This window comes from Populus nigra, chromosome 12 (assembly GCF_951802175.1).
Source record: "Populus nigra chromosome 12, ddPopNigr1.1, whole genome shotgun sequence".
NCBI lineage: Eukaryota > Viridiplantae > Streptophyta > Magnoliopsida > Malpighiales > Salicaceae > Populus > Populus nigra.
Window position 1 is genome coordinate 1,779,096 of NC_084863.1, and position 101,477 is coordinate 1,880,572.

The 101,477-nt window shown below is 33.2% G+C and overlaps 12 protein-coding genes and 1 pseudogene across 14 annotated transcripts; 2 read left to right on the top strand and 11 right to left on the bottom strand.

Moving 5' to 3' along the window:
* The first annotated feature begins 2,288 nt into the window (after positions 1-2,288).
* On the top strand, positions 2,289-7,328 carry LOC133669991 (glutathione synthetase, chloroplastic). Its single transcript, XM_062090367.1, has 12 exons — positions 2,289-2,755; positions 3,078-3,247; positions 3,641-3,716; positions 3,847-3,977; positions 4,618-4,740; positions 4,821-4,901; positions 5,195-5,275; positions 5,376-5,445; positions 5,622-5,743; positions 6,233-6,372; positions 6,459-6,651; positions 6,819-7,328. Exons 1-12 carry the CDS (start codon positions 2,351-2,353, stop codon positions 6,940-6,942), a joined length of 1,716 nt encoding a protein of 571 aa, XP_061946351.1. The 5' UTR covers positions 2,289-2,350; the 3' UTR covers positions 6,943-7,328.
* A 606-nt stretch (positions 7,329-7,934) lies between these two features.
* LOC133669992 (uncharacterized) lies at positions 7,935-11,398 on the bottom strand. 2 transcript variants are annotated; one of them, XM_062090368.1, is made up of 4 exons: positions 10,765-11,398; positions 10,401-10,608; positions 8,991-9,014; positions 7,935-8,579 (listed from the first exon to the last, which is right to left on the bottom strand). In XM_062090368.1, exons 2-4 carry the CDS (start codon positions 10,588-10,590, stop codon positions 8,209-8,211), a joined length of 585 nt encoding a protein of 194 aa, XP_061946352.1. In that variant the 5' UTR covers positions 10,591-10,608; positions 10,765-11,398; the 3' UTR covers positions 7,935-8,208. The 2 variants fall into 2 exon arrangements, with proteins under 2 accessions (XP_061946352.1, XP_061946353.1); XM_062090369.1 differs by lacking the exon at positions 10,765-11,398 and having other exon boundaries at positions 10,401-10,757.
* A 6,641-nt stretch (positions 11,399-18,039) lies between these two features.
* On the bottom strand, positions 18,040-20,135 carry LOC133669480 (cytochrome P450 93B2-like). The gene is made up of 2 exons (XM_062089642.1): positions 19,146-20,135; positions 18,040-19,060 (listed from the first exon to the last, which is right to left on the bottom strand). Exons 1-2 carry the CDS (start codon positions 20,118-20,120, stop codon positions 18,392-18,394), a joined length of 1,644 nt encoding a protein of 547 aa, XP_061945626.1. The 5' UTR covers positions 20,121-20,135; the 3' UTR covers positions 18,040-18,391.
* Positions 20,136-30,638: 10,503 nt separating this feature from the next.
* On the bottom strand, positions 30,639-32,734 carry LOC133669482 (cytochrome P450 93B2-like). The gene is made up of 2 exons (XM_062089645.1): positions 31,745-32,734; positions 30,639-31,659 (listed from the first exon to the last, which is right to left on the bottom strand). Exons 1-2 carry the CDS (start codon positions 32,717-32,719, stop codon positions 30,991-30,993), a joined length of 1,644 nt encoding a protein of 547 aa, XP_061945629.1. The 5' UTR covers positions 32,720-32,734; the 3' UTR covers positions 30,639-30,990.
* A 5,711-nt stretch (positions 32,735-38,445) lies between these two features.
* Positions 38,446-40,038, bottom strand: LOC133669290 (protein FANTASTIC FOUR 1-like). The gene has a single exon (XM_062089370.1). The coding sequence runs from the start codon at positions 39,665-39,667 to the stop codon at positions 38,738-38,740; it is 930 nt and encodes a 309-aa protein (XP_061945354.1). The 5' UTR covers positions 39,668-40,038; the 3' UTR covers positions 38,446-38,737.
* A 9,585-nt stretch (positions 40,039-49,623) lies between these two features.
* LOC133669863 (protein DMP10) lies at positions 49,624-50,298 on the bottom strand. The gene has a single exon (XM_062090190.1). The coding sequence runs from the start codon at positions 50,296-50,298 to the stop codon at positions 49,624-49,626; it is 675 nt and encodes a 224-aa protein (XP_061946174.1).
* A 2,118-nt stretch (positions 50,299-52,416) lies between these two features.
* Positions 52,417-62,304, bottom strand: LOC133669688 (uncharacterized). Its single transcript, XM_062089918.1, has 10 exons — positions 62,034-62,304; positions 58,854-61,861; positions 58,192-58,695; positions 57,211-57,936; positions 56,225-57,058; positions 55,384-56,151; positions 54,253-55,089; positions 53,660-53,941; positions 53,491-53,583; positions 52,417-53,416 (listed from the first exon to the last, which is right to left on the bottom strand). The coding sequence occupies exons 2-10, from the start codon at positions 61,695-61,697 to the stop codon at positions 52,661-52,663; spliced, it is 7,644 nt and encodes a 2,547-aa protein (XP_061945902.1). The 5' UTR covers positions 61,698-61,861; positions 62,034-62,304; the 3' UTR covers positions 52,417-52,660.
* Positions 62,305-64,171: 1,867 nt separating this feature from the next.
* LOC133669779 (sugar transporter ERD6-like 5) lies at positions 64,172-69,076 on the bottom strand. The gene is made up of 18 exons (XM_062090056.1): positions 68,729-69,076; positions 67,898-67,960; positions 67,276-67,365; positions 67,107-67,166; positions 66,892-66,957; positions 66,741-66,806; positions 66,573-66,648; positions 66,419-66,483; positions 66,131-66,223; positions 65,932-66,012; positions 65,737-65,821; positions 65,607-65,650; positions 65,453-65,515; positions 65,313-65,372; positions 65,171-65,224; positions 65,035-65,094; positions 64,797-64,911; positions 64,172-64,716 (listed from the first exon to the last, which is right to left on the bottom strand). The coding sequence occupies exons 1-18, from the start codon at positions 68,888-68,890 to the stop codon at positions 64,586-64,588; spliced, it is 1,434 nt and encodes a 477-aa protein (XP_061946040.1). The 5' UTR covers positions 68,891-69,076; the 3' UTR covers positions 64,172-64,585.
* A 4,143-nt stretch (positions 69,077-73,219) lies between these two features.
* LOC133669780 (large ribosomal subunit protein eL13z-like) lies at positions 73,220-75,256 on the top strand. 2 transcript variants are annotated; one of them, XM_062090058.1, is made up of 5 exons: positions 73,220-73,347; positions 73,810-73,925; positions 74,080-74,213; positions 74,642-74,800; positions 74,885-75,256. In XM_062090058.1, exons 2-5 carry the CDS (start codon positions 73,817-73,819, stop codon positions 75,104-75,106), a joined length of 624 nt encoding a protein of 207 aa, XP_061946042.1. In that variant the 5' UTR covers positions 73,220-73,347; positions 73,810-73,816; the 3' UTR covers positions 75,107-75,256. The 2 variants fall into 2 exon arrangements, with proteins under 2 accessions (XP_061946042.1, XP_061946043.1); XM_062090059.1 differs by having other exon boundaries at positions 73,264-73,387.
* A 134-nt stretch (positions 75,257-75,390) lies between these two features.
* LOC133669782 (sugar transporter ERD6-like 2) lies at positions 75,391-80,751 on the bottom strand. The gene is made up of 18 exons (XM_062090061.1): positions 80,170-80,751; positions 79,072-79,134; positions 78,476-78,565; positions 78,313-78,372; positions 78,146-78,211; positions 77,998-78,063; positions 77,836-77,911; positions 77,676-77,740; positions 77,284-77,376; positions 77,081-77,164; positions 76,903-76,987; positions 76,735-76,778; positions 76,580-76,642; positions 76,433-76,492; positions 76,295-76,348; positions 75,970-76,029; positions 75,742-75,856; positions 75,391-75,653 (listed from the first exon to the last, which is right to left on the bottom strand). The coding sequence occupies exons 1-18, from the start codon at positions 80,338-80,340 to the stop codon at positions 75,535-75,537; spliced, it is 1,434 nt and encodes a 477-aa protein (XP_061946045.1). The 5' UTR covers positions 80,341-80,751; the 3' UTR covers positions 75,391-75,534.
* Positions 80,752-81,461: 710 nt separating this feature from the next.
* LOC133669778 (sugar transporter ERD6-like 18) lies at positions 81,462-88,741 on the bottom strand. Its single transcript, XM_062090055.1, has 18 exons — positions 88,101-88,741; positions 86,142-86,204; positions 85,941-86,030; positions 85,761-85,820; positions 85,396-85,461; positions 85,246-85,311; positions 84,911-84,986; positions 84,727-84,791; positions 84,542-84,634; positions 83,875-83,952; positions 83,160-83,244; positions 83,007-83,050; positions 82,836-82,898; positions 82,693-82,752; positions 82,532-82,585; positions 82,250-82,309; positions 81,815-81,929; positions 81,462-81,693 (listed from the first exon to the last, which is right to left on the bottom strand). Exons 1-18 carry the CDS (start codon positions 88,269-88,271, stop codon positions 81,569-81,571), a joined length of 1,434 nt encoding a protein of 477 aa, XP_061946039.1. The 5' UTR covers positions 88,272-88,741; the 3' UTR covers positions 81,462-81,568.
* A 2,008-nt stretch (positions 88,742-90,749) lies between these two features.
* Positions 90,750-92,726, bottom strand: LOC133669781 (small ribosomal subunit protein eS10z-like). Its single transcript, XM_062090060.1, has 5 exons — positions 92,599-92,726; positions 92,460-92,508; positions 91,324-91,606; positions 91,095-91,221; positions 90,750-90,989 (listed from the first exon to the last, which is right to left on the bottom strand). The coding sequence occupies exons 1-5, from the start codon at positions 92,599-92,601 to the stop codon at positions 90,909-90,911; spliced, it is 543 nt and encodes a 180-aa protein (XP_061946044.1). The 5' UTR covers positions 92,602-92,726; the 3' UTR covers positions 90,750-90,908.
* Positions 92,727-94,728: 2,002 nt separating this feature from the next.
* On the bottom strand, positions 94,729-96,868 carry LOC133670268 (probable LRR receptor-like serine/threonine-protein kinase RKF3; annotated as a pseudogene).
* Positions 96,869-101,477: the final 4,609 nt, after the last annotated feature.

Sequence of the window (101,477 nt, forward strand, 5' to 3'; positions counted from 1 at the left end):
TACTCATCATCATCTCAAGCATGGCACCATTACTTTGCCTTTTGTTCATTCTTCCTTGCAGATTGAAGATTTATTTACCAAGACGCATTCCATATCTCGTTTTTGTTTTCTAGTTGGCAAACTCTCGATGCTTGTAGATGCCGCATCGTGAGTTTGAGGGGAGATGTTAAGTAATATTTATCTAGTTTTATTTATTAAGGGTAGAATAGTATTTTCAGTTTAACCTATATATAATTCCTTTGTATTTAGGTTAACTTAAGCACTCATAATAAATATCTTATTGAGAATTCTAGCCTCCTTTTATGTTTGATCAGAATTACTTTAACACCATTTACATCCTTCAACTTTGAAATGGATAAAAAAAAGCACCGATTCCATTCTCTTGATATTTGCAACAGGATCTACAACTTTGTCGCGAATATTGTCTCAGAACATGCCTTCAAGACTGTGAAATTAGGCCATCCTATGGCTCAAAACTTTAGCCAAACCACGGAATGGAGTTATGGCTAGGGCTATCCATGCATGAAAGTGGTCAAGGGGTGGCACCAGTTTGTGAAGATGTAAAACAAGCCAATTTTAGTTTGAAGAACTCGGACACTTTTGCCTCATCTTGCTACTATAGCAGTGATCATGAGCAAGATGGCAAGGAGCTCCACGCCACAAGAGGAAGCACCATTGCCTTATTCACTTGTGCCTCGAGCAAAACCAGCCAAGATCAGGAAAAATGTTATGCACATATGAGAGGGTAGAAGAGATAGACACGAGACGAAAATGAAAAGGAGCACATCAACCGAAAAACTGCCTTCAATTGCCCCGGAAGAAGATGTTGTTCAACCAGTAAAATCAATATTTCCTTAACATTAATCATCATCTAGGTTGTGGTCCAGTGATAATAACTTGGGACTAAGAAGTTTGTTCTTTTTATAATTTTAGGTTCGAGCCATGTGGTTACTCATATGATAGCTACTGGAGACTTACATGATCGTTAACTTCAGGGCCTGTGGGATTAATCGAGATACGTAAAAATTAGACCGAACACTCACATTAAACTAAAAAAAAAATATTTCCTCAACATTGACACGACGAAGCAACCAAAACAAACTACAAAATAAAAATTCAAATAAAATCGATATGAATTATCAAATTAAAACAAAAAAACAAGGTTGAGTGATCAAAAGAAAAAAAAACATAAACTCTTTTCTTTATTGTGCAAATTAATCTATGATATTAGCAAAAAAAATAATAATTTTAATTTAATCTCCAGAGCTCTAATTCTATTATATCATTAAAATTTAATTTTATTATATTAAATCAAGCACCAGAGTGATGGAATATCCCTCAACACTACAAATCTTCCATATACTTGTATAAAATAAGTCTATAATAAATGCTATTTAATCAATTTAATATTAAAAAATCAAAATAAAAAACAATTAGGAAGAAAAACTTTTATAGTGAGAAACCACAATAAAAGCTTTTAGAGGGTACCGTAAAACATTAATTCCCTTTAATTTTTTAATTAGATCGATCAAAATTTAATCTTGATTTGAAAAGTCTGGCAAAAAATATCCTAAAAATAAAATCAAAGAAAAAAAAACTATAAAAACAAATGGAGGGGGGCATCAGCGATGATGTTTTTCCTTTGAGGGGGTCCATAGGGTTGAATCAAGAACCAAAACCTTGCCAGATACAACCAATAAGTACATTTCTGGGAATAAAATAAAAGTAATATACATAGCATTAACTCTTACAAGTACAACCTTCCAATCAAACTAATAAATTATTGACTTTCTACTCTCGATAATTTTTTTTAATATTACCCCTTCACTCTTGTCTTGTTGCATTTTTGGATGGTTATGCCCCTATTTGAGAATGCACAGAGATTTACTAAAATTTAATTTTTGTTTAGATATATTTTTAATTAGATTGTTTTATCTTAAAATAAATTTTAAGAAGTAAAAAATATTAATTTAATAATTTTTGAGTAAAAAAACATTTTAAAAGCAGACATCATACTCTTAAACACTCCCTGTATCATGTAACATGTATCATGGGGAATTAGTTGTTTATTTCATAATTATACTCTCAATATTTTCTTAATTATAATTGTCACTGAAAACTTGGATAAAATCTTATTGGAAGGGTGATATTAAGAAAAAGTTTATAGTAGAGGGATGAGATAAAAAAGAGAGTAGAGGGATCACATTAAGAGAATGTCAAGAGTAGAGGTACGAAATAGGAGACTAATTCCATGACATCAACATCAAGAATTCATTAAAGTAATCAAAATGTAATAAAACAAGTGTCCTAATCCAAATCTTCTTTCTCTTCGCCAAAAGAGAGAGCCAACATGGGAATCTCTTATTCATCCCCTCTTTCACCGTCTCTTTCCACCACTACTCTTAAAATCACTCATTCCTCTCTTTTCCTCTGCACATCAAAAGCAAACCCAGGAACAATATCAGATTCTACTTTTAGTCACACCAATAATATCAGCTTGAATAATCTCCAAAAACCCACAAAAAAGTTTGGATCTTTTTATTATTGTTCACATAACGCCACCTGTTTAGGCTCAAAGATTGTACCTTTGAAGTGTTTTGACAAAGCAAGGGAAATGGAGACTCAAGAGGGAGTTGCTCAAAAACCCACGATTGATATTCATGGTATTGATGAAGAGTTGGTTCAAAAGATGGTCTATGATGCTCTTGTTTGGAGTTCTCTTCATGGCCTTGTTGTTGGTGATAGAAGCGTTCAGGTCTGTGGATATATGTCCTTCTGTCAATGAAATCTAACATAATTCAGAGTCATGGTTATGAATGATTGAGCTCTTTGGATTATTGTTTTGATTCACCATAAAGTGAGAGTGTCCTAAATATATATTGGTAGCGATTGCTTGATTAGTTGATAATCATTTGGATAATCGTCTGGTATGTTCTCTGCATTAGTGTTCATGATAATACTGAAAGCCAAAAGTTTACTTCTGGTTCACCCAAGTTTTGTTTAGTGTTGGCATCAAGGTAATAGCATAGTGGCATGTGTAAGGTAAGATAGGAATAATGGGGTTATTGGATTTGTAGAGATCAGGAAAAGTACCTGGAGTGGGCATGGTACATGCGCCATTTTCCCTGCTGCCTGTGACATTCCCAGAAAGTCATTGGAAGCTAGCATGTGAAGTAGCACCTATCTTCAATGAGCTCATTGATCGTGTGAGTTTGGATGGGAAATTTCTACAGGATGCTTTATCCAGGTACTTTGAGTTACGCATACCTAAATAATAGGCTTTCTTTTGTTTCCAAAGCAAGTAGCAATAATTCCACTAGGCTATCATTTCTAAGCTCATGGCCTGATACATGTCTCTTCAGTGCGTCAATCAAAATATCAAATACGGTTATTGGCCCCTTTTGCCAACTTATAGCTGGAACCTTTGGAGTTTTGGTCTGCAACATGTTCGTCTTACCACATTTTGTTTTGCTGAACTTTCTAAATCTTTTTCAGAATATTTTGTTACTATTTGTTGTGGTTCCCGTGCATTGTTCAGCTTCATCTCTTTTGATTCAGGGTGTCATTTTTGTCTTTGTTTGAAATTTACTCAATATATTGGTAATCCATGTGAACTGATATTTTTTTTCTGAAACCGCAGAACGAAGAAAGTGGATGCCTTTACATCGAGACTTATAGATATTCATTCCAAGATGCTAGAAATTAACAAGAGTGAAGTAAGTTTATTTCAGTTAGGCATTTATATGTATCATGTTTGTTAGCTTTGGTTTGTTTAAATTGGATTTAGGGAAACAATTGGTTTTCATATGGTTAGTAGATGCTGATTTCTTTTGAACACTTATGCAGGAGATACGCTTGGGTTTACATCGATCAGATTATATGCTTGATGAACAAACTAAATTACTCCTCCAAATAGAGCTAAATACAATTTCATCTTCATTTCCTGGCCTCAGTTGTCTTGTCAGTGACCTTCACAGGTTAAGGAACTTATATTATCTCTGAATTTTTGTACTTTATTCTTAGCTATATTAGCTTTTACTTCAGTTTTGGCTTGGAGTTGAGTTTAAGGACATTATAGATACTTTTTTGTTTTAATTTTTTTTCTTATCATAGTGATACTGGATTTAATGTCTAGCTATGAATTTGGTCATGGTTTGGCAGATAACATCTAAAAGTAAGCAGTGAAGTAGATTAGGCTTGTTATGGTTAAATTTCCATGTTTCATTGAGTTTGGTGTTGCAGAGTTTACAGAGGAAGCAGCTCGGCAGAGTTTTCAGTTGTGAAATCAAATATAGCTCATGTAAACCAGAGGCAGGGTATAGGGTTTAGAATAGCCTAATAGTCACAGGTTTTGTAGCATCCATTTGACGTAGCTTTGAATTTTGTTCCATATATTTTGCCTGGGACATTTCAGTCAGTTTCCCCACACTGTCAACCCACTCACCTTCATTAAGTGACATTGAACATCATTATTGTTTTCCAGCCTATCACATCTGTATGCTGAAGTCTTCTAACATTAAGGTGTGCTATGACGCACAGAACTTTGGATTGCAACCATTCATAAGTTCACAAAAGGCAAGCAACCAAGAAACGTAACCTTTCTGTTTATTATTGCAGGAGCTTGCTTAAGTACTATGGAGAACATATTGGATTAGATTCCAGTAGAATACCTGGAAACACTTCTGTTGATAAGTTTGCAGAGGCGTTGGCTAAAGCTTGGACTGAGTATAATAACTCTAGGTTGGATCTGAATTAAAGGCTCTTTGTTTCTTTCTGCTTCTAGACTGTCTTGGTTAGTAATTTGTCAATATGTTGCACAGGGCTTTGGTTCTGGTGGTTGTTCAACCTGAAGAACACAACATGTATGATCAACATTGGCTTTGTGCAGCATTGAAGGAAAGATATCCTTTTCACTTGCAATATTGTCTCTCATGTGTGGAGTTCCCGTATTGTTTCTGAAATATGTTTTCTTATCACAAAGAAAATCGAGATATAGTTATGGATAGAATAAATACAGACAAGTTTTTTTTTAATGAATATCAAAAGTTTGAAAAGTGATGAAATGTTCATCAATTCCAAAATTTATTTATTGGTGAAGCACAACATTTCAGAAATCACTTTCCAGATAATTAAATTTTAGCCAAAAAGCTTTCCATGGAGTTCAAAAGTGATTTGTTCCTTAGCTTTATAACACGCATAATGTCACAACTATTCGGAAAACATTGGCAGAAATAGACAAGGATGGGGAAATTCTACCAGATGGAACTCTTCTTCTGTATGTAACTTCCTTCATGCCATGGAAATCTAGTATCACCTTTCTAGAAGTTTTCTATGTTAGTATTTCCGACTTTAATATGCTAAACATGCATTTGCAGAGGTGGAAAAGAAATTTCAGTTGTTTATTTTAGAGCTGGTTATGCACCTACTGATTATCCTTCAGAAGCTGTAAGAATTTATTCATTTTTTTTTATTCTGCTGCTGCTGCTGCTTGCTATCTTGATTCAAGTATGCTCCAAAAGATACTGATTTTTACCTTTAAATGTTACTTCTATGAATAAAGAATGTTGTTACCTGGAATATGATTGATATTATACGGGTGTTTGATGCTCATTGTTTACTAGGAATGGAGAGCTAGGTTTCTTATGGAGCAGTCATCAGCTGTCAAGTGCCCATCCATATCTTATCATTTAGCTGGAACCAAAAAGATTCAACAAGAACTTGCAAAACCCAATATGCTTGAAAGGTAGTAAATTTTTGCAAGATGAACTCTTCCACCTTTTTCCAAATCATTTTTGGTTTATGTATTTTCCTTTTTGGCAAATGTCCTCTAAGGATGTTTACCAGATGCTGAAAAAAAGAATTTGTAATTGTCTAACGCATGTTATTTGTTAAGTGAAGTTGGAATCTAACCTTGTGGCTCATAAGGTGAATGATTTTCTTCCTTTTTGACCACAACAACTGCCAAATCTGTATATATTAGTGGCATATGCCTTTGCATGGAGGCCAGTTGATCTAGCCATCTAGGTTTGCCTCAAGAAACATTATAACATGTTTTCAAGTGCCAATTGGTTAGAATTTGAAAGGTATACTCTACCCTTGCAAATGTTTCTGGCTAGATGGATTCTGGTTGGAGAGTATGAGTAGCTCATTGGTCCCTTAAATTTTAGAAGAGAAGCAGCATTCACTGCTCTCAATTGGTGATCCCTTAAACATTGATTTTGTATTTTCGTAGATTTCTAGAGAACAAAGAGGACATTGCCAAATTGCGGAAATGCTTTGCTGGATTATGGAGTCTGGATGATTCAGATATCATAAAAAAAGCCATTGAGAGGCCTGATCTCTTTGTGATGAAGCCCCAAAGAGAAGGCGGAGGTTTCTTATTTCTGAATTCACTTTGATATTCTTCTTGTTGCTGTTGGGTTTGGTGTTTTACAGACAATGAGATCATTTCCTTTCAGGAAACAATATCTACGGTGATGATGTGAGGACAAACCTTCTAAGATTGCAGAAAGAAGGAAGCGAAGAGGATGCTGCTTACATCCTAATGCAAAGAATTTTTCCTATGGTTTCGCCCACATTTTTGGTGCGTGAGGGCATTTGCCACAAAGATCATGCCATATCAGAACTTGGAGTATATGGTGCTTACTTGAGGTATGTAACCCGTGCATCAAAATATGTCACTATATGGTTTTTTTTCTATTAAAATATTTGTATATTTAAAAAAAGAAAAGAAAAGGAGGAAGAGAATTTGAATTGACCAATACACCACCAAACATCATTTCTTTCACATTTATGCTTGAAGTTTTTGGTATGTGCAGGAACAAGGAGAAAGTTATCATAAATGAGCAGTGTGGATACTTGATGCGGACAAAGGTATCTTCATCAAATGAAGGAGGAGTTGCAGCTGGATTCGCAGTCTTGGACAGTATATACTTGAATTAACAGAGTAGCTTAATAATTTCTCCAAGTGGGTTTATTTTCTTAACCCAAAGACTTAATGGTTAACTTCGCATGTGTGCTAACAGCTTTCAGCACCAGATTTGACAATTGTTCAGATAAATGGGTCCTCGAGTCAAGTTTTTCTCGAGAAAAAAAAAAATTGTCCCACCATTTCCATATTTTTTCAGAAAGAAACATTGAGAGGCAGGAGTTCCCTTTCTTACCCTGTTCCCACTTTCTGATGGGTGGTTTTCCTTCCCGGCATTTTTGTAATAAATCATTTGTAACTGTATCAGCAAACAAAGCAATTTGGAACCATACACGGCTACTCAAAATTTTATAATACAGCAACTGTGATAAGTAAAATTCAAGTGAGATTTGTAATTTAATACAGCTGGTTGGAGCAATTGTATTGAACTCTAGCTGCTATGTTGTGGTGCCTGAATCGTCATATTCTAATGATTTTGCCTCACTGCTCCTCCCGCAAAGAAAAGTGAAGTAGGGCAGGTTCAGGTAGTGCAAGCAATGATTCACAATATGTGGCGATAAAATGGGCTGCAGGAAGATAAACCTGTAGAAATTTCTCTGAAAGATGTAAAAATTGGAAGAAGGTATTTTCATGGGATGCATACAATTAGGGTCAATGAAGGGATTATGTCAAAGCTTCAAAACGAAAACCAATCTATCTCCTTGCTGGACGTCCCTTATTCTCTTACAACAGCTCAAAGAAAAATCATTTTGTTTTGCAGTACATAAAATTACAAAGAAATGCTTGTATCAGAGTGGTGAAATGAAGAATCATTTATGTATAAGCACTTGAGGGTCTAGTTGCTGTGGTCAATCATGTGACTTGTTCCGTTCCTGTCCCGGGTTCGACCCTCTATGTGCACGCCTGTCACCCCCGCGGTGTCTAACCTGCCCCTGAGCTTGCAGGATGTCTAGTGGGCCGTGGGAAATAGTCGTGGTGCGCGCAAGCTGGCCCGGACACCCACATGAATAAAAAAAAAGAATCATTTATGTATAATCATTCCAGTGTTCTAATTTCCTTTGCATATAAGGCATCCTAATGATGACTCCATATTGAAAAGAGTAGCTAAAAAGTGCAAAAAGAATATTTATATACACAAGAGACCCCTGTAAAAAAGGGTTAAACAAGCTACTCCACATTCTAAAACCTAATGATTTTCTTTTTTTTTTTTCTTTTTTGATTTGATGGCAGGGGGTATATTTGAGTCAACTTATGTGTCAAAATTCTTTTCTTGGCTGATCTTAATGGCGCACCTCTCCGATCGGATTTGTCTTTTTTAGGCTATGAATAGTGTTATTGTCTGCATAAGTTATATTTTCTCCCCACCCCAGTTCTAGAGCTCGTTGCTCCCACAATGCTGTAAGTTTACGCTCCTCCACCAGTCCAGCCTCGGCTCTCTCCCTTCCTGCTTCGCAAGTTTCTGTGTGCGCACTGCATTTTTGTGCTTCGGTTTGATATTGTAAAGAAATTCTCCTAGCAGTTGTTACCAAATTCCTTGTCTGCTCCAATGTTTCATTAGCTACTCTTTTTTGTAAATCAATCTCCTCTGATATTAAATCAGCTACACCCTTCTTCATTTCTTCACTTATTTCTGGATCGTGCTTGCCACATTCTGCAAATACAATATTAAGACTTCTGATAACTTGGTAAAACTAGCTTGACAAAGAATACGGGTAAATCATCTTTAGTAGAGTATAAATCTTCCATTAATTGTATATGCAATTAAGATATGGAGAAAGGCGTTCATCTGGTGAAGTGAGCAAATGTTCCAGTATGAAAATCTCATTTACTGAACTTTCCCTTCAATTAGAATTTTGTTAGTTCAAAACTCGACATAGAAAAGAGGAAGCAAATTTTTTGTCCGATTTCAAAGTTTCAACATGAGGATGTTGAATAACATGATTTGAGTAACAAAAATCACGTGTATAAAGGGTTAAATGTGGGGGCCATTTCATTCAATCTCCAAGGAAAGGAAAGGAAACCACAGTTTAAACAGTAAAGAAAGCAAGAAAGTACGACTGACCTGGATATGAGTTGTTGATAAATTCTGCAGAACAAGAGATGTTAAAACGAAGTTATTGGAAACATCAATGTTTTTAACCAGAAGGAAAGCAGCTAAAGGATTTCGAAGTAACTTCAGAATACACAGAAACAGACAATCAAGATCAAAATGATCCCTAACGAAAATCCGCCAGTGTACCTGATTTCTAGCACGTAGAACGTTTAAAAAAAGTGGCACTGATCTCAGATTCTCTATGTAGAAGTCTAGTGCTTCCCTAAAGTGTATTTGAACATTTTCATTTCATAAAGGAATGAATTTAGATGCATAATAAAAGGGCACTCTAGCATCCAATCAGAAAAAAAGGGGTATCCTAGCATCACCTTCAACATATAATCAGCAATCAAATGGTGCTATTGTTTAATGATGTTTATGTGACTTGAAAAATACTATTGCAGTTGGTGTTCTGCTTTGATATTCATCGAGTTGAACCAAAAAAAAGCCCTTTTAACCCAAAGCAGAAGATAGCCAATATTCCAACACTCTAATTAACATCAAATGGTTTGATAACACAGTTGAACACTTTTGAACTTAGAAAAGTTTTGCAACCAAGGTGAATTCCTTCAACTTTTCAGTTGTTAAAGCAGAGATTCATACAAATGTCCATGCTATCTGCCATGGAGACAGTTCTTCACTTAACTAACAGCATTTCATTGGTGTATGATGCAAATTGATGTCGTGTTTCATGGGGTTGACAGGAAATCTACCATGAACGTACTTGAAGTTGTTCTTTGGGCATGAGCTTGACAAAAGCTAATACTTTGGTGCAATCACTACCCTAAAACTAAAAAATAGATGATGAAAAATGTGCATGAAAGGATAGCCTCATAAATTTCTCACAGAAGGATAGTATAACATCAAATGAGACCTTGTATTCCTGGTACTACCCTGAACTCACAAAACCTCAAGACATTTACTAAATCTAAAATTGGGGTTTTCAATATAACCCTTTCAACCTTCAACCTCACAAGCCATACTCACTTAATCAACCAAAGATTTATGCTTTTTCCTTATTTCCTAGCATAAATTGGCAGGACATATCCCTTGAAGGACTAATCAAATGTACCAGCCTACATTGGAGACTTTTTCTTTTTTTATCAGAATAAATCTCATTGAGAAATTATCCATCATAACATAAAGTGATGTTAATCACATACACAGATTACTGATTAATCAATTGCCATTTATGAACGCATCGCAAGAGACCATAAAACTGAAACTAAACTCTCAAAACAAAAATAGTGCATTTTTTTTTATACAGAAGTAAAAAAATCTACTAAAAGAAGGCACATTTTTATGGCATCAAAACAGATCCAAAAATGCAAACTAACTAACACCCATGTTTAGAAAGGTCGGTAAGAAGCTTTTACTCACCTAATGTCAATGATAAGTCCACTTCAAAGCAATTGCAATCACAAAAGCATGAAGCTTGCGCATCATTTGAACTCCCCTTCGAAAACAATCCAGGTCCAACAATGTAGACAACACAGAACATAGCCACCAGCGCCAAAACCACCCGTAAAGCACCATTACTAAACCCATAATGCTCTGATGTATAAGCCATCTCTGCAGTTCCCTCTTTCTACAATCAAAAAACAAAGAAACAGAACCCAAAATACCAAACTTTATTTTTTGCTTTCAAAGAAATGAACTAAACAACCAAAACCCAGATATCAAAAACCAAACTTATATTTGCAGAACATGAAAAACACAGAATTTCAAGATGTGGGTCACGCACAATTTGGAGATCAGGTAGTCCAACTACAAAACTCGACAACGATTCTGCTCTTTATCCTTACTAAAAAATGCAACTTCAGCGAATGAATGTGCGTAGAAGAAATGTCTGTTTTTGAGTTTTTTGAGGAGATAAAAGAGACCCCAGATCCCTATAAAGTGAAAAGGAAATTTACAAGACTTGGAAATGAGTGAACTTGTTGTCAGAGAAAAAGAGAGATACTGTGGGAAAGGGAGAAAATGTTGAAGTGGAGCATTAGTACTTAAGTCTTGTATTACTAACACTCCATTGCTTTTCTTTAATCATTCTGATTGCTACATTTGTTGGTGTTAAATAAGATTTGAGAGGCTAATGAAGTTGCAGTAATCTGGTTGTGTTTACAGGCTGTAACTTGGTGCGATCCTTACTTATCAAACAGTTCGTCAAATACATGAAAAACTTCACTGGAGATAAACACTTGTTCTTTGATGAGCACAATCAAAACAACGATAGACACTGTTGTCCATTTTTGCATGCTAGATTGATAAGTTATTTTAACGTTCAAAAAAGAATTTCTTGCTGGAGAGGCTTGATTACAAAGGATAACATTAAAAAAAATAAATTAAGCAAGGGAGGGCTATATTTGGTTTAAAGGTATTTGACAATACAAGAGGGTCTTCATGAACATTAAAGGCCATCGTCCTTGAGGCCGAAGTTGAGTATTTATCGCTCGTAGGCATTAATCTCTAGCAAAAGTACCCTTCATGGGAGGAAATCGCCAGCACAACTTGGGACCACAGTTCTGCATTCTCGGATGTCACGCTACGAGGACGTTTGTCATAGCCTCATGAATTTTCTCATGAATGGACGGTTATCTACTGTTTTTTTAAAATATTTTTTAATTTAAAATGTGTTAAAATAAGATTATTTTTTTCATATTTTAGTTTATTTTTTATACCTCTAATTAAAATCATTTAAAAATAATTAAAAATATTAATTTAATATTTTTTTAACAAGAAAAGAAATTTAAAAAACATATTTAAAAAAAAGTAACACATGATTTTCATGTTTTTACAACAATATTGTACCATTGTAACAAAAGATATTAAGGTCTGTTTGAAAATACACTAACTTATATTTTAAAGTAATTTTTAAAAGTGTATTTGCTATAAAAAATTTATTTTTAACATTAACACTTCAAAACAATCTAAAAATATATAAAAAATAATTTTTAGAAAAAAATCAAAATTTTGAGAAACATTATCTCAATGTGTTATTTAATGATTTTGATTTGTTGATATCAAAAATAAAATAAAAATTATTTTAATATATTTTTAAATAAAAAATATTTTAAAAAGTATTTTGCACCACAATACCAAACACACACTAAGCATTTGGAAACACATTTGAGACCATGTTTTCCAAACTATTAATTTTTTTTTAAAAAAAAATTTTATATTTTTAAATCATTTTGATATACTATATTAAAAATAATTTTTTTTAAATAATATTATTTTAATATAATTTTAAATAAAAAAACACTTTAAAAATCAATTATAATAATCAATCCAAGATGGGGTATCAATATTGTATATTGCCTATTGCAAGTCATAGAAGAAGCTCCTCAGATTTTCTTGCAAGTAAGCTCAATTCAACAAGCTCGAGCTTGCCTGAAGAAATTAATTTTGTTGGATTGTCAATTATTATAACAACCGAAACATTAGATCATTGACATGCAAATAAGTCTTAATAATATTACAATCAATTTCATACCTTGGTGTTCCTCTTTGAGAGATGACCCTAGCTCGGAGTCAAACCCAATACATATCGTTTCCGATATGTTTTCCATCAGAAACCTACAATCAGTGCAGATTGAATCAAAGAATTTTCACTTAAATATCGAGGAAGCCTATTCACACATGTGCCTGAGGAACCATTTTCTTTGTCTGAGTCGTCTGCTACATGATCAAACAATTGGATAAATTTTGCAATTAACACCCAAAATATACTTAAATATCAAAATAGCACAGGATGAAAGAGTTTTGTTAAAATAGCACAATTTGAAGATACCACGTTTTTGAACATTTACATTCTCAAGAAGACTGCTTTGATAAACAACTCGATATTTGATAAAATATTTATATTGTAGTAAAAACGGTCATAACATTTTGACTGGTGTAAAATTTTGGGTCATTTCGTGTTTTAATCTTGAAAAGGTTTATAAAATCATACTTTTTGTTTACTTAAAATTTTATTTACATTATAATTTAATTTAGAGAGTTAAAATATTTATAATTTTATCAAAAATTAAACAGGGTTTTCTCTATATAAGAATTATATCCAAAATTTTATCCCACTTAAAAAAACTATCAAAAACCACATTAACCGGTATCAACAAATTCTAACTAAACTCAACATATTCTGATATTCCATAATTATAAGTAACCACATGAATAAAAAAAAAACATATATACATTCAAAAGGTTGAAATAGGGCTTACGATTAATTTGGGAGGCTTACGCAATGCAATAGTCATCTCTTATATTTATATGATTAGAGCAGCATATAATAGTTATTGTATAGTGCACTGCGCAGTATAATTCTATACAAGGAAAATACAATATTTTCTAAATTACAAAACATTTCATAATATAAAATGAATATAAAATAATTCAACAATATAATATTCAAGTAATCTTAAAATACATAAACATAATTCATCTATCTATCTATATCTATAATGTTTACTGGATGATCCGGGCTCATTACTAGCACAACCGGATCTATTTAGTTAATGTTGTACTTCATAAGCACAATATTTAGTGATATCGCGTTTTAAAAATGCAACAATGTCAAACTATGTTATTTCATCAAATCTTTTTCAAACGGTATCAATTCCTCCAATTTTTTAACTTTACTGTGCTAATTTGACAAAAAAAAAAAAACCCTAAAAAAATCATGTACCAAAAGTAGCCAAAAGTAGCCACAAGGACTCAATCGACATGGGTCATGATGCAGGATTCATAAACTTTGGGTCTTGATGCATGACCTATCATCATTGAATCCTGATACTAGACGCAAGAGAATTAAATCTTAACAGAATTGAGAGCGGAGACAGGATTCAATCGAAATGGAAACTGAGGCATGACCCAGGAGAATTGGGTGCTGTGGCATGACTCATTTCCTTTGTTCCTGACGCAGGAGGTTGGCAGGCCAGCAGGGGTGGTGTAAAATAAAAGTAATCTTTATGTGCCCAACTCAGACGTTATGCCAATAAACAACGAACATCGAACATGTATATGTGATGTGGGTGGTCGGCCATAGGCACGGCTGCCGAGGTTCGGCGAGTGGTGCGCGGTGGGTGGTCGGCCATTGTGTTCGGTCGGTGGGCTCCAGGCGAGAGAGAGAGGGGCCGGCCAAAAAAATTCAAAAAAAAGCAACATTTTTTCCTTCTTCCCCGCTGCCTGTTCGGGGGGGAAGAAGAAAGATGAACAGTGTCGTTCAAAACGACACCGTTCTGCTCTTTCCCTTTTTTTTTTTTTTTTTTTTGAATGGATGAAACGGCGTCGTTTTGGATAAAACGCGCCGTTTCATTTAAATGTGGCGCCAGAACGCGCCAAAGTCCAAATCAGCCCTCAATCATCTTTTGTCCCTTCAATTGCATCCCTGCCGAATTCGAACCCCGTCCCTATATTTGGCCGCGTTTTTCACTTTGGTCCTTGGCCTCTGAATTATGCAATTGAGCCCTCAATTGACCAAATAACTTCAAATTTCTTCAATTAAGTCCCTAATTGGCCCTTAAACTTCAATATTTATGCAATTAAGCCCCTGATTTGACTTAATAAATTCCTAAAAAATATATTTTGGCCCCAGAACTTAAATTTCTTCCAATTAAAGCCCAAATTGACTTAAAAATCAATTTTTCTTGCAATCAAATCCCCTATAAAATCATTTAAAAATCCAATTAAATCCAAAAACATCCAAATTTGGGCTTTTCTCCTCCAATTCAAATTTTCCTTCTCAACAGGGCTCTCATCCTTCAAGAATATACTGTCAAAAATCCAATCTTTGTATTTTTAACCTCCTTGACTGATTTTTCTGACCATTTGCTGAGCGCTTCTGCCTCCTGTTATTTTTCTAACCTCCTTTGGCTATTTATTTTATTTCATTTATTTGGGGACCCAAAAATAGGTTACAACACCAATCACCCCCATTGGCATTAATTTATCCGCAACTTTTGATAAGCAATCCTTTCAGGAGAGGGTCCCCATTATTCTAGCATTTCTTCCTCTGTGTGATGGATGGCCAAGCTGTATTCTCCACCGGGCCCTCCTGCATTATTCCAAACTCACAGTTCTCAGGATTAATATTTAAGAACTCAAATTGCTCGACTGCCCACTTGAACCACTTCATAAGGATTAATTACTCGACAAGTTGTCACATGTGAGATACCATTCTAAGGTTCAAGTCATGGGCATGATCTTTGTGAAGCCTATTCAAGTCCATGTCCCTCCACAGATATTCAAGAAACCTGCGAGAAAAAGAAGAAGAAGGACTTAGTATTCTTTCTGTTATTAAGGGTTTTATTTTTTTCATGCCAGTAACTTGTAAAGCAAGAGTTCAATTTTTGTAATAGATTCACCACTTGATGATCACTATATCAAAAAGCAGCCAAAAAAAAAAAGCATGAACCAAAGAAGTTTGAGTCTCACTTCTACCATGTCACGCAAAAATAAGAACTTGCACACTAATAACTATCTAATAAGTGGTCTAGTGGTAAGAGTTTGGTATTAAAAGATTTGTCTTCCTGTGATCTCAGGTTCGAGCCATGTAATTGTTAATATGATAGTCACTGAAGGCTCACATGATCGTTAATTTCAGGACCCGTGAGATTAGTCGAGATGCGCATAAACTGACCCAGACATCCACATTAATAATAATAACAAGAAAAAAAACTCGCACACCAAGCCTCACCGAAATAACCAATAAGGAAAGCTAGAAGTTCTTTTCTTAATCAGGAAAACAGACATTTGAGGTTCAAGGAACTACAAGACTAATTTTGAAGGATTTCTCTCATGAATTAACCACAGGCAGATAGCAGATCCTAGTAAAGAAAACCACATGGGGTGGCACCAAATAAAAAAGATTCATGAATTCCCCCGTCGGAGATCTAATTTCGCTAATTGTAGCCAAAAGTAGCCACAAGGACTCAATCGACATGGGTCATGATGCAGGATTCATAAACTTTGGGTCTTGATGCATGACCTATCATCATTGAATCCTGATACTAGACGCAAGAGAATTAAATCTTAACAGAATTGAGAGCGGAGACAGGATTCAATCGAAATGGAAACTGAGGCATGACCCAGGAGAATTGGGTGCTGTGGCATGACTCATTTCCTTTGTTCCTGACGCAGGAGGTTGGCAGGCCAGCAGGGGTGGTGTAAAATAAAAGTAATCTTTATGTGCCCAACTCAGACGTTATGCCAATAAACAACGAACATGTATATGTGATGAATTAATGATTACTTGACTTCATCAATTAAGCCTTTTAATACAAAATTAACTTTACATTTAAAAATGTTTTATTAGTGAAACGAACCAACCTGTGTTGGCTAGGGCCACATATGTATTAGTCAATTACTGGTTTATAGTTTCGTAGTATGTTGTTGGATAACTTTTTCTTACAAAATAAAAATATTAAAATTATATTAAATTATTTGATATTATTATTAAACTTGAGTCAACATATTAACCATAAAATTTTCAAACCCTAATTATTATTTAGCCTGATTTTAATATTAAATTGTATAGAAGTTGTCTCTCAACTTATCCTAATCGATTTGAGGAATCCAAAATCAATTAAAATAATTAATAAAAAATATGGTTTGAATTTAAAAAAAAATCAAGATATATCTTTTTTAATATTGGGATGCTAACATATTTGGTTGGTATGAGTTTTATGACAAACCAAAAATAATTTATGGAGGTAAATTCATAATCAAGCAAAGAAAATAATCAAGAATAATTTATTTTTTTTTAAAAAAAACTCACCTCCCTCACTCATTCCATATAATTGACTTGCTCGGTTTGTATTTATGATGAACTCAAAGCATAAAGTTTAACTTCAACTCTTTTAAAATTTGATAGATTTAGATTTCGTTCAGGCTTTTCTCAAACCCAGTTTAATTTTTTATCGCTATTTAAGATCAATAATATACACACAAGCAGGCCAAAACACCTATATTAATTAAAAAAGAGTAGCTAGTCGTCACAGTAGTATTTTCTAGAGAGGCAATCCTGCTGAATTTCGGAGCCACGCTTCTGTCCCGGTGGCTGTATGTGGATGATTGCAACCAGATTAGAAAGGCTGGTAGGGTGGATGTCAGGATCAAGGCACGCCAAATCAGGTAAAGAATTTATGTTAACAAATAGATCGATCTGGCATATCCCACAGTTAGAGATAATGTGATTTTTTTTAATAAAAAAACAAAAACAAAAAAATGCAAAACCTCGACTAATTGTTGCACCAGCAACAACAACATGTATATTTGATGAACTGTTAATTACTTGACTTCATCAAGTAAGCCTTTTAATTAATACAAAATTAACTTAAATTTAAAAATGTTTAATTAGTGAACGAACCTACCTGTGTTGGATAGGGCCACATATCTATTAGTTAATAATTGCTAGTTTATAGCTCGTATATATATTATGTTGTTGGATAATTGTTTTTTTTTAATATTTAAATTATATTGAATTATTTGATATTGTTATTAAACTCAAGTCAATAGATTAATTTTGAAATTTTCAAACTCTATTTTTTATTTAGCTTGATTTTAAAATTAAATTGTATGAGAGTTGAGTCAATTTATTTTAGTCGATTTGAGAAATTCAAAATCAACCAAAATAACTAATAAAAAAATATGGTTCGAATTTTTTTGTAAAAAATATTAAAATAATATTTTTTTTTAATATTGGAATGTTAATATATTTGATCGGTTTAAGTTTTATGACAAACCAAAATAATTTAAGAATATATTTTTATTAGGATGCTAATAATATTTTTATTTTTCACTTGAGCTTCCTTCTTTGTACGTAGTCTAATGCTTTTGGGAGTTTTCACTTTAAAGATAAGAACAATATTTAGATATCTCAACTTCTTGATTATTTATATATATAAACGTGCATTTCAATTTCAATTTTTATTCATTGATTTACTTACAATAGCACTATATACGTACAATCAAATACTTCAAAAAATATTTAGATGTATAAGCTAAAATATAAACATTGAAATTATAAGAGAAAAAGACGATAATTGTTACGAGCAATAATCATGGAAGGATTACATGCAATTATTCATACATAAGTACCGATGGAGTAGTTGAAACACAAGGAAGCAAGGCTTCATGAAGAAAGAAGATAGTGATACAAATAGACGACGTGCCATAGTAAAAGGAGATAAGAGTAGAATTTTGGGCTTGTTTGTGGGATTAATTAAGGTATGCACAAGCTGTCCTGGTGGTTCGTGGATTATTGCAACCAGATTAGAAATTAAGGCTGGTAGGGTGGATGTCACTGGAGGCGCTTCAAATCAAGTAAAGAATTTATGTTAACAAATAGATCGATCTGGCATATCCCACAACACTTATGGTTGGAAGCTATCGAGTGCTGGACGTGGTACCGGTGCGCACACAAGGTCATGGAGCCTTGGAGCTGTTAAGCCAGGCCTTTCGGTCATATCAACAAGAGCATTGCCCTTGATTTTCACTCCATGTGGATCAGCCACTTTCCACTCGAAACATTGGATCATGGCTGCCAAACTTACAGGTAGTTCCAGCAAAGCCAAAGCAATGCCAGGGCAGCTTCTTCTTCCAGTACCAAAAGGCAACAGCTCATAATGTTGCCCTTTAATGTCCATCGAGGCAGTGGATTGAACCATGTCCCCTTCAGATTTTAGAAACCGTTCAGGTTCAAATTCTAATGGGTTTTTCCAGTACCTGGAGTCTCTTCCAATAGACCAAATGTTCACAAATAACAATGTGTTTTTGGGGATTGTGTATCCATTGATCTTACTTTCTTGAATTGATTTTCTTGCAATCATTGGAATTGGTGGGTGAAGCCTAAAAGTTTCCTTGATGATGGCCTGGATATATGGAAGATTTGGAGAGTCTGATTCTTCTACTAGCCTCTTGTTTCCGACGACTGTATCAATCTCCTGCCGTGCCTTCTCGAGTACCTTTGGATTGTTTATGAGCTCTGCTAGTGCCCATTCAGTTGCAGCTGCCGTTGTGTCCGTTGCAGCTGTTATGAAATCCTTTTGAAAAATGCAACATAAATCAGAAGCAAAACAAATAATAATAATAATAATTCAAGTTACTGTTTTATAGGGTTTTCCTTACCAAAACCAAGGCTTTAATATGCTCTCTAGTTAGCTCTACCTCAGAACTTTTGTCTTCCAATGCATCAAGCATCATGTCCAAAAGATCTTTAACCTTGTATTCTCCTCCACTTTTCTTTCTTTCTATCTCGCGGTTTGTGATAATATTCTCCAACAATGCATCATACCTTCTATGGACATCCTCAAATTTCTTTCTATACCCCTGAAAGTCCAAGTTCCTGCAAAACCAAATGAAATCGGAGACATTAAACTCTCCAAAGATTTGTGTCACCTCACGCACCAAAGTTCTAACACCTTCAGCCTCGTTGTCAGTCCCTGAACACCTCAGACTCAATATAATTTGTGAGATTATGTTGCTTGATAAATTTAGCAACTCTTCAGTGACATTAACACTCTCACAAACTTTAGACTTGTCGTGTAGAACCCCAATGAATTGGCGCAGTTCCTTTCTTCGGACAGGGAGAAATTGGTTAAGTGCCCGGTTACCCAAGAACTCGAACGTGCTCAACTTTTTGATGAATCTCCAATAAGGTCCATAGGGTGCAAAGGCAAAAGAAGAGCTATAGGTAAGGTGATCAATGGCTAAAGAATGCTTGCGGGAAGAGAAGGTGAGGTCGTTTGTCTTGAGGAGTTCTCTAGCGAGTTCTGGTGTGGAAGCCACAACACAAGGGACAGAACCAAGGCGGAGATAGATTATGGGACCATAACAAGAACATAAATCACGAAAAGAACGGTGAATTAGGGGTTGAAGAAGATGGAGATGACCAATGATTGGTAAAGGCCTTGGACCAGGAGGAAGGGAGCCATGCCCTTTATTGGTTAAGATGAAGACTGTAAGCAGAAGAATGGCAAAACCAGCTATTATAAGCTCAAAAATCATGTTGCATAACCAGAACGGAAGTACACACAAGTACAAGGAAACACAGATTTTTTTGTTTCTGTGGTACCAAGGAATCCTGTGTTTCCTTATTGCCATATACTATGCGACGTATGTATATATACACACACTGGTGAGCGAGCGTTTGGAAGTTTAGGTTTTTTTTTTCCCCGTTTTTAAAAAGTATATTTTATTTATAAAAATACTAAAATAATATTTTTTTAGTGTTTTTTATAATTTTATTATATGAATATTAAAAATTTAAAAATATTAAAAATAAATAAATTTAACATATTTTTAAGTAAAAATAATTTTAAAAAAATACAATGAATAATTACAATGCACACAACACAAGTTGAAGCACACGATGCCAACAAATTTCTTCCCCCCCCCCCTTGTTTTCTTCGATGGCCTATAGAAAATCTCCACCTTCTACATGTCATCTTAATACGAGTAATTAATGGACATACACTTCTTTTTAAATAATAATCGATTATTATTATTATTATTATTGAAAGAAGCTAGCTAGATTCAAAATTAATTGGAGGCTATCTAGCAAAAAAAAATACTACAAAGTACAATAAATAAAAGGAGGAGGAAGGGATTACAAGGATAAAAAAATATATATATAAAAAGTCTTCTAGTCTATGAACATAGTTCTATTCGAAGAACCTCCAAGAAATGCCCTCCAGACCTCTAAATAAATTTAAACTATTGTATAGAAAGTCGTTTTCAATTGTATTCAACCAGAAAACTAGACGATGAATACTGAACTCAAACAACGTATTATAATCTGAAATATTTTGCTTAAAAAACCCACTTGTTCTTGATCACCTACTAAATCTCCCGTAATATGCCATAGGCTAAATAGAATATTGATTGCGTTGATAAGAAATTTCCCTTTTACAAGTGATGAGGACCATGTAAGGAAAAATTCATTAATGGTTCTCGAAATGCATCATTAATTCAACCATTTTATAAAACGATTCCACAATTTCCAAGCAATTGAACAATGCATAAAATCAAAGATGATCCATAAATGGTTCTACAAATGCATCATTAATTCAACCATTTTATAAAACGATTCCACAATTTCCAAGCAATTGAACAATGCATAAAATTAAAGATGATCCATATTTTTTATAGCTTCATCACAAAAAGAGCACATAAATTCATCTGAATGCAAAAAAATGCCTTGGAACATTTGATTTTAGAATTCAAAGAGGTTACTGCAAGATCTGATAGAATAAACACCAGTTCTAATTTCTTGCTTCCATTGTTTAGATTAATCTGGAACATTTGATTTTAGATGAATACCTTTAAATTGATCTAGAAAACGATGCAGAATGCAGTTGTTCTTAAATCTCTCTTCCAACAGAAGTTCCAATACCGAGCTTCATTAAAGTAATGGACGTACACTATATATCCTGTAGATTGTGATTTGCTCGAGTGTTTAGAAAACACACACACACACCCTAGAAATCAAAATTGAATAGTAACACAATATTGATATGTAATTTTTATATTTTGATTGAAGAGGGAAAAAAGAAGAAATTAAAGAGCACTCTTACGCTGTTCAAACTTATTTTTTCATGGTTTTATGGTTAAAAAAAAAGAGAGTAAAATTCATTATAAAATGAAAAAAAATTAAATTTGTGAGTAAATTTGAAAGCTAACACGTGATTCATTTTGATATTAAAGAACCATGTGATGCATTGTTGGAGAAAATTAATACTGAAAGAAAACACAATTAATAATGTTATCATCATATATAATTATAAAAAATTTAATCCAACTTGATATATTCAACTCAATCATGTCTAAAAGTAATTGAATGGATCATGTTTATAATCTATAAAATATAAAAAATTCGATTAAATATAATTATAGGTCGAAAACCGATCAATGATGGGCATAACTTGCTAATTACATCTCCTTAATTGCTCCCACTATCTCATCGGAATTCTTTTTTTTTTCCCTTGAAAAAATTACTCATAACTTAAGGGACTGAGATATACTGCCCATCCCAAAAAGAGCACGGTGGCACGACCATCCACCGCCAGCTACCATTCGTCGGAAGTCGTAACAAGGAGTCAATTCGACTGTTCTGTCAAGTGTCACCAATAACCATCACCTCCACACGTGATGCATGAAGAGACAAGCTGGCCCTGAAAAGGTTAGGGACCGAACTTTTCCAAATGAAAATATAAGGACTAAAGTGTAATATATGTTACCAAACTATGGCTTGTGTCAAGTTTATGGTCCCTAGAGGCTAGAACTACCAAACTCCTTCTTGGTGACGTGGAGCCATTACCGCCTTTTGATGGTAAGTAGCACGCGCCTGTCACTCTCTTAATCACACCCCACCAGACCCCATCTCATCGTCGATGTAACAATAAATTTATCATTTTATCCCTGAGAAAACCTCTTGTCTAGAGGCTGAGGGTATGGTTATCTTTTTAAATTGCTCCTAGGTTTTAAATTTCTATACCTCTTGTGTTGCATTGAGAGTATTTTTGTTACTGTACTTTATTTGTTATTGAATTAAATGAGGACTATTTTTGTTTTTTAATAAATTAAAGGATTTAAAAACACACTAGCACGTGTCGGGCATGCATTAGCTGCTTCTCTACTTTATTTGGATGGCGTGTGTGGCTGATTTTGACAGCTAAAAATATTATTCTGCAATGTCATTAGATTTCTCTTGGTGTCTCCTCTATGTAGAAGTGGCATATATAATAAATTTTCAGTTTAATTACGGTGGTTGTTTCTCTTTTTTCATCTTTTTTTCTTCTCCCTCCCTCGATTCTTGCTCTAGCTTTTTAGTTTCTCTTTGTTTTTTATTTTATTCATAATTTTTTGATTGATATATGTTCTATTTCAAATAACTTAAAATTTTTGAAATTTATTTCAATTTTATTTTTATTTTATTTTTTTTACTTTTTTTTATTTTTCATTTAGTCATTGATCTTTTGGTTGATATTTTTTTTATTTGAAATAACTTATGAAAATTAAAAAAAATTTAATTTCATTCTCATTTGATTTTTTAAATATATACGGTCTTTTATGTTTTGTTTATGTTACTTTTAATAGTGATCAAATATGAAAATAAAAATTAAAGGACAAAAGTAAAGTTCTTCACCCCGTTTGAACATTGCAACAAGAAAAAAGATTGTTTTTATTTATGCAATTTTTATTTTTATTCTTTTAATTTTTCTATAATCATATTTTATAAAAATTTGAGGATTGTTTTGGACCCCAAATTTTATCATTTAAAATTACGTTTCTTTATTTTTGTGTTTTTACTTTTAATTTTACTAACTTTTAGAGATTTTATTTATATTTCTGTGCAAGTTTTGTCTACTTGTTTTAGGGAGAATTTTTAAATTATTAAATGCTTGAAATTGACCCTTTTTGGTACAATATATTTAATCTCAACTTGTATAATGTTCTGGCCGTCCAGAGTTTAATTTCAATATGCATCTTCTGTTGTGAGACTTAAATTTTAGAAATTTCGGCTCTCGAATTTTAAATTGTTCGAGGGAGAGCATTGCTATTATTCTTTTTTTTGCAGGGCTCGGGCCCCTGCCAACCTCCCTAGCTGCATCCCGAACGTGTCTCGCAGGATTAATATTTTATATGCCTAACTGTACTAGGGCCATATAAAGCCCAAACGAACACAAGCGAGACCAACCGGAAACAACTTCTTGCAACCACGCTCCTCCCTCCTGCACGAATGTTGCATCCACTCGCCGCCACAAATGGCTGCGCGTGTAGTATCTTGGAGAACAGTTCTCTGCTGAAGTGGTATATTTTTCTCAGGCTTATGTCATTGGTGGAGACCCTTTCCATTGCTTTTTATTATTATTATTATTATTTCTCTTATGGTTTTGACTTGTGATCATATGATCTCAACTAGCTTTATATGATCGTGTTCATCACAACATTAATTTGGCCTCCACTCCATTGATGATCTGTATTTTACATTCTCAAGAAGACTGCTTTGATAAACAACTCGATATTTGATAAAATATTTATATTGTAGTAAAAACGGTCATAACATTTGGACAGCTGTAAAGTTTTGGGTCATTTCATGTTTTAATCTTGAAAAGGTTTATAAAATCATATTTTTTGTTTACTTAAAATTTTATTTACATTATAATTTAATTCAGAGAGTTAAAATATTTATAATTTTATCAAAATTTAAACATGGTTTTCTCCATATAAGAATTATATCCAAAATTTTATCCCACTTAAAAAAACTGTCAAAAACCACATTACCGGAATCAACAAATTCTAACTAAACTTAACATATTCTCATATTCCATAATTATAAGTAACCACATGAATTAAAAAAAAACATGTATACATTCAAAAGGTTGAAATAGGGTTTGCGATTAATTTAGGAGGCTTACGCAATGCAATAGTCATCTCTTATATTTATATGATTAGAGCAGCATATAATAGTTATTGTATAGTGCACTGCGCAGTACAATTCTATACAAGAAAAATACAATATTTTCTAAATTACAAAACATTTCATAATACAAAATGAATATAAAATAATTCAATAATACAATATTCAAGTAATCTTAAAATACATAAACATAACTCATCTATCTATTTATATCTATAATGTTTATTGGATGATTCGGGCTCATTACTAGCACAACCGGATCTATTTAGTTAATGTTGTACTTTATAAGCACGATATTTAATGGATATTGTGTTTTAAAAATGCAACAATGTCAAACTATGATATTTCAGAATCTTTTTCAAACAGTATCAATTTCTTAAATTTTTTAACTTTACTGAGCTAATTTGACAAAAAAAAAAAAATAAAACCCCTAAAAAAATCATCAAGGTACCAGGGACATCTTCGTTCCAATTGTCGCGGGGTGCGCGACGTCGCGGCGATCGTCCACCCTCAGGGGGTGTGATGGGGGGTATATATCTAGTAAATATGGTGAGACAAGGAGTTCTTTGTCTCTTAGCAGTGAAAAATGGTGTGGGAGTCGCCACCTAGTATTTTGGTCACTAGGAACCCTAACTGGTCTCAGAGATCGGGCACGGGGACTGGTTGCGTAAAGGGAAGGTTTTAGCACCCCAAATACGCCCTACCTAAGGTAAGCTGCTTTTGTTGTTTGTCTGATAAAATCAAGGTCCCGTTGTGTTTCCTAGTTGTTGGTCCATCTATGGTTCAAGAAAAGTCCTCCTCAATAAGGAGGTCCTTATCTTATCGGGTAAAACCTAACCGTGCTAATGTCTATGACAAAAAAACATATTTAACATCAGGAAAAAGTTTTGTGTATAAATTCATAATCCCATATCTAAAAAATAAAACAAAAAGATTTTTTTAGAATTTTTGAAATATTGGCCTAGTTCTCATGGCTTGAATAAACTGGTTATTAAAGCCAAAATGCATGCTAATACATATATCGTTTTGAAATTTTCTTTGTTGTATGAAAAATATGATGTTGTAATATTTATATATATATATTGGAGAGACTAGGCCGTATTTTAAAACAAAACATTTTTTAATTATGTATATATTTTTTGTTTTGACGCAAATCGGGTACTTTAATACCGGGTTTGTATTCTTACGGTACAAAAGTACAACCAAATATTAATCCATTTTGGTGAAAATATGTAGAAAAATCACAAATATTTTTAAAGATATTTAGGAAATTTTTGAAAGCAAAAGACATTTTTATTTTGAAAATCTTTGATGTTTTGACGAAAACCGGGTATTTTAAAACTGAATTTTGTATTTCTATAACATAAAAATACAAACCAAAAGTGATCAAAATACAATAATAAAATTACCAAAAAAACATATATTTTTTAAATAATTTTTACAGAATTTTCTTAAATTTATATATATATATAACAAAAATATATATAATATATAATATTAAATCGGGCTGGGCCGGCCCAACTAACTGGGTTGGGCCGGTCTCAGCCCCAAGTGTTGGGCCGATTTCGGCCCAAAATTTACTGGGCCGATTTCGGCCCAAAAAAAAACTATTACTTTCTTCTGGGCCGGAACCGGCCCAGAAGATTAGGCTGGGCCAGGACCAGCCTGGCCCAGCAACAAAGCTGGCGGGGGGAATTATTTTCCCCCCACCCTCCTGCATGCAGAACGTTATTCGTTCTGCATGCAGGAAACAAAACCAAATGCAGCAACGGAGGGGAAGAAAAATTACCTGGCGCGGAGCAGGCGGCGGCTTGCTGCGTTTCTGGCGGTGCTGTGGCGGAGGCCGGTGGCGGTGTCGTGGCTCACGGACGGCGGCTCCAGGCGGCGCTGCGGCTGTTTCCAACGGTTCGGTCCGTTTCCTCTTCTCTTCTTTTTGGTTCGTTCCTCCCTTCCTTCTCTCTCCTTCTTCTTCTCTCTTCCCTTCCCTTTCAATCTCTCCTTCTCCTGCTTCTTTTTTTTTTCTGCCTTTTTTTTCTTCTCCTCTGTTTTTCTTTCCTCTGTTTTTTTTCGTTCTTCTTCCCCTCTGTTTTTTTCTTTCTCCCTCTTTCGAGTCCCTTCCCTCCTGGTTTTTTCCTTGGTTCAGCGTCCTTGGCTCCCATTTATAGAGCCAAGGGCATGGCTTTTTTACAGCTCACATGGGGGGGCAGCCGGCTGGTCGGCCATGGGCACGGCTGCCGAGGTTCGGCGAGTGGTGCGCGGTGGGTGGTCGGCCATTGTGTTCGGTCGGTGGGCTCCAGGCGAGAGAGAGAGGGGCCGGCCAAAAAAATTCAAAAAAAAGCAACATTTTTTCCTTCTTCCCCGCTGCCTGTTCGGGGGGGAAGAAGAAAGATGAACAGTGTCGTTCAAAACGACACCGTTCTGCTCTTTCCCTTTTTTTTTTTTTTTTTTTTGAATGGATGAAACGGCGTCGTTTTGGATAAAACGCGCCGTTTCATTTAAATGTGGCGCCAGAACGCGCCAAAGTCCAAATCAGCCCTCAATCATCTTTTGTCCCTTCAATTGCATCCCTGCCGAATTCGAACCCCGTCCCTATATTTGGCCGCGTTTTTCACTTTGGTCCTTGGCCTCTGAATTATGCAATTGAGCCCTCAATTGACCAAATAACTTCAAATTTCTTCAATTAAGTCCCTAATTGGCCCTTAAACTTCAATATTTATGCAATTAAGCCCCTGATTTGACTTAATAAATTCCTAAAAAATATATTTTGGCCCCAGAACTTAAATTTCTTCCAATTAAAGCCCAAATTGACTTAAAAATCAATTTTTCTTGCAATCAAATCCCCTATAAAATCATTTAAAAATCCAATTAAATCCAAAAACATCCAAATTTGGGCTTTTCTCCTCCAATTCAAATTTTCCTTCTCAACAGGGCTCTCATCCTTCAAGAATATACTGTCAAAAATCCAATCTTTGTATTTTTAACCTCCTTGACTGATTTTTCTGACCATTTGCTGAGCGCTTCTGCCTCCTGTTATTTTTCTAACCTCCTTTGGCTATTTATTTTATTTCATTTATTTGGGGACCCAAAAATAGGTTACAACACCAATCACCCCCATTGGCATTAATTTATCCGCAACTTTTGATAAGCAATCCTTTCAGGAGAGGGTCCCCATTATTCTAGCATTTCTTCCTCTGTGTGATGGATGGCCAAGCTGTATTCTCCACCGGGCCCTCCTGCATTATTCCAAACTCACAGTTCTCAGGATTAATATTTAAGAACTCAAATTGCTCGACTGCCCACTTGAACCACTTCATAAGGATTAATTACTCGACAAGTTGTCACATGTGAGATACCATTCTAAGGTTCAAGTCATGGGCATGATCTTTGTGAAGCCTATTCAAGTCCATGTCCCTCCACAGATATTCAAGAAACCTGCGAGAAAAAGAAGAAGAAGGACTTAGTATTCTTTCTGTTATTAAGGGTTTTATTTTTTTCATGCCAGTAACTTGTAAAGCAAGAGTTCAATTTTTGTAATAGATTCACCACTTGATGATCACTATATCAAAAAGCAGCCAAAAAAAAAAAGCATGAACCAAAGAAGTTTGAGTCTCACTTCTACCATGTCACGCAAAAATAAGAACTTGCACACTAATAACTATCTAATAAGTGGTCTAGTGGTAAGAGTTTGGTATTAAAAGATTTGTCTTCCTGTGATCTCAGGTTCGAGCCATGTAATTGTTAATATGATAGTCACTGAAGGCTCACATGATCGTTAATTTCAGGACCCGTGAGATTAGTCGAGATGCGCATAAACTGACCCAGACATCCACATTAATAATAATAACAAGAAAAAAAACTCGCACACCAAGCCTCACCGAAATAACCAATAAGGAAAGCTAGAAGTTCTTTTCTTAATCAGGAAAACAGACATTTGAGGTTCAAGGAACTACAAGACTAATTTTGAAGGATTTCTCTCATGAATTAACCACAGGCAGATAGCAGATCCTAGTAAAGAAAACCACATGGGGTGGCACCAAATAAAAAAGATTCATGAATTCCCCCGTCGGAGATCTAATTTCGCTAATTGTAGCCAAAAGTAGCCACAAGGACTCAATCGACATGGGTCATGATGCAGGATTCATAAACTTTGGGTCTTGATGCATGACCTATCATCATTGAATCCTGATACTAGACGCAAGAGAATTAAATCTTAACAGAATTGAGAGCGGAGACAGGATTCAATCGAAATGGAAACTGAGGCATGACCCAGGAGAATTGGGTGCTGTGGCATGACTCATTTCCTTTGTTCCTGACGCAGGAGGTTGGCAGGCCAGCAGGGGTGGTGTAAAATAAAAGTAATCTTTATGTGCCCAACTCAGACGTTATGCCAATAAACAACGAACATGTATATGTGATGAATTAATGATTACTTGACTTCATCAATTAAGCCTTTTAATACAAAATTAACTTTACATTTAAAAATGTTTTATTAGTGAAACGAACCAACCTGTGTTGGCTAGGGCCACATATGTATTAGTCAATTACTGGTTTATAGTTTCGTAGTATGTTGTTGGATAACTTTTTCTTACAAAATAAAAATATTAAAATTATATTAAATTATTTGATATTATTATTAAACTTGAGTCAACATATTAACCATAAAATTTTCAAACCCTAATTATTATTTAGCCTGATTTTAATATTAAATTGTATAGAAGTTGTCTCTCAACTTATCCTAATCGATTTGAGGAATCCAAAATCAATTAAAATAATTAATAAAAAATATGGTTTGAATTTAAAAAAAAATCAAGATATATCTTTTTTAATATTGGGATGCTAACATATTTGGTTGGTATGAGTTTTATGACAAACCAAAAATAATTTATGGAGGTAAATTCATAATCAAGCAAAGAAAATAATCAAGAATAATTTATTTTTTTTTAAAAAAAACTCACCTCCCTCACTCATTCCATATAATTGACTTGCTCGGTTTGTATTTATGATGAACTCAAAGCATAAAGTTTAACTTCAACTCTTTTAAAATTTGATAGATTTAGATTTCGTTCAGGCTTTTCTCAAACCCAGTTTAATTTTTTATCGCTATTTAAGATCAATAATATACACACAAGCAGGCCAAAACACCTATATTAATTAAAAAAGAGTAGCTAGTCGTCACAGTAGTATTTTCTAGAGAGGCAATCCTGCTGAATTTCGGAGCCACGCTTCTGTCCCGGTGGCTGTATGTGGATGATTGCAACCAGATTAGAAAGGCTGGTAGGGTGGATGTCAGGATCAAGGCACGCCAAATCAGGTAAAGAATTTATGTTAACAAATAGATCGATCTGGCATATCCCACAGTTAGAGATAATGTGATTTTTTTTAATAAAAAAACAAAAACAAAAAAATGCAAAACCTCGACTAATTGTTGCACCAGCAACAACAACATGTATATTTGATGAACTGTTAATTACTTGACTTCATCAAGTAAGCCTTTTAATTAATACAAAATTAACTTAAATTTAAAAATGTTTAATTAGTGAACGAACCTACCTGTGTTGGATAGGGCCACATATCTATTAGTTAATAATTGCTAGTTTATAGCTCGTATATATATTATGTTGTTGGATAATTGTTTTTTTTTAATATTTAAATTATATTGAATTATTTGATATTGTTATTAAACTCAAGTCAATAGATTAATTTTGAAATTTTCAAACTCTATTTTTTATTTAGCTTGATTTTAAAATTAAATTGTATGAGAGTTGAGTCAATTTATTTTAGTCGATTTGAGAAATTCAAAATCAACCAAAATAACTAATAAAAAAATATGGTTCGAATTTTTTTGTAAAAAATATTAAAATAATATTTTTTTTTAATATTGGAATGTTAATATATTTGATCGGTTTAAGTTTTATGACAAACCAAAATAATTTAAGAATATATTTTTATTAGGATGCTAATAATATTTTTATTTTTCACTTGAGCTTCCTTCTTTGTACGTAGTCTAATGCTTTTGGGAGTTTTCACTTTAAAGATAAGAACAATATTTAGATATCTCAACTTCTTGATTATTTATATATATAAACGTGCATTTCAATTTCAATTTTTATTCATTGATTTACTTACAATAGCACTATATACGTACAATCAAATACTTCAAAAAATATTTAGATGTATAAGCTAAAATATAAACATTGAAATTATAAGAGAAAAAGACGATAATTGTTACGAGCAATAATCATGGAAGGATTACATGCAATTATTCATACATAAGTACCGATGGAGTAGTTGAAACACAAGGAAGCAAGGCTTCATGAAGAAAGAAGATAGTGATACAAATAGACGACGTGCCATAGTAAAAGGAGATAAGAGTAGAATTTTGGGCTTGTTTGTGGGATTAATTAAGGTATGCACAAGCTGTCCTGGTGGTTCGTGGATTATTGCAACCAGATTAGAAATTAAGGCTGGTAGGGTGGATGTCACTGGAGGCGCTTCAAATCAAGTAAAGAATTTATGTTAACAAATAGATCGATCTGGCATATCCCACAACACTTATGGTTGGAAGCTATCGAGTGCTGGACGTGGTACCGGTGCGCACACAAGGTCATGGAGCCTTGGAGCTGTTAAGCCAGGCCTTTCGGTCATATCAACAAGAGCATTGCCCTTGATTTTCACTCCATGTGGATCAGCCACTTTCCACTCGAAACATTGGATCATGGCTGCCAAACTTACAGGTAGTTCCAGCAAAGCCAAAGCAATGCCAGGGCAGCTTCTTCTTCCAGTACCAAAAGGCAACAGCTCATAATGTTGCCCTTTAATGTCCATCGAGGCAGTGGATTGAACCATGTCCCCTTCAGATTTTAGAAACCGTTCAGGTTCAAATTCTAATGGGTTTTTCCAGTACCTGGAGTCTCTTCCAATAGACCAAATGTTCACAAATAACAATGTGTTTTTGGGGATTGTGTATCCATTGATCTTACTTTCTTGAATTGATTTTCTTGCAATCATTGGAATTGGTGGGTGAAGCCTAAAAGTTTCCTTGATGATGGCCTGGATATATGGAAGATTTGGAGAGTCTGATTCTTCTACTAGCCTCTTGTTTCCGACGACTGTATCAATCTCCTGCCGTGCCTTCTCGAGTACCTTTGGATTGTTTATGAGCTCTGCTAGTGCCCATTCAGTTGCAGCTGCCGTTGTGTCCGTTGCAGCTGTTATGAAATCCTTTTGAAAAATGCAACATAAATCAGAAGCAAAACAAATAATAATAATAATAATTCAAGTTACTGTTTTATAGGGTTTTCCTTACCAAAACCAAGGCTTTAATATGCTCTCTAGTTAGCTCTACCTCAGAACTTTTGTCTTCCAATGCATCAAGCATCATGTCCAAAAGATCTTTAACCTTGTATTCTCCTCCACTTTTCTTTCTTTCTATCTCGCGGTTTGTGATAATATTCTCCAACAATGCATCATACCTTCTATGGACATCCTCAAATTTCTTTCTATACCCCTGAAAGTCCAAGTTCCTGCAAAACCAAATGAAATCGGAGACATTAAACTCTCCAAAGATTTGTGTCACCTCACGCACCAAAGTTCTAACACCTTCAGCCTCGTTGTCAGTCCCTGAACACCTCAGACTCAATATAATTTGTGAGATTATGTTGCTTGATAAATTTAGCAACTCTTCAGTGACATTAACACTCTCACAAACTTTAGACTTGTCGTGTAGAACCCCAATGAATTGGCGCAGTTCCTTTCTTCGGACAGGGAGAAATTGGTTAAGTGCCCGGTTACCCAAGAACTCGAACGTGCTCAACTTTTTGATGAATCTCCAATAAGGTCCATAGGGTGCAAAGGCAAAAGAAGAGCTATAGGTAAGGTGATCAATGGCTAAAGAATGCTTGCGGGAAGAGAAGGTGAGGTCGTTTGTCTTGAGGAGTTCTCTAGCGAGTTCTGGTGTGGAAGCCACAACACAAGGGACAGAACCAAGGCGGAGATAGATTATGGGACCATAACAAGAACATAAATCACGAAAAGAACGGTGAATTAGGGGTTGAAGAAGATGGAGATGACCAATGATTGGTAAAGGCCTTGGACCAGGAGGAAGGGAGCCATGCCCTTTATTGGTTAAGATGAAGACTGTAAGCAGAAGAATGGCAAAACCAGCTATTATAAGCTCAAAAATCATGTTGCATAACCAGAACGGAAGTACACACAAGTACAAGGAAACACAGATTTTTTTGTTTCTGTGGTACCAAGGAATCCTGTGTTTCCTTATTGCCATATACTATGCGACGTATGTATATATACACACACTGGTGAGCGAGCGTTTGGAAGTTTAGGTTTTTTTTTTCCCCGTTTTTAAAAAGTATATTTTATTTATAAAAATACTAAAATAATATTTTTTTAGTGTTTTTTATAATTTTATTATATGAATATTAAAAATTTAAAAATATTAAAAATAAATAAATTTAACATATTTTTAAGTAAAAATAATTTTAAAAAAATACAATGAATAATTACAATGCACACAACACAAGTTGAAGCACACGATGCCAACAAATTTCTTCCCCCCCCCCCTTGTTTTCTTCGATGGCCTATAGAAAATCTCCACCTTCTACATGTCATCTTAATACGAGTAATTAATGGACATACACTTCTTTTTAAATAATAATCGATTATTATTATTATTATTATTGAAAGAAGCTAGCTAGATTCAAAATTAATTGGAGGCTATCTAGCAAAAAAAAATACTACAAAGTACAATAAATAAAAGGAGGAGGAAGGGATTACAAGGATAAAAAAATATATATATAAAAAGTCTTCTAGTCTATGAACATAGTTCTATTCGAAGAACCTCCAAGAAATGCCCTCCAGACCTCTAAATAAATTTAAACTATTGTATAGAAAGTCGTTTTCAATTGTATTCAACCAGAAAACTAGACGATGAATACTGAACTCAAACAACGTATTATAATCTGAAATATTTTGCTTAAAAAACCCACTTGTTCTTGATCACCTACTAAATCTCCCGTAATATGCCATAGGCTAAATAGAATATTGATTGCGTTGATAAGAAATTTCCCTTTTACAAGTGATGAGGACCATGTAAGGAAAAATTCATTAATGGTTCTCGAAATGCATCATTAATTCAACCATTTTATAAAACGATTCCACAATTTCCAAGCAATTGAACAATGCATAAAATCAAAGATGATCCATAAATGGTTCTACAAATGCATCATTAATTCAACCATTTTATAAAACGATTCCACAATTTCCAAGCAATTGAACAATGCATAAAATTAAAGATGATCCATATTTTTTATAGCTTCATCACAAAAAGAGCACATAAATTCATCTGAATGCAAAAAAATGCCTTGGAACATTTGATTTTAGAATTCAAAGAGGTTACTGCAAGATCTGATAGAATAAACACCAGTTCTAATTTCTTGCTTCCATTGTTTAGATTAATCTGGAACATTTGATTTTAGATGAATACCTTTAAATTGATCTAGAAAACGATGCAGAATGCAGTTGTTCTTAAATCTCTCTTCCAACAGAAGTTCCAATACCGAGCTTCATTAAAGTAATGGACGTACACTATATATCCTGTAGATTGTGATTTGCTCGAGTGTTTAGAAAACACACACACACACCCTAGAAATCAAAATTGAATAGTAACACAATATTGATATGTAATTTTTATATTTTGATTGAAGAGGGAAAAAAGAAGAAATTAAAGAGCACTCTTACGCTGTTCAAACTTATTTTTTCATGGTTTTATGGTTAAAAAAAAAGAGAGTAAAATTCATTATAAAATGAAAAAAAATTAAATTTGTGAGTAAATTTGAAAGCTAACACGTGATTCATTTTGATATTAAAGAACCATGTGATGCATTGTTGGAGAAAATTAATACTGAAAGAAAACACAATTAATAATGTTATCATCATATATAATTATAAAAAATTTAATCCAACTTGATATATTCAACTCAATCATGTCTAAAAATAATTATAAAATATAAAAAATTCGATTAAATATAATTATAGGTCGAAAACCGATCAATGATGGGCATAACTTGCTAATTACATCTCCTTAATTGCTCCCACTATCTCATCGGAGTTCTTTTTTTTTTCCCTTGAAAAAATTACTCATAACTTAAGGGACTGAGATATACTGCCCATCCCAAAAAGAGCACGGTGGCACGACCATCCACCGCCAGCTACCATTCGTCGGAAGTTGTAACAAGGAGTCAATTCCACTGTTCTGTCAAGTGTCACCAATAACCATCACCTCCACCAAGGAAAAAAGGACAGCTTTATTTAAATTACACGTGATGCATGAAGAGACAAGCTGGCCCTGAAAAGGTTAGGGACCGAACTTATCCAAATGAAAATAGATGGACTAAAGTGTAATATATGTTACCAAACTATGGCTTGTGTCAAGTTTATGGTCCCTAGAGGCTAGAACTACCAAACTCCTTCTTGGTGACGTAGAGCCATTACCGCCTTTTGATGGTAAGTAGCACGCGCCTGTCACTCTCTTAATCACACCCCACCAGACCCCATCTCATCGTCGATGTAACAATAAATTTATCATTTTATCCCTGAGAAAACCTCTTGTCTAGAGGCTGAGGGTACGGTTATCTTTTTAAATTGCTCCTAGGTTTTAAATTTCTATACCTCTTGTGTTGCATTGAGAGTATTTTTGTTACTGTACTTTATTTGTTATTGAATTAAATGAGGACTATTTTTGTTTTTTAATAAATTAAAGGATTTAAAAACACACTAGCACGTGTCGGGCATGCATTAGCTTCTTCTCTACTTTATTTGGATGGCGTGTGTGGCTGATTTTGACAGCTAAAAATATTGTTCTGCAATGTCATTAAATTTCTCTTGGTGTCTCCTCTATGTAGAAGTGGCATATATAATAAATTTTCAGTTTAATTACGGTGGTTGTTTCTCTTTTTTCATCTTTTTTTCTTCTCCCTCCCCCAATTCTTGCTCTAGCCCGTAATTTTTCAAATCAGCTTTTTAGTTTCTCTTTGTTTTTTATTTTGTTCATAATTTTTTGATTGATATATGTTCTATTTCAAATAACTTAAAATTTTTGAAATTTATTTCAATTTTATTTTTATTTTATTTTTTTTACTTTTTTTTTATTTTTCATTTAGTCATTGATCTTTTGGTTGATATTTTTTTTATTTGAAATAACTCATGAAAATTAAAAAAAATTAATTTCATTCTCATTTGATTTTTTAAATATATACGGTCTTTTATGTTTTGTTTATGTTACTTTTAATAGTGATCAAATATGAAAATAAAAATTAAAGGAAAAAAGTAAAGTTCTTCACCCCGTTTGAACATTGCAACAAGAAAAAAGATTGTTTTTATTTATGATTTTTATTCTTTTAATTTTTCTATAATCATATTTTATAAAAATTTGAGGATTGTTTTGGACCCCAAATTTTATCATTTAAAATTACGTTTCTTTATTTTTGTGTTTTTACTTTTAATTTTACTAACTTTTAGAGATTTTATTTATATTTCTGTGCAAGTTTTGTCTACTTGTTTTAGGGAGAATTTTTAAATTATTAAATGCTTGAAATTGACCCTTTTTGGTACAATATATTTAATCTCAACTTGTATAATGTTCTGGCCGTCCAGAGTTTAATTTCAATATGCATCTTCTGTTGTGAGACTTAAATTTTAGAAATTTCGGCTCTCGAATTTTAAATTGTTCGAGGGAGAGCATTGCTATTATTCTTTTTTTTGCAGGGCTCGGGCCCCTGCCAACCTCCCTAGCTGCATCCCGAACGTGTCTCGCAGGATTAATATTTTATATGCCTAACTGTACTAGGGCCATATAAAGCCCAAACGAACACAAGCGAGACCAACCGGAAACTTCTTCTTGCAACCACGCTCCTCCCTCCTGCACGAATGTTGCATCCACTCGCCGCCACAAATGGCTGCGCGTGTAGTATCTTGGAGAACAGTTCTCTGCTGAAGTGGTATATTTTTCTCAGGCTTATGTCATTGGTGGAGACCCTTTCCATTGCTTTTTATTATTATTATTATTATTTCTCTTATGGTTTTGACTTGTGATCATATGATCTCAACTAGCTTTATATGATCGTGTTCATCACAACATTAATTTGGCCTCCACTCCATTGATGATCTGTATTTTTAATGAAGTCAATCCAGCTAACCGCATGCTCCAGCTCAACCAAGAATCTGATGCCTCTTAACACAGCTTTGAGATTGACATCAAACTAATCATAGATCACCAACATCATTAATGCAAGCACATCCATTTTCCATGGAGAAAAATTAGGGTTTTGAGTCATCTTGTCTATTGTAACAAGACTTTGGTGCCGGCATTAACACTTTTTTTGTCCCCTTACCTAACATTTTATTAGTGTGGCCCCTCCACTTTTGTGTTAGTCAGAAAGATGTTATAAAATTATAGTTTTTTGGTTTTTTTTTCATTTTATGATATGCTTTTAAAATACTAAAATAAAAATTGATAGGAAATTTCTTTAATGAAAGATGAATACAATGTAGGTGATGATCAATAGCTCTATTGTTTTTTTAGATAAGAGATGTCAACTTTGTTTGGGAACGAGATTTGCACCGCATTCTCTAAAAATTTAAAAATATATAAATTTTTTTCTAAAAATTAATTTTTTGTGTATTTTGAATTATTTTGATGCGTTGATCTCAAAAATAATTTTTAAAATAATAAAAAACAACATCATTTTAAAACATTTCGGTATAAAAACACTTTAAAAAACAACTGTAACCACACTCCCAATCAGGCTCGTCGTCTACCAAATAAATTTCATCAATCTATTAAAGATCCATTGACTACACCTCCATAAAAAAATTTGTAGAAGAAAACGTAATATAACATCTAAAGAAAAGACCCATAAAAGTAAGAAATTAAAACCAAATTAACTATATATATAGATATATATTACAAAACAGAAACATTAGATCTTATAATGGCATAAAGCTTAAATATGGGATTATATATTGAAAGAAAATGATAAAAAAAGGAAGAAAAATACTCGTTCATCAAGAAAACTCAAGAAACTCTCAAACCCCTTAAAGTAAGAGAAAGAAAGGTTTTATTTTCTTAGAAATGGGAATTCCACTAATCCTTAGAAATTAATATAATTATTTTTGGTTTTTTTGTAAAGATATCTTCGGGCAATATAATAAAAAATAACATAGTAACCATTTTTAGAAATGATAAGAGCAGAATAATGGAATTAGCACTTAAGTTAATTAATTTACACATAGTGACACACAAATATTAATGATGGTCTTACTGTGTATTTTTCAAACTAATTATAAAGCATATTAAAATATCTAGTTAAAACACTGTAGCAGTTAGTCGTAGTTAATTTCTTCCATTTTTATCCTTTTTTTTGTTTTGTTTTTTGAAATCACAACTTTTCATGTCTAAATTGATTATCAATTTATTAAGATTTGTTAAGGAAAAAAACATTTCAACAAAAAAGGATCAAAATGTGAAAGAACGAGAAATCCCTAATTTCAAATTTTCTAGAAAAATTAAGTTATGTTTAGTCCATTTATTTTTCTTTTCTTACTTTGTGGTTTATTTAATTTTTTCAGTTTTAGTTTTGATCTAAAAATCTATTTTTTGAATATTTTAGATTCTAAATTTGAGAAAAAAAAAGAAAAGAAAAAAAAATGATGAATGAATGAGAAAGTTGATGAATGATCATTTTTAATAATAGTACTATTCATGGTTCTTGGTTTTAACAAGTTTTTTGATTTAATAAAAAGAGTTTAATGGTGATGATTTTTTTTATAAACATGCTTAAAAATTAAATTATATTCCGTTTTTTAGATTCGGTTTATTTTTATTTTTAAAGAATTTTGCAAATGTGAACTATCTATATCTCGTACCAAACGCGGAGAAGGATTGCATGATATTTGACATTTTCCAATTATTTCTTGAAGAGATGAAAACGTATGTGAAATACCAAACCATAAGTACTAAAACTTCTAAATTTGGAAAAATAAGTGATGCATACACTGCTCTTTTCAATTGCTGTCAAGCACAATATTCCTTAATTTATTATCCAATCCTTCAAATTTGGTTGAGACTTATCAACCATTTCTGTCTGCATAGCCTAATTACTACCCGGCCGATAAATTGAAACAGAACAAAATTACAAGCCCAGAAGGACACAGAAAAGTTAATTGCACACATCATTTAGAGACCCTTCTTGTCTCTTTTTAACATTTTCACGTGACCATGATAACTTCACCTTGTTGGCACGCATTGTTGGCTCCAAACATTAATGCTATGGTGGTTATGGTGGTGGTAATCGTGGTGGTGAACCACCAGCTCATGACACCTTGTTCTTAACCCTTCTCCATTCACCTGCAATCCCCATTCCCCTACACTCTCTTCTTCATTGTCTTCTTTAACCTCCTCCTCCTTTTTTTCACCTTCCTTTTCTACCTCCAGATATTCTTCTTGTTCTTGTTCTTGTTCTTGCTCATGTTCTTCTTCATCAACTTCATATGCTTCATCTGCAACAAAATGTAATCGCAACCTTCCATCTTGCCGTGAAGCACGTAATATTTCATGCCTATCAATCCTAACTTCTGTCAACTCAAGCCTGCCATCTTTTCTCACTGACTTGAGGAAAAAATTAGGTTGACCATTATGGTTTAAAGAGGAAAGAGGTGGTGGAAATTTCTTGGCTTCTTTTTTCTCACCAAGTTTTCTACATTTGACCTTTGTTATTGTTGATCTTTCCCTTGAACATAACTCAATCTCATCATCAAACCTTCTTTCATCAGAGCTCTCAAAACCTAGACTCTCAGTGCAAGACATCAAACCATCAATACCACCACCAATATCATCAAGGAATCCAATCCCACGCGGGTCTTTTTTAAAGATGGAGGCTATAGATGATGGTGGTGATGGTGAGTGAGGTGGCGTGGTTGAAGGTGAAGAGGGTTTGATAGTTGTTGATTCAAGAATGTTTTGTGTTTTATGGATAGGATCACATGTTGTTGCCGTTATTAACCCTGCTCCTCCTGCGGGGGGAGAACTGCATACACCTTGGCATTTGCAAGAAGGCTTTTCAACACTAGAATTATATTCTCCATCAATACTAACACTCATGGGATGATATGTAAGAGCTAAGAAGGAGTAAACACTTTTCTTGCAAAAGCTCATCATAATATATAATTATATAATTTTTTTTGTAAGAAACACTAAAATATATAGTACTGTGTAAATTAATGGATGACAAAAGGAGAGGAAAAAAGTTGATGGGAGAAAAAGAAGGAATGGAAGTGGAAAGTTATAGAGTGTTGAGAGGAGTTGAGAGGGGGGATGGTGGTATTAATAACATCCGCACAGCAAAGATAGAAAGAGGGAGGGAGGGAGACTGTGGCATCTATAGAGACAGCCAACGTGACAAAAGGGAGTAAGGTTTTAGCTGGATCAGTGATGGAGGAAATGGTGACTGGTCCCACGTAAGATGGCCTAAGAAATCGTCCAGATTTTGCCTTCTCCTTCCACACACTTAAATTTCTTCCTGTATTATTGCTTGTTTTTGTTGAGATTGGCAAATTTGAAAGTGATTATATATGGCTATAGTTGTGTTAGCCGCCTGGCAAAAGGGTAGGCCTTTCCATTTCCAATCAAAGAGGGACTGCCTCCACGTATAATTTCCATGTGGATATGCTTGGAAGTTTAGTGTGTTGGCATATGGATTTTCTCTAATTAATGTTATCATAGATAAATTGATTTTTTAAAAAAAAAAAGAACACACAAAAAAAACTCAATCACGTAATTATGAATTGTTAGTGCCACAAGCATCAAATGTTTTGATATAAACGTTATACAAAGCCATTCATAATTACTTAATATTTGCAATATATTAAGCAATTCAATATGTATAATGTGTTTATTGTAATTAGAAGCCAAAAATTCAATCATTTTGTACTTATGTAGGAAAAAAACTCCATCATACATGTGTTTTTGGTAGGCTTTTTTCAGATCCTAATCTCAAAAAATTCTACCAATGAAACATGTGCAGTGTATGGATAGACGACAATATGAGTTGGGCGTGTTTCACAATCTACTTTTATATCCAATAATATTAAGGAAAAATGACATAATTATATTTATTTATATAATATTTAAATCACTAATGAAATTATCGATAGAATGAAATGTTATTAGAATTTTTTTTTCCGAGCGAGGTGTTTTTTAAAAATTCTCAATGTTAGTTATCGATAAAAATATTAATGACATGTAAAAATTATTAAATAGTAAACTTACCATTAATAATCTAATGATGTGTTATTTTTATGGACGAAAATACTATTGATAATTCCATAAATAGCTTTTAAGATAACAAGCGGAAAAACAAACTCACCATGTGTTATTTCAAATAATCTAATTCCAAAATCACTCGTTTAATTGGGGAAAAAACTATCAAGGGGAACAATTAGACATATTTGAGTTGTCATTCAGTGGTTTTTGGTAAATTATGATTCTTTCTATTTTGAATGACTTAAATTGCTTTAAAGGCATCAGTCACACCCCCGTCTTAATTTCTTGTTTCTTTAGAATAGTAAGGGTATATTTGGTTCTCCAGGTACTGGGAATAGGTTCTTTCCAATTTCAAATAGAATTTCTTCTTCTAAATATATACATATATTAAATATTAATCATAAATAAAGTCAATTGATTTGCGGCATGAGTTATTGATTTATATTTACAAGTTTTAAAATTTTGGGTAAACTCCTCTTGTATAGGGAAGATGTTGCTAATTTTTTTAAAATATGATATAGTGATAATATTATTATTATCATTTTTTTCTCAAATTTGTTTAGATGAGAAAGAGAAAGTTAGTAGAGACAAAGATGGGCATGAGCGTTGTTGTTCTTCTGGTAGCGTTTTTGATGAGCATGACCATATAGTGCCGCTAGGTGTCGATCATGACGAGGCATCTCAGGAACCCTCTCTCAACGTAGGCTCGTCGAGTGCAAGTTCGACTCGTAGAGTGTGCATCCCTTCTAAGCAAGATGTTTATACTAGATAGTATATTGCTCAGTGAAAAACCGACCACAACATGTAAGTTTGTTTTTCTTTCTTGGACGATAAAAAAATAAAAAAAAACAATGGATAAAGTTTGAATAATTAATTTTAATGAACAAATTAAAATTCAGATTTACAAATGTTGAGGTTACTCTCACTATAACATCAATAATGAGATCGTCAATGAAAGTTCATTTGTTTCAATGTAAGGATAAACTAATTATTTTATGAAATTGACATGTAAGGAAAAATCTTATTAGAAGGAGGCTAACAACATCGTAGCTAAGAGAGTATGAGAGAATCACAATGTCATTAGATAAGCTTGAATTCAAATTGTGATGTTTTCTTTTATAAAAAATTAAAATTTTATTTTTAGTTATCTTATTCGTTTTTTTTATAAACCAAGTTGCATGATTTTTGATAAGATGCCTAGAAAAAAGCAAAGAAATACACGAAAGATAAAAGTCTTCCATGTTGGGAATACATGGCTATATAAAGGAATTTCAAACCTTCATATGTCACGGAGGATATCTAGGGTACTTAGAGGGCGTTTGACTCTACGGCAACTGCTATTTTTTTTTTTCCAAACTCAATAATGTAGTGTTTGGTTACAAGTAGTGGTTGTGGTTTGGCTCGTGGGACCCACTAAAAATGAGGTTTGCCTGTAGGTTCAGCTGAAGCAATTTTTTTATGTTTCTTCCTGCTGTGTTTTTGTACAGCGGATAGCAAACTCTCCGCTATTCACTTAATTAAGTGTATAGTGGAGAGTAAAACTCCACTGTTCACGTGAACAGTGGAGTCACTCTTCACTGTTCCGACCGACCCGGGTCCGATCCAAAACTAAATGCATTAAACCAGGTCCGACCCAGTTAAAAAAAATTAATTTTTATTTTTCTTAATTGTGTTTTATTCAAAAAATTAAAAGGAGATCGTTTGATGACGTAGCATTTGCAGAATTTGATCACAATCCCAATTTTGTTATTGCCGGGTCCGACCCAGTTAAAAAAAATTCAATTTTTATTTTTATTTTTAATTGTGTTTTATTCAAAAAATTAGAAGGAGATCGCTTGATGACGTAGCATTTGCAGAATTTGATCGCAATCCCAATTTTGTTCTTGCCGGGTTCGACCCAGTTAAAAAAATTCAATTTTTATTTTTATTTTATTCAAAAAATTAGAAGGAGATCGCTTGATAACGTAGCATTTGCAGAATTTGATCGCAATCTCAATTTTGTTCTTGCCGGGTCCGACCCGGTTAAAAAAACTTTAATTTTTATTTTTATTTTTAATTGTGTTTTATTCAAAAAATTAGAAGGAGATCACTTGATGACGTAGTATTTGCAAGATTTGATCACAATCCCAATTTTGTTCTTACTGGGTCCGACCCAATTAAAAAAAATTAATTTTAATTTTAATTTTTAATTGTATTTTATTCAAAAAATTAGAAGGAGATCGCTTGATGACATAGCATTTACAGAATTTGATCGCAAACTCAATTTTGTTCTTGATGATATTTTACCTGATGTTGTTGCGCATAGTTTTCGCACGTTATGAAATTGCACATAGTTTAATGGAACAATAAAAAATATCTGATATCAATATTATTTATTTCATGATGTAATAACAATAATTAAATCTACAATATTTAAATTAAAAACCATCAATATATATATATATATATAACCTCAATTTGAAAAGCATTCTTTTAACCAAACACATTAAACTACTTTTTATTCAACCTCAATTTCAACCACAGTTTTAACCAAATATATATTTTTCCAAACCAACCTCAACTAAAAGTACTTTTTATAAAATAACTTTTTTCAAACCATAACCACAACAGCTACCACAATACCAAACACATTATCTCTAGAATGTGACATCGAAGCGAGTGTTTCTTGAGGCGTTCATAGTCCAGCTTAGAGAATCAAACCAAGAAGATTCATGGTTCCATGACCACGCACACCAGCGGATCCATTCCGTTCGTTTCACATGCAAAGTGGAGAGTAATATTTTTTTTATATGATAATTTTTTTAAAATTATTATATTATATGAAACTAACAGTAGCTTCCTTTTGTAGGCTACAATGCTTTTGTGCGATCCAAAATCAATGGAGTATTTTGTTGAAACCCACATGTGAAAAGAGGACAAACATAAAAGGGTGTCAAGCCACGAAGTTCGTGGTAAGTATGATTTGAATTTTTTTTAGTTATTTTTTTTATATATTTCAAGACTTGTTTTTTTTAGAAAAAAATATAACACTCGATTATATAAGATATACAGGGACAATCATTTGACCTATCCAAAACTCAATTCAAATTTATAGTTGCAAGCTGAACCTATCGATGAACCCGATACAAATTAAGTTTATGGTATCTCCAATACTACAAACAAGAATATATAGGCGAGTTGTAGTCTCTCAACCGTTGGAACCCCACAATCTGGATCGATCCAGCAATTATTGATCATCAAGGCGATCATACGAGAGCAAGTTCAAGGTGAGTCGACTCAACTTAGGGCTGAGACGACCAAACTAAAGGATAAGTTAAATGTCGTCAAGCAGTCGTTGACAACTCTTACTGGTACCTGCGCTCCACCTCATTACCCTTCTAGTTCCGATAAAGATCAACCTCTGCCTCCTTCTCCAGTTTTTGTTACCAAGAAAAACAAATTGTATTTAATAATATTTTTTATATTAATAATACAAATTTTATTTTTTAATTTAATTTAATTCTATTTAAAATTGTTTTTTATTTTAATTTAAACTGTTTGTTTTAATTTTTCTAAATAATTACATATAATAACAACATAATTACCATCAGTTTATTCCATCAGTTCAGTTTATTCCATCAGTAACATGCATGTAATTGTAGAATCAAAGTCTGTTTATTTTAAATATACAGTCTTTACAACAAAACACATCAGTTGAGATATTTTGTTTATACAAAAACATGGCTACCCTACTTGTGGTCATTTCTTCTGCAAGTGCACTGCTTGAAGAAGGAAAAAAAACACCTTTCAAGGCTAAAAAATACGACGATAATTTAGGATATCCAAAAGTGGGGTCATCGAGTTGATTTTAGTTTGATAATTAGGTTATGTACAAAGGATATTCTTGGACCATATATATATATATAAAAAAAAAAAGGAATCTCTCAGATGATTGGTTTAGCTGGGAAACTTTATCTAAAATTTCCAACTCCTAGATATAGCATATGACGATTACATTACCCACGTATGCTTTGAGAATTGAGAGTGACTGGCTTTCTGCAATGCGTGAAGCTGTAGCCCTTGATCATTTCAGACACCCATTTATTGTATGGTTTTCCCTTCTCTACAACAGTATTCTTGTCTGTGTATGCATATATATATTTATATATATTGTATATTTCAAGGAAGAAAGATGCTTGAACGCGTACGCTAACAAATATCAAAGGTCAAGAGGTTAGTTCGTGGTTATTGTTAAGTACTTAACTTAAGTATGGTCAATCCAAAGGCCAAACCTTGTGGACGAGTAAATTTGGTAATGCGTTCTTCGTTTTGGTGCATAGGATGAAACTAAACACACAGAGCTGAGGCCTAGCAAACTAAAGCCACACCTCGAGCTGCCCTATATATACAAAATACAATAGCAAGTTGCATGATAAGTTTATTTGTTCATCACTTGTAGAAGAAGAAGAAGAGACTAACGAAGGATGTAACTCAAATGATCAGGTGTTGAATTTGTTTTCTAGATATCACCAGTTTTAGTATCACAAAATTCAATATCATTAGATATTTATATGGTTGTTAATTTCAAAGTATTCTTAAGAGATTAGTTGGGGTACGTGTAAGTTGATTCTAACACCAAAATTTATTACTAAAAATAAAAATAAAAAAAAAGAAAAGAATACATCGAAGAAGCTGTATCTCAATGTGGCTACATAAAGCATGGTGTTTTTCATCATGAGATATTGGAGTATATATCCATCATAATTTGACACTAAAATTGTTTTGTTGGTAATTAATCACAGTTATAATCGATCATGTCGGTATTTTATACGATTGAAAACCGTATAATTCATCGATGTTCACCCGATTTACATGTGTTCGAAAAGAATTATTTCATGTAGTTCACTCAATATCAAGGATTCAGCACCAGAATACAAAATAAATTGATGGACTCAAAAAAGAAAAGAGCAAAGCAGGAAAATATCAAGTCCCTACGACCTTTCCTTGGAAGTGATGATCAATTAATTGTGATGGTGACCAAATCCCTGCACATTGCGTACATTTTTGCACACTTTATAAGGTTTGCCACATACTTCTTATCTTGAGAGGGAGTGACGACGTGTAAAGTGGTAAAGTAGCCACGTGGTTAAAGGTATGACACTTGTTAGAATGAGCCAAAGGCTTACCGAAGCCTCAAGTGTGACTGGGCCAATGTGGCCTTGTTGGCCGGGTACGATAATAAATAAATGTACAGGACAATGTTCCTAGTCCTGCATCAAAGCGATGAAAATAGAGAGAGAGAGAGAGAGAGAGAGAGAGAGAGAGAGAGAGAGAGAGAGATATACACTAGTCATTTAAATTGCGTGTTATAATTATTATTTTTTAAATAATTGTTTTCATATTTTTTTATATAAATTTAAAATATAAATTAAAAAGTATATGCAAACAAGATTAAGATATTTAATAACATAAAATAAAATATACATCTTATTATATTTAGTGAACTTATTTATTTAAATAAATAAAAGATAAATCAACACCGTAAAACAATCATTACTTAAAAGATAAATACAAATGAAACTGACTGAATAAATCAACACCATAAAAAAATACTAGGTAAGGCCAAATACATCAACAATATAATTTAAAAATAAAAAAATTTATTTTAAAAAATAAACTTTATTTGTATAAAAAAATTATAAATAAATTAGATAATACCTTGAAAAATAAAATAGAAACAAAACAAATAAAAAAACTTAGAATAAAAGAAAAGCATGCAAAAATCATGATCTAGGTAATGAATCGGGATAAACTAATAGAAAAAACTTGAAGATAATCATAAAATAAATATTAAAAAAAATTGATGGAGAACAATAAAATCATACGAAGCTGAATTTTCAATAAATTAAATATGAAAAGATAAAATCAAAAAAAAATCAATTACATAAAAGAATAAAAAAATAAGGGTGAGAAAAAATATTAATTAAAAATAAAAATTTTCAATATAAAATTTAATTAGTCAAGGATTAATTAGGGTTTCAACAAACAAACAAGCCTAAAAAAAATGACAAACAGTAAATCCGCAATAAATAAAACAACAAAACACTAGTACACTTAGTTTTTTCTTCTAATTCTAATTGTTATTTTGTTCAGTTGATTCTTTCGTTTGGGCTGGATGTTTGTTTGGTTGGGTCTTGTAGTTTTGGACTCGAAAACAGGCTAGCTCTTCTTGTCTGATTCATATTGTAAATTTATTACAAGGGAATTTTGTAAAAATCAAACCTTTTTTTTATTTTTTTTGTTCGAAGGTAAAATTTACCCTCCATTAATATCCAATTTATCACCATAATTGCTTCTCCAAATGGAACGCAATAGATTTCCATTCCAAGATAATGACAAGTCAAGGAGTTCGATTTCAGGGGATAAGAAAAGGATTGGTCTTCCAAATGATATTCGGTGTGGTTCCAACGAGCTACATAATGAAAACAATAATTGTTAATATATATATATATATATATATATATATATATATATATATATATATTGTGTTCTGAACTAAGGTTAAGTAAAATTAATTTATTTTTTATATATTTTTTTGAAGCATTTTAATTTATTGATATAAAAATTTATTTTTAAAAAATAAAAAAATATATTATATATTATAATGTGTTTTTAAGTAAAATAACATTTTAAAAATAACTAGTACGATAACTTTTAAATAAAAATAAATAAAAGAGAATGATGTCCAACCAATCTCAAAAAAGAAAAAAAGAAAGAAAGAAAGATGCTAAGAGACAACACGTGATTCTCGAGGGGAATGAGATTTCTACTCCATTAATTATATGCTCCAGATTTGATGGAACACAGCCTTTGTTCTACATTCTCAAGATTATAAAGAAAGAAAAAAAAATTCTTTCATGGCCAGTCCGCTCACTCCCTCTCCTCCTTTTCTCACTCCACACTCACCTTTCTCTCTCCTCCTTTTTTTTTAATCTCTTCTTTTTCCTTGCATTATTTTCTTTAATAAATTCCAAAAGCTTATGCATATATTTAATTAAATAAATTTAGAATCATGTAGTTAAAAAATAAAAATAAAAATCATTGATGATAAATAAAGATGAAATTAAAAAGATTAATGAAAAGTATTTCATGAGAAGATTCATAGTAAATTTTGCTAAATAAATTCCCAACATATTTTAGAGTTTCTTGTAATTATAATGATGTGCACCAATGAAGAACACAAGTTACACAGTGCTATGACAACTGCCATCACCAACTCTCGTGCTGTCACCAAATTATTCTTCAATCACAGAACCTCGCACCACCATCAATGGTAGGCATCGACTTCTGCACCAACAGCAGAGCAAGCACAGCGACCCAGACAAGCATGGAATAACCCTCCATGATAATTTTTTAGCGCAAATAGTTTTCTTCTCCATGAAGTGAGCTCAAGGATGGGCATACAAACACATCATTCATAGGTGAAGACGAGAAAGTCTAGCTATGGAAAGATGTGAGTTAGCTAGCCATATGTGCTAGACCATACGACAAGTTCTAAGACATCCAACCAGACTCATCACATATACCAGGACACAAATTCTAGCCATACAAAGTTAGAGCATACATGCACACAGAGTCAAACTATACGCACATACACACTCCTTAAACTTCATTTTATTTTTCTTTTCCTATATGTTATTTTCTCTATATACATTTATTAACTTAAATATTAAAGTGTTTCTTGTTTTCAAAACCTAATTTTTCTCTCAGTTTTTTTCACAAATTCATCAATTAAAAAAAAATTATAAGGGCTTGGTTTTCCATTGAATACGAAGATACAAATTATTATGAATTGAAACAGTAGTGAAATGATTATTTAAAAAAAAAATTACTAAGCCTTTTGTGGGGGTAGAACCGTCTTTTTCTTATGATCCAAAAGTTATTTTCAAATTAAATGAGGGCAATAAGATCTTAGTAAAAGACGGTTATTGTTATTTTTATTTTCTTATAATTCCTATAGATACATATAAAACACACACACACATATTTATATATATATATATATATATGAACTAATATTAAAAAGAATTTAACTAATAATATTTATTGACAGAATATAAACTACAAGATGTAGATTGAGACAATAATTAATTTTTTAATTTTAAAATAATTTATGATTTATTTTTTTATGCTTATAATTTGATTACAATATTGTTTTTTAAATCCACTCAATCTCTTACTCTAATTAGCATAAAAGAGAATGAACAGTGAACCGGATTTGTAAACGTAAATCTCTCATGAAATTAAAAGGAATATAAATATTTGACGAGAAGAAAAATATACAATAAAAATATAGAGTTGTTATAATTATAAAAAAAATAGAATTTATACAGACAATTCTAATAATTAATTTGACATTTATTTGAAGATAAACTATTTTTTATCTTAATAGTCACAACTTTTTTTTCTTTTAAAAATACATAACTGTATTTTAAATCAAAATTCTCATTTACCTCTAATTAACAGTTACGACCACCATTTTCACACACAATTAAACTTGAATGCTGTTGTGGTTTAAGGAAATTAAATACTTAAAAATAGGAAGATCTTGAATTTAATTTCCATTACAAGCATCATTTACTACAGTTCTACTCAAGAGTTAATGGTGAAGTAATTTTTAGCTCCGAAGGCTAGGTGAAGAAATATATTTTGTTAATGAACATCGCAGCTACTTCATACTTTTCCATTCACCTCTCTTGTACATGAACTGATTCAAGTTTCTCATATGATGATATGATCATCCTGATATTGAGTAGTACACAATATGAAGAACATACTTTTCAGGCCATTATGCAGTGCTATGCGATCTTTAATTATGCAGACTCTTTAATTATGCCTTCTTTTTTCGGAAAAGAAGGCTCTTTCTCTAATTTCACAGGTGCTGTGTCGGCATAGCCAATTCCTCTTCGTTTGGTAGGAAATAACATGAACAAAAAGCTTGCCAAGAGCCCAGCTCCTAACGGCAAATTCATGATAAGTGCTTTCTCATTTCGTCCTGCTTTAGGGAAGAAGCAATTCTGCACGTTAGAATTACTAAGAGCAAAAACCAAGAAAACTGTTAGTGATGTAAAAGCATGCACGAAGTCTATAAAAGTGATACTACAGGCAGCCAAGCACTCTTTGTTTCTCGTTTCTTTCCTTCCTGCACTATGAGCACTCTCGATATCAATGGTTTCTTCCTCTCCCGCACCATCAGTACTATCGATATCATTGAATACACGGAAACCGTTCCATGTGGCTATGCCATAGTACATCTTGCCATCCTTGCCAGTGAAGCTATCAGTAAAGGAGGAAAGAAAACAAGCTAGTGAACAACACACAATGATACCTAAGGTAAGGTATTCGTTCGCAAGTGTACATTCACCGTTGTTTGTGAATGAAGGTATTAGGGATTCAGCTGCAAGGACTGTGCCTGTTGGCAACAAGTTTGCTAGGTTGGCTGCAGTGACTTGGCTCCTTTGGCTAAGGTTGGATGATGAGATCGGCATTGAAAGGCGACAGATATTAATTTAGAAGGAGGCGAAATTAGCTGTAGTGTAGGTGTTTTTTTTGCATATGATATGGTTGGGCTGTGCTTGATTTATAGGCAAGTAGGGAGAATTTAGTTAAAATAAGACGTATATTGTGCGTGTTCATGTATATGTAAGCATGGTGAGGTTTGCCGTTCTGGAATGGAATTTTCAGGTTTATTTATTTTCTTTTTGATAGAGAAATATATATCAGCATTAATTCTGGTCAAGTAATTAATTATAACAACATTGAGAATCTGATCCAACATAGTGATAAAGTTGATTTCAAAAGGGTATACGTATTCGGCTCATGCATGTGCAATGGTCCTTAAAATTCCCTTCCTTAATAAACTAATGTAATTTTTTTATTATTATTTATATATTTTTAAAACCACAACTAAAAATATTCTTCAAAAATCTAATTTTTTTAAACCATGTAAAAACCCCCCAGCTACGTGGAGTACTTATGCCTTGTTTAGACTCCATTAATTCTTGGCTAAAATTCAGTGGTTGGTTTTTTTTTTTTTTACAATTTATACTTCATTTTATTATGCAAAAGCCTACCAAAAAATTCCTAGTTGTGGACCAATTTACATTATCAAAAAATTAATAAATACAAATAAAAATACTAAAAAAATATTTTATTCAGAAATATATCGATGGATTTTACCGACGGTAATATTTCCTCGGTATATACCGAGAGAATTACAGTGAAAAATAAAATAATTAAAACAAAGTAAAAAAATAATAACGTGATGATTTTACCAACGGAATTACTGACAGAATTTATTCCGTCAGTAAAATTCGTCAGTAAAATCGTTGGTAAACTATAAACACTGTTCATCATGTCAATTACAAAAGAAATCATCGATGAAAAATTCTTGGCTAAAAATCAGTGGTTGGTTTTTTATATATATATACAATTTATACTTCATTTTATTATGCAAAAGCCTAGCAAAAAGTCCCTAGTTGTCGAGCAATTTAATTAGGAGGTTTTCAATAAAGTTTATTGAACAGGGAGAGAACAATTTTTTTCGTAAAACTTGAAATCTTTTGGATCACAAATGTTGACGTAGCGGAAGCTTCTGAGGAAATAGAACATATATAGCCTGTTTCCTGGAAAAATCGTTTGAATCCTCGAACCAAAAACAATACACTCGAATCCACGAGTTCAGAGACTAAAGTTCTCAAAGAGAAAATTCTTTATTGAATTAAAAAGTGTCTTCCAATGAAAAGAAACAGCCTTTATATAAGCTGCAAATCCTAATTCGATTAGGACTGTAACTGTTTAGGAAAGAAATAACTAGAATAAGGAAAAACAAATACTACAGCTGGAAAAGTAAATAAATCCTGATATTACAACATAAATTAAGAATCCTAAATTCAGGAAGCAAGCTGGCGGAAGGTTACTCCAATGGTAACTGCAGTTCCTGATTAATTTCTCTGCAATTATGTTATACACTGCAATCTGCTCTTCCTCCTGTAAACTGTTCTACATCAAATGTATCTTGGTAATTTACAAAAAGCTAATTGATATAAATTAATCAGTAACGAATTGGTCTAGCTTGAAAGAAATTAACTGTGATGTGTCATGAAATCATGCACAATAAATTAATTTGTAAGATTTGATTTTTGTGCTAGCACTAGCTGCATTAAGGGCAAACATTTTACAATCATTCTTCATATCGACAATCAAAACAAGTTCAGATGTTCTTTTTCTTTCACATGGTGAGGAATCAGCTGTGAAGCCATAAAATCGCTGGTGACAAGTTCAAAGAAAGTTTTCAAGAAAGATGAAGAGGGCTTAGAGACTTTTTTATTATTATTGAAAGAAAGAGAGGTTTTTTTTTTTTTTTATCAGTTGATATCCCAAGATCTCAGCTTGGAGGCCTAGAAGAAGATTGAAGTCTAGAGAACCGAATCCCATTAAAATTCCCTGATTTTTTTTTTAATCATGAAATTCCCTGATTGTAAGAACATGCAAGGTTATTTTGTCAAGTCTTTGTTGGTAGTTGGAAGCTGATAATATTTTATTAAATTCTACTGAAACTTTTGAATATAGCATATTTTTTATTTGTAATTGAATTTTCATCAGTCTAGCTCAAAATCTTAAAATAATCATTACATTAACTTTCTGTAAACCGTTTTTATCCATTAGAGCCCATTGGGGCTTGAATTTTTTCCCTACTTCTTGCCATTCTGCATTTGAAGGCAAATTTCTAAACAAGAATGATGCTACCAATAGAGCCATTATAGTTACATGCAAAACTGTTGTTCTACAAATGGTTTATGGTAACAAGCAGAGCAGGAATAGTTCTTTTCCAAAAGCAAAGCTCAAAGCTTAAGCAAACAAGCTCCTGAACTTGGCCCAATTCTCATTAACATGGCTAGCCCTACCCTCAGTTTCTCTTTTATGCCTCTGAGCTTCTAACAAAGCACCAATCTGTATTTCTAGTCTTCCATTTCTAATGATTCTCTGGGCATGGAGACTCTCCTTGTTTCTTCGGATATGATCTTCTTCTTCCTGAATTTCCTGAAGTCGCTTGTTAAGGGCATCCTTTTCTGCTTTGAGCCTGCTAATCTTGCTGGTAATATCTTCATCAGAAATATCCAGCTCGGCAAGTCTCCTTTTGTGATCTTCAATAGAGGACTTGATAGAACTCGTCCAGTCGATTTTTTGCTCATCAAATGGGTGGCTTGTGACCAAAGTGTCGAAATTCTCAACGTAGAGTTGAATGATTTTTTGTTGCTGATAATTCAGAAACGGACAGTTCTTTAAATTCTTCAAACTGGACAGCAGCAATAGGCGGTCAGCTGATGTGGCCACTTCTGCAGGGGATTTCATTAAGAGCTCCTTTAACAAATCTATAGAACACCTGTATATCTCAAAGCTCACACCACAGGACTTGAGAGATCCAGAAGGAGCATTAGAGCTTGAAGCGGTGCAGAATGTGAGCTCTTGAGAGGAAGTTCTGTTGGTTAAGGATGTAGAAGTCAACATAGAAACTTGTTCAACAGATGTGGCACGAGATACAAGAACTCTGTAGCTCTGCTGAACTGAAATAGTAGGAATAGCATTGGCTAGTGAGGTCTCACCCTGCAAGAAATTTAAAGTTTACATGAATGTACAAGAAAGTGTATAAGAAGTTATATTCCGAGGGAGAAAATTACATTAACAGTTGCTTGGGAATCTGTCTGCTCTTGTAGAGAGATCTGAGCTTTAGAATCCATGGGAGTTGAGGAACTTTGACCTTGTCTAGAATCCTACATTCCAGATGCCATTAGCAATTAATTCAAAATCATATTCTAGAAAGTATTTCTAGATAGAAGAGAGAGCTACCTTATCATTTGAAGCTGCATGAAAATCTTGGTATCTTGAAGCTAATTGAGCAATCTTGGGTTCTAGCAAAACACCTTTGATCCTATTTTGTTTGTTTCTCGGTAATGTTTCAAAAACGGGAGAGATATCTTTTCTGGCTTCTGAGGTCCCAGTTAAATGCATATCCTCATAAGCTCGTCTCTCAGAGACAGCACTTGGTGCATTTCCATCTGCTTTAGCCTCACGGGCTAATGTTGGCTGTTTGGGTATGCTTAGCAGTTCAGATTGCGCTGCTCCATCACCCTGCAGTTAAGTTAACAAAAATGAGTTAATTAAATAAGTAATGATGTGATAACAAAAAAACTAATACATAATGATGAAGTTTTATGTGATTGAGGGATATCATTAGTTAGACTACACTCAGATTCTGCATAAGAAGGGTGATTTCATAAAGTTGGTATGAGAGACAACAAAATAGGAAAAATAAATTCTGGAAGTGTGATGGGTAATTGATAAAATTGTTGTGCAATTTCATAAAGTTTTATGCTTCGTGCAAGAGAAAGAACAGATCAAAATATAGAAAAGGTAAGAAGATTTGGTGAAACAATTCATACCATCTCCACAAACAATTTTTGTACAGTGGAATTAAGGTCCTCCTCCCAGTACCCTTCATCGTCCTCTTCTGTTAACAGGACAGTCTCCAGCTCTGGTGTGCTTATGATTCCTTCAGAAAAAAATTTCATCTTGGGGCATTCTATCAAGAACACTTCTTCCAAAGATGGAAAAGTGAACGCACATTTCCCTGAGTAGAAACTTGTGAGGCTTGGCAAGCATCGAAGTCTCAAATGCTCCAATTTCTGAAAAATGATCTCATTTGCTACCTCATTCTCCTCGCTCACTATAATTTCTTCAATCATTTTGCATTCAGTTACACTTATAGACGTGAGCTGCATCAGATATTTGGCTGTTGAAGACGTCATCAAATTTATCAATCCATGACAGTTTGACACTTCCAGGATCGTTAAACACTGGAAAGACAATGCTGATGGAATTAGAATTTTCAGCATGCCACATTCCAATACTCTCAAACTTTCCAAATTCTGAAAAATCTTGCATGTCTGAGAACCTTCCTTTGACAGATGCATGAGTTTCGGCAGTTTAGACAGCTCCAGTTTTTTTAATTGTGATAAAACCCTGATATGATTTTCTTCATCATCTTTCCCTTCATACAATACTATTTCTTCGAAAGAGGCATCTCTCACAACAAGATTTTTTAAATTGATGAATCTTTGAAGAAAATGGGATGGAAAATCAACTTTGTCACAGGGGAAGCGCATGAGTGTAAGACCTTCCAGTTTGTGGAAGTACTCAACTCGGAAATGGCCATTCTGTATAACCTCCATCACATCATTCCATTCCACTCTCAACTTTTTCATGTTTGGAAATGCAACCTGGGATCCAAGTCAAAGACAAAAAATAAACTTATTATTTCCTGCAATTTATTGTCAAGAACCACACTGATTGGCAGGTCCTACCACAAGTCTTATTTTAAAATGGTTTTCTTTTCCCTTCCCAATTTAAATTTATGATCATCTCTGAACCAATAGTATTTGCAACGTTAGCATCTACAAGTATAAAAATTGGGAGTAATTGTAGAATGGTTTGAGAATTATGTAACTGCATGGTCACATATTGGAGGCAAAAGTTCTAATAAGTTGTGAAAAGCCTCAGATAAAGAAACTGACCTTATGATTGAGAGATGGTGCAGTGGAAATATCATGGTCTCGCTCACATAGTCTATATCCTTGTCCCTTATTGACTGAAATTGGCACATGCTCACTCAAAAATGAGGAAATAAATGTCTTCAAATTTGGACAATTGTCTATGCCAATCTCCTCTAAGGATGGAATTCCCAGAATACCAGTTCCTGAATAGATACTGGTCATGCTATGTAAGGACTCGAGAACTATCACTTTCAGTACAGGGAATATGATTCTATATGTTGCTGCTTCCTCTACTCTCTCTTCTGTGATGATCTTTTCCATCATGGCACAGTTTCTTATTTCTATCTTGTTGAGTTGCACAAGGCCAGATGCCATGGATGGTGTAAATAAATCTCTCAAACTGCTACAATTATGAACTTTCAGCGATTTCAGGTTTTTGAAGTCCAAAATTCCTTGAGGATCCCTGCTGCATATATCCCTCAGCCTTGGCAGATCAATCAACTGCAATTCCTTTAAATTGGGCAACAGCTGAGCATGCCCTTCCTCAGCATTGAGCCCCTCCAAATCAAATACTTCTTCAAGAGAATCACAGTTTCTCACATACAGATGTCTCAAGTTATTCATGAACTGTAGTAGATTGGATGGTATAGCATTGGAGACAAATGCGCAGTCATCCACCGTGAGGTTTGCCAAAATTCTACAAAAGTTGAAGGGAAGTTGGTCGTGCCATCTCTCTTTTAATTGGGGAAAATCAGAGAGCTTTAACTCCCATATATTACCAAATCCAACCTGCTCAACCATAATAATGAATTAGTACAAAAAAAATGATGATTACTAAAATGCTTGAGTTATCAGTACATACCATTTCTGTGTACAGCTGTTGTATGGTGTTATTAAGATTTCCCTGCCAACACACTTTATTCTTGGCAAAACATACTCCCTGTAGCTTAGGCGTGCTTACAACTCTGGGAGAGAAAATCCTCATCTTGGGGCATTGTCTCACAACAATTTCCTTCAATGATGGGAATTTGAAGGTGTGATTTCCTGGGCAGAAGCTGGTGAGGCTTTCTAACTTGACAAGTTCCAAATATTCTAGTTTGCTGAAAATGATCTCATCTTCTGTTTCATCTCTCTCTTTTGCTACTATTTCCATCACCTTTTGGCAAGAACGAACGGTCAACTTTACAAGCTGCACTAGACTTTTCGCAGTTGAGGATGTTATTAAGTTCAATAATCCAAAGCAACACCGCACATCTAAAATTGTTAAATTTTCAAATGAAGCAGATGATGGTGCTAGATTAACCAAACTGTGACAAGAAATTACTTCTAGAGTGCCAAGATTTTGAAGAAATTGAACCAGTTGGTCATTATCCTTCCACATATGCCTCATATCGCCAACTGAACTTATTATTTTGAAATTCCTTAATCGTCCAAGCATCCTTTGTCTCTGATTCACATCAGTAAGCCCTTCATATGAGAATAGCCTTTTGAAAGAACTACGTGTCACATAGAGTGTTTCCAGATTGCACAATATTTGTATGAAACCAAATGGAATAGTATCCGATTCTTCCTGAAAATAGTGCAGCCTTAGAAGTTTCACCGCAGAATAGTACTTCTCTGGAAGTTGGCAGCGCCAAATAATTGACGTTGTGGGGTTTTCACCACTTAATGACAATTCCTCCAAGGTCGAGATCACCTGGAGACAGATTAGAACAAAAAGGAAATGCCGGTTGATATTCCTCCAAATAATAAGTAAATTCCAACTGCTGTTATTTATGCATACTGCACTTTCATTTTGGATAAGAAAAAAGTAAAGGGAAAAAAGCATGGTGCAGAATAGATCCATACCTTTTCAACGAAAAAGAGGGGTTGCTGAATTTGGTCCTGTTGGCTTCCCCTTTGAATTTCTTGGGATGTATGAGATTCTGATCCAAATAACTTCACATTGCCACAGCCCGACACCTCCAAACTTTTTAAGATAGGACATTCCCAAGAATGTTTCCCCGGATAAAAGTTCCTAAATTCTGGTATTTTTTCAAGTGTCAATGAGGTTAGATGAGGAAAATCAAAACGGGGGGCTGTTTCATCACCTTCTGCGTTTGCAACAATTTCCTCCACCCCACACTCCTTTATCTCAAGCTTTTCAAGTTGTGGAAGGTCTCTAGCAATGGAGACTGGAAAGAGATTCTTCAGAGCACTACATTTCCCTACCCTTACAGAATGCAGATTCTGGAAAATGAGTCTTCCTTGCGGATCCTTATTCCATATATGCTTCAATTTGGGTAGATTATACAAATCCAGGTCTTGTAACTGGAAGACATTAAATGCTTGGATTTCTTCACCGCCGAGTCCTTGAAGCTCAAATATAGTTTCTAAGGAATGACAATGACTAATTTCTAGCATCTCTAGTCTTTGGAATCTTGTTAGCAAGATTGATGGAAAAATATTCACCAGCTTATCACAATCTGAAATACTCATTGATCTCAGCTCACAAAAAGAACCGGCAGCAAGTTGATTGTGCCATATCTTATCTATGTGTGAGATTTGGATTTCAGCTAAGCAAGGGAATACAACCTGCAATAGACATTCCACTTTGTCATAAGTAAATCAAAATCGTATAGGAAAGAATTTTCTAACTAAATAACAAATAATAGTATCTATTTATGTTTTTAATGAAAATTGAATCATAATGGGGAAAGCAAGAAATAAAAACTGGTACAAAAGATCATAGCTTGTAAGATAAACAAAAAATACAAAGAAATTGCCTTCTAGCGTTGTTCACCATATGATGTGTTGAATAATAGTGAAATTCACTAAAACAATTGTCACCTTTTCATCAAAGAGAGGTTGCATGGCATTGTAGAAGTTCTCCTCCAGGTTCGCTTCCCGGGCGCCATTTCTAGTTGTCAGGTTTGTGCTGCTAAACTCAGAAACGAATGTCTGAAAGTCATGACACCAGTCTATCACCAATCTTTTCAACAATGGACATTCAATATGAGAACCAATACAAAAGTGTTTCAGTTTCGGTAGACTCAAGAGTTCAATGTGTTCTAGTTTCAGGAATACCATCTTACTCGTCCTTTCTTCTTCATCTAATTCTTCTGTTACTATTATCTCTTCCACTGACATGCAATCATGTATTGCAAGATGCTTGAGTTGTACAAGACTTTTAACCATAGAAGAGGAAAATATATATTTCAAACTGCCACATTTTTTCACAACCAGTCTTTGTAAATTTTGAATGGAAACTGTAATTGCTGGAAGTTGGCCATGCCATAGCCTTTCGATGTTGATAGAATGCAATTTCAAATCCTCCAAGTTCGGAAACACAAACTGCATGCACATTTTTCAATTCATTAAGAAATCTATTCCTTAATTTAAGGAAATGAAATGATTATTCGAGAAACAAAGTAAAATGAGCATCAGTTTTTTTTTTTTTTTTTTTTGGGGGGGGGGGGGTAATTATGTAAGATATACATACATGCAAGTACCTTTTCATCAAAAAGTTGCATTGGAGCATGTGGCTCATCCTCCAAAATGATTTCTCCAAAATCCATGCCAGTTGTTCGTGACTTTGATTGTGTTTGATATAAACATGATGCCTTCTCTTTCGAGCAGAAGTTTCTGAGATTCGGTAAATATTTTAAGGACAAGGAGCGTACTTGAGTGAACTCCATCAAATTGATTTCTTCATTCTTGTTGTCAAATTCTTCACTTTCTTCAACAACAATCTCTTCCAGGTTCCGGCAGCAGGTAATATTGATGCTTTGAAGTAGCAAAAGACCCCGTGCAATGGAGAATGAGAAGAGGTTCTTCAATTTATTACAATGTTTCACTTCAAGCTTTTGTAGTTTGCCGAAAGATGGTGTCTTGAGTGTGCCATGATAAATCTTCTCTAAAGATACCAAATTGTATAGAAACAAAGACTCCAACATGGGAAATGGAAGGATGTTCGCAGGAACCCCTTTCATTGTATCAATGATATATTGAATGTCTGGACTATTGTGTAGATGGAGGTACTTCAGCTGTGGAAAACCTTCACTATCCAGTTCACAAATGACATTCTTAATACCCTTCATTTCAAGTAAATACAAATCTTCAGTTCTCTTTAGCAGCATCAGAACTCCATGCTTCAAATGATCAGTGCTTTCATTGAGCTTCAACTTCAATGTTCTTAAGGTTTCATAGGCACCATCCCAATCCCAAACATCTCCTATGAATATTCTAAATCTTTCTAATTTTCTAGAAAACAAGTCCATGGACATAACATGGGAATCTAGCATATGTACGTCTAAATTAGTCAAGTGAGACAAGTGTTCTAGCTCGATAAGACTAGCATTATTGTGTCCTTCAGTATCCCAATGATGAAAGCTGTTGCCTACAAACAATTCTTCTAAAAGTGATAAATTTGAAATAACATTTGGTGAAATCACTTCAAGTTCAGAACAATCACTTAAATCTAATAACTTTAACTTGGTCAATTGCCCTATTTCTTTCGGCAGATGCTTAATATTAGATTTAACAAAACTAAGGATTTCTAATTTTTTTAGCTCCCCAATAATAGCTATCTCTCCAAGTGAAGATTGATGAAGGCACAATGAACGGAGGTTCTTTAGGAAATGAAGAGATGAATGCGGGGCTGGAAAAGATAGATTGGTCAGGCCTAAGACTTTGAGTTTTTGCATGCCCCTAAAAATGTTTTCGGGTACTTCCAAAGAAGAATCTTCACTATTCATATTCAAAACTTTGAGTAGTGGATATTGCAAATCTTCAGGAAACCCAAAGCTATTACCATGTAACCAAATCTCTGCATGACTCTCCAGTGAATCCTTATACTGCCATTTCAATTCAACCTCATCACTTCTCAAAAACACATTGTGATCTCTAAAAGCAATTGATATGGCAACATCACGAACAACATCATGAATAGAAAACTGCTTACTAGTATCACCATCGAGTAACAAACTGGAGGTTTTGAGTTTATGAAGCAAAGAATTCACTTTATCTCGGACTTCTTCTATGGTAGCAACATCAGAAAACAAACCTGAGCCCATGCTGTATTTCAACAAGTCTTGAATGGAGGCGTTGTAGCCCATTCGACTGGAAAGAAGAAAAATCGCCTTCAGCTCTTCACTTCCAAGATGCTTGTAGCTTAGTTCTATAGCGCTATACACTTCTGCCTGCACTCCTGTGAAATTCCTAGGGGACGGTCTTTTCAGCTCTCGCAATGCATCCTTCCACTCGGACAGCCTCTTATCCTTTAAAGCCTTTGCAACAGTTACAATGGCCAGGGGCAAACCTGCACACTTTGTTGCGATCTTCAATGCTATGGATTGGACATCTGGACTTTCAACATTACCACCTGCCGTTTTCTTGAACAACTCCCAAGCTTCATCTTCCTTTAAACCACTAATTGAGAAGTTTTTCTCAACTTCCATTTCACTTGATAAAACATCAAATTCTCTCGATGTCAGCAGCATTTTGCATTCATTTTGTTCATCCTTAAATGAAATCCCAATTGCTTCTAAATCAAGCCTCTTCCATAGATCATCTAGGACAACAAGAATCTTCTTCTCTTGCTTCAACCTCTCACGCAATCGACCTGCTCTTCCCCATTCACTTTCCTCGTTGAATGTTAGGCCAAGCTGGTCTGCAATTTGCCCTTGAATTTTCATGATGTCTGGGTTTCGAGTTACACTGGCAATAACCATCTTGTCAAATAATTTATCCTCTATGGCTTGTTTGGAGACCTCTTTCACCAGTGTGGTCTTTCCCACACCACCCATTCCATACACCCCAACTATGTTCACATCAGCAGCTTTTAAGGCATTCATGATTTCATTAAACACTGGTATTCTTGATTGCATGGCCTGATAGCCTTTTCCAGACATGACCTCCACCCCTGACGGTGCAGCATGGTAGGAAATCGAACCAAAGCTGCGTTGTTCCTCTAGTTTAGCTTTAACTGTTGCTAATTTCTCCTCTGCTTTCTTTCCAAACTGGTACCTTGTTTTAAAATTTGGACACAATCCCATGAAGCATTTCTTCTTTACTCCGCCCTCATCTTGAGCAAGTTCCCTTTCCACCTTTTCAGTGATCCCGTCCACCTCAAGTAGCCACTTCGCAACATCGTCTTGGATCACCTTCCCTTTTCTTCTATCCTCGTCAACCAAGTGTTGCAACCTTTCTCGCGCATTTTTCAACTTATCAACTTCCTCCTTCAGATGTCGGAGGTTGCTCTTGCAATAAAATGCATTAGAAATGTGTGTTTTAGAGGAACCAATTGCAAGCTCAACAAGAGGTGATACAATAGAAAGAATGATATCCACAGCCATCTTGTTTTCTCTCGGATTTCTCTCTCTTTTTTAATCTCCTCTTTGTTTTTTCTTTTTTCCTTGTGGAGCTCACAAGCAAACGAAGGGTAACAATGTACACAGTCCAAAAATTCAAGAAAAATGCAACAAGCAATGATCTTTGTTTCTTCCCCCTTTCTTCAAGACTGGATACAAAGAAAAGGAGCAAGAGAGAATAATTTCAAGTTATACAAAAGTCAAGATGAAAGTAAACAAGCAAAAATTTTCCCTTTTCCTATCAAGATCGGATACAAAGAAAACCATAAGAGAACAGCAACTTCTACAACATGAAGGGACAAGTGAAAGCGAAGTACATACCTCAAACTACAAGGGCAGAGCAGCAGGGATGTTTGACAGATGATTCATGAAGATAAGAGTGCAGAGCACAGACAGCAGCTGGAAGATGGACAGAATGAAAGTAGTTATCAGTAAAAAAGAGTAGGCAGTGATGAATGGGAAAGAAGCTAAAAGGGTAGACTTGGTGATGACGGTGTCGACTCAAATGTCAATGGTAGTAGTTTGTTTGTAGTCATGAGAGGCGGCTTTTCTTATTATACTTTCGATTAAAAAATTTCATGTTCAGACTGGTGCCATCTACAGCTGCATCAAGCGAAACTTTTGGCCATTAACATTAATTATTGACCTTGCAATTGACAAAGAAATTAAACAACTACTAGTTTGATTCCTCGTGAAACGCTGCAATGCAGAAAAGTACAAATATTATTTTCAGTTTATTAACCATCCAAAAAAAATAATTTATGAACAGGAAAATTTATAAAAAAAAATATTAATTTATGAACAGGAAAATTTATGTAAGTTTAATAAAATTAATCAAGAATTATATATACTAATAAATAATAATAAATTTGTTGAATTCAATTAAAAATTGAGTTGGAAAAGATAAGATAAATATATTATTTAAAAAATATATATGAGAATTAGAGCTTGCCTAAAAACTTGCTGCGAATCAAATTCTAGATCTATTTTTACAAGCCCATATAGGCATTATCATTATATAAAAGATGGTGTTTACGAAGCATTAGAGATTTAACTCATGGTGCTGAAGATTGGGATATAATATCCTAGATGATAGTGTTTTTGCTGATAAACCTATAATTCTAATAATCAATTGCCCGAGCTATGAAGTTTTCTTCTAAAGAAGCATAAGAACAACAATTATCGTCATCTTTGAAGGAATTGGAATGGGAAGAACAGAAAATAGTGGATGTTCCAATATCATGAGAAGAAGCAATTGAAAAACTACACGAGTAATTGGAAATTCTTCCTGTTGAAAAATCAGAACAAATTGAGGCAAAGAAACATCGAAGATTTAGTGGTGTCAAAAGGATTCGACAAACAAGGATCAACAACTCGTGAGAAACTAGAGGAACAAGTCCTAAATCACTAAACATGTTGAAAACAAGGACATGGAGTATAGTTGAAATCTAAGGGACAACATGAAGTCAGTTAACATGTTGTGATTATACTAACCAGTAAAAAAATAGAACAAGTGGTTATAATTATTTAGAAGGTTGAAATTAATATCAAACAGGACAAAGAAAAATATTATTTTCCTAAATTCGCATCAAAGGCTGGTCTAGAGGATGAAAAGAAATGGACTAATTTGGTTCAAGAGCTCAATTCTGACCAAGAACTTGAAGACGAGTTTTCCTCGAGTGAGGGAGCTTGACGGCGGTTGATTTTCTAAAATTTACCACGCAGTCGACTTGCTATTCCCAATTCACTTTCCTCGTCGAATGTTAGGCCAAGCTGGTCTGCAATTTGCCCTGGAGCTTTCATGATGTCCTGGTTCTGGGTTTCAGTTGCAATAACCATCTTGTCGAATAATTTGTTCTTCATGGCTTCTATCGCGACCTCTTTCACCAACGTGTTCTTGTCCATACCACCCATTCAATGCACTCTAACCATGTTCACATCAGCAAGTCTCAAAGCATTCATTATTTCCGTAAAAATTGGAATTCTTGCTGGCATGACCTGACAACCTTAGGCAGACAAAACACCCATCCCTGCTGCTGTTAATAATCCCCCCTTTGCTTTCTTGCCAAGCTGGTGCAGAGTTTGGAATTTGGACACAACCCCTCAAAGCATTCCTCATGTTATTTTGTAATGTTTCTTATGGAAACTTGAACAAGATATAAGCATGCCATCCTTCGATCTCATATAGGGTTTCAATTAGTTACTGTCACAAACCTTTGAAGTCTGGGTGAAGCTGTGAGTGGATATATTCCTTTGTTATATCTCGGATTTCAATCCAATGATAAGATGCAAAACAGAAACTTTTTTTTTCCATAAATGTACCAATTCAATTCTTGTATGCATGACTTGTCTGGACATGAACATTGGATCTCAGATATCCTGAACTTTCAAAAAAAAATGAAAAAGAAAAAAGCAGTATCAACCCAGCTCTATACATATAAGCCCGGACAACGAACAGCTTTATGATTCAAAATAGATAGTGTGATTTTAGAGATTGAGCTTATTTTCTATCACAACTTCAGTACCCCTTATTCGATCTTACGATAATCAGTAACTCTTACAAAGGACTTCTAATGTCGAATCAGGATCAACTAGGACAAAAATAAAGCATCGGGCCAAACACTTCTTTGGTATCAAAGTGATAGCCATGAATAGCCATCTACTCCCGGAAATGGTAGAAGAATGAGACCTATATGGGACATACAAGCATTACATATGTATGATCACTACACTTCAACCAGGTTATTCCATTCCACCTCTTAGAAAGAAAATAACTTGATTCTAAACACTTGATAGCATGTTTAGTCTTACATGCAGAACCAAGCCACTTCCATGTTATTTTTGTAATGTGTCTTATGCTGAAATGATAGGATTTATCTCTTCGCTGAAAATGGATTCATTGATGCTTGTATTTCTTCTAGTGTTCGCCCCTTGGTCTCTGGTACCAGCTTTGCCACAAACAGGACGGTCAGGCCACATATGCATGAGAATATGAAGAACGTTCCTGAAGCCAAAGAATATTACACGGTAGCTTAGATTTTGTCTACATAAAACAGAGAAATAGAGAGCAAGAGAGAGCATTACCTGCTGAACTCCAATCCATCAAGAAGTTGAAAGCATAGGATATAATCCAAGAACCTAACCAGCTAACTAGTGTCACTAGGCTTCCAGCTGAACCCTTCATGTTTATAGGAAAGACCTGAAATTGAAATTATTCTTATGGTCAAGCTATTCATCATTTATTCATATTTCAAAAGTTTATCGAACATAATAATTTTTTTTCGAGCACTACAAATATTTGAGCCTAATGTAGTCCACTTACCTCAGACATAATAACCCATGGAATCCCTCCCATACCTAGTGAGAATGATCCTGTATAAATCTGATTGAATGATCTGTAAGCATACCATGTATATCAAAAAGAAGGAGAATTTGCCTTTATAGTTATTTAGCATTACCAGCACACCAAAAAGTGCAAGAAATGGAGAGACAGCCACCGATTTATTAAGGTACTGCAAATAGCAAGCTATGTGCTCTCAGCAAATTTACATAAAAATGGGGAAAATATTTCCAAGAGAAATGATTTTATTCCAAAAGAACCTGCAATAAAAATGATAATGCTGCAAGAAAGCAACCCAAGCATGTTCCTGCTGCAGAGACCTATAAAAATTGGTAGACTTCAGGATGGGTTAGCACTCAAATGACATCACAGACTTCGAACAATTTCTATGCCTTCATACCATCAAAAGAGGACGTCGTCCAGATATATCCATCAAAACTACTCCAAGTGCTGTCATTGGAATCTGCAGAAAACAAATTCTAATATTTGTCACACTTTATCTCTTAAAAAGAATTAAGCAGAGTCCAATGCTTAACAACATTGAGAGTTGTAACCTGAACAACAACCATTGCAATCATCCCGATACTGCCAGAGAACCCTGTCATACAATCAGAGATTCAAATGATCACTACTCCTGTTTGAATAAATTGTGTATAATTAATTAATGAAAGATCCTTCATCTACCTGCTGATATAAATATGGAACTTGCATAAAATGCAATGCCATTGACCCCTCCAAATTGTTGCAGTACCATCAGGCCAACTCCAACCTAAACAAATTTAATTTACTCCTAAATTTTATTCCTATTGAATGTTTCTCCAAATTCACAGGGACAAAAAGGGAAAATTTTGTGGTTAGGATGTATCAAAGAAAGCTCACAATGAGTGAATGAGCATATTTCCACTGGAATAATTCAAATATACTAGCTTCCGAAAGCTGCAGAATGGTTTCTGTGTAATCCTGTAACCATTAAAACCCATCTCTATTCTTATGTCAAAGCAAATGAACAAAAAACACAGATGTAAAGCGAAGAGCAAAACTTCAATTTTATGTTGAACATATCAAGTAAAAAGCTTACTCTAATCTCAGCTGCTTCATCAGAAATATCAGCATTGTGCCCTCTAAGGCACTGTAGAGCCACTTCACATTCTCTACCTCGCCCAATCTTTGCCTGCAACGGTCATTTGCCATATACTCTCAAATATCTCATGTTAAACGGATGCTAGCTTTTCTTACATGCACTAACAAGAAATTTTAGCAATTTACATGGCCACAAAATACTCAGAAGTTCCTTGAGCAGCAATGACAAAATTACAATCCCTTCATGGCCATACAAAGTTGTTTACAATTTCGGAGTATTGCTCACCAACCATCTAGGAGATTCTGGAATGAAGAATAGACCAACAATCTGAACAATACATGGAATAGTTCCTGGATTGACACCAAAGACAAGCCAGCAGTCATGGAACTACCTTCACATTACTTGTAGGATCACCAAATTACGCAGACAGAAAATTTACCAATTAGAGCTAAGATTCGCCAGGACACGAAAGCTCCAATAAGATATGTAATTGACACCCCACAGCATATCATCAACTGCAGAATCAGTGGTGAGTAGGGCGTCAGGAAATGATATTCTTTGTCTAGAGCCAAACAGTATACACTAAGTGGACTTCATAATGCCATACCTGATGAACTGTCGTAAAACCTCCTCGAAGATTCTTAGGAGTAATTTCAGCTATGTATATGGGAATCTTTTTGTTAATGAAAACACAAATGACTTAGTCCTGATCCATGAACGAGTAATTAACTGTGAATCAAATGCTGAAAGAGAATTACCACATAAGAAAGAAGGCCCATCCCATATCCCACAAGCAGTCTTCCAACATCAAGCCACCAAGAAGCCTTTCAACACACATTGAAAAGTTCAACATATTGATTGAATAAAATAAACATAGAACTGATATTGAAGCATTCATATTCTCCTTAGAATCTGTACAGAGCATAAGCATAGTAATGAAACTGCAGGATGTAGAAGGAGATGAGAAGAGAACCTTGGAGAATGTTATTAGCATCCACCCTATAATGCAGATTATTTCTGAAAAGCCCATTGTCTGGTTTGTCAAAGCCAAAGTAAGGAAAAATCAAGAGTTGAGAAGTGGCTTGATGTAGAATTTAATAGTAATGTGGTACAGCCAGTTATAATTCCACGGTACTACTTACACCTCTTCGGCCGATATAATCTGCTATTCTCCCACTCATTATTGCTCCTATCATTGCCCCAATGGTCAATATTGAACCAAAAAGTGAGTACTGCATAAAAAAATGAGATAGAAAGCAAACATTTGAGGAATTCAAAAGAAAATTAAGATACAATCAATTACACACGAGATTCAATTAATGGCATATAATTTTTAATCTGCTTAGACACATGCAATTTGGCTGGTGACATCAAGTTTCTTGGTGAATGATGAAGTTCAATACCTGCAACTATTGCCTTTCATTACTAATCATGAAAGATATATTGTTATTCCCGTCAAAAAACCATCTCAATCTAAAAACTTAAGCAATTAGGTGAGCTCCATCATGGTTTTATATTATTACGTTACAATTCCCTTCATTACTAAAGGTCACGAAAGTGTTGATAACAATGAAATCAAGATTATTTTCATCGACTAAAATCAATTTATGTGTTAAAACAAGACTGCATATCAGAGATCCATGCTCCTATATACAGGAAAAAAAAAAAAGCAATACAAGGCATTTTATGCAAAAGGACAGAATGATGCAGTACTTATTGAACAACTGAAAAGATTTTACTTAACCTTGTATTATAATTGCTTACCTCTGCTACAGATAGACCCAGGTCTTCCATGATTCCAGATTGAGTAGGTGATGAATATCCTATCTGTACATAAAATTTATGCAGTTTAGTCCACAAATCAGCTGAAATGGATAGCTATTCTTTTGGAGGAGAGATATCATTGTGCACAATAGGCCTAACAAGTTCATATTATCACACTGCCAAAGACTGCTATGCACCCCAGAAAAGAAACCAATAGAATAGAAAACCTTCACACCTCACCATGCAAATATAAACATATTCATCAAAAGTTGGTACCAATATCGTTCAAATTCCAAGTTGAGATTTAAAGATCCTCAGATTAAATGCACCTGCTGTAATTGCAATCCACTACCTTATCTTTCATCAATAAAAATTAGGGCAATTCTTTTCCAAATGTATCTCACTAGTTACTTTCAAACTTCATGTTTTTTTGCTCATAAATGCATTTTAATGGAGGGGAAAAAAAGAAGATAGCTTCTCAGAATAATGCAATTGTCATGCCACTGCGTTCTGCCTTACAGCATTAATTAACAGCAAATCAGTATCAGGGCTACGACTCATGATCTTTTATTTGCAAATCTATGACTGATGAATCCATCCATTGGTTAAGCCTTGAGAATTATTTACCTCTAAAACCATGCAAACTTAATCTAATTAGTTCATCATTTACAAGAAATAAAAAATTGGTGTCAATTAAGGGCAGTTTGGCCCAAGATTCTGCACGAGACAAAATTTAATCCCAACATATTCATCGTGTATCAAAATAGGAAATCTTTCATGGACCACACATTTACCTACAATGAAAGTAAGGGTAATAGTGAAAGAACTTACAGCTGATCCGAAAACATATGAGCCTGACACAGCTACAAGGGTACTTAACACCACCATAGTTGTTGCTGAAGAACCTCCTCTCTGCTCTTCCCCTCCACTGCCACCACCATGTATTTGAGTCCTTTCTTTGAGAAGTAAAGGGCTTGATATTTCTCCTTCCATGCTTATCCTACTCTTATCTTGAATTTCTTGAAAGACCAAGATATAATTGAGCCAAAACAATTAAGGGACCGTGAAGCAAAGATGAGTTCAACTGTTCAAGTTCAAGCATGGAAAGAGAGTTTCTGTATAGGAGGACTTGATGATGAACACCAAGACAGCATGACAGGTAGACTGCTGGCAAGGGACCCACTCGATGTTGACTGCCTTGTCTTCTGTTTTTCTTGATGGGGATTAATGAAGGGATAAAAGTGCATTAGGTCCCTGAATTTTCTAATTTTAATCATTTTAACCATGTATTAAGGTTTCAGACTTATAAGCCCTTTACACTTTCTGTCATTGCTGGGTACTTCTATCCACTTACGAGTAAGGTTGTCAATTCCATTCTGTTCTGTCTGGAATGACCGAAACATTTCATATCAATTTAAAAAGTTGAACAAAACGGAACAAATTTCATCTCATTTTAAATCTCGGTCCATTCCGGATTTTTCGGCTAAATTCCGTCCGAAACGTTCCGGTTCCATTCCATATGTTTCGTTCCGCTCTTGAAAATCCATTGAATCAAATTGAACCTTATTCAATTTAATTAATTAAACCACCCAATTATAAAAAGCTCTTTTTTATTACTATTTTCTATAACAATGATATTAATAATAACATTGAAAATTATTATTACTATTTTCATTAACAATGATATTAATTTTTTAAAATTAGATTTATCACTAATATATATGGTTTATATTCATGTTGTTTTTTTCATGTTTATACTTTGTAGGAATTTGAGCAAAACAAGGGATGTTTTAGATTTTATTAGCCTTAATAACATTGACCTAACTTTATATTTAAAATATTTATGTTAAAACATTTTACTTTCATAATATTTTGATATTTTGTTTAAGTTGAATTACTTTCAGTTAAAGATCTATTTAATCTTGACTATTTAGAAATATTTTAAATTTTGAAATTATATTTGTTTGGCATTGTGTTTGTATTGCATAATTTATAATTAATTTATATTGAATTTGAATTATGTTTGTTGAATATAAATATATATATATATATATATAAACAGTACAACCCCGAAACGGCACGCCGAAACACTCTGAAATTGAAACATTCCATTCTAATTGAAAAAACAAAATGCCTACCGAAACAGAATTGACAATCTTATTTACAAGTGCTACCAGCCTTCTCTCTCTCCATCAACCATAAAAAAAAATTGAGAATTGCAACGATGCTACACTTTTTGTCGAGCCTTGCTAGCTATTATAGCTAAAACGAGGATAGCTGGGAAAAATACGAAAAATTTTATAAGTAAAGAGAAAAAAATATTATTAATATTAATTTTAATCATAATTTTTTTTTTATTTTATTCAATAAAAATAATTTTATTAAGATGTTTATTGGTGTTCTCATACTCTAAAAGAATAGATATGAACTTGAGAATTTTCAGAAATTAAGTTAATTTCATGTCCTTTAATTAATTTTAAAGTTATTTGAGACCATAAATGAATTTATCAAGTTAATTATAATATTTTTTGAAAAGCACAATTTAATTTTTACCATGTTTTTTGCTACATATAAACTTCAATTATAATTTGTACCAAACACGTATCTAAATCTAAATAACCACACTTAACCATACTTTTTTAAAACCACAACCACAAAAATTACCTCAAAAACAAATACATTCTTAGTCCAACCTATCTTATTTTTCATTCTTAAAAAAGTTATTTTTTTTATACATCAAAAGTCATGCACCTAGTTGTCCTATAATTAAATAGATAATAATTTAGAAAAAAGTTATAAAATGTAGCAGAGAGTGTAAACATGATCACGAGTTTAACATATTAACTCGGGTTTACTTAGGTTTTTTTTATTTTTTTTTAATTGAATATTTTTACTTTTAATTTATTCCTTCAATATTAGATTGATTAAAAATTCATCATCATATTTTTTTTAGTTTATTTTTTTATAAAATTATCATAGTAGGTTGGGACATGCTCAAACAGCTATAAATTCTAACTATTTAGGATTGCCTCGAACAGCTAGACACCCTAGCTTGACAATTTTTGAGCTGCGACAAGTTAGCCATGGTATTTTTAAGCCTCAACAGAGTACATCTACACAAGCAAATATCTCAATATATTTTTTAAGTTCTAAGAAGTTTAAGCAATGTCACGCACCTCCCACTGGTACATACCTGCATACTTTCAAACCATATATTGTTGTTTAAGTGCGCACCAAATTCTTTATGCGGAGCAGAAATACTAATTTTTTTACTAATAGCACCGAAGAAACATCACAATTGACGATGAGCACCAATTTTCTCTACCAATGACACAAAAAACACAACAATTCATATGCAACCTCATTTATTTCAAGGTATTTGCAACACCATTCTCTACGAAGGTAAGTAGACATGCTCGAGGTTTATAAATACTTATAGGTATAAGGTAAATCATTCAAGTTCAAGCCATTTTAAAACTACATGCCGGTTCATTCAATCACACTCTCTAAGATCTTTATTCTATTTCCTTTCATTGTACATTATGTTTTTCTTACATATACTAACTTAAGGTTAAACTTCAACCCCTAACGCATTAAAGGGAATCTCAATTCAATGTTAGAGTTTTTGTTGAGACTTCAAATCTCTAATTAAAAATGAGATATATTTTTAACATATATTATATATATAGAATATAGAATATCAATTAATAACTTTCTTTACCTAAATAAAAAGTTAAATAATACAATCTCACTAGTAAAAACAAAAAGAAGCAAAATACAGTTGTCTACCCAATATTTTTTATGTGAAAAGGATAAAACGACCCACCATTCCTATTCTCATTTGATGATACTGCCACGCTAGCACATGTCTATCTTTAGCTCAATTATATATGGGTTTGTATTTTAAATATTGTGTGGTTGGAGAGATGAAAATAACGGAGATGGTGAAGATATGATAAAATTGTGTTTAATATTGGTGTATAAGATACGGTTGTTATTATTATTATTATTATATTATATTTGGTTATAGTGAATATACAAAAAAAAATATGAAAAAAAATATTATTTTACTATTAATATATATTACTATAAAACTTATATATTTTAAAAAATAATTAGAAATATATTTTTATTTTAGTTTATATTGAATGTTAAAATTAATAATAAACTACGGATTGGCTTGACGGGTTGACTAAAAACCCAGATGATTCAAGACTTAGACTATTTCAAGTTTAAGAAAAAATAAAGGAAGGATTGTCTTAATCCGATCTGGTCAAAAACCTGGGTCGACCTAGGATAAAATAGGTAAAAACTCGTTGATTTTTTTAAAAATTTTTTGTCAAAACAAGATTGCTGTGATTTTTTTAAAAAAATAGGTCAATCGGTTTGACCCTCCTGACCCGTGATCTAAGGCTCGCCCTAGTAAACTCCCGAGTTGATTTTTTAAAATATAATAATAATAATTTTTATCCTTATATTGATTTATGTCAACCTGAGTTGACCCTCTTTACCAATAACATGAGTCTTATCTTAGTCAACCCTTGAATTGATTTTTAAAATTATAATAATAACTACTTTTTATTTTTATGTTGATTTGGATCAACTTGGGTTGACCCTTCCATCCCGTGACCTGGATTTTGTCCCGAATCAACGGCCGGGTCAGGTTTTAAAATTATGATAATAATTATTTTTGTCATTTCAAGTTTTAGTTGTATAATTTTAGAATAAAATTTTTTTACAGTGATATTTTAAAAATAAAAAATATGTCTAGGAGACCTTCTATTTTAAATATATAAAAATTTATTCTAAAACTATTATAATAACATATTTAATTTTATATATTTATCATTGTAGCATCACTTACCATTTCGCTCGCCTTAGGTAACTGAGAAAGAAATAATAATAACAAAAAAAAGAGGCAAATGACAAGCATGAAGCATGTGCTCGTCCGCGCCCAAATGAATATTTTTCTTGATGGAAAATGCCCTAGGGCCGCAATAATTAAAAAACGATTTAAAGTTAATTTAAATGAATTTTTTTAAAAAATAATATAATAAAAAATACTGTTTTAACTAAGTAATTACCTGTTTAGTCAATCCAAATTAAAATATAATGATAAATACTATTTCTAACAGTGTTTGTCTGCTTGAAAAAATATTAAATAATTTTTTTAGTATTTTATAAAAATTTTAATATTAAAAATAAAAAAATAATTTTAATTTTACTTTAAATAAAAAATATTTTTTAAAAAATATGCACTGCATACTAAATATATTTTAAATCTATATAATAATACGAGATCTGGTTAGTGGTGTTGGGCCGGCTTATATTGGGCTTTGTCACATTTGAATGGCGAAAGCTTAACCCTAAAAAACCCTACACCCTAAAATTCCCCTTCCTCCTCCCCTTCCTCATCCTCTCATAAACGGCCGCGCCTTTCTCTCTCACAGGTGTGTCTCTAGTCTCTCCTTTGCCTTCAGTTTCTTTTTTGTAAGTAACCCAGAATTTGGGTAACCATTTTCTTGTACTTCGCTTGCTTTACCAAGAACATTGTTGGATCTGCTGACGAGTTTTAAGCATTGCTTCTTTTTTTTAGCTTGTGGATTGCTATTGCCTGCTGGTTAGCTTGCACAAGAGTTATTAAGTGATTTTCTGTTTTGGGTTTTCTCCCACCTCCAAGTTATTATCCTTTTCTCCATCATTGTCTCTGTGCTCTCCATCCTGCTGCTTCGATTTGTAGCTTGTTTTGTCCAATAGGAAGCCAGTTAATGGTTAATCTAAGTGACTAAGTGATTTAGTTTTGATATAGCGTGCTTGTGGTTTTTGTTAGTTTAAGCCCTGCTTTCTTAACGTTGTCAGCATGATTCGTTTCACATGTCGTGCCTCTCACTCTGTGACTTGTACTGGTTCAGGTAAGACATGGTTAAGCATAACAATGTTGTGCCCAATGGGCACTTCAAGAAGCACTGGCAAAACTATGTCAAGACATGGTTTAACCAACCAGCCCGAAAGACCCGCAGACGCATAGGTGAGTGGCTTCTGTTTATCTTTTAATCGAATTTACCCATCTCTGTCTGTCTGTTTACATGTACTGCACATGTGGCCCGTTGTTTCTAGGGTCCTTTCCTGGAAATAGTTATATTAAGAATATTTATGCCTGTGTTATTTGTAACCATCTTCAGCTCGTCAGAAGAAGGCAGTCAAAATCTTTCCTCGACCTACGGCCGGACCTCTTCGACCCATTGTACATGGCCAGACTTTGAAATATAATATGAAAGTGAGAGCTGGTAGGGGTTTTTCTCTTGAAGAACTCAAGGTTAGTTGTTTTTTTTATTATCCTGATTCTTCGTTTATTTTTTCATGTTTCATTATCTTCTAATCTTTGAAGGGCTAAATTTTTTTCCCCTGCTATTAATTGCGTGCATCTGCTTAGAGTTTTAGGTTAGGGTATCTGTATTTACTCTGATATGGAGTTGTATTTTTACTTTGCACAGTTTCAGATTTTAACTTAGAAATGTTTCGTATCAACATTTAATAGAGATGGATATGTATATATGTATCTAGTTTTCATAGCACATTTCTCTGTGAGCATGGATATGTAAATTTGCTTGAGGTCTTGCAAGAGTCTTGGGGATGGTTTTCACTTTCTATGTAATGTTTGGATATTTGTGGTTCTTCATGGTAACTGTGGATATGTTTGTTAGTTTTGTATAGTGAATAAACCATTTATTTTTTCTTCACTAGGCTGCTGGTATTCCAAAGAAACTTGCTCCAACAATTGGAATTGCAGTTGATCACCGTCGCAGGAATCGTTCTCTGGAGGGTCTCCAAGCTAATGTTCAGAGGCTGAAAACATACAAGGCCAAATTGGTTGTCTTCCCAAGACGTGCTCGCAAGTTCAAGGTACTTTCTGTGGTATGGCTGAATTATATGATGACCGTCTGGTTTTCTACTTGGAATTTCATTTTATACATGTATTCCTTGCAGGCTGGTGATTCTGCTCCTGAGGAACTGGCAACTGCAACCCAAGTACAAGGACAGATTATGCCTATTGTACTGGAGAAGCCATCCGTGGAGCTTGTGAAGGTCACTGAGGAAATGAAGTCATTCAGGGCTTATGACAAGCTCCGTGTGGAGCGCACGAGTGCACGCCATGTTGGTGTCAGGTTGAAGAGGGCTGCAGAAGCCGAGAAGGAAGAGAAGAAGTAGAAGTTTGACCCTGTCAAGTGGATTTTTGTTGTTTCGTTGTTCAATCGTGTCTTAGAAGTTTCAAGGATTCCTAGTTTGTGGACTTGCTTTCAAATATATTTGAATATGCTGCTTGCCGTTATTATTATTATTGTTTTTTGCCGTGCTCAAGTTCTGATAGTATCGGTGTCATAGCTGGGCTGCTTGTTTCTGTTCCAAAGGTTGATTAGATGTGTTCATTCCATACTGGACTGGAACTCTAGATTTGTGCATTACTTTTTGAACTGGAAATAATTGCTTTGAGGTTATAGTAATTTCCCAACTTGCCCAGGATTTCATTATTTATATTCATAAATCAATTACATATAATTGTTTTAAAAAATAATCAAGGAAAAATTTTCACGTCCTCAGCTCAACATTGTATCATCTTTGGAATTTCCCTATTACTACTATGAGCTGATTAATGTTGATTGTATTTCTTCCAGTGTCCGTCCCTTCGTCTCTGGCACCAACCTCCATATGAATAAAATAGTTAAAGCACACATTCCACTGAAGATGAAAAATGTTCCTGCAAAATACTATCAAGGTCACAATAGGCATGAAAAATTCTTCAGTATTTGTGTGTTTTGATGTAGGAGGGAGGGAGGAGGATTCACCAGCTGAACTCCATTCCAACATGAAATTAAATGTGTATGTCAGAATCCAAGAACTAGCCCAGCTGGTTAAAACCACAAGGCTTCCTGCTGATGCCTTAATATTTACAGGAAATATCTGCAGTGAAAACTCATGCTCAAGTTCAAGTTATAAATTATCTTCTTACATAATTCTCCTGTTAAAAGTACATATAGATGAAAAGTTGACGCATAATCACATAAGGTAAGTACCTCTGCCATTATAACCCAAGGTATTCCTGACATGCCCAAGGCAAAACCACAGCCAAAACCCTGGTTATAAAATCAATCAACGAGCACATTGATGTGTAACTAGCTTGCAAGGAGAATTTTCTCAAAATAAAATCAGAACAAATCAATACAGGTACTCAAGTGGTGAGCTTCTGTTCATTCTATAGAAAAAAATCCTGAGTTTTTGGTAGTTTTCCAGGCTAGGGATGATGAAAGTGCAGAAGAAATGAGAAAATCTTGTCAACAAGGTAGACTTATTTTTCTTGTCAAGGAGCAAAGATAATATATTTTGGCTGGATTAAGTTACCATTATGCCAACCACTGTCAAAATTGGGGTGAGCTCTTTCAGATAGTGGAGTTCCTGCTCATTCATAACGACAACAGGATCATTAGCTACACTGTGAAAAGAAATAGAATTACTTGTCCATGCTTGTGGTTAAATTACCTGGAAGCAGAAAGATAACCCTACAAGGAACGAGCATAAGCATGATGCCGTAGCAGAGGCCTGCAACATTGTTGGTAGATTTGGTTACAGCCTTGATCATCAGCTACATCAAAATAAAAAGAAATTATTGCCCTTGTGAGTTCTTACCATAAGAAGTGTTCGTCTTCCAAATAAATCCATCAAGAGTATAGTTACAATAGATATTGGAATCTGCAGAAAATCACCTGCTGTCAGTAAGACAAACAGAATAATTCTCTTATTCACCTTCAGGAAAATAAAATAATATCAACTCATGTATCTACCTGTAGAAGAGCAAAAACTATAGGTCCAACAGAGGTTGAAACATCTATGGAAAACCAAACAGAAATCATTATTTTGCCTTCCTACGTCACATTGTAGGTTTATACATGGCATGCATGCATGCTTATATCTTCAATTATAAAGATCTTTCTCATATGCTAGATACTTACTAGCTTTAGCAAATATGGTACCAAGATAATATGACACTGCACTATTCCCTCCAAATGTTTGTAGTAATATGAGTCCTACTCCAACCTAATCCAGTTAATCAATCCAAAGAAATATGTAATGAGGGAGATAATTTTTATATACAAAATAGAGAACTTATTCAAGATTCGGCGAACTTACAATAATTGCATAAGCATATCTCTTCTGGAACAACTCTAGAGTTCTAGCTTCATCTGAGGTGCGTTTCAAAGTTTCTATAGCACCCTATAAGAAGAAAATGTCATCTCTTGTTATGGACCTCAAAAATCATCAGAACTGGAAACTTGATTCAAATTGAGAAAACTTGCAGCCAGTTTGTTTCAAGATATGAAGATTGAAGTTACTCTGATATCAGCTGCTTCTTCAGAAATATCCGATTTCGTTCCCCTAAGACGTTGCAATGTAGCTTCAAACTCTTTTTCACGACCGAGTTTTGCCTGTTAGACAATTTAGGTCGTGTTTGGATAGTGTTCCAGGATAGAAGAGACAAAAACGTGTTTAGTCGATGAGAAAGAGACGAAGCTATAAAATAATCATGTTTTTGAAACAATTTTAGAGTGAATTTTTGCGTTTTCAAAACATCATGAAGTACGCAGAGATATATCCTTGTTGTCCCCGTCATTTTTCTCCAAGACAGTAACAAAAAACTACCTTAGTCGTCTTCATTTTCACCTCGCAATATATTCACGTCTCCATGCATTACCACATTAGCAACAATATTATAAATTGGACTCACCAGCCATCTTGGAGACTCTGGAACGAAGAACAAACAAACAATCTGCACTATGTTTGGAATAGCAGCTGAAAACAAGATCACATTAACTCAATTAATACTCTATCATAAACAAATTAATGTTGTCTTAATCTCAGAAAGAAAGATGATACAAATTTCATACCAAGTAGAGACAAGGCACGCCAACCTACAATACTTCCAGCGAAAAATGTTACAGCAAAGCCGCAGCATACTAACAACTATATAGATGAAAAATTAAGGTTCCATTAAAAAAGAGGGGAGAAAACTCCTTGATTTTTCATTGCATCCACTAATTTAATTTAACCTGAGTAGCCGAAGTAAATCTTCCTCTAAGATTCTTAGGTGTTATTTCTGAAATATATACAGGTACCTGTTACAAAAAACGCAGGCTGCATTATACCTCACAGAGAGATGGTGATCAGACATGAAATGGAAGCTTGTGAAATCAGTACCACATAAGTAAGAATCCCTATGGCGACTCCAACTACGAATCTTCCAATGTCCACACACCAAGCATTCTTTAGACAAGAATTCAAACACTCGTTGGCTCCATTAGACATGTATTATGTGATTAAGATAGAAAGACAGAGAATTTGATGGGGGGAGAGGAAATAAAAACCTTAGCAGATGCTATTGCTAGCCAGCCTGCCATGCAGACTATTTGGCATATCCACATTGTCTGCTTGACATAAAAATTACAGCAAATTAGAAAATAATTTAGGGCATGATAATATAAACTCTTAACGTTTAAACTGAAAGGGTGATGTTGTCAAGGAGACTACTCCTCTTCGACCGATGAGATCGGCCATCTTCCCACTTAAGATTGCACCTATCATTCCTCCTATGGTCACTATCGAACCAAAAACTGAGTACTGCAGGTTTTAGGAAAAAAACAGAACCCATCAAGCCAAGAAAATGTAGGACGCTGCAAATGTAATACAAGGAAATAAGAAAATCTTGTTACAAAAAAAGTATAAATTAATTAATTAATGAATTAAAATCAAATAAAAAAATGTAATTAATTTAAATATTCCAGTAAATGTAATGAATGGTCACATAGAATACCAATACTAAATATTTATCAATGTTTACAAGCATTTAAGTAACTTTCTTGTTCATCATCAAAAAGATGGGATAAAGGGTTTTTATTTTAAAAAGTTATAAATATACTCTAAAATTATCTGAAAAAATTTATTTCTATATCTTTATCTTTGTGTTACTTATATCCTGAAACACTCACAATTGGGATTGAGATGATTTCAACAAGGAAAGAATGATATGATGTTACTATATATGAACAAAAGTGCTAAATGCACTCTTCACTAGCGAAAAAGAGAGAGAGCTGGTGAATTGGAAATTTGGAATAGTTAGTGCTAACTTCAGCAACAGAGAGGCCTAAATCTTCCATGATTCCAGATTCTGCTGGAGATGAATAACCCACCTGACAAGAAATTCCAATAATAGTCAATGTATTATTATTATTATTAACAAGGAAAATAATATAGTAATTAACAGTAATTTCCTCACTTGTTTTAGTGCGGCCTTCAGAAAAAAAAAATAAAAAAAAACATTTGCTTTTGCTTTTTTTCTTTGAATTTTTTTCTTTGAATTTTTTTCAATTTTATTATTTAATATTAAATTTATTTTTTATTGGGTTATCTAACTCTCATAGATTAATTAGAAATTAGGTTTCATAATTTTTTTTATTTGCTTTTTATTAAGTTATTCCGATCGACCAGAGAACAGTGTTTAAGGGGTTAGCACGAATTGATTTGGATTTTTTTTTATATTTTTTTTTAATTGAATTTTTTTTAAATTATCATTTAATATTGAGTCGGATGAGAATTGAACTTCATAATCTATTTTAATTTGTTTTCTATATGGATATTTTGGTCTCATGATTAGAATAACAAATTTTAGTATTTTAACTCCAATTAAACCATGTTATTTTTTTTTTTTAAGATTATCTCGATCTCATATCATTTAACATTAAATGTTTTTTTATTGGTTTATCCATGTCTAATGACCTGAGTTGCGGGTTTGATAGGTTATACTTTTTATACACATAAGTTTAATAAAGCAACATGCTAATATAAAATTACGACTTCTTAATCAGTCACAAAAGTTTCTGTTTAAATTACACCGAAGTACTATAAATGTTGCTAAATCTCAATTGACGAGAGAGGCCATTAATTCGGCTTCGGACTACACTAACATAAATTTGTAGTTATGATTGACACTTGGCTTGGATTTTTCTTCTACTATTTAATTTTTTTTAAAAAAACGATAACATAATAAGAACATAAATATTTTAAAAAAAGAAGCTAAACTTAAAGTTCAATTAGCTCTAAGTTTTTGCTAATATTGATCAGTTGATCATAAACAAAACAGCACGTATAAATCCTGACTTTGCCACTACTATATATGTATATATATATATATATATATATATATATATATATATGCATATACTTACAGAACATCCATAGCTGAAGGAACCACAGAGAGCAACGGAGGTGCTAAAGACAAGAAGAGGAGTGATGGAGTGATCGCCGGTTGGCTTGTTGCTGTCACCGGTGCTCTTTTCAGCAAGAAGTAGAGGGCTTGTTGCTGATCCCAGCCCTTCTTCTACGCCGTCCCGCTCCATTAGTTGAGTTTCTGGGCAACAAAGAAGGGTAGACAAGACAGGCTGCTGAGCTTCAAACGTTGGAAATAAAAACAGAATATTGCGTTTGGGGAAGGGGGTAATTGAGAAGTCATTTTCACGTTCTGTCTACTGGTGCTTTATTTTAAATGGATATTAAATTACAAAAATTAAGCCATGTTCATACAGAGTTCAACTACGTCTAAGAGCTCCTAATATGATATTACGAGTTGCAGAAATTTAAAATCGGTGTGGTGAGTAGGTAGGGCCCCAGGGTTTCATCAAGGTTTGTTTAATACTATTAATTGGTGCACTATCTTTTTTAAAATTGGTTTGTTTGATCAAGGTTCGTCTATATTTTTTAAAATTTTAAGTTTTTTATTTTATTTTAAATTATTAGTTTTTATTTTTTTGGATTGTTTTAATATATATATATATTAAAAGTAATTTTTTTAAAAAAAATTATTCTAATATATTTCTAAGTAAAAAATATTTTAAAAAGTAATATCTATCATTTTCTCAAACATCCCCTGATTTTTCAACATGAATCATAATAAAAACTTAGTTTAAAAGAAACTATAACTTATTTTAAACCTAAGTTTCTTAAAAAATTATAATTTATAAATTGTATTTTTTAAAAATTAGTTGTAATTAAATTTTCAATGTAACTTGAAAAAAGACTATGAGAAATTAATAAAATAAATAACTTATGTTGGTTTGTTGAAATAAATAATTTATGGTTAGTTATGAGGATAATTGGTTGAATGATTATTTAGTTATTTATATTAAAAAAAAAATAAAGTGTTAATAATGAGAAAATCTTATAATGTTTTCAACATATAAAATCTCGTAAGGTGCAATTGTTATTTTAAAAAAATAAAATTATAAAGCATTGTTTTATAATATATATAAATTCTTCAATTTTATATTAGAAACTTATAATTTTTTTGACTCTTTGGATCTTAATTAATTTAGTTATCCACTTCTATTATTTTGCCGATCCATCCATGAGAATGTCAATAATAATAATAATTTCTTAAGAAAAATAAACTTGAGTTTTAGCTCTAAAATTCTTGGAGAAATAGGATGAAAATTGGAATTAAGATTTCTAAACTAAACAAATATTAGAAAATCTTAACACCTAATAAAATAATTAAGCCAGAGAAACAAAAACAACACTCCCCGCGTCATTTGATATCTTTATCAGTACACACAGCTCATTTATTACAATTTAGTAGACATAAGTTAATAATGTTGCTTGTATTTCTTCCAATGAACGCCCTTTGGTCTCTGGCACCATTATCCAAGTGAATAGAAATGCCATGGCAGACATGCTAGCGAAGAAGAAAAATGTTCCTGCCAATAATAATCACAATTTATTAATTAATTTTATATATATATATATATATATATATATAGTACCCAAGTATAAATGAAGGTGCGTATGGAAATTAGAAAGAGAGAGGGAATTAGCGACCTGCTGAGCTCCATTCCAGCATAAAATTAAATGCAAATGTCACAAGCCATGAGCAGGACCAATTGACTAAAGTCACCAAGCTGCCAGCTGAGGCCTTGATGTTTATTGGGAATATCTACAGTATTCACAAGAACCCTTGAGCAATGATACAAATCATTTTCCCATCACTTCGCTTGTCTTAATATAAATATAAGAGCGCTTTTGTTTTTCCATTTCAAAAATATTTTTAGAAAAGCATGAATTTTTTTAAAAAATTTTCTTTGCTTCAGTTTTTTGTGTTTTCGGATCGTTTTATCGTGTTAATGTTAAGAATCAATTTCAAAAAATAAAACAAAAATATTATTTTGATGTCAAAAAACACTTTGAAAAATAACAGTTATCACAATACCAATCAGACATTGACTAGAAGAACAAGCTTAAGAGAATTACACATACCTCTGACATTATAACCCATGGTATTCCTGACATGCCTATTGCGAAAGCATAAGAAAATCCCTGATTGCAGAATTTGTCAATAAGCACATTAACTTTATGGAGTGCAATTCTCAAGGAATTTGGCGAAAAACTAAGTGCTAACAAGTTCTTTTTTAGATTTAAACTTTGTAATTAGTGATTCATTCTTAGCTCTTTATATTTATATTGATTGTTTATTTTTTATATGAGATATTTATTTAGTTTGTTTTTGGAGATATTGTTAATTAATAGATAGAATAATACCAGTACTCCAAGAAACACCATCAATGGAGTGAACTCCTTGGCATACTGGTGTTCCTGTTTAACCAAAAAAAAAAGGAGGGGAAGGAAACCATTATTATTTCCAGAATGCAACTCAAAAACAGCAGATACATGTAAAGAAATATATTTCAATTTATTTGAACCTGCAAGTAGAACGATAACCCCATGATGGACAGGCACAGGCATGATGCAACAGAAGAAACCTGAGCCAAGTAGATTTTAATACAGTGTTGGTGCTCGAGTACAGTATCACAAGTCAAAATGAATCCATCGTTGCAGTTCTAACCATAAGAAGAGCTCGTCTTCCAAATGCATCCATCAAGAACACACCTAAAACAGCTGCTGGCATCTACGAACAATATTTGCACTAATTAAAAGATATATATATAAAAAAAAACGAACTCTCCATTCGTGATTGCAAAGAAGCAAGAGGAATACGGTGTTCATGTGTGTATACCTGTAACAAGGCTATTGCTGTAGGTCCAATGGTAGTTGAGACATCTATGCCAGACAAATAAAAACTATTATTCTGGGATTTCTCTTTGCATTAATTCCTTGTAAGTTAATAATCAATGATCAGATGTTCATATATTTTAAGAGAGAGACTTACTAGCTTTAGCAAACACTGTGCTAAGATAAGCTGCAAACACACTGTTCCCTCCCAATTGTTGAAGTAACATTAACCCTACTCCAATCTATGTTAGTTGAAATAATTAGGAAAAGAAATTGTGTTTATCAGTCAGCATAATGAAATGAGATGATATTTGATTGAAAGAAAGAGGACAGATCGATCTCAAGAATGCCGTTTATATTGTTACAATAAAATGATTAACTAGCTATATTAGAAAATTCTAAATAGGAAATAGTTGATTTAACATCAATTCCTCCTATTTTACGAGGAAAGTAAGAGTTTATGGGATTGAATTTACTTTTCGTCAAAATTTGAAAAAAAAAACTTAATGTTTTTGGATCATTTTGATGTGCTAATATTAAAAATAAATTAAAAAAACATTATTTTAATGCATTTCCAAGCGAAAAGCACTTTAAAAAGCAACCTCTATCATACTCCTAAACACCTTTACATGGTGTTTTTTAAAAGTGTTTTTCGCTAGAAAATTCATCAAAATAATTTTTTTCATATATCAAAACGCACTAAAAAATATTTCAACTTAATGTTTTTTCAAGTGAAACGCACCAAAAAACAGAAGATCCTGCACTCCCAAATAGAAAAACTCAACTCATGCTATCTCTCTAATCCCATTATCCCAACAGGTCTCAATTGAAAAGAAGAAGAAGAACAAAGGACAAACTTATCTTAAACTTACCATAACTGGATAAGCATATTTCTTTTGAAACAAGCCTTGAAATCCAGCTTCACTGCGTTGGAAATTCTCTGTAGCATCCTACAACAGATATTGGAATCACATGTCAGCTCCTTGAGAAATACGAAAAGAGTAATGCTGGGATACTAATATTTCTTACTAACCAATCATGTGACATTTAACATTTAAAACGATCCTTTTCATTTAAACTGATTAATTTTGTATGCTGTATGGAATATCGACGCTATAGTTGTTGCCTAAAACAAAATAATTTTTTCAATTCCATCCCTTTATTGTACATCATTATCTTTCCCTTAACAATGGTTAACAACAATTGTTAACCCACTCAAATTACTAAAACAAGCCTCAAAATCATGAAGGATATTTCCAGAAAATCACTTTATGTTTAGATGGATTTGGATTTTAGGAGTTTTTTGAATTTTTTTATTATTGATTTTATGGAATTTGGTTTGGTTAACAACAGTTATTTTCTTTTTTGATAAATCATATGAAGAGTTTATAAAGTTCCTTGAAGAGTAATAAGAAAGTGAAGGAGAAAAACAGAGGTAGGAAGAAAACATGAGGCTAAAAGCCAAGGATCAAACCAAAAAAAAACAATAACAAAAGATACTTTAATACAATCTAGATTTTTTAAGACAAGAAATATTACTTTGATTTCAATAGCTTCTTGAGAAAAACCGGCGTCCACTCCTCTAAGCCGTCGCAAAGCATCTTCAAACTCTATTTCCTTGCCAATTGATGCCTATAGCAGCAAACACTTAGATTACCTTTTATTGTCTCAAAATGGGAAAATATATGTGTGTGTGTGTGTGTGTGATCACAAAAGGAACTCACTAGCCATCTTGGAGACTCTGGTATGAAGACTAAACCGACAACTTGCATTAAACATGGAATTATAGCTGGGATTCAACAAGATTTAGGCACAAGTAAATAAACAATGATAAAATGCTTAATCATTTTAGAAATAAAACTCCTTCGATAATGAAATAATTAATTAAATCAAATTGTGAAACATTACCTAATAGAGACACGGTGCGCCATGAAAAAAAGTTTCCAAGGAAAAAAACTACTAAGAGGCCAGAACAGTTCATCAACTGCAAACATGAAGAGTAAAGTCATTGAAAAAGAAGGAAATGAAAGAAGACTTTGATGGCCCATTTAGGAAGTACCTACATTTCAAATTATTTTTCGCTCAAAAAAACTTAATTGATGTTTTTTTTAGGTTTTCTGGATGGTTTTAACGTCAAGAATAAAAAAAAATATGAAAAAACATTTTTTTTTAGCATGATCTTAATTGAAAAACATTTTTTAAAAGCATCGTGCACCACAATACCAAACACGTTTTAACCTTACCTGCAGAGTCACTACAAATCGACCTCTAATATTTTTAGGTGTTATTTCTGCAATATATACAGGTACCTGTAATGAACAATATTCATGTAGTTAATTACGAGTTAAATGGAAATGTTAATCAATATGTAATGCAAATTTAAGTACAATTACCACATAAGCAATAAGTCCAACTGCGAATCCAATTGATGCTCTTCCAATATTGACCCCCCAAACATTCTTCAAACAAGGATTCAATAAATATTGTTAGTGATCCACAGTAATGATACAGAGTATAAAGCAACTGCATGAATAAAACTGTTAGTAAAGCTCATTTGACTAAAATTAAGATTGTAAGTGGGTGTTTGTTTCTGCGGTAGCTTATGCTTCTTGAAGTGTTTTTTTGCTCGAAAGACATCAAATTGACGTTTTTTAAGCGTTTTTGGAAGGTTTTGACATGTTGACGAGCATTATTTCTATCGAAACACTTTGCACAGCAACATGAAACACGATAAGAGGTGGAAGGAGGGGGGAAATACCTTAGCAAATGCTATTCCAAGCCATCCCATGATGCAAAATATCTGGGATAACCACATTGTCTGGTTGAAATGATAAACAGCAATTAAATGGAAGAGTTGAGGATTAGCTAATAATCATGAAGCTTTAACAACATTCTTGCTAGACAGATACTTAAGAAGGGTTAGTATTCAGAGAAGTACTCGTTTTCGGCCAACGAAATCCGCCATCTTCCCACTTAAAATAGCACCTATCGCAGCTCCTATCGTCATTATTGAACCAAAAAAAGAGTACTGCAAAATATAAGGTAACAGAACAAGCCAAATGAAAAAAAAAATTAAAGATACATTTGAGGTTGCCATAGAATGCCAATTGTAAATAAAAGTAAATATAATAAAACTAACCGCAGCAATAGACATGCCTAAATCTTCCATCATTTCAAATTCTGCAGTTGATGTGTAACCAGCCTGACAAGCAATTTCAATAAACGTCAATGACTCAATGTAATGGATGATTTCATTCTCTTCTTTTATTTTCTTAATCCAATGTTAGATTACAGTGATATCTTCACCTTTCAAGGTTTTTAACATGCCAAAAACCATAAATTTTAACTGTTACATTGGTTTTTAATATAATTTGATATTTGTGAGAATTGAAAGTAAATCAATTGAAAAGGGAATGGCCTGGAAACAATATTAATTTTTTTATTATTATTAACATGGGTGTTCCAGGCCAGTTCATGCGCATCTCGACTAGTCCCACAAACTTTAAAGTTAACGGCCATGGAAGTCTCTAGTAGCCCTGAGATTTGTAAGACTCGAACTAGTGACCTCTAGGGAACAAACCTAGCATCTAACCAGTTGAATTACACCCCTCAGAATTAATATTAATTTTAATCTATAGACTAGGTCTGGCATAACAAGTCAATTCGGTGACCGGCCTATCGTTTCCGGGCTTGACTTGGACTACATTAATGAAAAAACCTACACTTTTTTAACCTAAAGTTTTAGAACTTTTATTTATAAAATTAAAAATAATGATTAAATCAATTCCTATCAACTCACCTGGGTATTGGTTTAAGCCGACCCGATCGGGATCTTATAACTATGCTTTAAGATAGACAAGAAATCTGATCCCAAGAGTGTACATGTTAGTCTCAAATCAACATATAAAGACTAAATTCATGGGTTCTTTAATTTTAACAGGTCCCTGTTATTGAACTTTCCTTTATATAAAATGAGCTGCGGGTTTTATTGATTTAATTAACAAAAACATTCAAAATCTAAGGGCTACTATTACATCGTGAAAACAAAGTGAGGACTCGATCGTGAATTCCGAAAGAATACTTCTTCAATTGTTTTTTGAGTTTGTCTTCTCACCACGAAAAGTTGGTAATTTTTTTTTTAGTTTAATCCCTCTTTAAAATGTAACAGCGTCAAAAAAACAGATTTCAAAGCGCGAATATTTTAAAAATGAAAGTTACTGCACTGCACTCCCTAACATGATTTAAAAAGCTTTCCCTGGTTAATTAGTCAGGTTTTAAAGTGTAGGTGAATTCATCAAGTTTTAAATTTATTTTATAAAGGTTATTAATTAAATTCTATAAAATTTAAAGACACTAAAAATTTACATAATTATTAATTTTAAAACTTAAATTAATTAAAATACACACAAATTAACCCGAATATTCAAATTAATAACAATATAAAAAAAAGCTTCCAAAAAAATGCGTCAGCTTGTACTTTTAAATATTTTTTAAAAATATATTTATTTTAAAACCCAAACATCCACGTTATAAATCCTATCGGATGCATCCAATGTTCATTATTATTGAATATAATGAGTACCCTTTCTGGCAGCAAAGAGCTTCGTCCCCAGTGATGCCGACAATTTCTTTCCATTTGCATTTTGTGTTTGCAGAGTTTCAATCGACCCCCTATAGTCTTATACTTTACAATTTAGCCCCTTTATTTCATCGTAGTACAATCATCCTAGCCATGTCATTAAGCTTTCATTCAGCTTCTATTAACTTTTCTCGAGTTTCATATTCAAATACTTTTGAAAATTTAAGTGATTAATAAAAAATTATGCGGGTGATTAAGAATGATCGATCCATACCTTAACTAGAGATTAAACAATAAATTACCATTGTCAGACCTATAGGAAATAATTCAAGTAACGTGAAATTAGTTTTCTATATACCTTATGTATGAAATTATACCTATTTCTTGAAAGAAAGAAAGCACTTGCAATCTACCCAGATTTTTTTACCAAAGTAAAGGGCTTTTCTTTTTAGAGTAGAAAGAAAGAAACTACTCAAATCCTTACTTTGCTGGTGCGTAAGAGCTAGAAGTGGTACTTACAGCAAATCCGAAACAGAAGTTGCCGCATAAGGCAACAATGGCGCTAAGGAAGAGAACCGGAGTAAAGGAAGAATCGCCCTTTGGTTTGTCGCTGTTGATGAAGTTCCTTTCACCAAGAAGCAGGGGCCTTTTAGTATTTGCCAGCCCTTCTTCCATGCACCCTTTCTCCATGTCCTGTCTCCTGGGAACTCAGAAAGAAGCAACGAGAACAGCAGTATCTTTTGGAAACAGGATTACGAAAAGAAAAAAAAGGCAAACAGTAGGCAATTATTTTGCAGACAAGCTATCCACCGATAACTTGTATTGAATCTGTTGCGTGGAGAGTTGTTGGGGTATCACAATCAAAGGAAGTGCTAAAAATACGATTGTAGTCCCTCAATTTTAGTAGATTGGACGTTTTAGCTCCTCTTCTTCAGTTTTGGTGACCCAAGACCCTATATTACTTTCGGTAATTGGCCCGTTGGTCACTTGTGGTTCCTTTATCTACACCATAGTTTTAAAGCCAACCTTGAGAGAGGCTTGGGTTACGGTTCAAAAGGGTGATCAAACTCGGGTAAATTAAAAAAAAACTTTTATTAAACTACAACGATATCGTTTTGATAAAAATTTTTAAAAAATAAAGTTAGTGAGTTGAAGACCAGGTTTTAACCAAGTCAACCTGAGTTTTTAACCAAATTAACCAGATTTATTTTATTTTTTTATTTTTTCTTTATTCCTAACCGTTTGAAAGTTTTAGATTCACCAATCAGGCCTTTTCAATTCCATGATTAGGTGTTCTTCTTTTCATTTTTTATAAGAATTCTCGCATTAACACCAACGCTCACGATGAATCTTGCTAGGAAATAAAGGGGCTTTAATATATTTTTTATTTTTATTTTCTTTTCTTCTTTTTGAAGATGGGAAAAATTGTTTTTTTATTTCACCAATAAGATCAAGGGATTATGAATTGATTTCACCGTTTAACGTGGCTGGAAGCACAAGGTCTTGTGTGTACCGAGATTGAAGGGCTAGAAAAACTAATTTCCGAAACTCAAAGGATCACGAATTGATTTCTAAAAGAATCTAGACAAGGTATTTTCTTTATTTTTTTCAAGAAAGCGAAAGGGGAATCTTATTCAGACACAAATTTGACTTTGAGACTATGTTTTGATTTTATTTTCAAGAGTTGGCTAACTGGTATTTTGTCTTGGAACACGTTTACGACTAGCTTAGATGCGTAGGATAAGATGGGAGCGGACACAACTGCTGAGAACAATTCACTTGTTCGCACTTACAGTGGGGTGGGTCTGCGAGCATGAGATGTCGAATCACAGTATACAGTTGTCGCAGCATCCCTTGGACAAATTAAGACTAAGAAAAGGAAAAGGAAAAAACTAAACAGCTAGATATTTCGAATGATGTTTTAAAAAAAATTACTTGAAAAACAATATATTTTTTTAAAAAATAATTGATGAAATAGAATAATTTGTATATATCAACTTGACATTATAAATTTGTTGTTACTCCAAATCACTATATTTTAAAAAAATATATGTGATGGATTGCAATGAAAAAGAAAGGAGAGAGAAAAATTAAAAAAAAAATTGTTGTAGATACATCAAAACTTCAATTATAACACCACAACTATCATATAACTATCATTGAAAATATACTACAGAGATGAACAACTATCATTGAAAATATATGACAGAGATGAGATTAATCTAATGAGATGAAAAAAGAGTCACAAATAATGGTCTAGATATGTCACATTTGCTGCCCAAAGATAGGACATGCTCAATTGACTGATGTCAAATGTAGCTTACTCAGTGCTCAATTAACTAATGTCAAATATAGCTCAATTGACTGATGTCAAATGTAGCTTACTCAGTGCTCAATTAACCGTTAATGATCTTTATTTTTGTCATTGGATTCACCTTTAGGGTTTTTTTTTTTATGGTATTGATGGTGTTTTTTATCGGAACCTTGGTGTCTTTAGAATTTTTTTTCCTCTCCTCTCTTTTCATGAATTACAATGAAGACAAATTTGAAGTTTTTCCTTCACTAACATTGGCAACATCAAGTTTTTCCTTGTATTCTGGCTCCTTAGCTTAGCGAATACTTACGAGAGTTGAACGACAAGGGCACAAACAACATTTACAACCAATGAAGTTCATTGCTTATATTTTTATAAAGCAAAAAGACTGTTTATTGCAGCAACATGCCAAGGCTCACAAGGAATTCAAGAGCTTTCAAAATAAAGAAACTAGAACCATCACTAACATTGGCAACATCAAGTTTTTCCTTTCAAGTCTTTAATCCTCTTTTGGTGTTTGTTTTGTTCTGTTGGACCTTAGAATTTCGGAACTTGCAATATTTTGTATTATGGCATTTCGGGAATGAATTATTTATATTCTGAGTTCAACTAGGTCAATCTCTAGGAATTATCATGTCGGAATATCCTAAAACACACCGACCATTATTCAAGAACGTGATTGAAGGCTTTCTGCATTAGTACGGTACGAATCATAACCCCCAAGATTGTACTATTAACCAAGGCCTCTATGCTCAACTCTTAACAAATGACACTTGTAATTCATACCTCGGCATAAGAGCAAGGTGAGTTTAATAAATAAGACATCGAGTTAAGGATAGAGCAGAGCTATCTGATTTCTCAAACAGTAACAAAATTAATTTATAGCTATCTCAATGTTGTTCTCAAAGAAGCAAATTGCTAAGAGAGTTGAACAAGGGCACAAGAAAATTTCTTAACTCTGCACCACTACATTAAATAAAAACACAAAAGTATGGGAGGACAAGCAACCACCTTCAAGTAAAGCCAGGGGAACTGGTTTGTGCTGCACCATAACCTCCTCCTCCACGACCAAAGCCTGGCCTTCCACCAGTGCCCTGCAAGATCATAATATAATTAGAAAAAAAAATGAATGGAAATACTGGTGGTAGCTAGTCCCTAATGGGAATTAACATTTAGGGAAACTAATGTTGTGAAATTACCCGAAATGCAGGCTGGTAATCTGCTGGTGCTCCTCCCTTCTCACCACCTTCACCCCCTCGAGGGCCCCCACGATAACCATCACGGTCACCAAATCTTGGACGGTCTCCTTCAAAGCGAGGTGGGCCTCTAGAAACCCAAGCAAACTCAAATTGTAAGTTTTCTAACAAGTGGAGGAAAAGATGAGGATAACACTCAAATCACCAAATGGTCAACATAAATCTAAATTACCGTGGGCGGTCACCAGGTGGACCACCAAATGGCCGACCTCCAGCAGGCTTCGCTTGTTTCTTCAAGGTGGCAGGAACAATTTCTGATGGAAGATTCAGGTACGTCCTCAAAAACTCAATCCCATCATTGGTAAGATACCAGTAGTAGTACATCCAAGCAAATGTCTCACGAACATATTCCTTGGATTTGAAGCTCTGCATGAGCTTAATAACCTGGAGATTAGGAACATCAATCTCTGGGTGCTTTGCAAGGTTGAAGTCCTTCTTTGCATAGCAAACTCCCTCTACAGATTCAAGACAAAATCAAGATGAGTGAATGCTGATATATGGTACATGATAAGACTAATCTTCCTTTGTCCCATTTGGTTAATTAGAAAAAACTCACATTTTCAATCAAACCGGTAATATCCAAATAAAAGAAAATACATTAGAACAGGCAATAAACAAAACCAGCCACTAGAAACCAAACCAAAATAGCAAGAAACAAGAGTGCAGTTATCTCATAACTTGCACAACAATATATCTGGTAAATTTTTCTAAACATCAGCAGTTACCTAGTGGTTTAGGTGTATTTCAAGTCCTCCATAGAATAAATCAAAACAGTTTTACTTATTATTCCATCTCACTGGTTTTAAGTCATTACCAAAAGCTCTAGCAAAAACCCATTAACTTAACTAACACCAATCCCCAGTGGAGAAAATTATTCATTAGGGATGAGAATATTAGTTGCATTCTGCTTCAACTATCCAACGCCATAACAAAAAAAAATCATTTAGAGAAAAAGAGATGTACCCTATAATAAACACACCAAAAAAAAGGAGTAAAGGATGGGCCTTGCTAGACATTATTTTATGAATCTGTCATGACAAAAGAATGTATAATTGTAGCAGTTGCATTCGGCACTCGAACAGAGAGACTATCACCTTACTAACATCATAGCTTAACCGTCTAATCAAGTTCTCATCCTACTTTAGAGTCATTGCACAATTCAATGTTTTTATTTCAAGATTTACGCTTTCTATTAAAAACCTTAGAATAACAAAAAAATGTTTGATGGGTTCTCTCTAGGTAACTTAAAATGATATCTGAAGAGGAAAACAGGCAGAGAAACATCGAAGGCAGGAATAAAAGTGATACCTTGAAAGAGGTACTTGGAGATTTCTCTTCTGTTCTTCTCTGGAATAATCTGGAGACATCATAAAAATAGAACAAAAAAAACAGTAAGCAGCTAACTCCCGTTCGTATCTTTGTGTTTACATGTTGGGAGAGAGGTTACCATGGCTGCAGAATGGAAGCCCTTTCGTTTTTTTGCGGCAGCTGCAGAGATGTGAGAAGAAGCTCTTCTTCTGATAGAAAGCTAGGGACTTCAAAAACCCTAGTGGTTATATGGGTTAGGTTCTGGGCTGAGTAAACGGATAGCCAGGATGTGGTATTCTTATGGGCTTTTTTAAAAGTCCAATCTTAATTTATTCCTTCTATTTTTATAAAAATCAACACGTTTAGGATGCTTGTTACAATTTTTGTTACAGTTTTTAAATGTTTTTAAAAATATTTTTTATTTAAAAAAATATTAAATTGATATATTAAAAATTAAAAAATATATAAAATAATTATTTTCAAACATTTTCAAATAAAAAACTATTTTTAAAAACATCATACACTAATGCATACAAGATCCAAAACTCTATTTTTAGATGGTGAACAAAGTTTTTTTTAGGTTTAAATCTTAGTGCAAATACCTATTTAAGTTTTTTGAATTAACCATGTCATATGAGAGTATATTTTTAAAATTATTCAGGGAAAGATTTAATTTTATTTGGCATGCAAATTTTTAACACATAAAATATCAACAAAACAAAATGGAAAAAATTATCAAAAAAAATTAATCTTTACTTGCATTATCGTATTCGTAAGGACATTAAATTAATATTATGGTAAAATTCACAAAAAACCTTGTTAGCTTTAAAAAAAAAACTTGTATGAAAAATAAATTCCTGAAAATTAGATTTTTTATTTTTATTTTTATTTTTGATAGTGTCATAAAAAATAAGTTGAAAAATAATTTATAGTATTTGATTATATCATGAAAATAAATTGAAAAATCACTTATTAATATTTTAATTTTAAAAAAAAATTATCAAAAGAATAAGGACCAAATCTAACACATGAAAAATTAAAGAATGATGAAATTAAGAAAAAAATCAAGTTTTATAAATTATTTTAAATAAAATAAATAAATAAAAATATGGATCAAATTTGATTGATGAGAAGTTGAAGGGGGTTGAAATGAAAAAACAATCTTAAATGGTAAATTATTTCAAATAAAACAAATAATAATCAAAAGAATATGGATCAAATTTTAAAAAAAAACAAATAAAAAAATTACTTTGAAAACTTGGAGGGTTATGCGCGAAAAAATAGGAAGAGTCACTAAAAAAAATAAAAAAAAATTAGAATAAGAGTTCGGAGACTTGCTGCTTGCAAGTTTTAACTCAAGAGTTGAGACTTAATTAGACAACCACTATGATGATGAAGATCATATTTCTTTAAAAAAAAATATTTGATATTATTATGTTTCAATAAAAATAATTTTATATTAACAATAATTTCATTGAATATATATCATGTTATTATTTTTGGCAACTCATTACTTATTTTCATAGACTTAGAAACATAAACTAAGTACAACATTGTTAATGGAATGTTAGTTTATTTATCTCTGCTTAGCCATTTGTGCTAGCCTTATCTATTCAAGTGTGATGTAGATAGGCTCACATAACATTTATATATCACCTGGGATACAAAAAAAAAATTTAATGAGCTAGGAAATGTTTGGTAGTTGTTGTTTTTTAAATATTTTTTGTTTGAAAATATATTAAAATATTATTTTTATTTTTTAACGTCAGCACATCAAAACGATTAAAAATATTAAAAAATAATTTTAAATAAAAAAATCATGTTTTTGTCAAACAACGTCTAGAATGATTTCCCAAACGCGTTTTCTCCCACTAACAAAGTTTGTTCAATTACTTAGGGTTTGTTTGGGATTGTGCTAGTGATTCAAAATGTTTTTCGCTTAGAAATGCATCAAAATGAAGTTTTTTTTATTTTTTAAAAATTATTTTTGACATCAACACATCAAAACAATATAAAAACATTAAAAAGAATTATTTTAAACAAAGAAAAAAATTCAAAATTTTTAGAAACACAGTTTACAACGTATTCCCAAACACTCTCTTTAGTAATTTAATTTTAACCTCCTTGACATTCAAAATAAACACCTTTAATGCCAATTTCAAGACTAGCAATTCAAGTTATATGATTATTGTTCAAAATAATGTTATTTTTTTTTTTAATTTAACCGAGTCAATATCTTGAATTATGGATTTGAGGGAAACCAGCAGCATTCAATAACCATGCGACCACACTACATGACTAAAATTAGCTCTATTCTTCACACAATGAAAGAACTAATACTGAAGTTTTATAGCATGAAAAAGAATAGATGGAATGGGGAAGGCACACAAGAGACAAAAGCAATAATTTCCTGTCATACAAATTGTCTGAAGTGGTTCTCATCACTTCTGATGGACGAAGTAAAGTTATAACTTGAGCTGATACTGCAAATTTCCAAACTGGAAGCAGCAATGTATGCTTCAAGAGACGAGGGAACAGGCATGTTGGTTTCCAACATATTCACAATCTGATCAAATGTTGGCCTAGCATGTAACACTGGATGAGCACAAGTAAGAGCGATGTGCACATACTGCTCCATCACCTCTGGTGATCCCATTTCAGGCAGGTTTTCTTCAATAATATCCAATCCTCTCCCTTCCCTTGCTAGCGACCACGCCCAGTCTGTCAACAGAGAAACATTTCCTTCATTGATTTCATAAGCCTTTTTTCCACTCAGAAGCTCAAGAAGCACAACACCAAAGCCGAAGACATCGCTTCTTTCGGTTAACTGCCCATACAAGGCATACTCTGGGGCAACATAACCGAGAGTCCCGGCAACGCTGGTGCTAAAATGTGTCATTCCCTGTGAATTGAACCTTGCAAGGCCAAAATCTGCAACTTTAGGCTCAAAACTGTCATCCAAAAGTATATTACTAGCTTTGATATCCCTATGGAATATTGCTGGATGCACCTCATAGTGTAAATAAGCCAACCCCCTTGCGGTTCCAAGGGCGATCTTTTGACGAATCGGCCAGCGAAGTTTTGTTTTTCCTGATTCGAAAAGATGGTTGTAGAGACTTCCATTACGCATCAAATCGCACACGATGATCCTTTGGGGAGCTTCTGGCGGAACTGTTGTGGTGCAGTAGCCTCTTATAGAAACAAGATTGACATGCCTTACACTGGCTATGATTTCCACTTCATGAGCAAAAGTTGCAGCACCACTAGCAGAACAGTTCTTGAACCTCTTGAAGGCGACTTCAGACCCATCTGATAACATCCCTTTGAAACATTCCCATAACCTCCCCTTCCAATAATATTATGTCTAGAGAAATTCATTGTTGCCTTTCTAATTTCCTCAATTCTGAATTTGACCAAATTAGTGCCTCTACTATGCAATCCAAACCCAAGAGTCAAACTAACCTCGCCAGCCCCAGGACTAACCTTTTCCTTCTCACTTCTCCCGCGTCGCGTCCGGCGAAACCAAACTGCGATGAAGCCTCCCACGACTCCAAACATGGAACCCACAACAATGCCAGCAATTACAGCACTGTGAAACCTATAGGCGGTGGACTTCATTGAATACTTCAGCCTGAACAAGCACTTTGCAGTTCCGGGATCAGTCGGTCCAAACTGATTAATAACTGCAGCTGTATACATGAACAAATAACCTGGACAATCTGAGGCATTCTCAGGTCGAGGACCATGAAGATACTGATACCCAATACTCAACAATTTTTTGGTACAATAATCACAAACAAGGTCATCATCCAGGGATTGTTTACAATAAAGCTTCATCTCTTGCAACTTAGACTTGGGAAATTTGCTCTCAAACTGAGCCAGAGATGTAATATTCATGCAGCCCTTTGATATCCATTCAGCTTGATAACCACAACCAGACTGGATATCAAGACCATCTGAAACCTCGTGGATCACCTTCCTGTACGATTGCCAACATGCCTGAAATGTATCAGCAGGAGGAACAAAGTATCTGTTGGTTCGAAGATATACTGACCGAATGAAACGAATTCCGTCATGAACGAACTGGCATTGTTTAGGCACAGCGATAAATGAACGTTTTGGATGAGCTGCACTGACTAGCTCACGAATGACATTGATATTTAATGGGCAAGAGGCTTCAACAAGGTTTCTGTGTGAGATTTCAAGACAATCAGCACTTTGAAAACAGAAATCCGAAAGGGTTAAGAGTAGGACTAAAAGAAAAAACTTGAACTGAAAGAGGAACATCTCTGAGTTATGGTTTCACAAGATTTGAAAACCATGATTCCGCCCTCAACTTTCATGGGAATTGATAATCATAACATTATATTTATCATTGTCTCAGCTTCATTATTGGCCTTTTCGGGCAATCAGTGGATGGGCGGCAAGAGTTGGAAAGAGTCTTAACTTAGGAGAGGAGTAGTTCATTTGTCTATGCTGATACTGATTCCTTAACAACTACGTACATTCGTAGAGCCTATGTGACTTCATAGGATATATATTAAATTTAACGTTTGGTTTTTATCACATAGTTATCGACATGGAATCGTTTGAAAATCATGAAAAGAAATATTTGAATCAGTCACGTTGATCTTTCAAGAGGGACAGCCTTGATTAATTTATTTGCTGCCATGTAATCAAACAATTCACGTAAGTTAACGGATATTTAGGCCCTTCTTGTGAAGTTAAGTAGCTGATGCTTTGAACTACTGTGCTTCAAAAAAAAACAAAGCAAGGTGCTGTAAAACCGAAAGGCAAAAGCTGCAGCATCTTCGATTTGCCTTACTGAGCACTGAAATCATACTTGAAATCCATGAACAGTGCATGCCACCTGCTCTGGACATAACTATTTTTAAAAAAGCGAGAACAGAGGCAGCCTGATAATAAATATTCATTGGATTCCCTTTCCTTTCATGTGCCATATGGCCCCTATCTACCCATTCTGGTAAACTTATTCGGCTCTCTCACTCTCTCCAATCCCTTATGAGCTAGATGTGTTGTCGTGTTGTATGCTATGACTGGTGGCCAGTCTACATTAAGCCCATACATCTCCCCATTTATGAACAAGGTGCCATCTCCGACTCTGATTTCACAAGACGAAGCTACTAACATGTACTCCCGGAATAAGATATGCTCCTGGTAGGGAAGATACTCGGTAACAATGATCCTTTGGAATATGCCGGTTGCAAGTTTTCTCTCGATAAATGTGCCCAAAACTTTACTGCAAGATGCCCAGCGAAGCAGCTAGAAGCTAGGTTTGCATCAGGAACCAATGAACTCCTCGCAAGTCACGAGTCCCTTGAACTCAAGACAGATGGCAGCAACCCCGATGTGGTTTAGATGGGGTAAAATGTGACAAGTCACCTTGAATTATGGATCAAATCACAAACTATCATTTAATAAATTATTTAGTGCGGTTTGTTTGGCATAAAATGTTTCACATGTACAAAATATCTTACACGTAGTTCGTGTAATATTTTTCAATACCGGCAATGGTGAGATGAAGGTGATTGTAGTGTAGCCATCTAGGTGGTGACAGTAATAAAAATTTGGGATTAAAATATTTATTTTTTTTATATTTTTAAGTTTGAGTCATATGATTATTTATATAATGGTCACTGGAGGTTTACATGATCATTAATTTTAGAGTCTATGGGATTAATTGAGGTACACGCAAGCTGGTCCGGACACTCATATTAAACTAAAAAAAAATAATTATAGTTGAGAGAGTAGTAGCAAAATGGTCGTATTATTAATAATGAATAAAATAATGATAATAAAAATAATAATAATAATAATAATAAAATATATGTAGTAATGGAGGAGGAGATGTTTAGTGATAAAAAGTGAGGTATTAATAGTTTTGGTGAGATATAGATGGCGTATGATATAGATGATTGTTATTTGTAAAATATTTTATAGAATATTATTTGAGATATCTTTTAGAAAATGAATCAAGTTAATTTAAAGGTTAAAATATTTTATAATTATCAGTTTTTTTATAAAATATATTTTAAAAATAAACACTGAAAAATCTATAAAATATTTTTTTATAGAATATTATATGCAAAACAAATAGATACTCAGTGGAACGTAGTTTGTATGCCTGCATCGTACTGATTTTTTTAAAAAAATGCGAAAAAAATGTTTAAGTCTTAAAGATTATTTGATTATTAAACCTGAAAACATAATTATCATGAATTATTTTCAATCAAGATAATTTTTTTTTATTAATGTATCTTTTGTTAATTTAACGAAAGCAAAGTTTTTGACGTGAAAAAAGTCACTTTGATCCACCTCCTTTCCTTTGGATTCGTTTTTAATTCCTTTTGTTCTCGAAATTGAGTTTAAATAGTAGAAGAATCTGATTAGTTTTAAAATTTTTATTAAAAACTTTTGAAAATAGAATAATTTATTCATGGACTAGTTCCACTATCATCAATAGTTTCAGGAGATTTGGTTTCTTTTACTTTTATTTTTATCATCGATGTTTTAAAATTTAATGATTAAATTGATTTGAGAATACTACAAGTCATCAACGGCTTTAAATTTGTTATAAAATTTCACTATTTTAATTTTTCTTATTCAATTTGGTTTTTATTTTTAAAATTATTATTTTTGTTTTATATTTTTTTATTTTTTTTATTTTTCAATTTAATTAGTCTCTCATTATTTTCTTTCATTTATTTTTTATATTATATTTAATCCTTATTATTATTTTGATTTTTTTTGTATTGTTTTTCAATCTTTGATAATTAGGAGTTTTGCTTCATGATTTTCTTGTGTTTGAATTTTATAAGGTAATCTTAGTTTATTAACCAGGGTTACGAGTTCCAAGAATTAACTTTATTTAACTTTGTTTTTTCATATTCTGGTTTTAATTTTTATCATTCAATATTAGGTTATTGAATCTTGAGCTTCATGATCCTTATATATATATATATATATATATATATATATATATATATATATATATATTCTGATTTTATATTCTGAGTCTTGGTTTAGTCGAGTTAATCCAGGTTGACTCAATATTTATTTTATTTTATTTTAAATTGATTTTTTTTAGTTTTATCTTTTATCATTCAGCTTGCTTAAAAGGTTAACCTTCATTGTTTCGTTCAATTTCTCTTATGCGGGGTTATCTTAATCTCATGACCAAGTTATGAATTTAACATATTGACTCGAGTAAGTTTTTTTTCTTTTTAAAATTGACTTTTTTTCAGATAATCTTTTAACATTTACTTTGCTAGCAATTATGTCTCATATTGCTTTTATTTTTTTTATTTTATAAAGTTATCATATTCTTATCTAATTTTTATTTTATTATCAATTAAAATCAGTAAAACTTTTTAAAAATATTTTTACTTTGTTATCAATCATGTTCTCATTCAGATCCAGACTCGCGGTCCAACGCAAACCACCTGTCTAGCCTGAATTGTTGTGGACTTTGTTAATGTGCATGGCTTTCTTGATATGTGACTCCATCAGCCATGATTACTGCTTAAAAATGCAGGAGCATCGACCGGCATGGTATGGACCATCCCTGACTCTGATTTCACTAAACATAAATACCTAACATGTACATTAATGGAGTTCTTCGAGTTCCTGTTTCAACTGCATGATAAGCCTCTCAATTCATGCAAGATGAATCACTTGCATTTCTAGTGATCCATGTGCGTCCCATGCATGTGCAGGGCAGTGACTCTTATCACCGTGTTATTTTCTTTCTTCTTCCTTTTATATAAAAGAATTAATGATGTTTAATGCTTAGTAAACACGTTTAAGATTAAGTTCAAGAAGAAATCTAGACGTATTAACGAGCTTTTTAATGAAAATAAATATAATTTTTTTTTTTGATTAACACATTCAGCAAGTTTTATTCCTATAAAATCAGTTGGATAATTCCCGTTGAGGTAAAGAAGATGTCTAAGAATTTATACGAGATTGTGGTAATAGTTATGGTTCAAAGTGTTTTTTTGTTTAAAAATATATCAAAATAATATTTTTTATATTTTAAAAAATTATATTTCAAATAGTACATTAAAACAATATAAAAACATTTATAAAAAAATATTTTTTAGCAATTTATTTTTTAAAATTAAAGAAACATATTGTTATTCCATTCATGAATCTTTTTTCAAACAAAAACAAATTATATAGTGTTCCTTTGACCATGGATGTACAGAGGTACAAGCTGATATGTTTTTTTTTTTTTCAATTTTAATCTCATAGTATAATATAATTCCCAGGCCAAGATGTGTCGAGGAAATAATGGAAGAAAAGGATTAATTATAGAAGAAACGACAGTCAGATTATTGAATACCGGGCAAGGCACGAAATTAAACAATTACTCCATACATAAATTCCTTGATTCTGCCGTTTTTTAGTGTAATTTTCTCTTGTTGTGCTCTTCCTGTTTCCCATCAGACAAAACAACATTCTTCATTTATTTTCTCTCTCAGAGATATAAAACTACCATTAGGTCTTGTTTATCTTAATTTATGTGTGTTTGGTATGTGTTAAAATGTATTTTTTAAAAATATTTTTTTATTTAAAAACATGTTGTAATAACTTTTTTTTTAGATTTGATAACAATGTATTAAAATCATTAAAAAAATTAAAATAAAATCAATTAAATATTTTTTAAACAAATTATATTTTTAAACACAAAAACAAACTTTTAATTTGGTCATTATTTCCCTTCTAATAATTTTTTTTGTCGAATTATTTAAAAATATATTATAATAACTTTTTTTTAGATTTGATAATAAAATAAAATCAATTAAATATTTTTTAAACAAATTATATTTTTAAAATATATCCGAACATATTTTTAAACGCATAAACAAACTTTTAATGGATCATTATTTCTCTTCTAATAATTTTTTTTGTCGAATTGGCTTATCATTGCACTTCTCAATTTATAGAATCTTGAAGTTTATAGTGTTTTTTTTAATTAAAAAAATATGATGTTTT

What these genes read in the sequence shown, in the direction of transcription:
- LOC133669782 (XM_062090061.1), bottom strand. Translation starts at nt 80,340, where the DNA reads ATGGAGCGGGACGGCGTAGAAGAAGGGCTGGGATCAGCAACAAGCCCT. An exon ending in ATCTCATCGGTCGAAGAGGA is followed by an intron (nt 78,373 to 78,475) that starts GTAGTCTCCTTG and finishes TATGTCAAGCAG; the next exon opens with ACAATGTGGATATGCCAAAT. An exon ending in GCGTGCCTTGTCTCTACTTG is followed by an intron (nt 77,741 to 77,835) that starts GTATGAAATTTG and finishes TCTTGTTTTCAG; the next exon opens with CTGCTATTCCAAACATAGTG.
- LOC133669781 (XM_062090060.1), bottom strand. An exon ending in CCACCTGGTGACCGCCCACG is followed by an intron (nt 91,222 to 91,323) that starts GTAATTTAGATT and finishes TTGGGTTTCTAG; the next exon opens with AGGCCCACCTCGCTTTGAAG. An exon ending in ATTACCAGCCTGCATTTCGG is followed by an intron (nt 90,990 to 91,094) that starts GTAATTTCACAA and finishes ATGATCTTGCAG; the next exon opens with GGCACTGGTGGAAGGCCAGG.
- LOC133669778 (XM_062090055.1), bottom strand. Translation starts at nt 88,271, where the DNA reads ATGGAGAAAGGGTGCATGGAAGAAGGGCTGGCAAATACTAAAAGGCCC. An exon ending in ATTTCGTTGGCCGAAAACGA is followed by an intron (nt 85,821 to 85,940) that starts GTACTTCTCTGA and finishes CATTTCAACCAG; the next exon opens with ACAATGTGGTTATCCCAGAT. An exon ending in GGTTATCGTTCTACTTGCAG is followed by an intron (nt 82,586 to 82,692) that starts GTTCAAATAAAT and finishes TTGGTTAAACAG; the next exon opens with GAACACCAGTATGCCAAGGA.
- LOC133669863 (XM_062090190.1), bottom strand. Translation starts at nt 50,298, where the DNA reads ATGCCGATCTCATCATCCAACCTTAGCCAAAGGAGCCAAGTCACTGCA.
- LOC133669991 (XM_062090367.1), top strand. Translation starts at nt 2,351, where the DNA reads ATGGGAATCTCTTATTCATCCCCTCTTTCACCGTCTCTTTCCACCACT. An exon ending in AAACCCAATATGCTTGAAAG is followed by an intron (nt 5,744 to 6,232) that starts GTAGTAAATTTT and finishes GTATTTTCGTAG; the next exon opens with ATTTCTAGAGAACAAAGAGG. An exon ending in GTATATGGTGCTTACTTGAG is followed by an intron (nt 6,652 to 6,818) that starts GTATGTAACCCG and finishes TGGTATGTGCAG; the next exon opens with GAACAAGGAGAAAGTTATCA.
- LOC133669480 (XM_062089642.1), bottom strand. Translation starts at nt 20,120, where the DNA reads ATGGCAATAAGGAAACACAGGATTCCTTGGTACCACAGAAACAAAAAA. An exon ending in ATATTAAAGCCTTGGTTTTG is followed by an intron (nt 19,061 to 19,145) that starts GTAAGGAAAACC and finishes ATTTTTCAAAAG; the next exon opens with GATTTCATAACAGCTGCAAC.
- LOC133669780 (XM_062090058.1), top strand. Translation starts at nt 73,817, where the DNA reads ATGGTTAAGCATAACAATGTTGTGCCCAATGGGCACTTCAAGAAGCAC. An exon ending in TTTCTCTTGAAGAACTCAAG is followed by an intron (nt 74,214 to 74,641) that starts GTTAGTTGTTTT and finishes TTTCTTCACTAG; the next exon opens with GCTGCTGGTATTCCAAAGAA. An exon ending in GACGTGCTCGCAAGTTCAAG is followed by an intron (nt 74,801 to 74,884) that starts GTACTTTCTGTG and finishes TATTCCTTGCAG; the next exon opens with GCTGGTGATTCTGCTCCTGA.
- LOC133669779 (XM_062090056.1), bottom strand. Translation starts at nt 68,890, where the DNA reads ATGGAAGGAGAAATATCAAGCCCTTTACTTCTCAAAGAAAGGACTCAA. An exon ending in CATTATCATTTTTATTGCAG is followed by an intron (nt 65,225 to 65,312) that starts GTTCTTTTGGAA and finishes TGCTATTTGCAG; the next exon opens with TACCTTAATAAATCGGTGGC. An exon ending in GATGGATTGGAGTTCAGCAG is followed by an intron (nt 64,717 to 64,796) that starts GTAATGCTCTCT and finishes CTTTGGCTTCAG; the next exon opens with GAACGTTCTTCATATTCTCA.
- LOC133669290 (XM_062089370.1), bottom strand. Translation starts at nt 39,667, where the DNA reads ATGATGAGCTTTTGCAAGAAAAGTGTTTACTCCTTCTTAGCTCTTACA.
- LOC133669688 (XM_062089918.1), bottom strand. Translation starts at nt 61,697, where the DNA reads ATGGCTGTGGATATCATTCTTTCTATTGTATCACCTCTTGTTGAGCTT. An exon ending in AACCTCTCTTTGATGAAAAG is followed by an intron (nt 57,937 to 58,191) that starts GTGACAATTGTT and finishes TGTCTATTGCAG; the next exon opens with GTTGTATTCCCTTGCTTAGC. An exon ending in ATTCCCAAGCAACTGTTAAT is followed by an intron (nt 53,417 to 53,490) that starts GTAATTTTCTCC and finishes AATTTCTTGCAG; the next exon opens with GGTGAGACCTCACTAGCCAA.
- LOC133669482 (XM_062089645.1), bottom strand. Translation starts at nt 32,719, where the DNA reads ATGGCAATAAGGAAACACAGGATTCCTTGGTACCACAGAAACAAAAAA. An exon ending in ATATTAAAGCCTTGGTTTTG is followed by an intron (nt 31,660 to 31,744) that starts GTAAGGAAAACC and finishes ATTTTTCAAAAG; the next exon opens with GATTTCATAACAGCTGCAAC.
- LOC133669992 (XM_062090368.1), bottom strand. Translation starts at nt 10,590, where the DNA reads ATGGCTTATACATCAGAGCATTATGGGTTTAGTAATGGTGCTTTACGG. An exon ending in GGACTTATCATTGACATTAG is followed by an intron (nt 9,015 to 10,400) that starts GTGAGTAAAAGC and finishes CTTGTTCTGCAG; the next exon opens with AATTTATCAACAACTCATAT. An exon ending in TATCAACAACTCATATCCAG is followed by an intron (nt 8,580 to 8,990) that starts GTCAGTCGTACT and finishes TTGTATTTGCAG; the next exon opens with AATGTGGCAAGCACGATCCA.